Source organism: Dermacentor silvarum, chromosome 10 (assembly GCF_013339745.2).
Source record: "Dermacentor silvarum isolate Dsil-2018 chromosome 10, BIME_Dsil_1.4, whole genome shotgun sequence".
Classification (NCBI taxonomy): domain Eukaryota; kingdom Metazoa; phylum Arthropoda; class Arachnida; order Ixodida; family Ixodidae; genus Dermacentor; species Dermacentor silvarum.
This window is the reverse complement of record NC_051163.1, coordinates 10006548-10131609: the sequence shown is the minus strand read 5'-3', so window position 1 is coordinate 10131609 and position 125062 is coordinate 10006548. Positions and strand designations below refer to the sequence as shown.

The 125062-nt window shown below is 45.0% G+C and overlaps 3 protein-coding genes and 2 long non-coding RNA genes across 8 annotated transcripts; 3 read left to right on the top strand and 2 right to left on the bottom strand.

The window, feature by feature from the left end:
- Window positions 1-6530: 6530 nt before the first annotated feature.
- Window positions 6531-28523, bottom strand: LOC125940991 (uncharacterized). Its single transcript, XR_007464142.1, has 3 exons — window positions 28397-28523; window positions 7521-7650; window positions 6531-6627 (listed from the first exon to the last, which is right to left on the bottom strand). It is a non-coding gene; the product is annotated as an uncharacterized LOC125940991 (long non-coding RNA).
- On the top strand, window positions 9866-39671 carry LOC119431335 (transmembrane protein 209). The gene is made up of 16 exons (XM_037698822.2): window positions 9866-10124; window positions 11294-11352; window positions 11416-11547; window positions 11775-11934; window positions 12880-12958; window positions 14807-14885; window positions 16096-16176; window positions 16798-16952; window positions 19318-19380; window positions 20700-20796; window positions 28422-28547; window positions 32686-32786; window positions 33252-33366; window positions 35767-35861; window positions 36621-36694; window positions 38426-39671. Exons 1-16 carry the CDS (start codon window positions 9958-9960, stop codon window positions 38478-38480), a joined length of 1638 nt encoding a protein of 545 aa, XP_037554750.1. The 5' UTR covers window positions 9866-9957; the 3' UTR covers window positions 38481-39671.
- Window positions 39672-40003: 332 nt separating this feature from the next.
- Window positions 40004-91828, bottom strand: LOC125940990 (uncharacterized). Its single transcript, XR_007464141.1, has 2 exons — window positions 91710-91828; window positions 40004-40303 (listed from the first exon to the last, which is right to left on the bottom strand). It is a non-coding gene; the product is annotated as an uncharacterized LOC125940990 (long non-coding RNA).
- Window positions 43350-71688, top strand: LOC119466541 (digestive cysteine proteinase 2). The gene is made up of 10 exons (XM_037727070.2): window positions 43350-43488; window positions 46099-46245; window positions 50794-50990; window positions 51656-51941; window positions 54099-54291; window positions 62561-62754; window positions 64167-64258; window positions 67411-67569; window positions 70052-70238; window positions 71451-71688. Exons 1-10 carry the CDS (start codon window positions 43449-43451, stop codon window positions 71633-71635), a joined length of 1680 nt encoding a protein of 559 aa, XP_037582998.1. The 5' UTR covers window positions 43350-43448; the 3' UTR covers window positions 71636-71688.
- On the top strand, window positions 73304-122693 carry LOC119466275 (putative Polycomb group protein ASXL2). Of its 4 annotated transcripts, none has more exons than XM_037726751.2 (15): window positions 73304-73531; window positions 74065-74147; window positions 75066-75171; window positions 79113-79221; window positions 80701-80837; window positions 85610-85700; window positions 87782-87885; window positions 88049-88082; window positions 92635-92714; window positions 95869-96152; window positions 99276-99405; window positions 106347-106467; window positions 111784-112013; window positions 119374-119988; window positions 120973-122693. In XM_037726751.2, exons 1-15 carry the CDS (start codon window positions 73457-73459, stop codon window positions 121534-121536), a joined length of 2763 nt encoding a protein of 920 aa, XP_037582679.1. In that variant the 5' UTR covers window positions 73304-73456; the 3' UTR covers window positions 121537-122693. The 4 variants fall into 4 exon arrangements, with proteins under 4 accessions (XP_037582679.1, XP_037582678.1, XP_049513793.1 ...); XM_037726750.2 differs by having other exon boundaries at window positions 73305-73531; window positions 75063-75171; XM_049657836.1 differs by lacking the exon at window positions 73304-73531 and having other exon boundaries at window positions 74124-74147; window positions 79029-79221.
- The last annotated feature ends 2369 nt before the right edge of the window (window positions 122694-125062 follow it).

Below are 125062 nucleotides of genomic sequence, written 5' to 3'. Positions count from 1 at the left end.
TTGAAGTGTCCTTATAATTGCTATCGCAATAAAACTTCTGGAGTGGCAACGCTGCTTTGCAAGTGAAGCCAGGCCGCCGCCATCTTACTCAAGGCAAGAAGAGAGTACATTGCGACATCGCACGCGTAATGCTAAGATGTGGGTTCGTTCCCCATCTGCGGACAGTCGTTTTTATCATTTGTTTAATTCAATTAGTCAGTAAAAGTAATTTCCCCTATGTTGTCCTTCTTGTCCTTTTTTTTTCAAATAAAAAAATCTTTATTTGTCGTAAGAAATATACACGCATTGGGGTTACATTTCATATGATTATTATTTGACATGATATGATCATTAAAAAATCGGGCCCCTCATGTAATATAGAAAACGCCTGCTTTACGTCTCCTTCGTGTATGAGATGGCCAATTTCGCTGTGAATATCCTATTAAATGTACACCTTTGCTTCACAGGTTTTAGGAGGAGCAAAGCTGAATGCCATGGTGCATTTTTTTAGAGTTCTTGATTTCAACACTTAGCCAAATATAAGATTTTAGCCAGAAACAACGACCTTTTATTTTACAATTACCCTAGCGTTTACATTCGCACAACAAACGCACTTAAGATGTACGCGGACTGCAGCTTGCGCGGCACTCTTTCAGAGGTGAAGTCAGGGCAAGCGCTGGCTTCACCCCTGCTGGTAAACATAAGTGGGCGCCGCCGCTCCAGGAGTTTTTTTTTTTTTTTTTTCAACCTCCTTGGAACACCTCATACTTTTCTGTAAAGGGCTTACCCCTACAGTGCAAAACAACGGGGCTGATTTTTTCAAACCATTGGGGTTTAGGGACAGTGGAGGTTATCTGATTGGTGGCTAAAATCAAGGCAGAGGTGAAATTTCACCCACCACAAAGTACAAAATATGCTAATAGTCACGGCTAGGTGGCGGATGCCTCCACCCGATTTAAAGGCTTCAGCCTCATCCATCCAGCGTGGACCAATCGGACCACGAAGAGAATGATTTTTGGCGCCAAAAACGACTGCAACAACCGAAAACGCTTCATGGCAACCATAACATTACATGTGCCAACACGGGACTGCGTACCCATAGAGAAAGGAATTCAACAAGTGCGAACACTCCCACAGAGCCCAGCGGCCGAATTGACTATAGCGCGTCAAGCGGTGGGCATCAATCACTTCCGTGTTCGGTTTTAGGCACGCGCATTTGGAACGCTAGCGAGCACTCCGGCTGCGGTTTTTTTTTTTTTTTTTCGAGAGCGCGCGGTCTTCGTGCGGAATCGGTTTGGTAAAACAGATTGCGAACGATCTTGTCAAGTACCATGAATCTGAGCCACGTGCAATTTCACAAAGTAGGCGCAAGACGCCTTGTGAAGTGAAATATTTATTTTGCTCTATGTAAAAGCTCGTTCCGCGCTTTTTGTGCGTTCATCCAACGTTGTGACCCCAGGTAAGCAGTAGTTCCCGTAATATGCAGCTCCACCGGATGGCATCAGCTGAAAAAAAGTAAATTACAAGTATGTTACATTTACAAGCATATAACAGCATGTTACAAGCATGCGCCATTTTGGTATTTAAACATAGGAATACTGCGTGTAGAGGCGAAACGTGTGAAAGCGGTGAATGGCGGCATTACAAACAAAAGCAATTCCCTTTTACATACATGGCGTAGAAAATACCCGACTCATCCCAAACAATACCATAAAACATGAAAACAACCGATTTCTAAGCATTCCCTCATTTCCGGGCTTTATTTCCTGCACTTTAGCAGCACAAATACACGGGCGACTTCGCGTTTCCAAATCTTGGCCTCGGGGGACGCGACGGTACGCTAAACACACAGAGACGGACGCAACAGAGGCCCCCAGCCGGACCATGCTAGATGTTCGCAGAATGCCTTCTACTCGCACTCAAGACAAATGCGTGGGTGCAAAGCCTGTTTTCAGTTCTTTAGAAGACGGAATTTTCGAATTACAAGTTTGTTATGTTCCTCGGCGTTATCTTTTGCGCGTTCTGCCGGCGCCCGCGAACACTCCCATGTTATCACTCTTGGCAATAGCCCATCGCGCGTTTCGACAGATGTGAGTACGGAAAGAAGGTCGTTGTTGCGGGTCCCAAAAATCGTCACAAACTTGTCCCTCTAAGATTCATTACACGCCAAACTAACTTTTCTCATCACTCTTGGCAATCGCCCATCGTCTTTTTCGACAGGCGTGAGTACCGAAAGAAGGTACATGTTGTTGCGGGGCCACAAAAAAACGTCACAAACTTGTTCCTCTAAGATTCATTACACGCCAAACTGTCACCACGGCCGAGCTGCTTGTCACACAGCACGCTGCGCGGCAAGCGTGCCTCAAAAGTACCCAAAAAGTAACGAAATTACTTTTCGGTAATGTCTGGCATCAGAGAAAGCGGCACAAACTTCTCCTAGCAAGATGCACTAGACTATATACGTGCCACGGCCGAGTTGATTCTCGCTAACTGCGTCAAAGCGCCCTGTGCGGCCAATGTACCTCAACAGAACCGAAATAAAAAGTTACATAATCCCCTAGGAAGCGTCGGAAACATGTCCCAGCACGATTCATTAACTCAAATTAACTGCGCCAGGACGGCCGAGCTGTTTTTCGCTAACTGCGTCTTAAGTCTCGGTCCCGTGCCGTAAGCCTAATTGTATCGTATACTGTGAAACAAAATTTTTCACCTTGCCGTAGTCAAATAGTGCAGTGGTGTCTTGTCCCAGTGCAGAAGGAACGCAAAAATACGCCGGGAGCCCAAGAAACCAGGCTACATTAAAAAAAAAAAAAAAAATGAGACAGAGGGGTCGCCGCGGGCGAGCGCTCAAACGCGCAGCCGTCCTCGCTCGCTTCGGTGGAGTGTCTGGCGGATGACGCCTTCACCTGGTGCGTCATTGGCCTGCCGCTAGGCAAAGCAAGAAAAATAAGTTGCAATGTTTAGGTTCATTTATACCCAAAACGTTTTAGTTTTAGCGGCAAAGAATTAAAAAAATAAAACATTGTCTGCTGACGTAATTTCACTTTCTTTTTTTTTTCCATGCTCGCGGCAGGTAACGTTCGGCAATACTATAGCGTGACGTGTTTGTTGTTGTCACTTTTTGCCTAGTGTCCCCTCTTGTTGAATTTCTTTCTCTATGGCGTACCAGGGAGAGTAGAACGTGTGTGACGTCATACAGTTCACACTGGAACTACAAGTATTCTAGTACAGTGTACGGGAACGGCCCTCTTGCACTGAGATGATGATGATTGATGATGATTTATTGCATCCCCTTTGAAACGGGGCGGCGACAAATAGTCACCTAGCCTGCTTGATTTAATCATGTATACTATACATGTTCTTTATCTAGCATTTTTGTATACCTCTCATTATTTTTCTTTTTCAAAAATTTACCTTGCACCGCTGCCTATGATTTTTTGTCTTTGCCTATGATTTTTGCCTATGCGTTTGAGGTATAGTAGCGGCGCCTGGTGGCGGCAAGAAAAGTTATCTGGGTAGTACCAGCTTGGGTTGTATTGAGCCCTAGCTGTGGCGAAGCACGTTTTTAGCCCGAGTTTTGGGTTGATTCGCACTTTTTTTTCTGCCCTGTTGCGAGTGCGAAAAGGCTCGTCACTTCTCACAGACCACGCCGCGAGCTGGCCGCAGCCTAGTTTTACGAAAACGGACTCCCCGTGTGCCGTGGGACGTAATGCTTGAAGCAGAAGGAATCGGCGACGCCGATCCGGAGAGACCTAGCTCAGCCTCGAAAAAGCGTCTCCGTCGTTACTTCTGCGTCGTGGGCTGCCATGAACAAGAAGGCCTGAATCCCAACATCTGATTCTACCGTTTTCCTTCAAGGCCTCACAGCGGAGCGTCAGGCGCGCAGTGTCAGCAGCACAGGTTCGAGAGTTAAATGTGCTCATCCTTGACCTCAAGTCAATACGTTAACGCAGCGCCAGCAAGGCAGTATTCGCACGTACGTTACTGCGAGCTCATATGCCATTGCATCAGTTATTTATCAATTGCTAAAGGGACAGATGACCGCTACTACAGCGCAGGCATAACTACTTGTCTAGCGGCATGCAGTCAACAAAGATTGCAGGAGGCCCACCGTTTCGCGGCATGCTGAAAGACCGCTGCCGCCGCGGCGCGTGCCGTCGTGCGCTCGAGCAATTCCGTACACATGATGTTTGCTTATCACTGCTCTGAATTCATTTAGAGCAAACATTTCCTCGTGTTTGTGCGCCTGAATATAGCAGCGTGCAAACCTTACCTGAAGTTCAACTTCGTACGACTCGCTTCACTTGCTAATGACACCGCGCTAAAACTTCGCCGCTTATTTCTTGAACCGCGTACACGTATTAGGCGTTGCATATATAATTTCTTGCCTTTACACAGCGTGCTACCCCTGAAAAAAGATTCGGCGCCCGATATTTGCTGCAGGCCGTGTTACAACACAACCGAATGTGGCGGGTCCATATTGCAAAGAACCAACTTGTAAACGTACTTTGCGACGCAGACGACCGAGCTTGGTACTACTCAGTTCAGGACAGAGGGCGCCCTCTAGCACCATCGTCGCAGCGCCCCCTGGGCAAAGCAGGAGCCCCATGGCGCAAGAACGGCGTGAAGCGAGTTTATAGTAGTACTACAGTGCCTAGAATATAGTAAGTATATTCATAGCCTCCTGTATATTGTATAGGAGGCTATGGTATATTCTAGACACTGTAGGCAGTGTCGCTAGTTTCAGTACTAGATAGTACTGAAACTGGCGACACCGCTTCGCCTATGAGAAAGCACGCAAGTGTGCGGTAGAAATTATCAAAGAACGTCAGCTGGTCATTATGGTGAATTATGATAGAATAATATGCGATAACATTTGTTTTGTTCTGTTATTTTTGTTTGCCATCAGTGCAGCAGGAAACTACAGGTCTTTCCCGCAGTTTTTTCTTTATTATTACGTCAAAAACGTCAATTATTCGTTTCCTGCACCGAGCTACTTTTTTGGCTACCAATTAAAGCTTTTGCTACAGTACTTTTGCTGCAGTTGGCGACTTTTTTTGGGTACTTTTGGGATTTTTTTAGCCATTTTTGCTACACATAGCCACACATACTACTACGTCCCGTGATAGCGGCCCCTTTTCACTTTTGGTGTGCTTCACTGCTATTATTTTTGTGTAAGCTTCACCGCGTAACACAAGTCTACTGCGGCGAAGCTGACTTTAGGAAGCTGATTCATTCAACGCATTTTACGAGGCAGGTCCGTTTATCACGCTGGGCAACATTTGAACACCACACTTACTGCATTCATTTCTTTTGTTATTCTTAATTGTATTGTCATAGTGATCCTGAATCCCGCAGTAGCAGGCTGATATTGCGTCATAATCGTTTTAACTGCATCAGGACAGCGTATAGCTGGTAAGCGTGCATGCAACAGGCACGGTGGCACTGGCTGTTCTTGGGAAACTTCAAGACGCTCTTTCGCGCAATAATGCCATTTGTCTTATTAAAAAAATGCAGGTGGTGTATAAATGAAATGCAGTAGCAAAGCTGTTCGACCATCTCGCGCAAAAACGCGATTTAACACGATCTGGCGGAACAGCTCACCATGCCAGGCTTTTCTTACGTCCTCGTTTTTTAACGCCTCATTCACTAAACCAGACTACTGGATGGTTCTGTACACGTACTAATTCACGGGGATGCCACGACCCATTCCACGGGCCGGCTACAATTTGACGCGGCCACGAGGCAAAATATGCGCGCAAGATAACTAACGGCAGCACATCAAGCAGCTGATCAGTCCCAACCTTTTATTACATGCATATAGAGTGGAAAAATGGATTAGTTACGCTGTAAGAAGGCACGGAATACGGACCGCTTCCCAACGCGACCGGCCCCGAAATACAGCCGCCATGAAAATAAACGGCTGTGACATCATTGGTTATAGCGAACGTGACGTCATGGGTGAACGCTGACGTTTTGGGCACCTTTTGTGCGGCCAACATGAGCGGACACTCCCATAGAGCCCGGCGGTACCCGCCGGGGTGGCTCAGTCAGCTAAGGCGTTGCGCTACTGAGCACGAGGTCGCGGGATCGAATCCCGGCCCCGGCGGCCGCATTTCGATGGAGGCGAACTGCAAAAACGCCCGTGTGCTTGCGTTGTAGTGCACGTTAAAGAACCCCAGGTGGTCAAAATTAATCCGGAGCCCTCCACTACGGCGTGCCTCATAATCAGAACTGGTTTTGGCACGTAAAACCCCAGAAAAGAAGAAAGAAGAAGAAGAGCCCGGCGGCCGAATTGACCGCAGCGCGCCAAGCGGTTGGCATCAAGCTTTGCCGTTTTCGGTTATGGGCGCGCACATATTGAATTGAACGCTAGCTACCACGCCGACTGCGCTCAACCGCGCACGGTCTTCGTGCAGAATCGGTTTATTATTTGGGAGAAATGATTGCGAACGATCTTGTCAAGTCCCATCGAATCTGTGCCACGTGCAATTTCACAAAGTAAACGCAAGACCCCTTGTGAATTGAGTAAATTTTTATTTTGCTCTGTATAAAAGCTCGATCGTTCCTCGCTTTTTGTGCGTTCATCCAACGTTGTGACCCCAGGTAAGCAGTAATTCCGTATGAAGCGCCATCGAACGGCATCAGCTGAAAAAAAGTAAATTACAAACATGTAACAGCCTGTTACAAGCATGTGTCATTTTGGTATTTAGACATAGGAATACTGCGTGTAGAGGCAAAAAGTGCGAAAGCGGTGAATGGGCGGCATTACAAACAAAAACAATTCGCTTTTACATACATGGCGTAGAAAATACCCGACTCATCTCAAACGATACCATAAAATATGAAAACATCTGATTTCCAAGCATTGCCCCATTTCCGGGCATTATTTCCTGTACTTTAGCAGCACAAATACACGGGCGACAGTCGACTTAGCGTTTCCAAAACTTGGTATCGGGCGACGCGACGGTACGCTACATACACAGAGACGGACGCAACAGAGGTTCCCAGCCTTCTTCTCGCACGTCAAGACAGATGCGTGAGTGCAAAGCCTGTTTTCAGTCCTTCGGAAGACGGAATTTTCGAATTACAAGTTTCTGATATGTTCCTCGGCGTTATCTTTTGCGCGTTCTGCCGGCGCCAGCAACACACTTTCCATGTTATCACTCTTGCCCATCGCGTTTTCGACAGGCGTGAGTACAGAAAGAAGGTATATGTTGTTGCGGGGCCACAAAAAAAAAAAAAAAAAAAAAAAAAAAACCGTCACAAACTTATCCCTCTAAGGGATTCATTACACGCCAAACTACTTTGTCACCACGGCCGAGCTGCTTAGCGCTACTGCGTCACGGCGTGGTGTGCGGCCAGTGTGCCTCAACAGAACCGAAATAAGTTACAAGAATCCTCTAGGGAGCCTCGGAAGCATGTCCCAGCACGATTCAAACTGCGCCAGGACGGCCGAGCTGTTTTTCGCTAACTGCGAAAACTGCGGTCCCGTGCCGTAAGCCTAATTGCGTCGTAGACTGTGAAACAAAATTTCTCACCTTGCCATGCTCCATTAGTGCAGCGTTGTCTTGTCCCAGTCATAGAATAAAGAACGTCCCAGTGCAGAAGGAACGCAAGGGGGAGTGTCTGGCGGACGACGCATGCATCTGGCGCGTCATTGGCCTGTCGCTAGAGAAAGAGGTAATCTAGTAACGTTGCTAGGTAAGGCAAGAAAAATAAGTCGCAAAGTTTAAGTTCATTTGTACGCAAAACGTTTTAGTTTTTGTGGCAAATAATTTTAAAAATAAATTAATGTATGCTAACCTAATTTTACTTTCTTTTTTTTCGATGCTCGCGGCCATAGAGTTTCACTAGAGTGTACTAGAATCTAGTACACTCTAGTTTCACGCTATAATAGTGATATAGTGCCTAGAGTAAGTATATTCTAGGCACTGTAATAGTGAGAAACTCTATGCTCGCGGCTAAAGTCACCATATAAGAAAAGTACCGCCATCCTTTGATAAACGCCGCTTCTCTCTCTCCTGTATCTCCGATTGGACGATGATAGCGCGCGCTTTTCACTTCTTTATATTTTCTTTTTTTCCGCCTCAGAGCCATGTTGAAAGTCCTCTGCGCAGCCGCAGTCGCCGGCGGCGGCGGCGGCGAGCGCCCGGCCTGAAAGCGTCAACGTAGACTTTCTATGCGCCACCGTCGACTTGGCTTTCGCAAGCAAAAAGTAAAGAAAAAAAAAAAAAACCGCATATCCACGGGGTGAATGATGATGAGTGGGCGAAGCTCCGGAGGGAATCATCGGTAAACCGTGAATCTTCCGTGTAATTCGCCCAGTCTCGCCGCACTAAATCGAACGATTGACTTCCACCAATGACACGCGCCATATGTGACGTCATTCCTATTTTATAACAGCGCCCTTCATTATAATTGCACCATCTCCCGCTTAAGGGGACGCTAGCACAAACGCGTTAGAAACGTGCAGTACTCTAAGGGGAAGATGCCACAGCGTCTTACGCAGCCGTTTACACATGCCGGAACGTGCACCGCGTTTGCCGACGCCATCAGCGTTTATGAATACGGGGGTAAGGCGGAGAGGCCACAGCGTCTTACACCAGCTTCTTGCACGGGCCGTAACGCGCTAGCACAAACGCGTTAGAAACGCGCAGTCTTTCGTTAATGTTGGGTATTTATTGCCATCGTGGTGCGTCTGTCCATGTGCGCTTCGTGGCCTTGAGACAATAAAGAAAAAAAAAGAAAGAAAGCTTCGTGGCGTAGTGGTTAGCGCCACGCGTTCAGAAGCGAGGGGTCCCTGGTTCGATTCCGCTACGGCCACAACTCTCGGAATTTTTTTTCTCATAATAAAGTAGACGTGGCTACCTACTACGACGACTACTACTACTACAGAGGAGGGACAGACCCACACCCTAAGGAGCTTCGCCCCTAAAAGCAAGCGCTTTAGGAGAGGAGGTGGCGGAGGAAAGAGTAGATGGCGGTACTTTTCTTATATAGGGATTTTTACTCGCGGCAGCTAACACTTGCACTGCTGGTACAATTTTATTGCGATAGCAATTATATGGATACTCAAAAGCAGATTTCTGCCGTCGGCGTCGCCGTCGCCGTGAGGTTCCGTATGACGTCAATGGAGATGAAATCGTCGCCGCGCGCCGCCGAACGCTGTATGTGCGAGTGAAAGAGCGCTAGGGACGCGCGCTTTCACGGGGAGTGAACGCACGGCGGAGAAGAAACGCGCGTTCTGCGCTGTGCTCCCTTAAGGGCTGCAGAAGTAGGCGTCTCTTTCCTCCTCTACAATCACCATATATGTAGAGTAAACGTACCTTCTTCCGACGCGCGAAAGCGTGTGGGGGAGGGGGGGGAGGGGCAGGGAAGGGAGGCGACGTTTAGCTGCGGCACCAAGTGCCTATTTATATCAGAGGCTCCGGCAACAGTCACCAACGCCGCACGCATTTTGAGCGAACGCGGGCAAAACGCCGGCGGCGTCGACAACAGTTCTGCGTGTTGCCGGTGCTGCTGCATGTCCAAGTTTATACAGCTGATAAAGCTGCTATCATTACTCCGTATAGATCTCTTCAAATTTGCTATCGCAATTGATGCTTCACCTTTCAGGTGAAACTGCGACAACTTTTTTTTTTTAAATCTATTGTCTACTACTGGCTTTATTATTATGTTTATATTGCCTTAATTTCTGAGAGAGGGAAAATTTGAGGCTCAGTGCCTTGTGGTTACGCTGAAATAACGTCCCTAGATGAAAAGTGATCTGAGCCAACGCGTTGTCTGAGCCATACTATAGCCTCTGAGCACATTGTTTAGAGCGTAGCGCGGGCAACGCCATCGCAGTAAGCATCACTATAAACAGTATAAATTTGGCGGCGTACCAAGTTGGTGAGCGTGGTGAGCGTGTCTGCATGCAACTCATTTCGAGAAGCTCCCAACTTCAAGTAGAAAGTGTTGTAAATAGCTGTAAACATGAGTAACAATCAGGGGAGTGTGACCAGTCGGCATTCTACGATCAATGGCCGAAAGCCGACGGTCGACGACATTTTTGCTAGAAAAGCTACAATGGAAAGAGTGAAGCCGGCCCTGAAAAGAGCGTGTGTCAACTTTTTTTTAGCTTTGGTCGTGCTCATGGATATGTGAGTCCACTTTTTTTTTACGTGGTTGCCCTATAACTGTCGACTTTGACACTTGTCATGCTGCTTTTATTGACTGCTCTTTGCGTGTTTTGCACGAGGATTCAGTCGGCTGTGTGAGCAACGCCCACGATTCGGTTTTCTGTTTGAACTCTTAGAAATCTAGCGTGTTGATGTAAATGATTAACATCACATCTTACCAGTGAATTACGCTAAGATTTCTGCTACATTTAAAGGCGCAATGCTTAACGCGTAACTTCGCATCCGTGTATAACTGGCAAGTTTTTGACTGGTGTTGCAGAAGTCTCGGGCACGGTAGTGCTCAACTTAGCATCGCAAGTTGGTGGTTGGGCGTGGTTGTGTTTATTTTTTACTAGTTGTAACAACGTGTCATTATTTTGTATTATTAGCGGCGCCTCCAGGACACCAAAGCTAGAACCCGCACTGGTCGATGGGTTGGTGCTCGCCGAGGCCTGCGAGTGCTGGGGTGTATAAGAGCGGCTGTTCGCTGTAGCGGGCAGTCAATATAGTATGCGAACACCCTCTGGCACGCTCTGGCATCGGCAACCCGAAGACACGGACCGCCCTGCTTCCCGCTTTGATCTTACCACAGTCCCTTGGTTGCCATTGAGACCGTGCGCCACCTGCTTTATAATTTCAGGCGCTATCCTGAGGCCTCTGTTCGCTGGTTACATGTGCCCTCCTGCAGCAGTACTTGTGAAAAATACAATCATGGCGAAAAAAAAGAACCCCACAACAAAAAACAAAGCGCCTTGCCACTTCTGCAACACCAGTCGGAACCTTAACAAGATGCGTACCTTACATTGGCCATTCCCTTTTATAAATATAGGTGCTAAATTCTCGCGGTGCCAACGAACTAAATAAAAGGGCGATTGTAAAAGCGTTCATGCTGCTGACATCCTGTTGACGAAAGTAAAAATCGTCCTCGTGCCCATTTACATAGACTCTAGATGTCTGTGTTGTTCAAAGAAGGATGGATAATAATGAAAATGAAAGCCCGTCAGCGTGTTCTGAGGCGAGAGATTGACTCAGACTTGGAAATAACCTGTGGAATTGCTGCTACGTTGATACGCTGACATACTAGCTGTGATGGGTTGTGGAATCGCTTTACAAACCTAATTCATGTGCCTTTACTGTTCTGTCTGCACCAGGCGCCAAGGATCGGTGATGAGGCTTTTTGAAGAAGAGTGGTTAGTGCTTTGGTACACTGGTAAGTTGACCACTCTTGAAATATTTCAGCCCTAACCATTCCTACTTTCTTTCCTTCATGCAGAGTGTGCCTTGGGCATACTCCTATGCTGCAACTCCCTCGTGTACATTGCCTCGTACACCTGGGCTCACTTTTGGGAGCAGCCAGTGCCGGTTACTCCTAAGCAGATGAAGTTACTCCGCATTTCTGAAACGGGTAAGCTTAGTGTATTATGATAAACGAGATAGTGGTAACAATTAGGTTCCAACCTAGTAGATCAGTACTGGCAGAGTGCAGTGGTTGTATCTTTCACATTTGTTACTGTTACATTGAACTGGTGTTGCTGTTCATCATTACAGCCATTGAAGAGGGTCAGTGCCTGCATCCCATTATCTTAGAATTGTTGCAGCACTTCAGACTCTAAAAATTTTCGTGGGTTGCAGACGCTGGTTTCCATCTAAAGAGTCCACCTCAACCAAGCCTACCAGAGACAAGGTGGCGTGGCTCTGATTTTGTCCTCCCTTCGGCAACCTCTTCCCCGCTTTCAAGATCAATGGCCATGACGCCACACGACATGTCTGCTGCGAGCTGGGGTTCTGCTGGGTATGCTTGCTCCATTGATTTAGTTGTTTCTTTGTTAATTGTGTGTTGTCACCAAAATTGGTAGCAAAAGAAGGTACCAAATGCTCTTGCATTTTGTCCCCTCTGAAATATTATTCGTCGATGTGGCCGCATGAGTGAAAGACAAAGGAGTGTCAGCGGAGAAGACGAGACAAAGAATGTTTTCGCCCGTCTGAGGCTTGCCCTGAAGCCTTTTCAATAAACCCCGTTTTTTCTCGCGTTGGTGGTTCTGCAGTAGAATACTTGCCTGCCATGCGGGTGGCCCGGGTTCGATTCTGGCAGACGCACCAGAACACTGCCTGCACTTGTCCGTCACCTTGCAGATCTTGTTGCCCCAGTAACCCCGGTGCACTGGGATGACGGACACAATCGGGATGTCGCCTATTCTCAGGCGATCTAGTCTGGCTATGGTGTCTGGTACGCAAACGTACCGAACAGACTGATTGGACCGAGGCTACTAATGTGTGTAAATTTTGGCGTGCTATAAAGGAATGCTAAAGGTGAATTGACAGTCTTTCTAGAGTCATAGACTACAGTCCTAATAACCTTTGTTCTGTACCAAAAGATTAGTTGCTGAAGGCGGCACAGGAATTCATTTAGACAAGAGGTGTTTTTTAGTTGTCATAAAATAAATGGTTGGAGTGGTTCGATGGAAAATTTTAACTTCATACGTCTTTGAATGCTTTTAATTTGAGTTAGCTAGTCATTCAGTGTGTCTTCCTGCAAGCACAGGCAAAGCCACCTTTCCTGTTGCCTGCAGTAATCAAACTATTTTTGCTGGTTCTCGAAGTCCAAAACGCAGATTTCGAAAAGTAGAGAACAGCTTTTCATGGCTGCTTGTACACTTCAGGAGAAAAAAAACTATGCTTCTGATGTCTTGCTCACTTTCTGAACACATTGAAACTCCTGGCATGCTCACTGTTTCAGTTCGAGCTTTGGAGGCAATACTAGTCTTCCATCCAATTCTTGGTTGTTCTACGGAGGACCAAATGCTTCCCTCGACAAGGTAGGTACACTTCCTTATTCATGAGACGTAACGCGGAATGAGCGGAGTGACATGTTCCTGTGACCAGCAACCATAGTATACCGCTTGTACTAGCAACCCAAACATTGTGTGTCGCATACTGGAAGGACAAAGGTGCACAGATAATACTTTGACATAACCTTACACCCACAAGTTACAGCTGTAATATACAGTATAACTACGTTCAGATCTTTTGGAAGTAAACATAAAAAAAAACTTGCTAACCAGGCAAACGTACGATTCGAAGTCGCTAAAAAATTTGCGACTCAACTGTAGTGGACATCTTTGTTATACGAAGCATAGTGCGTATCCTTGTGGCACGAGATGCCCATGTACGCTGAACTGTTGGGGTTAGAATGGCCCAAGATGTGCATTGACTTTTTTGCAACTTTGGCAAGCTTATGTATGCACTCTTCGAAACCAGCCAGGGTTAGCAGCTTCCTCAGACAGGGCATTTTGGCAGGAAGTCTTGACATCCCCACTTGGCAAAAATCATTGTGGCACGAGACGCTGACATGCGCTGAGCTGGTGAGGCTCAAGCGGCCCCTGATGTGCTTTGCAGTTCTAATAATGCGTAGTGGTTTAAGGCAGCAATGGGGAAACTGAAACAAAATCAAGCTGGTAGGTGACGCCAGAATACGGATGCTGCCAGAGCAAAACATGACGCTCACGTCAAGTCACCTGCAGCAGGGAATGGCAGCGTGTTTGAGTTATTGCTTACTGATGGCATGCAGTGCTTCCATTGGTAGTGCGCCAAACGTGCTGTGAAACAGATAGGTGAAGATGCTTATCAAGGTAGAGTTGGTGGCGATAGCTGTGAATGCGACATGTGACAACCCGCGAGGATATTTGCTGGTACCAGAAATGGAAACTGCGTGCATGTTGGCATTTGCACATGACATGGGCGAGCGAGCACTGTGGCAAAGCTGCTGTGGTGGACGCCTACTTCTCTTAATCGCTTTTGCCTCGCGCTGTTTCCTCTTCGCATCGGATCTAGCGGTCGGAAAACGTATCGTATCATCGCAGTTTGGCGATGTACTGAAAGTTGCTGCCGAGACATTTGAGTTTTCCGGGAACGTATTAACTGGTCAAAAAGCAGCGTAACTGTACTGGGTAATTTTTTTTGCATTTTCAATCGCAAGTTTAGGCGCTGGGAAATCGTACGCAACGGAATTGTATCAACGAGCTATTACTGTATATGAGGTAATCATTCTGTAGAAAACATGGTAGTTAAAAAGCAACTGCACTGTAAAGCACTTTGGAGTAAAGACTTCTATGACTGCATTACTTGAGTAACATTGCAGCGTTGCCTGCTAAGTATAAAACAGAGTATAAACTGTGTTAATGTTGCTTTTCATACCTTTTAAGGTTGACGGAGATAAATATCAATGTAGAGAACTGGGCAAGTTGGCACTACATTATCACTAAATAAAAACCCTCCACAAGGGCGTGAATTTCGTGGGACAGCTACGATCGTCTCATCTCTGCAGTTTATCTTTACTGTTGGCATCACCATTGAACATTGCTATGCTTGAAATAACCGAAATCTTCCAAGGTAGTTGTTTTACGAGTACAAACAGTCTTTATGCTAGTAATTTTAAGCAACTGCAATGCATATCTAATAGTGTGCTAGGCTTCCTGACCAGCCCCAATGAACACCGAAATAAGGATGTGACAGAAGGTGGCAGTGAGGTATCACTTGCACCTTTCTTAGGTTTATGGCTTGCTTTTCATTTTTATGTTCATTGAAGTTTGTTCTTTGCAACTTTATTGCCGTTGACACATTGCTAAAACAGATTTTTTTGCTCGTCTCTCCTTTTCTTGGCATAGACTGGCTTGTCGGATACGTCTTCAGACTCGGCACTTACAGGAGCCTCCAGGGGCCTGCGCTGGCGGGGTTCACCTCAAGGTTCGGCTGCTGCCCTGACAATTTTTTTTTTCCAGTTCAGCGCAGTTTTTACTTGAATTTAGCTAAAAGCGAGTGAGGAAAGGAATGTAATTGAAAGGCCGGGAGGTTAACTAGAGCTAGTTCTTGTTTGCTAGCCTGTACGGGCAGAAGGGGTAAGAAAGTGCAGAGAAGCACAAAGTAAAACTGCATACACAATCCAGCGCTAGTGGGCAGTGTTCTCGAGGTTGCGTCATTTAGGTTTGGAGACTTTAGGAACTTGAGCAGCGCAGATATAGCATTGTGGAGATATAGCCTTCTTTGTGGAGTTAGGGAGCTCTGGCCTAGAGCATTTTGTTTGACAGTGGATAACTGTCCTGTCTCTCGAGCATTGCTTTTGTCACTTGTCTCACGGCACTGCAGGGCGTACGGACATAAGGAAGTTGTGTGAACGTCTCGTTACGGCTGATTGTGCCGCTAATAGAAAGGTGGGGTACTCGGTAGTTTATAATTTGAAACGGGCGATATGCGTGCTCCTAAAAGTTATACCAGAAGAGAAATGAGACAAGGTACTGTGAAAAGTGAAGACAGTTCCTGGTGCTTACTTAAGCAGCATATAGTATGAAGTTAACATTCTACTTGCATAAACAGAGAATTGATGCTGAGCGTAAGGTCACTGATTTGATTCGGTGTCATATAGCAATACTGCAACTGAAACTAGAAGGAAGCCTGATCATGCAACATTGTCTATCATCATTAAAACCACTGCCCAGTTTTTGTGCATAAAGTGTTTTGCACAAGTGGTAACAATATGCGTTTAGCATGTGTTCGGCATTTTCTCAGACGAACTTCTTCAGCACGGCATCATTTCTTGGAACTGTAGCATGTTTTGCTTCTGCCCTTTGAGGGCAGGGATAGGAGAGTCGGGCTTCATTTAAGTTCACGAAGCCCTGTGTGACACAAGGGCTGAGATCACCACATGAAAAAATAAAGTTCAAAATTGAGCACAAAAGTTTAAAATGTTGTGCCATATTAGACACATGCTTCTGAATGTAATCGGGATGCATTCTTGAACTGGATATTAAAACATATATATATATATATATATATATATATATATATATATATACAGAAATTATATGCATGTATGGTGTTTTCCTCACTGAGTAAATTGTGAAGCTTTTTCTTGCAGTGTGAATTCTATTTGATAGACTCCTTTCTTTCATTCATGCAGTAGGATGGCACATAAATGACGAACGCAGCTTGGACGACTACCTGGCTGCCCATGAAGAATCCGATCGCAGCCTCTCTTTCGGTATGTAATGAAAGTATGATACATCTGTGGCTTTGTATCCAGTTGATCATTTCCAAGGATATCAATTTTGCCGTCTTCCAGTTGGCCTAAATTTGTTAAAACACCTAACTGCGCAACTTGTTTCACCGAAACATATGAAAGTTTTAATTTCAGTACGTTTTGATATTTGTGAAACTAACCAGGTAGGGTAAACAGTATGTTCCCTTTATTGGCAAACGGGGGGGGGGGGGGGGAATGCCACATGCATTTGCTGAAGTCGGCTTTAGTTTGATGGGGTGGGCAATTCTCAATGTACTTTGTGAAATTGATACTTTGCATGAAAAGAGCCAGTAGTCATTTTTCCATATGCAGAATCTCTGGGTGCCGCAGTTGTACAAAAGCTGTTGTCTTTAATTGGACATAAATCGGCGTGCAACTGTGGCTTGTAATAGTAGGATTTTTTTTTTTTTTTGGTGCACATGTAGAAATGCTAACACCATAACAATGGCAAATGAACAATCCAAATGGGGCAGTGTAAAGGAATACTAAAGGCTGTTGTCTGCAAAATTTTACGAAACCTGTTGACAGAGTGCGAGCACACCTTTGGTGTATTGAAAAATGTTTACCTGCTTCCTAATACAGACGTACCAGCGAGCAGCGGCGTGTCCAACTCTTCACTGCGGCTGGATGCCGACTCTGTGATCTCTCACCTCAGCCACTACCAGAAGGCGACAAGGTCTCCGCAGACGATGCATGGTGACGACCTCGACTCGGCGGCCACCTTCAGTGGAGACAGTGTCAGTGGTGCTCTGCTCTTTCTCAAGGAATTATGCTGAGTAGCAAACAAGGAAGTTTAGATTGAAATACCAATTTGCACGAATATAATCCCAGGGAAGACTTCTGACAGCCAATAAAATAAATACTGTAACTATAATGCGAAGCCGTAGCGGTAGGTTTAAAATAGACTGCTTTAGAGTAGCAGCATGTGTGGTTGCACAGAATGATCCATGCTTGTCCTTCGTATTTGTAAATGCAATCACTAACTGACGTGGGTGCATGAGGCAGGAAAAGCCACTTGATGTTTCAGTAGAAGTTTCTGCATCTGGTGACCAGAGTAATCCACTGTCAAAGCAGCTTTTATTACTGCAATAAGAAGCTTACGTTGATCAACAGATCTGGTGCACCTGCCAGAACCTCTTGGTGACACGTCAGTAGCGGTAGGTGACGGTAGGTGATTACCTCTGTAATGTTGTAGAGTGGATGACTGTGCTGATGCGTTCCAGCTGGACCATAATGCACTGTCCCAAAGAGCCAGATGAGCATGCCAACTACAGTGAAACCTCATTGATGCAATCTTTATGGGAACCGGAACATAAAGCGTATCATCCAACGTATTATCCAACCAAATCGTATTTTCGGGAAAAGAAAAAAAATTTACCATCCCCAAAAACGTATTAAGCAGAATCGTATCAACGTGGTTCTACTGCACTTCTTGATTTGCGCATCGGAAGCTGTACCCATCTGCATCGCAGTATACAGTTAAACTTCAATACAGCAGTCGGTAAAATTGGCAGTTTGCTTCGTTATATAGAGATTTCGTTATATTAAACTTCAATCTTTTATGGAAGTAAATGCAGTTGTGGATGGATTTTTTGTACCTGGAAGGGACCGCGAAACTTTCCGTAGTATCGGGCAATCGGAAAAAGCAAACTTGAATGAGATAAAATGTCATTTTGTTCAATGCGAGAGTCGGCCACGATAGATACGGTTTCATACTGTGTCGATATCTTCATATAGGCGGTACGAAGCGAAGCTAGCCATGCTTTCGCGTCCACTTCGATGCGGCGGATAATAGCGTCGCCCGCAGTGGGACGACGCTATTATGAAAAGCGTCCGCAGCGGGGAGGGAATGCTTTGTCTGCCGCTCGCTTCAACGTGTCTCCGAAACTCAACATCTCGCAAGCTCTAGCATTAAACTCGTGGGATGACAGCCCACGATGCCATGCCATCTCGGCTTACCCAGTCTTTGCACAGGTGGCTGATATCCTCTAAAACGGAGCACGATGACTGCTTATGTGCCACGCTGACAGCCATGCATGGCTGAGGCCACGCTAGAAAAGGAGACATGCACCAGCCTGGCCCCATCTCCCTCCCCGCCCTTGCATGCACTTCATCGTATTACTGAAAGCTCGCTCCTCTCTCCCCCTTTCCCTTAGCTTCGCTTGGGAAGATGGCGCTTGTCATGCCACCATCCTTCTCGGCTCACCCTCGCACACTTTCACTCGCACCTAAGGTGTACAGCGCGATGGGACATTATCGCACTTGGACTTTATATGGAACATGATGCTGCTCTGCTTCAGCAGTCACTCTCGATAACACGGCATGCAATTTGCGTGGTGTATTTGCAGGAAGTGGCTGAGGCAGAGCGAATGTTCAATAATGCCGAATTGTTGATTCAGCGGGGCATGCAGCAGAAAACTTCAGGCAATGAGTGACCAGACAATACTTGCTCAAACAAGACAAAAAAAATGAGAGTACTTCTTACTTGGATACTGCAGATAAAGGGAAGAAATTGTAGTGATGTTTCATGCAACTGACATTCATGTTGTGTTTTTGTTCTCATCATGATTCATACTTTGGTGCTCCTTTGATAGAAGCTTGCAGTAATTACGCTGTCAGTGAACTATTGCTCGCACTGTATTTAGCACTTCATTTTAGCAATACTAAGGCTAGTCATTTCTTAAAGGGCATGTATGATACATTTATTAGGCAACCACATAATAACGGCAAGAAATACTGCTTTTGTACCATTTTCCTTCTTTTTTTTTTTTACGACCTGCTACAAAACTGAGGGCAGCTGCTACAAATTGTCATTTTTCCTGCTACTAAACCTGCTTCAGAACACTTTTGGCCATTCCCATCACTGAAAACCCAAACAGGACAGTTAGAAAATGAGTGCAAAAATTGCAAAAAGTTGTTCAATGTATTTTTTTTTTTTTTGTTCTGATAACGGTGCAGTTTTTTTTTCTACGAAGAATGGTGTATTTATTGTGCCCCTAGGTTCCAGTGAAACACTCTGTAATGCTTCCCACCAATAATCTAATTTGTTACGACTTGAATTCTTCTATTGCACATTTCATCATGATCTCATCGCAATTGCAGGTTTGGAAGAAGTGGTCTATTGCTAAAGACAAGCTTGACATTTGGGTCGAGAACCTTCGCAAGGTTTGTCAATGTTTTTAATGCCCACTTATTTCCTCACTGTAAAGCAAATGATGGCTATTGGACGATTGTACAGCCAAGTGTGACTAGGGTATTCTGAAATAAGTACACAGTCAACTTCCGTTAATTTGACCCTGATGGGACCAACAAAACTGATCGAATTATGTGGCAGGTTGAATTGAACGATGCAGAAAAAATCGCCAAAAACACTGCTGATTCATTTGGCAATATTTGCCCTATTCTAACGCCCCCGAATCAAACGTGCGCTCACTTTGTGTCCAAAGTAGAAGGGCGAATGTAGGAATGACATTAAAGCTCCTAAATGAAGTAGAAATCTAGCACGCACCTGATTTTTTACCAAGAAAAATGGGCAAGGGTCCAGTGGTGGCCGGTTTCCTAAAGTCAACTTCGTCGCACTACTTCTTTAATGTCGGCTCTGCCGCACTACATTCGTGTTGTGCGGAAAAGCATATAACTGTTGCGAAGGTGATTTTGGTTTCGTGACCAACTGCACCACACAGGCAATTTTCTTTGAAAAAAGAAGGGTGCTCATTAAAATAAGGTAAATACTACTATCAGAGATTGTGAGCTATGGCTATCACTTAAAAATCTTCCTAGAGTAGGTTGGAAATAGGTGTTTTCGATAGGAGATGGCGTGTGTTCAATGCATGCCCTGTCCCCTAAGCTCTGCCGAGACAGACGCTGCCACTAAAGGGGTCGCTATTGGGGTCACCATAGGGGTCAGGTGCATGCGTGCTGACTGGTCAAGTTCGAATTATTTGGTGAAGGCGAATTTCGGGATCGAAATATTGAAAGTTTGGGCCCATAGAAATGCATGGGTACCGACCGGACCCTTTGGTCAGGATTGAACAAACTGAAAAATCGAATTAACAGGAGTCAAATTAACAAAAGTCTACTTTACTGGCTTTACATAAATTAACCAGTCGGAAAGCCTCTCAAGAAGCAGCTTGTGGTAAGGATAGCTGGTGTCCTTTTTGAGTGATTGTGGTTCGTCGTGTATTTCCATCCTAAGTGTTGCTGACTACTAATATAGCCTGGTGCCTGTGGTTAGGTGCATTGTTTCTGTTTCTTCTTTATTTGCAAAACTTGTTAGGAGCATTTCATAGGCAACACGAGGAATCCCAAGTAGAGAACATACCAATAATAAATACAAGTGTGGTAGCATGGAGGTTTAGACAACGGTGTTAATACTGGCTCACTTGCAGTGTACTTGGTAACTTTGTTGAAAAACTGGTCATATGGTTATAAAGCAATAGTTTCAACATGTATAGACTAGCAACAATGTTTTGTTCATATCGTAGTGGATCAGCCAGACCATTGTGAAACGAGTGGACTCCGAGATCGACTCCATCAACACCACGCTCCAGAGGCTGGGATCTTCAGATTTACGTATTGGTGGCAAGTGCAGCATTCACATTTACTCTTTTGTTTTTAGCTGGACTATCATTAATAAGTCTTGTTGTCATTGATGGTATTGGTGTTGCAGCAGCCATAAGCAGCATTCTGTTCTTTTTTTTTTCTTTTTAATTTTAGATGCACTAGCATTCATAAGACCTGCTGTGATTTGCATTGTTGGCATGTGTTGGATCTAGATGCCATGTTTAGCTCTTTATTATTATTTTAACCCATTGGCTACCAAATATTATGTGTGCTGCATGGCTCTCTGCTCAGATTATTTTTGCCCCATACGTGCACCACACAAAATTTCGTTGTCACCATCATTATAGAACTTGCTGTACCATAATAAATGCTAAAAAATGCCAACAATTAAGTTTTATTTACAATGTGAAGCAGTGCTTTTCATTTCAAAACCGTAACTGCCAGCTGCACACTTGCTTTCTGTGGGAAAGCTTGAAACACTCTGGCGTGTGGAGGCAGCGTTGCACTTTTGACCCTCTCATGAGCTGTCGCTTTCTTCGTTTTTGCTGTGCACATTTTGCACATGATGCGACTTAACTTTGCAACATGACGTCAGATATGTGTCTGAATATCCGTAAAAATCCTACAAATATCAACTAAAAAAAAAAAAAACCAAACCACCCCTGAAGATGGCACATAGTTCCATCTCGTGAAATTTCTAAACGGCACATACTGGCTGCTGCAGCAGATATTAATAACTTTTAAATGCGAAGCATTTCCTGGCGAACATTTGCCACTTTAACAGTATCTATCTATCTATCCATCTGGCCGCCTACGACTTTGTGCTCTCATGGTTGTTTCGTTAATTTGATATGTACCAAAATTAGCATAGTGTGACAAGAGTGCATGACGAACATAAATGATAGGTCATAACATGAATGTCGTGACATGCGTGTCATGTGGGTCATGAAACAGCCGCCTACGTGTTGGTGCTCTCATGGTCGTTTCGTTAACTTCGTAGGCTCCTGGCATACTGCTTCGCATAATATCGATTCTCACAGGGCGTGGGATCTGCCGGCTTTTTTTTTAGATCAACAGTGCCTCCAAGCTGGCGAATTGCCGGCTTTGGCAATATGGCCCCTATGCTTACACCTGGCGGTTCACTGGCTCTGGCAGCTGATGGGTTTAGATGCATTGGCATTCTGAAAGCCTGCTCTGACTTATTCTTCATGAAGCATCAGTTTGGAGGATTGTGCTGAGGCCATGTCAAGGTCACAGGGAGGCCTGTTTAATGCACTGCTGACTTAGATTTTCATCATTTTGTTGGACAGTAAGCTGACACATCCAGACTGTGCAGTCTTCAAAGAAACTCGTCCTGTCCTTCATGTCTGTTTAATTTCTGTCATGTCATTCTTAAGTTTAAACTACGTACCAACTATCCCAGCAGAAAGTTTTCAACACTTTGTTGTGTTGGCCAGTACACTGACATAGTATAAAGAACTTTAATAACCTGTCATGGGTCGAATTTTTTGTCTACATATCACCCTTCCCATCGTAGGGCAATTTTTATTGTTTGATTTGGAATGTGTGTAACAGCTCGTTTCATCAAAACATTTTTTAAAATTACGATAGATGGTATTTGTACCCCAGAAATAACCTTTGTGAGATGTTGCACCTTTGACGAGTACTGCTTCAGAGGTGTTTATTAACAGTTCCCTTATTATTACTATTATTGTTAACAGTTAAGGAGAGTTTGTCTGATAACAAGCACTTGTGCAGAGATTTCAATCCTTTTCTACTCATTTCCTAGCCCGATTTGTTAGGACCATCAGTAGAGTTTTGACCACCTGGGAAATATTGCCAGCTGCACAATGGGCTACAAGGAACACTCTCATACCTTTTGCAGCTTTTCAATGTGAAGCCCCGTCGGTCATCGTTCCCCGTAAAACTGACGCGTACAACTTAAAGGGCTCCTGAACCACCCCTTGGGCTTGGTGAAAGAACGAGTCCGCCGATTGCATACGCTGCTGGGGACACCTTAGCCAAATTTTGCAGTCCTGGGCGGTGCGTGGTGCTTGCAAGTGGAGTGTGAAGTCGCTTTTTTTTTTCTTCATTTTTTTTTTTTACGGAAGCCTTCTCCTCACTCTTTTTGGGCTGCCATATTTCGTCATGCAGCAGATTCCCATATGACGACTGCTACAGTAGAACCCCGCTGATACCTTTTCCAAGGGACCATAAAAGAAAGGATAAGAGCCAGGAAGCACAAGAGCCGAGAAACAGGAAAAATTGAGATATGAGAGTAGTGAACTGCACACAATTTTATTTTAATTCTGACGTTTGAAAAAAAAAAAAGCCAGTTTTGCCCGAAAGCCGAAGCATCGGTTGCGATCAAATTAGTAGACAGCTTTAGGATTGCAGTTTTATTGTTCATATAAACTTGTAAACATTCGCTTATTAACTTTATTAACGAGCATGGTTTCAGCGCGCACAGGCAAACATGAACACATCACACTCGATGAACGCGGACACTCGCTGTCAAAACGCTGGTGTGAGGAAGCGCGGCAGCAGCAGCGAGCGATGCGACTTTCGTGCTGTCTATCGTTTCAACGCAAACTGAGCGCCGAGAACTCACAGCACTGCACAAAGCTACGAGCAGCCAACGCACCTACACTGCCTAGCCTCTGTCCCCAATGCAGATCGCTTTCAAGATAAGGCCTGCGCAGTATGCAGTTGATACCAGAGTACAACGCCGCCCCCTATTCCTCCCTCTCTCCACCTCCCCTTCCCCTGATGCCTCAAGCGCGACGGAAGAAGGCTTACTTCCTTCCTGCTTTTCTTTCTTGCACGTATGAGATTTAGCTGAGGTCGTAGGCTCCCCTCGCGCGCTTTCACTCGCACATACAGCATAAGGCGCGCGGCGACGACGTTATCCCCCATGGACTTTATATGGAACGCTTATGCGCCACAACCAATTTTAGGGCCCCAGCGTGTCGTCCACCATCTTTAGATAGCAAATACAGATCTAAAGGCCATGCTTTTGCTGGCGGAAACCGAAAATACGTTGCAGGTGTTGCTCCCGAAACTTTGGGCGGCCATTCCCATTGTCAAGGCCACCAAGCCAAGCGACATGAAAAGTCAACATGGCCGCTTGGATTGGCGGAGGGTGGCAATCCACAACATGTGATGCAGGAACAGTTCCATAGTTGCGACACAGCAGTGGGATTACCAATGCATTGGGTCCTATGGTAGCTATGCTGGGACCAGCTGAAAACAACGTAACAGCCAGGAAAACGCATCACCCGGGGACGCAACAGCGGGGTTCTACCGTATGTATTGGCTGATAGCTGGCACCAGTCATGAAAGGTGTTTATATCTGTGCACTACTTCCTACTGTTACTGGTGTACATTTATTGATGCGGTTTAATAAATAGGGCGAAGAAAGCGAAAATCTGTTTCGAATTTCGATGGGACTTCCATACTTCCAGAAGTACGACTGTCGTACTATATAGCTGACTATCATCTGCTTACGCTTGGCCACGTCTGCACGCGTAGAAATGAAACCTTAGCCACACGTCTTCAGTCACGTCTCAGGCTATCATGCAAGCACTTATAATTTTCAGTCGTGGAGGTTTTCCTGACGCAGTAGTGTCCGACAATGGACCACTGTTCGTTTCCACTCAGTTCGAAAAATTTCTAAAGGAGAGAGGCATTAAGCATTTCCTGTCTTCTCTTTACTACCCTCAGGCAAATGGCCAGGTAGAGAGATTCAACCGCATCCTCAAAGAGTTCATTCAGGTTGTGTTATTGGAACGCTGTGAACTTATGTTTGCAGTCTTGGAATACTTGGCAATTTGCAGGTTTACGCCACACATCACTACAGGTGTCTCTCCGGCTATGCTGCTCCTTAGTCGTCCACCGAGGACTCGACTAGATGTCGCTAACATGCCTCCTATTCATCCAGAATTTGCTTCTCCAATGTTTATGCCAGGAAGTTCAAAAACGTGTGCTATAAAATCGGGGGGAAAATGGGAGAACGTACGTAAACCGTCGTCGTGGAACAAGAATCCCCAAGTTTCAACCAGGAGATCTTGTACGAGTACGAAACTCGCGCAAGTCTGGTCCTAAATATCCACGTCCTTTCAAGATGCATAGCAAAGTAGGTCGATACACATTCCAGCTTGAGAATGGCAAGCGTTGGAATGCTTCCAGACTGGTGAAATATCATGCTCATCCACGTTCTTTTGAGAACATAAGTAAAGGGAGTAGTTCGAGTGATTATTCATCTCTTGATGATGGTTTCCCGCCTTCTCTTATAATTCCTGCTGGTACAGGTTTTCCTCCCATCTCGCAACTGCGACCTGCATGTCCCACGGAAACATCTATCAAACTTCGGACTCAGCCTGACACTTGTGAAGATTCTGGGAACAAGAGTGCAAAAACTCCCATCTCGGCTCCTTCTAAACCTGAGTTCGTGCTCCGGAGGTCCGCGCGAATTAGACGACCTCCGGCATGGCTCAAAGACTACGTAACCAAGTAGTACTGCTGAACATGTTTCTTAGGGGTGGGCAGCGCTGACTGACAGCTGATTTTTTTCGAACAAGTGACTATATATACAGGGTGTCCCAGCTATCGTGCCGCACTATTTAAAAAAAGAGGAACGGCGTTACGCGGAGCAAACCTTGTGGGTATTGTTTCCAGTACAGTGGAGTAGCCGCCAGTAATTTTTTCGTTACTGATATTTAATTAGCTTATTGTAATTATATCAAGAAGTACTGTCCTAATTGTCAGTGTCATTGAGAAAATTGTAGAGCAATATGAAAACCCCCCGATACAGCTTTCCGTTGCTCAGTACGTGCTACATAAATGTGTTTTTCCGAGTGCGAAAGGGGCCCGCGAATACACGCAGAATTGCAGCGCAACTTGTCCCTCGAGGCACTTTGCGTGTATTCGCGGGCTTCTTTTACGCTCGAAAAAACTTTTATGCAGTACGTACTGAGCAACAGAAAGCTGTATCGGGAGTTTTTTATGTTGCTCTACAATTTTCTCAATGACACTTTGACAATTAGGACAGTACTTCTTGAGTTGGATAATTAATTACAATTAGCTAATTAAATCACAGTAACGAAAACATTACTGGCGGCTACTACACTGCGCCGAAAACAATACGCACTAGGTTTGCTTTGTGTAATGCCGTTCCTCTTTTTTTAAATAGTGCTGCACGATAGCTGGGACACCCTGTATATATATTCACTTGTGCGAAAAAATTTTGGTTTCTTTATCATGCAAAGAGATAGAGGTCTGGCTGACACATGCGCCTGAGTTAACATGCATGTAGTAGGCTTCTACAATCTCGTGATTGATTTCAATTCTATTTTTATACAGTATTTTAGCTTTTTTAAACAGGGGTTTGCATGGGCAAATTCTACAGTGCGCGGCCAGAGTTGAACTGGTTGAATTTCTGATAGCGGCTTGGTGCTCCCTGAGGCGAATGTTGATGCAGCGCCCTGTCTGCCAATAACATTTTTTGCCACATGAAAGTGGAACGAGTGAAGAAGTGAACTTTTGTGCGGCAAAAAATATTATGGGCAGCTGCATCAACATTCGCCTCGGGGAGCACCAAGCCGCTATCAGAAATTCAACCAGTTCAAATCTGGCCGCATGGAGGCGAAATGCGAAAACACTTAGATTTGGGTGCACGTTAAAGAACCCCAGGTGGTCCAAATTTCCGGAGTCCCCCACTACGGCGCGCCTCATATTTGGAACTGGTTTTGTCACGTAAAACCCCATAATTTAATTTTTTTATCAATCGGTTGTAAGTCAGCGCTCGTATCGCCTCTTCCTTCGTCCGAATAGTGCTGCCCACCCCTAGGAAACATGTTCAGTTACCAACTCACCCAGCTTGCTGTGTTAATTTAGTACTACTGCCTTAAAAAAAAAAAAAAAAAAAAAAAAATGTCTGGTACTTTTTATGTTAGGGTAGGTACTTTACCTACCTTCAAGTAAGGGTTTTACAGAGACTCGCATAGTCGCGATTCCGTTACGTCCGCTTAACCGTGTGCTAAGCACAATTTCAAGTCAAGACGGTCTTGCAGCCATGTACTCCGATTCAGGCTCGGAGCGAGTGAGCCACACATTTGTCTCCAAGCAGGTCACACGAATGTTCACGTTTCTTCATTCATGCAACCTCGTTATACAATGTTACCCAAGAACGGGTATGTCGGATATTTTTGTCAGTGTATAGATTTTGCAGTGTCACATTTTTTCAGTGTTTTCATGTACAGTTGTGCATTTCTGTGCTAGTTACTTGTGTCATGTTCTTTTAAAAAAAGGGGGGGGGGGAACCAAAAATTTGTTACGGCATCATAAACGTGTCTTAAGAATAAGGTACCTACAGTTAGGATGACATTGTCTACTAATATTTCAAAGAAGCCACTTATGCTTCTTTGGCGACGGAAGATACCCACAGTTTTTTTTTAAAAGGGAGAAGTGATGTTGTATTCTGCTTGTTTTAGCTTTGATTTGATCCTCGCCACTGGCGCCCTGCCATGCCTAACGTTGTTACCGGCGTGTACGCTGATCCCTTCCCCTCTACGAATACAGATTATTCGACGTTTGGTCCCCAACAGAAGGAGTCGTCTCGTGTTATCTGCGTCGCTTAGTGCCTCGGCTGTTTAGGCCTCACCGCGTAGGTCATGCATGTCCGGTCGCCTCACCGTACAAGGCCCCGACACCACATCATGGAAACTCGATACCACACTTATCAGTGTTGTAGCCGTAGGGTCTCACTAATTTTGATTAGTTTTGAGCACTCGACTAACCTGAAATCGCAGAAAATTTAGTTAAACCAGATGTATGGTTATCCGATGTGTGCGCTGCCGATGTACTAAAACGAGCAAACATGAAGGTGAAATTTGTTCAACCCTCAGATATTGTGTGATTGTCATAGAGATAAGTGCAAAAGGAAATGTGCTACTCATTGCACTCGGTGCAAGAATAGCTGCGCATAGCTATCTAGTACACTGTAGCACAGCAAAGGGATGAGACACCGTGAACTCAACCGTAAGCTGAGGGATAGCCTCTAAGGTCGGCGCTTCACAGGCATCAAAATCCGAAGTACGTAGTGGCGTCTGTGAACATCCATAATCTAATTCGAACTGCGCTCCAGGTTGACGTTCATAAAGCGGAGTGTTGTGGGCACTACCCCGCTCCACCATAGCCTTCACAGTGCAAGGCATTGTAGGAGCAGGAACATCACAGAGGGGATCGCAGGTGATCTTTGATTGCCAATAACTCAGTTTTTCTGATTGCATTGAAGTCTTTTTTGCTGCAAAGTATTTCTGAAATAGTCTGTTTCAACGTCAAATGTATTTCTTGACTTCAATAAAAAGTTGTTCAGGAACCCTTTAAACAGAAGTCGCATAGTACAATTCCATATGTGATTGGACATGTGACCTCTTGAATTAACTGCATTCACCAGGTTTCCATCTGGTTCCATTTGCAACATTTGTCGCAGTCATCATTCAGACACTGCATCATAACATTTGTTTGCTGCTTTACGGGACCAATTTGTTGTGGAGAGTTCAAGTAGGAAATGATGTGGAGAGTAGTTAACCACTGTTCGCATTATTTTGGTTCTTACCTGCAAATTGTGTTTTCTGTGGCAGAGGCCAACCCGTCAACGTTGCAACAGGTAGCTCTCAGCAAAGGGCAGCATGTGCCTACACTGGCTTCTCTGCTCCCATATTTGGACCTGAACAGCAACCATGAATACCTAGTCCTGCGAATCAAAGGTGGGTGGGTCTTCACTTTCCAGTTGTATGCCAGTCCCGAAAATGCCATAGTCTATCCTGAATATACCAAACCTGAACATATTGAACTTATTGCCTATATTGAACAGTCGTAAATCCCATGCTTTTTTAAAAGGTTTAGCATTGTCCTACGTGTGTATCGAACTCCTGTTCAATGTTGCATTCAACAAACTCTAAACTCCTGTTAAGACGAACTAGGTTAGGCTGAATTCTCGGATATACTGAACAACATGGGAACGTTTCGTTGCTTTTCCATAGACTCGCTGTAAAGATTCTTTTAATAAGAACCGCTTCGCATATACTCTTTGGTTAAGAGGAACTTTCACAGTGACGAACAACAATGGCGATTCCACACAGCGGGGATTGCCGTTCTGACGGGCCATCCTTAGGACACGAAATGAAAAGCCACGCAATAGGGGGGGGGATAAACAATCCCGCTTCCTGGCACAGTGGCGCAAAGGGAGGGAGCAAGCGAAGTGAGAAAGATGACTGAAAAATAAAATATATCTCGTGCATCGCAATGAGTCTCTATGCCGAGCAGAAATGGCGATATTTTGGTTTTTATACGTCGCCGGCGTGGTCGTTGGCCATGTTATTGGCGCCTCTCTGAAACCGAAACAAGTGAGACCTAGTTGATCTAGTAGTACTCACCGGCCATGCCCACATCGCAAGAAAGGCCAAGCCATTAAGTTGCAGAGGTTGCATTTGTGATTTGCGCTATTTGTTGTGAGAGTTCCATTCGCTCTTTTTTACCCTTCATGGCCGGTTGTTCCCGTTGATAACGCGGGCTCAGATCTGAGACCGCAGTGTACCTCACAGGCGTCGAGTTGCTTGTTGGGCGTTTTTATTCAGGATAAGGTAGAAATTAATGCAGCGCGGTTACAATCAAGCCTGTATGATTAGGCACCTTGCCACTGTCAGCGCACTTGTACTGTGAATTGTGTGCGACTTGCCTAGCCGTATCTGTTACAATACGCTGCCTAAAGGCCGATCTGACTGATGGTCGTGCAACAGCAACTATTCAACCAGGCATTTTGTGACTGGTTTCAGTTTCTAAACCGGCTTCCTTTGGATCTAGTTGACCTTGCTTCTTGTGAGATCCACACTCGACCCTGATAATGAACGGCCGCCGTTTGCACAAGCCAGCCATGTGTGCATAAAGCAAAACTGAGACATGCACTCCTGCTCATTTTCTCTTCACGGAATGTACTGCCCGTCAGAGTCGTCGGCATTAGACATTTGCAATGGCGCAAAAAGTGATCGCGTTCTTGTAAGAAGTGCACTTCGAAGGGTGCAGTGCAGCGCGGTGCAGCGTTCAATGTATTGAACATGGCAGGGAACAGGGACAATTTTCGAGGGTTTTAAGTTACGTGGTCGACATAGACAACTTGATATACCTGGGTTTGATATGTGGATTTGACTTTAAAAATTGGCTGTTAAATGGCATATGCAGTAAATACATAGAGGACGTTCACGCACAATTTGCAGTAGAGGTGCTTTTATGGTAGCATCAAGCATGTCCATTCAGGCTCGTTTGCTTCTGTGTGTGGGGATTGCCTTTTGTGGCCTGAGCGTGCCCGCAGCGGTATGCTAGAGTATGAGAGGCAATGGCTAACGCGGCCCTGTGGCTCGCTTTGCTTGAACCCGCGGTGTTCGGTACTCCTGTGAGATACCAGACCTCCACACGCGTGGTGTCCATTTCTACCTCAGGTGGAATAAGAATGCACGAACAAGCACTTTGCCATGTGCATCGCACACAGCAGTCCAGGTGATGGGGGGGGGCTTTTAGGGTTGACAGTGCAATCACGGGTGCTTTTTTTAAGTGACCACTTTCGGTGCTATAATCACTTCTGCATTCTCCTGTGTACCAGATGTTGTTTTTACAGCGCAGCTGTTAAGGGCTCAGTCCCTGAGGATCGTGTCCGTGTGTAGAAAAAAAACTATCAGCATTGGCTCGAGTGTCGTCTTTTTGAGCGCACAGCCCCTCCTCCCTCCCGACCGGCTGAGCCCCCGCTATCTCTCTTCTCTTGCGCCAGTCAACCTTCTCTTATGCCGCGTTACCCCCTCCCCCCCCCACCCCTCCCCTAGTAGAGTCGGGCCCTGCTGCGAGGCTAGCGCGGCAAGCCTGCTGGAAGCTGTGCCTGACTACAGTTGAGCCCTGCTGGGAGGCTAGGCAGGCGGTGCGCCTCGGCTGCAGACGCGCGCTCTTTCCCTTGCCCCTTCGGCTGCTCCGCATGAATCCATTGACAGGGCCGCTGATAAATGGAAGGAAGGAGAGGAGGGTGCGACGTGCCGGCCCGGTGGTCGGGGAGAGATAGGCTGCTGCCACTCATGACTGTGCGTGTGTGTGCCCGCTCTCCCACTGCGGCGCATGCGCGCAGCCCTGCCAGCCTCTGCCGCCTGTGCCGTGGACTCTCTCCGGGCTCTCGCCCGCCTCTCCCCTAACCGTGTAGAAACGGCGTTTAGCTGTTCCATGATGTGGACATCGCGCTAGCGCTCTTACCAGTTGCCCTTACGACTCGCGATGGCCCGGCCGCATGCCGTTCATTCGGAGGAACAACGCAACGCGTGACTGCATGCCCAGAAGCGCGAATGGGCGCTCAAACTCCGCGGAAGAGTGTACGCAGCAGGACGTAGTACGTCCAGTGGTTCAGAAGCCCTAGTCGAACAAGAGGTAGTTGGCCAAATACGTCACGAACAACAGCAGAGCTGGCAATGTGATGGGTTACGTTCGACGACGAAGCATCTGTCGTAATGACGGGTGACTTCAACGTTGACATGGCATGCCCAGATAGAAAGTGGTTCACTTCGTTTACGCTCGAGTGCTTCGGGTTGACGTGTGTGAACGAACCGCTACAACACACCGGACGTGTATAGACGTCGTATTTATGAAGAACGCGCCTACTGTTGCCGTACACCCTATGGCTGTGTACCATAGCAACCATAAGGCCATGGTCTCTGTGGTGACTAAATAAATTAAAACCACCGGATTATATATATTTCTCATTCTCTATTAGTTCAAACAACTAATTACACCATCACACCTTAATAGTCATAATTGAAAATGCAGTCGAATCTCGATAATTCGAATTCGAAGGGGCCCGAAAATTTGTTCGAATTAAAGGAAGGACGTATTTTTGAAGTCTTCAAGCACCATAGCACAATGCACGAACGGTGCGAGTTGCGAAATATTGCGGCGCGGAAGCATATCGGGAGCGGACGGTGCCAGCATGGCGACGGGCGGGTGCACATGGAGACCATCGGAGGTGAGTGAGGAGGGCGGCAGGGAGGTGGATTAGGCCTCGGCAACTCCGCCGCTTCAGTGGCAGTGGCTTCGGTGGCTCCCCTCACTCTCAACTCCCTCGCAGCTCCCTCACCTTCGACTGTTTCCATGAGCACCCGCCGCCGGTACAGCCGGCTCGGCGCAGGTTAGCCTGCTCCCTGAAGTTACGTTTTCTGCCGTTATCGGGAAGCGAGCGTTTGCCGGCGTGGGCAGTTTCGTTGGCCGGACTGGGCCTCCGCCGCTGCATTAAGGGGTCTCTCCTATGCTTTTGCTCTATGGCGGTGTCGGAGCAATGCCGGTCGGAGGCGCCTGCCGCGTTATTTGGCGCACTGCTGAGAGCATTGTCGGTCCGCGGTATGTTCGAATTAACCGTAGCAAATGCTTTCGCGTTCGAATTACCGAGCGTTTTCGCCCATTCAAATACACATAACTTTGACTGGACCACAGCGTCAGTTCGAATAAACGGGCAGTTTGAATTAAGGAGATCTGACTGTTCATAATTCCCACCATAGCTGGTCTCCCTTCTCCACCCCAGTGGAAGGGCTGACACTTTTTCTGCTAGGCTTAGTCGTATGGCAGCCGAGCTTGCTGCGTGTGGAAGCACAAAATTAGGATGGAGGTAGAAATCCTGTATTGTATTCGGAGTACGATTCTGAATGTAATGCGACATGCTTTATCAGGCTGTCAATATTGAAAAAATACTTTGCCTTATTCTGCACATAAGGTATTCTCCCAAATTTTCTTGTGTAAAATATTGTCAGTGGCTGTGGTGTCTGTTTCTGGTGTGCTGTTTGCTTAGATGACTTCCTTTGTGGCTGGTGCAATATTTTCATCCAGAGCTGGCTCGAGGTGGCTGCATGAGTGACTTCCGGTGGAACAGTGGCAGCCAGAATTACCGGGGCAAGCCGTGGAGTGACTCACTTCCTACCGACTCAGCTGTAAGTAGCCTGAAGAGTGCTCATTTAATTCCCTCAAGCCTTAGCACAAACCCTGAGGAAAGTGCCATAAGTTCACTAGTTATGATTGCATATGCAAAGTCAACAGCCTTAAGTTTATAAATGGGGTGGTCATGCAAGCTCCGCACTTTTTTTTTGCACTTTTTATTGCGATAACTGTTATTGATTTTTCCAGTCTGAAATTATGTACGTAGTAGCATTAGTAATATTGAGAAATCGCATTGGAATATCTTTCTTGCCAAATTTGTAAAAGAAACAAAAAAAATCGGAGGCACAAATGAAATATTTTCTCCCAACGGTTGGTAGATTTTAGCTTCACTTTCAAATGCTGCAAATCTCATAAAAATTGGTTCAGCGGATGTCAAGTTAAATGATTTCTTCATTGTCATATATTGACATTTGTTGAAGCTTCCTCTGAATGGCTCTTTCTTTGTGTTGGGCTGACAGATAGTTCTGCATCTCCTGTGCACATACCTGAACTCGAGGCTACCTCCTGATCCACGCTTCCCAGATGGGAAAACTTTCACCTCGCAGTTCTTCCACAAGGCACCAAACAAGCCTCGTGAGTGTTACATCATTCTTTGCATTATGTGCTTGGGTGATGAAAGAATCAGCACTGCAGCACAGGACATACACCAGACGACACACTAGTGCTGGCTAATGTTTATGTTTATTAGCATATGTTTCGCAACATGTCTTGTTCTAAATTGCTGTTTCTTTCATCACCCAACTATGCACTAACCAGCCCTGATTATCATTCTGATGGATATTATGTGTTCATATTCAGCTACTATTACATGTGCACCGGATACTAGCTCACTTGCATGATTTTGTATGTGTGTGTGTTGTAATGTATCTCACTTAAGAAGCCTTTTGAGGGCTCGTCTATGTCTGCATGGGTTGACTTCTAAACAGCTCCCAAATTTTTGCTCCAAACTACAACCCTGAGTAGAGAAAGAAATCCAGACATATAATATGCAAGAATAACTGCAAATTCCAATGTTGAAATCTTTGCAAGGGCTACCATGTACAATTGTTTGAACAAAGCAATGCCTCATGAACAGCCTTTTTTTGTGTGTTCACTCATCTCTGCTTTTACTGCTGTCATGTCTTGAAGCATGGCATTGCTTCACGGCAGTATGGACTTCACTTATATGCAAATTTTGCATTCTGTCATGGCTTAAAGCAACATGAATTTTGTGATGGCAGAATTGGAAGTTCGAATTAGCTGAAGTTGTCTGAAATTATAAATTGACTGACATACGCATCCAGTTTAAACAGACCTGAAACAAGAACAGGTTTAATATACAGGGTGTTCATTTTTAAGTTTTACGGAATTTTTAGAAATTGCCTGTGGCAGGTAGCATAATTCTTATAATTGAGCTGGGTTATTCGATGAGGCGTACATTAGTAGCACGAGAAATCGAAACACATATTCAACTAATTAACTTCTTAGTTAATTAATTTACAACACATATTGCAATTTACGAATTGTAGCTGGTGAGTTTGTCAGGCGTATCCACTTGGAATGAATTTCCAGAATGTCACCAGTTTATATGTACCATTAAACTCGCCATAAAAATGTGCTGTTGTTCCACTTACTTTTTTTACCAAAATGCTGTTTTATACATTGAAGCACAAAAGTAACTGGAACACCGAAGTATTTAATATCTCAAAACTGGTGTCATCCTGGAAATTCATTTTAAGTGGATGTGTCTTGCAAACTCACCGGCTACTATTCGTTAATTCAATATGTGTCGTAAAGTAATTACCTAAGATCATTAGTCAATTTTTGTTCATTAGTTAGGCAGCACGCGAAAGGAGCCAAGCGGCAAGGCAGCACGCGAAAGGAGCCAAGCGGCAAGGCAGCACGCGAAGGGAGGGAGGGCGGCTTCTACTCTGCCAACAAATGCGTTCGCGCCTGTGCTGGCTGTCGGTGTTGTCGCACGCACCGTACCTTGAAAGCGATCTCCACATGGCTCTGACCTTTGTATGCGCTGTGCTTACGCCCCTCGGTTTCCGTTGAAGCGATAGACCGCACGAACCTTCGCTTGCTGCGGCGGCCGCATTTCCCCACGCCTGCATTTTGACAGTGGTTGTCTGCAGTCATCGAGTCTATTCATGTTTGCTTGTGCGCGTTGACACCACACTTGTTAATTCAATTAGTAAGTGAATGTGTCAAGTTTATGCAGCCGATAAAACTACTATCCCTACTCCTTATAGCTCTTTACTAATTTGCTATCGCAATTGATGCTTCGCCTTTCGGGTGAAACTGAGACATTTAAAAAAAATATATTACTTTGTCTGCTTCATGCAAAGATCGTGGGTACTTGGACATTAACCTTTTAACGTTCATAAATTTAAGCGGATGCAAAACTCCCAGTCGCACGCTTCGATTCTCGGATACGCGCGGCTGCTTGGTCTACATGTTTTGCATACTTGCAGGGCTTGTAAATCGTTGTTTTGGTTATAGTGTGGAACCGCTTATAGTGCAGATATTCACGACTCTGGCGACTTACATTATAAGCGGTCTACACTGTAATTGGTGGTGTGGTGTTTCTTAGTAAGGCCAATCAATGTTATCGATGCTCTGACATCGAACAGGGGGGACATGTTGACTGTCCATGCAGTATGACTGTTCTTCATTCAGCCATTTTGGGCCACAATCCTGTGATACTGAGCCAAAAAATTTGAACTACCTGAAATCCAATTGAATTGTTCAAATTGCATGGCTTTGTAATGCATTGAAAAGGCAGCAGGCCAGTTGAAGTTTTGAGTTTGTATGAAGTAATCGCAATCGTGAATCATCAGTTTGATTTATTGAGTCTACACTGTACAGTCTAAGAGGCATCCTTTCTGTTGTGTCTAATATGACTGGAGGTGTTGGTGCCACAACATATCTTCTCATCATCCGTCCCTTGTGTGTGATGTTGTCCCTTGTATGTGTGTGGTTGTGATGCAGCTGCAGACAAGGACGCCCTGTGTATTTATCAGACCAGTGTGCTACCACCACACTACCGTGTCATCGTAGGTGAGGACACCTGGGACCTGCCGAAGGTATGTTCTGTAAAGGCCAGTTTCCTTTCATTCAGCCTATATGGTTTCCCTGTTTATTTGCAGAATTAAGTTGAATAATCAGTTAAACATTTGCTTGTACCAATAAAATATACGAACAAGCAAACAACGATGGGACCACAGAAACGACTAGAATGTAGGGGGGGGGGGTGTATCCATGAAGAAACCATGTATGCTGTAGGAAAAACAGAATAAAACAGATCACATAAGATAGAAAAAGCGCATCATCGTCAAGGTAACATACATAAAACATATTACGCACAAAATCGCAGAGCACAGACGTAGAGCATCTCGATTTTTATCCTAGTACAGCTGAACCTTGTTATAATGAAATAAATTTAACACTTTTCTCACTGATATCAGCGTCTAATGAATGTAGGACGTAACGAAGGCATTTTTGTGTCAAATGCGACTTCATTATGAAGTTTGACTGTACCTCAAAAGCATGGTTGCTGCAAACCGTTCTTGAATTTATGCAGCGTTTAGCAGTCTATGTTGTGAGCCATGTCGTTTAAGAGTTGTATTGCAGTGTCTGAATATGAAAACACTCTTCTTTACAATCTTTGGGACAACTAGTCATGGTGATGCAATGGACAGCACAGGAAAGGTTTGGCATGACAGGCTCTAGTTTGCACTACAACTTTCTTGGGTTCAATTTTCCTCGTTTCTGTTAACTCAGTTCTCAGGTAAATTAACTGAGAACATTAACAGGCTGTTGTAACTGTGCCTTATTTACCGCAGGGCCGAAACAATCTCTTCTATGCCATCCTCCTGTTCCTGCACTGTATCAAGACTAAACATGGTGGCATGCTTGGGTAAGAGAATGAGAAGCTCGTTTTTAAAGCCAAACTGTAATCAAGCTTCACTTTGGCTAACTTGATTATGAATTAGTAGTAGTAATCTACTATGAAAGCAATCTTGGCAAAGCTGCAGGGCTGGTAATTGTCTAACAACCCGATTAAGTCTTTAAATAGCTCTTAGGATGACAAAACCAGGGTGCGTACAGGTCCTTGAAGACCCTTGAAATTGAAAAGTGCGTTTTCGAGGCCCTTGAAAGTCCTGGAATTTTCTTTCCTTCCTTGAAAATCCTTGAATTTCGTGAGCAATGCACTCTGATATCGATATTGCGACCTCCTTTCTGTGGTAGATCGGTGTCGATCTGACAAATTCCCCATTTCATAAAGAATACGCCGGCGGGAGCACACATGGTTCCGTTTTGCAGAACTGCGCGGAAAAAAATGAAAGGCTTCACCGCGTCAAACTGCGAACGGAGCGAGAGACCCGTGCCGCGCTTCGGTGCTGGCTCGGCTGGCTGTGTTTACGCCGCTTTCCACACCCTATCGTTCGCTTCACTCCTCGCCCGTTGGTCTGCCTTGTCCCACTTTCCCTCTTGCCTGCGAGGTGAAGCTAGTGAAGCTAAAGAGAGCTATAGTTGAGCAACTTTACCACTGATGCTCAGTGCCTTTGTGCCTTTGGGTGGAGGTTTGTTATAATATTATTTATAATATAGTATAAGTGCAATAACATTATGCTGAATGTTTTGGAAATGTTTTATGAACCAACCCAGTTAATACTGCAGAAGCCTGAGCAGCTGTTGTGAGTGTTCGTTGTGCTAACTTTTAATATTGCGGACTTGAGAAATGATCAAGACATGTTTTACAAAACTGCAATGTACATATATTTGTTAAAATACAGTAGAACCCCGCTGATACGTTTTGAACTTGCAAAGTGATCAAGGCTAGACATTATTAACATCATTCTAATATACAGTTATTTCTTCTTATTTTGGTGCAATATCCCTATGCTGCATGTTTTAAATATTTTTGGTGCACTTTACCCAGCCAGTACTGGAGAAATCTCAGCCGCTGTTCTATGTGTTCATGTTGTGTTGCGATTTTGAGAAGTTATCAAGGCTAAACATGTTAATTATAATTGTGATATACATTTTTTTATTGTAAGTGCAATAAAACTAGTCATTTTTGGAATTGTTAGAGTAAAGAAATCCTACTTTGGATGCCGCTTTGAGTCCTTGAAAAACCCGTGACAGGTCCTGGAAAGTCCTGGAATATCCTTCAATTTTTGCCTTGGAAACCTGTACGAACCCTGCAAAACATGCACCTGGTAGTCTGCAGATGTTACACAAATTCCAGACCGCGACCTCTGAGATTTCCAGTGTGCCGCAAGTGCTGCCTCATCTCGAAGGTCATGCCAAGGAGCTGTGCTGGTTCTTAGTGTTCTGGGTTGTGTGTCATTTCCAGCTAGCAGTAATGGCGGTGTTTTCTCTCTATATTATTTTTAGTTTCTTTATTTCAAACATTTCAGGAGGGAACAGTGCTAAGGAAAAGATGGAGTGAAGGCACATAAAAATGTGACTTGCTGCGCTGTACTGAAGAAAGACAAATTTATGTCATCACTTCGTCCTTGTCCTTATTGCTGTTCCCGCATAAAAGTGAATAATGAATTAGCCGATGCTTTCACACAAATGGGAACAAGATATTTGTGCACATTAACAGTGAGAACTTTATGAACTGTTACCAACTGTGCAGGAGGATCAACCTTGGCCTGTCGGGAGTGAACGTCCTCTGCGTCTTGGATGGATAGCATTGCTCACCTTGACGTATAGCAGTTGCTTCAAGTCGGGTTGCCTTCACCTGGAGGAAATAGTTCGGCGGGACATTGCCATGTGTTGCCATCTAGAGTTGCTTATGGACACAAGTAACCTGTGCAGTGTAGAACAGTCCTCATGCAACTGACTGTACCATTTTCTGTGCAAATATGTGGACTATGCATTTCAACAGTGCTTTAGGTTTCTTCATTCATTACTGTTTATCCCATGATCTTACTGCATCATACTCATATTGCATCAGCATTTAAGACCAACTTCCCTTCACAATAGACCTCTCCTGGGGTACATCACATCGCACCGGCGACGTGACTGCGTGGTGCAGTTGCGCTTTAGTTGGTGTAGGTAGGGCGCCATGTGGACGCGTGTTTTTAATTTCTTTTATTTATTTTTAACTTTTACATCATCATCATCATCATCAGACTATATTTATGTTCACTGCAGGACGAAGGCCTCTTCCTGCGATCTCCAATTACCCCTGTCTTGCGCTAGCTGATTCCAACTTGCGCCTAACTTCGTCACTCCACCTAGTTTTCTGCCGTCCTCGACTGTGCTTCCCTTCTCTTGGTATCCATTCTGTAACCCTAATGGTCCACCGGATATCCATCCTACGCATACATGGCCTGCCCAGCTCTACTTTTTCCACTTAATGTCAACTAGAATATCGGCTATCCCCATTTGTTCTTCGATCCATACCGCTCTCTTCCTGTCTCTTAACGTTAGGCCTAACATTTTTTGTTCCATCGCTCTTTGTGCTGTCCTTAACTTGTTCTTGAGCTTCTTTGTTAACCTCCAAGTTTCTGCCCCATATGTGAGCACCAGTAGAATGCAATGATTGTACACTTTTCTTTTCAACGACAGATTAGCAGTAATGTTAGTCGGAGAACATCGGCATGTGGTAAACTGTGTGATAAAAATGTGGCGACGCTGTGCCTTTTTTACTTGCGAACGTGAACCACGTGTAGGTGGTCTGTGATGGATTGTGCAATGAAGAATATCGGCTTTTCCATGGATGTGTGCCACATTTGTTGTGGTAAAGTGTGCGGCGAGAACAGCGACGATATCGGCTTACCTTTGCGTAGGGAAATGGACCGCATTTTGTGTGTGTGTGGATCTGTGTGTGGATCTGTGTGTGGATGTGTGTGTGGATCTGTGTGACTGTGGGTGACTGTGGGTGCGTGTAATAAAACCAGCCGTAGTGTTTAGGCTCCGCTAGAACTTTAGGACCCGTAATTATTGAACAGGTGATAATGCCTGAGACGCGGTGATGACTGAGCGCATGTATTTGAGGGCCATCTGCGCTGTGTGCAGGAAAAAAAAAACCCCTTCGTTTGAGCATAATTTATCGACTGAGAGGTATGGCTACAAATGAACTCCTACGATGTGTTGACTGCTGCCAAAGCTGCGGGTATACATTTAACCACAGGGAATGCCCAAAAGGCAAATCACTGAAATTATATGGATTTAACCCAGATCTCGCAGGTCTTAAGTAAAATTGAACTTTATTCTTTTTTTTTTTTTTTGTTATTGGTGTATTCAGCTTCATGGTACGGACTTTATGCCGTGATGATGCACATAAACATGCAAAAGTTGTGTCTTGTAATTTTGAGAGCAGCAATGGAGGCAGCAGACACAGCGAAGTTAGCCCGCAACGGATTATGTACTTATGCAAGATTTTGGTTTGTACATTCACATGACCGAGACTAATAATTAAAATAAATTATGGTGCTTAACATTCCTGAGCTGCACAGCGGCTTATGGGGGACAGTGTAACGAAAGGCTCTGGATTAATTTTGTCCACCTAGGGTATCTTACTATGCTCCTAAAGCAGGGTAATAAGTTTCTCTGCATTTCTTCCTCATCCTATTTTAGGTGCCGCTATTTGGTATGGATCCACTCAGCCGCCCTGTAGTTGTAGACGAAGTTCATCTTGTATATCGTTTAAAGCTACAGTGTAAATGGGGCGTAAATCAGTGCATTCACAACAATTCAATACAAATTTGTCTTTGAAGACCAGTCATTTAGCGAAGTATCACTTTGCCACTGCGAAAATGTGCATCATCTGTGATAAAATGTTCGTTTTTGAGGAGTGATACATTTTGTGGATGCTTGATCTACAGATGAGGCGCACTTTTACGAAATCGCCACACGCCGACTTATGAGAATCATGCACTCGGCAACAACGCTACGTTGTTGTACTGGTGAAACGGAGGCAATTATACTTCCTAAGCACAGTTCGTAAATGCTCTCGCTTCAAAAAATCGCAATATGCCGGACTTACGATCGCTGCAGTTGATATACAAGCAGCGCTCTTATGCAGAAAGAACAGGTCGCACGAACGTTTTTTGCCAATCAGCACCCGTTTCGGAGACGTGGCAGAGGAGAGCCCCCCCCCCCCCAGTGACGTCGCGCTGTATTCAAACAGGGAGAGGTCTATTGTTTTGTGGTGGCTTAAATTATGACTGCCTGCTGCATCTTGAGCATGTGCTATCGAGATTGTCGAGTCACTGTGTCATAAATAAACATTATTGTGCTATTTGTTGCCTTTTTTTTTTTTTTTTTTGCTTCTAAGCATTAAAAGGGCATCGATGGGAAAGAAATTAGGAGTTAATGCAAAAGCGTTACGCATAACTTGCACGCATCACTCAAGAACTTTGCTGAAACACTCTGGTCAGCTTCATAATTAGCCACTCTAGTCTTTTGCAGTAAGACAATGTGGCTTGTATGCACACTTCATGCATTGGCAGTTATTTAAACTCCTGTTTCAAACAAAAGTTCTTTCAAGACTTCAAAAGCTTTCAAACAAGTCTCGGCCATAGGATGTTCACCATGAACAAAATGAGACTGCCATTGGCTTAGCAACACAGTTCCTCTTTTTAGAGGTGCGACTTCTGAATGGGAAGGGCCTATTTTAAAGGTGCGAAGCTCTACGATACTTTTCTGCCTCATTCTGAATGGGAGGTGTGGAGGAAATGTAACTGAGGCATTAATGTTCACATTTAATGCCCAGAAAAAAAAATGTTCAGGAAAGGCAGATAAAAATTGCACAACTGAGCTGCGCAACAGTGACTGCTGCATTCCTACGTTTTTCTTTTTCTATATGCAGTCTGGGCTTCAAGTTGAAGTGCGATTTGTACGTAAGAGTATTTTTAATGGAAATTTTCAGGTCCGCTGAACTGCAGAATTTCGTAGGGTATCAATATCAAATACAGTCGACCGATTTTACGGACGCCCAATTTTTCGGACATGCCTGATAATTCGAACGCTGTTGCAGCACCACCACATACTTCAGAGAGTCAATGTATAAAAACGTCTGGAAGTTTGGATGCAAAAAACCTTTCCTGCATGATTTTCCGGACTCTTTGCCATGACTGCAAGGCCAAAACGGCATTAATTGAAGCCACCATCACCGCCATTTTGATCATCTCACCTCCTCGAACTGGTGCTCTTGCTTGGAGATCCGCTGGCAGCCGTTGCCGCCACCGTAACAATGCTACTTCGACGTTTGCTACCAAGCTTTCTGTTCAATGCCGTGATTTCCATAGAAACAATTCACCACTGTTAGCAGTGGTGTCGACTCCGCCTTTGTAATCCTCGATAATGTCTTGGAAAGTTGGAAAGCACGGCGCGTTGCATAATGCCGGTTCCCAAGAGTCAGCTTCGCCTCAATACAGCAGTGTTACGCAGTGAAGCATAGGCGAAATATCTGGGTGGAGCATATCAAGAGTGGGAAGATGCAATTGTCACGGGACACGGTATCTATTTCTTAATTATACACGTGCCCACTCGCCGCCTCCTAGCACAGTACAAGCTACGGTACGCCTAATAAGTCTACTGGCAGGCCTTCATAGTTATTTCGCACGTGCCTGTGGCAATTTGAGCCCTTGGGGGCAGTAAAAGGCATGCATTCATTTATTCGGACTGCCCGATTTTTCGCACGTTTTCGCGCCCCTAGGGAATCCGAAAAATCAGATGTTGACTGTACAGTGTCCATTGGTTGACAGGTCTGGCGTAGCACTATAGCTCTACTTTTACTGTTACTGTTCTGCCCACCTGTCAACTTTGCAAGTGCTGGTTAATCTGCCATGTACATGCCAGCACACATAATATCGTGTGACCAGGGCATTGGGGGTAATGATAGGGTGCTGTGCTAAACACACTTTACAATTAGCATTATGATGAAAGAGATATACCATAAAGCTAGGTGATAGCCCCGTTTTTTGTGCACCATAGGTTATTTTCAGTCTGCTAGAATTGAGTGGAGCCCTCTTATGTTATGGCCTGGTATAATTGTAGCTGCACTTCTTGTCACTTATGCTGACTGGATGATATAAATATTTTTCACCAAGTGAAATGAATGAATGAATGACCGCTTTATTGAAAAGGTTGGTGGTTTGGCCTATATTGAGAGGCAAAGAGAATTCAGGTATGGGAAAGGTGAAAATGACGGGGTAAATCTGATGGTTAGTCAGCACTCGACTCTCCTTAGCCCACTAAAAGAAGAAAAAAAAAAAAAAAAAGCATGCATATCAGTACGTATTTCCTTTCCCCCTTCCAACTTTTGTAATTATAAAAAGGGTTGCCTCAGTTGATTCATCTGTACCCAAAATTGTATTCTAGACCACACAGAAAAAAAAAAAAAAGTAGAAAGAAGGTGTTTGTGTGAAATTTCAAGTTTAATTTCTCCCACTTTGATTATAGAAAAAACACCTAATCACGCTTTCTGTGGTTGCAAATGTTATCTGTGTAACTGGAAACCACTTGTGCAGCTGTCTAGTTTTGACAGTCACCACATCCATCTGCGACTGCTTCTATCTCGTTTGTCCAAGTGTCAGGCGTGAAAGCAGATAACTCCACAGGGTTATCTCTCGAGAGCTTCAATAACTGGGAACACCCCGGTGCCAAGTGCAGAGGTGGTAAGGACCGTCTTTGGAAACGGCTGTGAAATGATGCGGCACGTGTGTATTGTGCTGCTGTTGAGCATCGGTAAGTTACATTTCTGCACACTTTTGATTGAGCTTCTTTAATATGCCACACTTGTGGGTTTTCTTTTGTTTGTAGTAATTGCTATAGAAGTAGCGACCGGCTTTAATAAAGGCAGTAGGTAGCTATTGTTCGCTGTAAGAACAGTAACTGAACATCTAACTGAAATTTTTCAGCCTTCTAGTCGTCCACAATTATGTAGAAAAATATTGAGTCTATAGGAAAGCCCCTGAAATAAATTTTTCACTGCACTACAATAGTAGAATGTAGTACTTGCGAGAAAAATGCATTATGCTAATAGGCTGAACATTCTGTCAATGTCACTAGGGCCTGGCATCAGCTTTGTTGCAGTTGCAAAAATGTATTAGGGGGAAAAAGCAAGGTGCTACAGTGTTGTGTTCACTTTACTAGTTACTACGCAGTGCTGCATTTTCTTGATCAAACATTTTTTTATGGGTTTACCAGATCGTTGCATGAAATGCAATGGGATCTTTTTGCCTCGTGGTGTTTTAACTGTGAACCATAAACAATTGTAACTAAATCGTGCATCAAATGTAATTAAGGGGATGCTATAAATGAACAGTTACAGAAATTCTCGGCAGTTTTCTTGGAAATTGCAAGCTATCTATCAATAGCACTATGTGCAACTTTTTGGGCAATTTCACATGTGTGAGGATGCCTGAAATACGGGCAGTTCTAATTGGCTAGAGTGACACTCAATAGCTTTGTATTTTGACAGCTTCAAAGTTCAGCAGTTTTAAAATTAGCCAAGTCATGCCGTTCATCGTAAAAAATGGACAGATTAGTCCATATTTAGTTATAAATATCAACACAATGATCAGGACACAAAGAAATGATCATTGGGCTCGCTCATAACCAAGTTTATGCAAAAGTCTGCAGCTCGTTACATCACTGTGCAGGTGGATGTCTAGGCTAAGATGTCAATATGGCATGGAATGACTAAATGCAAAAGAGAATAAGAAAAGAACAACACTAAAAAGCTGGAATATTGAATGAATGCTGTTGTCAGATTCTTTTAAGAATGCACATTCTTTATTTGACAAGTTTAATGAATGCTGGTTGATGCCGTTTCCAACTATTTTTGCTGAATGTATAATTACTTCATTACTGGACGGCTTTAACTTTGCAATTGGGACACATGCTCTAAATTATTGATTACAAAGTTGGCAAAATCTTGTTTGCCCTTTAACCCCAAATTTAATTCCAGAAACACATACTAAATTTCCAAAATTTTTTATGTAGTCGTAATATTTTCTATGCCATTTTGATTCTGAAAATATATTACTTCCTTGGTTCCTGGTTAGAAATTAAAAAAAAAAATAAAGAAAACTGTTCTTGAAGGCAGCTTTCCATCAATGCCAACCATAACTTGTCTTTGACGGTGGGAGCAGCTCATTGGCCTAAACGAGTGCGACTCTTCATTGGCGATATTGGTACAACCTCCCATGAGGAGTACAACTTGGGATTGGTGGTTAAAGGGTTAATTAGCTAACATCACTGTGCAATTTGTCCTTCAAATATTGTCCCCTTCTTCGAGTAATCCACCTGATGTAACAAAACTGCGATATCTACCAATGAATAAGTCTATTTCCATTAATATAGATAACCCAGTATACAGTTGAACCTTGATATAACGAACATGGTTGCAAATTATCCACTGTAACGAAGGTAACATAAAATTTGGTTGACCATGTTTTGTTTCATTGGGTATTCTACTGCTATAATGAAACTGAAAATTCAAGATTTGAGCTAGTATCAGTTGCAATAAAACAAATATTTGTTTGGAGCTGTGAGCAGTGTCTAATACTCAGCAGGAGCACCTTAACGTGGCAAATTCTGGTCAGTGTCTTAGCTTGGTGAACTGCGAGATAGCTCCACTGGACTCGCGTGTCCCCACTGATGTTCTGCATGTGTCCAGGCTGAAATGTCACTTTGCCGCGAGTTCACCTTCCTTATAGTAGTTGGCGCCGAGACGGCACCTTTGCAGGCAGGGGTTATGTTGCGGTGCAACCAAGAGTAGCGCCAGTCCGAAGAAGACAATTTGACGTGCGGAGGTCAAATCGGTCTCGCCAGCCATCTTATTTATGTATTGTTGCCGCTCTTGTATATAGTATTGTAAATACACCTGTATATGTGACTTCCGCAACGTAACAATATTATGGTGCCAAGCATAGGTAGATAAGTTAGCATTGTTCACATGCAATGTATAGGTGCTTTAAGCTGCTGATAGGCCACCAAAATTGTCAGGAGGCCATTTACTGGCTTGCCGGTTACATCACGCTTGCATTTGTTTTACATGCACCCGATGGTAAATTATTTCTCGATATCAATGTGTAGGCTTATAATGAATATTGATTGATATTGATAATGATATTGATTGATAATGAATATTGTGCCAGATTCAATTTTGTTATTAGGAGGTCTGATTGTAGTACAGTGGAGTTACAGCTTGCTTCTCGGCCCTCCATGTCAATGCCATAGGAGCCCGCCTTTTCTCTAGTTTGTCAGTGTCGCGGCTCACTCTTGTTTTGCTACTTGTACGGTGCAAATGCTATGGGTGCTTTGTCTAGATTTGCTTTCATACTCTTGCAGCAGGATGCCTGGCTCAAGATTTGCCTGACTGGGGCAATTTCTACAAAGTGAACGGTGTCTTGTATTTGCCGTATGCTGAAATTCGTGAGCCATTCACAGGATACTACGATGCTACGCAAAACACCAGCCGCATTGACTACTACAAAGGTATGCATTTTCTTTCTTAAGCATTTGAGAAAAAGTAGCTTGGAGCCAGTCTTGCTTTTAAATTGAAGTTAGAATTTATATAACATAATTAAATGCGTACAGATACAAAGAAAGCGCTTCTGGAACTCAAAAAAGTAAATTGTCCCTACTTCCTCTTGTTTTATGAATATATATTTGTGACAGAAAGAATAGGCTAGACCATGTTAATGTAAAACTGCCATAAAATAACCTAGGACATGTAGAATAGCAGTCACAATAATGCACACAGATAAAAAAAAAATTTGAAAAAGTCTAACCATTTTTTGTTTATGACAGGGACACTATTGTCAAGAAAAGCACAACTTAGTGCACATATGTATGTCAGTTATTACACATTCAATAAGTGTTAGTAAGCCTTCACCAGAGATGGGTCAGTTTAGCCTATGTGAATCTTGACACAAAACTGATGCAGTACTTATTAATACTATATGCTTAGCCTGATTAATAGGAAGCACATCAAACTTTGTGCATCACTCGAGTTAGTGTTTTGGGCAATATTTCTGTACCAAGTAAAGTAGAGAAATGAGACTTTTTCATTTAGGTGTGATCCTTATTCTGGGTAAATAACTTCACATTAAATAATATCCCATATATAACATCTTGCTGTGGCTGTTGCATCGTTGATAGCCAAACCATCTTGCTCTTTGCTCTTAAAGCGTGGCTGTGATAGATTTGCAACCTTGATTGTCCCTCATATAGGGTTATTCAAAGCTCCCATCATTCCTTTTTATAACTCGTACATGTTAGCATTCTCATTTCAGCTGCTTTAAATGGAACCTTGCTCTAGACTTAGGCATTGCTACATAGACACTGTGACCAAAGTGCGCCTCAATTGACATTACCTGTGCCTAATGGAAAATACAAGTGATTTGACTTTTATTCAGTGCTTTCAGTTCTCGAGTATGTAAATACTTTAAATACCTAAGATGCATGGTCACTGGTAGTATACATAGCTGTAAGTAATTTTAGGGTTGCTGAGTGATGCCGTATTTTCCTCACTGCATCTTAAATTCAGAAGTAACTAGGCACAAAGTATGGCAGTCATTTTCTAAACTGCTGTTTTCATCCATTCTTCTTTTTTGGTTGTCTGCACAACTCTGTGTGCAACAAGCTTGCGCTATCTGGGTGCTGTCGTGGCTGCTTACCTTACTTCAGCCACCTCCCGTGACTTGCTATCTCAAGATATCAACTCAAGCCACTTAGGGGAGTATGTTCAGATAACGATTTCCCCATAGCACGGGATATTGCTTCACCATTTCATGTGCCACTCCTCTCAGAGTGACTCTGAAACGAACCCCATCCAGATCATGCGATATTCTGTCCAACATCTAATATCTTTCAAAAAGCTAAGAGGAAAGCTTTGCTGCGTGAGAATATCATAGTCTCCTACCTGTAGGCGGCAAGCCCATACAGGTCATTTGCTCCACGATGGAGAGTGTTCCAAGTGGTACTGTCGGGTCCTATCTTTCATGGCTCAAACATCTGCAGTGCTGGTGGCAACTGATATAACCCTTTTGTTTCACGTATGTCCTTGTCGACTGGGCTTTACTTATCACCACTTCTCAATTGTGAAGACTGTCCAGACTAGACAGCCTTGTGACCCTTGCAACGTGACAGCAGCTTTAGGTGGTGCCACTTTCGACTTGTCTGTATTGTCCATTTTCACTTTATCCTATACAAGTGCTGTATCTCTTTTGTCTCGTGAACTGTCTGGCGCAAGTATTCTTATCTCATTGCTCCCTCAGTGTTTTCAGAAGTTATAACGAACAGAAGGAAAGTGAAACAGGGTGTTTCTTTAAAGGAACAATTAATAGAAAAATAATTTCAGGTGTATTAACCCTTTGAGGGTCGAATCTTTTTTGCAAATACAGTGCCGCTGTGGTCATTTTATTTCATTGCAGTTTCCAATAGTAGGAAAAGATTGAAAACTCATGAATACAGCAAAAATTAATGGCAAGCAATAGTTTGTCTCAAAAACGCTTTACTCGCACTAGCAGTATACACAAAATACGCACAGTAAATCGAGACAAATGTCTAGCAAAATTTAAGGCCATCAATTTGTTGTCCCAAAAACATGTTTCATTAGGAGAAGAAATGCGTCAGAAATGACTTGGAAGAAGAAATGCTAGAGCAGTCACTGTGAGAAGAGGCACTGTATGCGGCCATACCAAAATCACAATTGCGTTCACCCTAGTGTACGAGAATACCCGAACCGCAATCGAAGGCAGAGAAAAAGAAAACTGATTAGTAGCTCTGCACTTTGGTTGCGCCAGGCAATGCGAAAGCTGCGGCTGTAAAAAAACTACAGCATGTCCCCCACACATGCCTTAGAGGTAGCAGATGACATGCGGGCAACCTTGTGATCAAGCGCTTAGCGCTTAGAAACAAGTCAAGTTGTGTACTCCGGTGAGTGGAAACAGAATTTCAAATCACTTTGGGTGACTCTGTTGAGATGGCAGCACCTTTCAACAACCAGCGGGGTCAAACATGCGCGGAATATCAAACATTAGATTGGTGCCACACATGTACGACAAAAACCTTCAAGGGATTAATAAATAAAGCTTCTACAATAATAAAAACAGCCACTCGTACCATCCGAGTACTAAGCTCAGTAAACCAGAAAAGACGTAAAGAATGAAAGATGAGTGATGACGCTGCTTTCATGTTCCTGCACCAGCTCGGCATGGCGTCATGGATTTCGTGGATTTTATTGGTGTCTGCTTGGGCCTAGTTTGATCTTTATCAGTAAATATGGAGTATATTGTATAAACTTAACAAGTTCGGAGAACTTTTATTGTGCCACAACAGCCCAAATACAAGTAGGTACTTTTGAAATCTGTGACATCAACCTAACATAGCTGCTCTGCGGTTTCAGCATTAGTTTGGCAAATAGTTTTCAAAATGGACTTCGTCAGTCTAAACTGATTTAGTGTTTCTTCTAAGTGTCCCTGTGAGTCCCGAAGGGCAAAGTGTCTTTCTGTTCAGACTAATTTTTACTCCCTTTATAGTCACTGAATGGATCTTGATGTATCTAATTGCACCTGCTTTTATTTTGTTCTCTTTCCTCTCTCTCTAAATTTCTTTGGTGAAACATTCTGTAACGCAAGAATTGTGATCGTATGATTTTTAGAAGAACACATGTTAATTTAGAAGTATATATCTAGGTAAAAAAAAGCATCAAAAGTGTTAAAACGTCAGAGGGTAATGTGGCTGCTGCTTGTATGTTGGTGGCAATCACACATCTGCACACTTCAGCATACCATGGCTCCATCTATGAATATTAATAATGGAATCAACTATATGCGTTGTTGCTATTCTTGTATCTAAGTCACTGGAATTTTTATTGTGCCTGACTACTTATTTAGAACAAGTTACTGCAGTAAACTCGTCTCAAATAAATCTTCTGTAGCTCATTAGTGTTGTTTGAAATACCAAAAGTGAGCATTAACGAAAAATACCCTTCCGAATAGAATTATGACTGCTCACATGAACAGGCATGCGGAAGGTCTGGTGATGTTTGAACTGATGTACTGTACAAGAAAACCAGCTACGTGAACAGGTATGCCAGGTCACCACAAGCACAAGCCTGAAACATGCACAGCAGCCTGTATATCAACATGAACACATTTTGACCATTCATGCATTATTAACATTCTACAAGCAGCATGTGTTTGCCTACACTCTTTGGCTCTGCACTCAGTAGCAGGCTAAAGGAACCAACCCCAGGCAAACCTCTCTGTCACCTCACGGATAAATTTTTCTTTCTCTTCTGCTATAGAAAGCCGAAAAGATTGTATCAGCCAAAATCTGTGATCGATATTAAAAAAACAAAACAAAATTGTTATAAGTGTTATAAGTGTTAGTGTTATAAGTGACTGAAAACATAATGTAGCAGGTGAACTGTAATCTTGATGCTTGTTTGAATTAACCTGAAAGTTTATTAATCGCAAACTTGCAGTATCTACTTCGAAATTAATCGTTGACCTGATTGTCGGTTAGACAGCTGTTGAAGACATTCAGAAAGGCTGAAATGAATTGTTTCTGACTATCACACTATTGCACTAGTAATTGTTATTTTACACTAGGAAAGTAGACCATTAAGATATAAAACAATAAATACACTTAGCATCGTGACTACAGTATCCTCCCCTAAACTGTACAATGAATCGTCCTTAGTTGAAATAACCTGCATAAAGTTGTCATTATGTAAACTTTTGACCTACACTTTTTTCTCTTGCATGGAAAAGAAAAAAAATCTTCTGCTGCAACTTAGTGTGATGTCCAACCATGAATGCTATCGATCATAATTAGTACAGATGACAAGGAATTGCAAAATTGCAGTTTTAAAACACGAACATTTTTTTATTCTGCAGAAACATCAATAATGTGTCATGGGGATATATAGTCAGGTAAAAGCATGATAAGTAAGAGAATATGAAGACATGAATTTTATATTTGTCCTGTATTATAAACAAAAAGTGATGCTTTTTCATTTTATTTTCATCATAGGCCTAGTGCAAACGGTGCAGCTCTCACCGAGTGCAGAATCGGAGGGAGAGGGGTACCCTTATGGCGTCAACTACAAGATTGCATACATGCCGGACCCCAAGACATGGGAGTCAGTTCGCACCTGCTTCCAAGTTAATGGAACCGAGAACGCTTCTGTTCCCCTGCAGGATGTGCTGCCAAATGTTGCAGGCTTCACGGTGAGTCCAAGGTTTGCCATTGAAGTCATCCGGGTAAACTGTTAAATAAGTGGTTAGGCCATACGTACTGAGGTTTAAAGCTTGATTGGCCCATAAATAGTTCACATAATAAGAAACCTTCACAAGGGTGAAGGCCGCATTTGTACCAATAAATGTGACCAATCGCCAAGCTAGAAAATTTACTTCAGCATATCGTGTCTTCTGAGTAAACGACAGTAACAAATTCCCCATTCTGGCTTTGCTTACACTGCTCAAAACGGCATTGTATAACGCGTACTTCAAAGCTAGAGCAGAGACAGCGATACTATCAAACACGCTGCTCATCTACACAGCGCAGCCGACGTTGCGCGCAGCTCAGCCGTTATACTGTCCGCAGCGCCACTTTTGCGTCATGATGCGGAGAAGTGGGGAACTACGCTCGGTCGGCACACCTACCCATCTAGCCACCGTACCATTGGTGGCGGTTGTGGAAGTTTGGCTTAAGTGTAGGGGTGGCTAATGTTAATGGTAAATCAACCAAACACTTGCAGAGGGTGTGGCACATTTCAATATTCAGCTTAGGCTGTTTCATCTAATAATTTGACTTGGTATTTTTCTTTAGTGGCCCTTTAAAAAGCCAGCAACACTCTGTTTTCACAACATGTCCCACCCTGCCATTTTTGCAGTTTGTGCGCAAGGAGTCGTGCTGGTTTGGCAACGACGAGCTGCTCGCCCATCAAGGCAAGAGGCAGTGTGAACGGTTCCAGTTGACTGTGCCCACCCAGGACCGCGTGAGCAAGTACACGCTCTGGGTGTCGCGTGACTCTGAGGGTCGTGCCGTGCCGCGGCGCTACCTGATGCGTGGCTACAACACCTTGCTTGGCTCCCACTATGACAAGTACGAGGTTCTCTACTACGGGTACTCCCGGGACCCCGTTCCACCCAGTGTCTTCGACATCGCTACCCTTTTCAGTGAGTATATAGCAGCTCTGAGTGTGCAGATTGAAATTCAATGCAAATACAACGTTGTGGTTAAGTCGTACTTTACCATTTTTCTGATGGATTTCACTGTAAAAAATTCAATTTTCGTTCACTAACACCTTGCACCACGCGGAATGCCTGCGCGGTCGGGGTGGTTCGGGATGATTTTCTCCTGCACTAACACCTTGCGCCAGGCGGAGGGCCTGCGCAGTTGGGGTGGTTGGGGATGATTTTCTCTGCCACACACGCCGACATCCACATCGACGCCAACGCCGGATTTTCTGCGACATGTGGGGCCCTTAACGCTGTCGCGTTAAAACAAGCCGTTTATGGTGTCCACTCCTTTCGTTTCTAAATTGCGCCCGCTGTGTTCTGTCTATTTACATTGGTAAACTTGTGGCCAACTAATACAACTTTAATTAATTGATTAATTATGAAGTTTTACGTGCCAAAACCACGATCTGATTATGAGGCACGCCGTAGTGGGGGACTCTGGAAATTTGGACCACCTGGGGTTCTTTAACGTGCACCTAAATCTAAGTACACGGGTGTTTTCGCATTTCGCCCCCATCGAAATGTTGCCGCCTTGGCCAGGATTCGATCCCGCGACCTCGTGCTCAGCAGCCCAACACCATAACCACTCAGCAACCACGGCGGGTAATACAATTTTCAGCATTAGATACAATATCCTTGTACTATGTGAAGGATCAAGCAGAACTTGTACACTGCTCCTGTAATTTTAAATTTAATGCTCTGCCAAGTCTGCTTTGAGTCGCAGGGCAGTACAGGTGAGGTATCGTACTATTGCAGCAAGTACAAACAGAGCATTGTTAAAAGCTATCCTGTTCTGTAGGAAAACTAAACAAGCTTGACCAAATGTACTTTCCTTCACATTTAAATGCAGCATAACTAGCTTCTTTCTGTTGTTGACTGCTGTTTATTACTCATAAGGAGGGTATTATACATCATCAGAAGTTGGTACCATAACTTCGATCACAGTGACAATACCAGACCTGTCTTATGCTTACATATTTTCCTCGCTTTTGAAAGCTCCATAATCTTTCAAGACGGCACTTCGAACAGCTTGAACGGTATACCAAGATATTCACCAAACCAGAATCCACAAGGAACGTTTACTTTCCAGACACTCTGGTAATTTATGAGTTAAAGCAGTGATAGGCAGAGTGCTATGTCATGTAGGGTCTCACACGCGCTCTTGGGACAAAGGAACGATGACACAGTAGTGCAAACAACCAAAAGGGCATTTATTGCACCTTTGATACACTAATGCATGCTAGCCGAATTACTACCCATAGAACATTCACATGGGCGCGCGACAAATCAAGGAAGTCCGACTCACCGCGACCGGATAGCGAGCGAATATGTTCGTCCGATGCTATGACACCATCGCCTAGTCGTTCACATGTATGGTCACATGAATGGTGGCGAGTTCAAACGATCCGTGGTCGTCCATACCGGTGTCCTGCTCGTAGCCTCACGTGACGGTCTCGTGAAGTGAGCCGGCACATGCGCGAAGCGTCCGTACGTGCTCCTTGCCAACCCCAACGCCAAAGAGGAAGTGGCTTCTCCCTTTTGCGCCCAAATATCTCCGCCGTTAGGTGGCGTTAGCGGCGCAACACTAGCGCCATCTCCCGCCATGCGCCGCAACCATACTGACTGTAAAGTCACGTGGCGAAGCCGGATTACAGGAAACGGGAGCCATGCAGGGAAAACAACATCAGGGAATGTGTGAGAGTCGCGCATCCCTACAATCATCATACAGTAACAGACAAGTAGTAGCTCACACAAGCTAGTCGACTATTTGTTACCACCCCGATTCAAAAGGGATGCAATGGGAAATGTCATCGTTAGCACTAATCTGCCACTTTCATGTGCCTTTACAGTCAAACGCCTCCGCTATGCAATGACCTGTATAATGAAGGAATAATTCTGTCCTGGTTCTATTGTGAGTGGTGCGATGCATGACCTTTACAATGAAGTGACCTGTATAATGATGACTTATGAGGCCCCAAGCACTTCGTTATAAAGGCACTCGACTGTTTTGTCTCTGTAAACGGTCTCGCTCAAAATGCGCCCCCAAGTACATAAAGTTTGTCAAAGACTAGGCATCTGTTTCTGTCTCTGCAGATGGCACGTGCCGCAGTTTTCCGGGCCCAGGTGCTGAGCGACTGGCTTTGCACAACCCAATGGCCGAGTTCCTTGGGAACCATGATGGTCACACGAAGCACTCGTTCGAAGACTTCAAGGAGACGCACAAACGCACTTACGAGCATGACATGGAGCATGACAGACGTCTTGACATCTTCCGCCAAAACCTCAGGTTTGTCTTTGGTGTCTTTCCATTTAGACTTGGCACCATTGGGACATGTTCTGCTGTGATAGCTGTTAACTCTGACTCAAAAAAATGCCATAGTGTGCGGGGTGTCTCAACGTGCTCTTGGGACAAAGGAACAACAACACAGTAGTGTAAACAATCAAAAGGGCATTTATTGCACCTTTCATACACTAATACACGCTAGCCGAATTACTATGCATAGAACATTCACCTGGGCATGCGACAAATCAAGGAAGTCCGACTCACCGCGACTGGATAGCGAGCGAATATGTTCGCCCCATGACATGACACCATCGTCTAGTCGTTCACGTGTACGGTCACGGGAACGGTGGCGCGTTTGAACGATCCGTGTTCATTCAAACCGGTGCCCTGCTCCTAGCCACGCGAGACGGTCTCGCAAAGCATGCATCGGCACACGCGTGGGACGTCCGCATCACTCATCGATCGCAACCCGAAGAGGAACAGCCTTCTCCTTTTTGCGCCCTCGTAACCACCCCGCCGTCAAGTGGTGTTAGCAGCGCAACACTAGCGCCATCTCTCTTAGTACGCTGCAACTGCGCCGCCGTAAAGCTACGCGGCAAAGCCGCATTACAGGAGACGGGAGCCATGCGGGAAAAACATCGGGGGACGCGTGAGAGTCGCGCATCCCCACATGTGCTAGAACAATATGATTGTAATTGAGGTGCAGGCTTATGTCGCTGATATTTTCTTCCTCTTGGTCACTGCCTTTAGTGCTGCAAGAAACTAAAAAAATATGGATGTGTGGATGTATGTTGGATGGATATTACGAGCGTTCCCTTTCAAACAGGGTGATGGCGCATGCCACCAAGCGCGCCCCTTTTACCTTACTGATACTCTGTTGCCGACACTATGTGTTTTCCTTGGTGTGCCAAATGTGAAACCCATATAAACTTGGAAAATGAACATGTCAGCTCACTTCCCTTGCTTCTTGTGTGAAGTGTTGCTTGTGTACTGAAGAAGAACGAGCAGTATGCACTGCTTCGAGAACGACGACAACGACGAGTTGGTCGAAGCCTTGTGCCTGTGTTGCCTGAGCTGTGTAACCTCTCGCTGCGGTGCTCTTCTCTCTAATTAATTAAACCAGAGAGCCTCTCTACACTTGCACTAACACTATCGACAACTGCCTTTGACTAGCCATCTACCCTTGAATCACCTTGACCAGCCATGTCTGTCACCTCCCTATGGCCAACCTGTCCATGTATAGAAGTCAACTAAGTGGAGTTAAATCAAATTGAAATGACGGAAGCTCAAGCCTTTGGGCTGCAGTTATTGTTGTGAAGGTACTGCAGATAGTAGTGCAGTATTGTTGAATGTTTTGCAGTCAACGTTAAGAAATTTTCTTGTTTTTTATTTTTTGTTGAAACAAACATTTCAGTAGAAGATTGTAATTAAGATTCAGTACACTGTGCAAGTCAGAGCTGTGAGAAGCAAAAAAGGACCACATTTTTTTCAGCACATGTTATTTTGCATTGTCCTTAATGGCAGAAATTTCATGTAAATGTTAACTGGTTCATTGCTTTTCAACTTAATGGGCTGCTTGAACTAGCATCAAAATTGCACTATTAGTGTGAAATGCCACAGTTGTTGCTTCTGTAGTGAAGAGGAATGCCCGGCACTGCAGCCACATCGCCAGTCATCTGGAAAGCGCGAGCTCGAGATTGCCTGAGCTGTTCTGGTTGAGACGCGCTGCGAATGCTGCCTGCTGCTCTCTTGTCCTGTGTTCGCATTAGATTCTGGTGGAGGTGTTACGGTTTCCCCCAACCTGGAATTACGCACCCGAACTCTGCCGTCCGTCATGTCTGACGACCCCAGCCCGACATCCCCACCGGTTACTCCAGCCATTGTATGTGCCGGTGCCCAGCGTCAACGGGATCCTGACATCTTCAGTGGCACCGATGAGAAAGACATTGAAGATTGGCTGGAATCGTACGAACGCGCCAGCAACACTAACAAATGGGACGACACCCTCAAGCTCAACAACGCGATGTTTTATCTCTCGGGTGTCGCCAAGCTGTTGTTTAGAAACCATGAAGCCGATCTCCGCACGTGGGCTCGCTTCAAAACCAGCATCGCAGACGTTTTCGGCCGCCCTGGCGTGTGCAAACTTCGCGCTGAACAACGTCTACGAAGCCGATCCCAGCAAACTGGTGAAATGTTCACCAGTTACATTGAGGACATCGTCGACCTCTGCCGGCGTGTCAACCCGACGATGGCGGAGGCGGACAAGGTACGTCACATCATGAAGGGCATTTCCGACGATGCCTTTCATATGCTGCTGTCCAAGAACCCAGGCACTGTTTCTCAGGTCATTGAGCTTTGCCAGAGTTTCGACGAGGTCTGCAGACGTCTTCTCACACGGCGCCCACCTGTGTCCGAAGAAAGCCTCGCGAGCGTGGCCGCGGCTCCTTACACAGACTCCCTGCTTTGCCATGTAAAAGAGCTCGTCCATGCTGAGGTTGCTCGTCAGCTTTCGCTGCTGTCTTCAGCCACGTCACCACCCTCGCCTTTACCGGCCAACCTTCGCCAGGTCATCCAAGAGCAAGTTTGCACAGCTCTCCCTTCTGCCCGCGAGACTCCGTCGTTGCCGACTCCCGTTGTTTTTCCTGAGGTGACTGCACCTCTCAGCTATGCCGAGGCTCTCGCACGGCCGCCACCTCCGACCTTTGCGCCATTCCCATCAGCCGTGCCACTGCGTCCAGCTCCTCACTTCGATCAGCCGCGGTACCCACAAAGCAGTGGACAATGGTGCACTCCTGACAACCGCCCAATATGTTTTGCGTGTGGTCTACCTGGCCACATTGCACAATTTTGCCGTCGCCGCCCAACATCCTACCGCCGTATCTTCGACACAGAACCATACGTTTCACCATACCCGTCGTCCTCCGCGCCTCAGAACCCTGGCCAGATGTCTTCTTACGCGGACCACCACCCTCTTGTTGACCGCCATTCGCCATCGCCCCGACGTCGCTCGCTTTCGCCGATGCGTCGTCGTCCTTCTACGCTGGACCGGGAAAACTAATCGCCTGCAGTTCCAGAGGCGAGAACTACGTCACCCACGAACAGACCAAGGCCTCTCCCTTCTCCGACTAATGTTATTGTGTATATGTGGATGGCGTCGCTGCACTCGCCCTCGTTGACACTGGTGCCGCAGTTTCAGTTATTAGTGCCACACTTTGCCGTTTGCTCAGGAAAGTTACGACGCCACTGTCAAACATATCCCTGCGTACTGCCAGCGCAGACCGCATCATGCCTGCAGCTGCGTGTACTGCTCATGTTGTGATCAACGGCCTCCTGTACATCGTCGAATTTTTGGTGCTGTGTTTGGACGATCTTATTTTGCGCTGGGACTTCCTTTCCACTAATAAGGCCGTCATCGACTGTTCTCGTGCTGAAGTAGAATTTTGAACGCTGTGCGACGCCCCGCTCCTTGACGCTCGGGAACCTTTTTGTTGCCGAAGACATTACAATTCCACCGCATTCTTTTGCCCTTGCTACAGTGTCATGCAACATTGTTGCTGATGCCAGCACACTTTTTGCGCCATCCGCCATTTTCGCTCGTTGCAAATGTTCCCTGCTGCCTTTTGCTGTTTTGGATGTTCATGCCGGCGTCAGCAGACTGCTAGTCTCCAACCGATTGCCCTGTCCTCTCACTTTGCTTCGTGGGGAGTGCGTTGGCCGCGTCCAATGTGTTGACCCTGCTGCCATCATTGACATGCCAACTGGTTCCGTCGCCACTTATGAGGTCGCCGGAGTGATCTGTAACCCTGCGCAGGAGCCGACTTCGCCCGATGTTCTACATAGTTCCATCGCCGACACGTTGACTATTTCCCAATGCGCCCAGCTTCTACGCCTTCTCGACAAGTTTCGTTCGTCTTTCAACTGCCAGCATGTTCCCTTGGGCTGCACATCAACTGTTTGTCATCGCATCGACACGGGTACCAGTGCGCCACTGCGACAAAGACCATATCGTGTATCCGCGACAGAGCGCCGTGTTATCGATGACCAAGTAGCTGACATGCTGAAGCGCGGTGTCATTAAGCCGTCGGATAGCCCCTGGGCATCTCCCATTGTTCTTGTTAAGAAGAAGGACAGATCGATTCGATTCTGTGTCGATTACCATCGTCTTAACAAAATAATGCGTAAAGATGTTTACCCTCTTCCGAGAATTGACGACGCCCTTGACTGTCTCCAAGGCGCAGAGTTCTTCTCTTCTATCGACTTATGTAGCGGCTATTGGCAAGTCCCCATGGCACCCGAAGACCAACCTAAAACGGCCTTTGTAACACCAGATTGCCTATATGAATTTCGTGTCATGCCTTTCGTGCTTTGCAATGCCCCAGCAACATTTGAGCGTATGATGGACAACCTTTTGCGTGGTCTCAAGTGGAAAATGTGTCTGCGCTACTTAGATGATGTGGTTATTTTTTCGCCTGATTTTCCCACCCTGTAGGCTGGAGGAAGTGTTACAGTGCCTAACTGCCGCCGGTCTTCAGCTCAACCTGAAGAAATGCCACTTTGGCACGAGTCAGCTCACCATACTTGGCCATGTCGTATCTAAACACGGCATTCTTCCTGACGCCGCCAAGCTCCGTGCAGTTCCTGATTTTCGCAAACCTTCCTCCGTAAGAGAACTTTGCAGCTTCCTTGGCCTTTGTTCTTACTTTCGCCGCTTCATTCGGAATTTTGCGTCCATTACCGCTCCCTTGAATCAGCTTCTACGGAGCGACTTGAACAATTACACCTGGTCCCCTGCTTGTGACGATGCCTTCCGAGAGTTGCGTCGTCTATTAACATCGTCGCCTATACTGCGCCACTTCGACCCGACTGCTCCGACCGAAGTACACACCGACACCAGCGGTGTTGGGCTCGGCGCTGTGCTCGCGCAGCGTAAATCTGGATTCGACGAGTACGTCGTTGCATACGCAAGCGGCACCCTCATCAAAGCAGAGACGAATTATTCCGTTACGGAGAAGGAATGTTTGGCCATAATCTGGGCACTTGGTAAATTTCGACCCTACCTCTATGGCCGCCCCTTTGATGTAATTACAGACCACCATGCACTTTGTTTGCTGTCCACGTTGAAGGACCCCTCAGGTCGATTAGCTCGCTGGGCTTTGCGGTTGCAAGATTTCGACAAGCGTGTTGTCTGCAGGTCTGGCCGCCGCCACACCGACGGCGACGAGCTTTCCCGTCGCCCGTGTCAACCGAAAGCGATGCCTGCCTCTCTGCCGTTGACCAAGTACTTTCGTTCCCAGCAGGCTGCGACATGGCTTCGGAGCAACAGAAGGATGCTTGGATTAGTGCTCTTATCCGCTTCCTTTCAAACCCGTCGACTGTTCCTCCACCTTCTCGAGCTTTGCGCCGTCAAGCTTCTCACTTCGAAATGCGGGATGGACTTCTCTATCGCCGGAATTACGTCTCTGACGTCCGCATGAGGTTGCTCGTCATACCTCGACGTCTTTGTGGTGAAATATGTTCTGCCTTCCACACTGACCCGCAGTGTGCACATGCGGGTGTCTTCAAGACATACACCCGGCTTCGCTCCAGGTTTTATTGGCATGGCATGTACACCTTTGTGTGCAAGTACATTCGGTCGTGCCCTCAGTGCCAACGCCGCAAGGTTCCTTCTCAGCATGTCTCTGGTCCACTACAGCCAATCCCGTGTCCTGCCATGCCCTTCGATCGCATTGGGACTGACCTGTATGGACCCCTTCCGAGCACGGCTTACGGAAACCGCTGGATAGTCGTCGCCATCGACCACTTGACCCGATATGCAGAAACAGCCACTCTGCCTGCGGCCACTGCCCGTGATATAGCATCCTTCCTACTGAAAAACTTTATTTTTCGTCACGGTGCACCTCGCGAACTTTTGAACGATAGAGGACATGTGGTAAACGCGCTAGAGAAGTGGTAAACGCGCTCCTTGCTGAATGTCGCATCGTTCGTCGCACCACCACCGCCTACCGTCCTCAAACTAATGGTCTGATGGAAAGATTTAACTGCACCCTTGGTGACATGTTCTCCAAGTACGTCGTCTCTGATCACACTGATTGGGACCTGATTCTGCCATTCATCACGTTCGCCTACAACACTGCACCACAGGGGACCACAAACTTCTCCCCATTCTTCCTCTTGTATGGCCGTGAACTTTCGACCACCCTTGACACCATTCTTCCGTACAGACCCGACTCATCCGAATGTACGCCCATCTCTGAAGCTGCCCGCCGCGTAGAGGAATGCCGTCAGCTCGCCCGTTCCTTTACAGCCGTCGACCAATGGCAACAAAAATCTCGACGTGATGATGATCACCCGCATTGTCACTTCCTTCTGGACTCCCTTGTGTGGCTTTGGGTTTCTGCCGTTCCTGCTGGCCTCTCATCCAAGCTTGTATCCAAATATCAAGGACTCTACCGTGTTGTAGCACAGACATCGCCTGTGAACTATATTGTTTAAAGCCCCTATATTTATAAAAGTAGCGCCATTCTTAGATCTTGCCGCCACCGCGCTCACCCCGGCGCTTCCTCCTCGCCCTCTCTTAGCCACCTCCTGTCGCCCCAGCCTCCTCCGCTCCCCCATTGGCCAATCCGTGTCACGTGGTAGTTCGCGTCGCGCTTTTCTATATTTTTTTCTTTCCAGCGCGCTCCGACTGCCATTCTCGGGCCTGTGCGACGAAAGTGCTGTACGCACAAACGGACCAAACGTGTTAGGGACAAGAACTTCGTTGTGATGGCATGCTGCTGCGCCTTAATTTGCCGCAACCGACAAGGCGAGGGCAAAAGGCTTTTTTTGTTTACCATCCGGCGTGCGCAAACGCTTGCTGCACACTTGATATTTGCGCCGTCTCGCATCGTCGCGTTGCTACTTCCAAAACGGCATTATTAAGACCAGTTACTGACTGACGAAGCAAAATCGCGCCTCAAAAACGTCTCCGCAGGGCGCGATCGAAGTTTTCCTCGGATTTCCTCTGGTAGCGCCTTAGCTGTCGTCTGCCACGGCAGGCCCGACGCAGGCGGCGCCACTGTCGATATCGCGCCTCGATCGCGCTGGTCGCGCCGAGTGCGATAGTGGAACGGAGGAGGAGGGAAGTGGATGGCGCTACTTTTATAAATATAGGGGCTTTAATATTGTTGAGCCTGTCACGCCACCTATGGACCAATGCTGTCGTGGTCGTGAAACCGTCCACGTACAACGCCTGAAGCCGTATTATGACCCAATGATTCTATGTTCCCCATGAGTCGCCAGGATGGCTCCTTTTCCGGTGGGCGGCGATTGTAGTGAAGAGGAATGCCCGGCGCTGCAGCCACATCGCCAGTCATCTGGAAAGCGCGAGCTTGAGATTGTCTGATCTGTTCTGGTTGAGACGTGCTGCGAACGCTGCTCTCTTGTCCTGTGTTCACATTAGACTTCATATTTGGCAGAATTCAGCTGCTCAGTATTACTGGCTGTTCTCAAACTTGTCAGCGTTTATTAGTTTTTAATTTGCGGTCTTCTCCTCTAATACCATGGCTGTTGCAGTCAAAACTGAAAGCATATGCAAGTCTGCCTTTGTTAATGCCTCTATGTATTGAGGACATATTTGCAAAGGAATGTTAAATATGTGTATTTAACTTTCACAAGAGCTTTTTTTAAAAATATAGCAAAATGCAGTATAAGCTACTCTTATTGCAAAAATGGATTCTTGTAAGTTGTAACAATGGCTTTATTTTGACATATTCTTACTTGCGAAGGTATGCACTGAATGCAATGATGATCTTTATGCTCTCACATGCATTGTGCAGTTGAATGAAAAATTTCCTGAAGAATCTTTAATGCTTATTCTGTTCATTATGCAAAGACATCTCAGTATGCATGCTTCAAATTTTAGAAAATTAGGCAATGAGATTCATAGTTAGGCAACATAGGCAGAAAATTCAGAGCATTTTTCTACTTTAAAGAAAATTCTGAACTTAATATTGAGTTGCCTTCCAGCTGCACTGCTCTTTTGGCTGCATTATTGTACTGACTTACAAAATATTTCCTAGCAGCCAGGACTCTTGCTCAAAATTCTTGCTTTATTTTAGTACTGTCATATGTCTCCCTGATGAATACCAAGTTACATGCCAATTAGCCAGGTTGTCCAGACGTAACTTTTACATTCGGGACAACCTGTAAACTGTTTTCAGTTATGAAGTTGTGACATAGGTCTCCAGCAATGCCTTCATGCTGTATAATGGTATGTCGTCCCCCTTCACAGGTTCATTGACTCAAAGAACCGTGCCAACCTGGGCTATAGCCTTGCCGTAAACCACCTGGCCGATCGTACGCCACAGGAGATCAGTGTGCTTCGTGGACGCCTTCAGTCCAAAGACGGCTCTTCCAAGGCTGAGCCATTCCCCAGACACAGGTTCACTGTCAAGTTGCCTGATCAAGTAGACTGGAGGCTTTACGGTTAGTAGGCAAAAAATAGAAGCAACAAAGACACGGGAACAGCACTTTTTGTCATCTCTGTCTTCGTAAGTTTGTGTAGTAGCTACTGTTTCTCTACTGTGAGAAAGCATGTCAACCGGAATCTGTCCCTTTACTCGTTTTTCTTTGTACAGTGTGCAAATGGGTGAAAGGTGCAGAAATCCACACCACTTGCCCATTCTACACACACATCTAGAAAGAAAAGTGCTACTCACAGAATGTATGCTTTTCCTGTGTATGCCGCTTGCAGTTCTTATTCCGAATTCAGTGTCTAATGTGTACCCTTTCGTGTTAGTCTGTACTGTTTCGTTGTTTTTTTTTTTTTGATTTTTCGGATCATTTTTTTCTCTTTTGATGTATTGTTACTAATCTGTACTTTTTGTTATTTTTGTTCCCACTGCTTTAAGAGCTTGTCAAGGCTTGCAGTAACAATAAAAATATATAAAAAGAACACAGCACGCACCCTCCTCAGTAGCCCAGGGGTAGGCTATGCTGTTGTGCTGCTGAGCACGAGGTGACGGGTTCGACTTCCTGGCTGCAGTGGCCACATTTCAATAAGCGTGAAATGCAAAGATGTTTATTGATTCTTTTAAGTGCACATTAAAGAGCCTCAGGTGGTCAAAATTAATCCAGGACCCCCCCGCTGTGGTGTCTCTCATAACCCACTGTGCACTTTTGGAATGCAAAACCCCACAATTAACTTAATGCGAATGCATGGACACACATCACTGGTGACGCCCCCATGATAATGTTACAAAAGCGGTCTGTGCTCCACACCTGGCAGGGGATTCTTTGTTGACAGAGCACACAACTGTGGTCGAACCAAATTAAAGCTTGTTCTTGTTTAGGAGCTAGGCTAACCCGCTATGAAGGGAACATCCAATTGCTGTTCAAGCAAAGATTACTGCAGAGTTGATTTTTCACTAAAGGTATGTCCCAGTTTGCTTGCTAATGAGGTTCAGGTTTGATTTTGTCCTACTAAGTCACAGTCGCAGACTCTGCCCCTTTTGTACTTTCTTGATGTAATGATTCCATGGTCCTCACCTTGTTTCCTTCATCTGTCGTTTACTCATGACAAACCTACTGGGCTGGCTCAGTGGCTGTAGTGTTTTGCTGTGGAGCACAAGGTTGCAGGTATGATTCTTGACCGTGTTGACCACATTCCGATGGAGGCGGATTGTAAGCACACTCTTGTACCCTACTTTGTGTGCATGTTAAAGAACCCCACAATCATTAAATTTATCTGGAGCCCTTATCAATTATGAGCTGATCGCAGCCCAAACCTGACTATTCTTAAACATGATGGTAACCTTGATAGAGCTGAAGATCTGTAAACAAGGCAATCATTAAACATGTGGCTGATTTGCGATTCATCTGTTGTGGTGCACTTGCAGGAGCCGTGACACCGGTGAAGGACCAGGCTGTATGTGGGTCCTGCTGGAGCTTTGGAACAGTAGGTGAACTGGAAGGTGCATACTTCAGAAAGGTGAGCCCCTGCCACAGATATTCTTTCTAAGCATTCTGTGCTTGTTCAAAAGCACTGCTCCAAAATTTGCTGCCTGTGGCAAACTCATTTCAGTGCTTCCTATTTCTGTATGTCGAAGATGATTGTGGTAGGTGTAGCTCGCGACACAGGTAGCATGAAGCTTAGTCCTGAAATAAGTGCTACTTTTCTAGTTGGATGTGTAGTGCGTGACTCTGTAATGCGATCTTTTTGTCTCTTAAAATTTGCTTACCATGTTCGTTTCGGTTGCGTCCTGGGTCATACTCTATGCTTGAAGTAAACACTGCTCTGAGTAGATTCAGGGAGAGGACCATGTGGTAGATTATGGAAAGCAGGCAAGGTTTGATAGTGTTCCGATAAGTGTGTCAATGTGCCTTATATTTGTGTAACTAAATGAGAGCGATAACTGGTTTTGCATTTCATACCTTACAGGCCACGAGTTATCATGGAAAGGGAGAGTATGTATCATGGATAGTTGGCTCAGTTATTGCTTACTTGTCACTGATGTAAATATATTCTCAATGTGCAAAATGCACAGTGAACCATGAGTGTGTCAGTACAAATAGTTGTTAGCGCCAGTGTTGCATCTATATACTTGCAGTCATTCACACCTGTTTTGGTACGCTGTGGTAACAAGAACAAAATAGGTACAAGAGGGGGGGGGGGGGCAACACTACCGTACAGGACAAAGTAACAAGCTGCACAGCATGCTGTTTCTCACATGTAATCATGAAAGAAGTAGCCAGTAAGTAGGCACGTGTGACTATCCAAAAATTTTGAACACCATCAAATATTATATCTTCAATGTTCATATTCAATTCAAAAACTAGGTATTAAAACATTTTCGAATATTCGGTTAGATACGGATGCAGTTGAACCTCAATTTAATGAAGTCACCGGGGCCCATGAATTTGTCATTCGTTAAATTGGGAACTTCGTAAAATCGAGAGAACGACAAATTTCGTTCGAGAGAACAACAAATTTATAGCCTAGTGAAAGAGCTGGTGATTTTTGCCTGTGCGCACTTCGTGAGCAGCGGGGACATACAATATTTTTAGCTGGCCAGTGAAATCAAGTGTCCTCGGCACCCTCGTGTGCCCCAGCAAATCATTTCAGAAGGTCGACGGCGTCCATCACCTGGCTTGGTGTGGGCACGGGAGCTTCGACAGTATCTGGATCATTCGCATCTTCAAGACTCCTCTTGTGCGACGGAAACAAGCTGCACTATCTCCTCGTCGTCGAGAACTTCTGTTGTGTCAGTGAGCAGCGTGTCAGCGTTGTGTCAGTGAACGCCGTCTGCGTTGGCGTTCAGGAAGTCGTCGAAGTTCTGATCTGCGGCCACCTCGTCACGCCGACGAAGCTCTTCCCAACAACTGGGTGATGCCTCTTCCTGCTCGTGTTGCGGGCTTGTGGAGCCCGACGCAGCCTCGGAAGTAGAAGTGTGGAAACCAGCATGCCAGCAAGCCGCTGGCAGCACACTGCCAGACATTCTAGATGCCATAAATTTGGAAAAACCTCTTTTTCTATGCTTCTTTTTTCCCAGAATGCTTTGTTAAATCGGGTTTAGCGGCGAAGTTTGTTTTGTTATTTCGAGTTTGTAAAAGCATTAAGCCTATGGGCAACTGCAGGGGGGAATCCAAATTTGTTCTTTAAATGGGGAAATTCGTAAAATCGGGTTTCGTAAAATCGAGTTTCAACTGTATTCCAAACAAATAGAATATATTGCTGGCCATGTGTGAGTAAACACGGTTTTTAGCTTTTGTTTGTATCTAATCTAAGAATATTGATTTTTGGGCTGAATTTTGTGATGATTTCGTGCTGCTGGCAAAATTTTGCCTGTAAAGCATGCTCAGCCACTGGACATCAAAGCTTTGCAGGAAGGTCAGCCTCTCAGCAAGGAACACGAGCTGCGTGGAGCAAGGGTGCACTTAGAACGCAATGAAAGAGGATGGGGTCGACTGTTTAAAATAATCCAACTGTAGTAAGAATGCTCTTACCAGGAGTATAGGTTCAGTGGGTCGATCCTCAGCAGCGTTGCCTGTCCATGCGTCCCCACTATGCGAATGATCCAACTCTCTGCCGCTTGCCCACGTCGTGCCTCCATGCAGCATATCGCATGCCTGTTACAACATTTCAGGATAAAGCGATGACCGATCCGTTACCACAATACGCGCCCGAGCGAGACCCGGAACTTGTATAGATCTCGCAGGTGATGGGAGTTCCGCGGTGGGAATTATCATGATGCCTGCTTGAAGGCGCTATTCTAAACGAGCACGGATGCATTACACAGGTTTAGTTGGAGCTATAATCAAAACATTTTTTTTTCATGCAGTCGGTCAGATATCTCATACTTCAGGAAAACAACAGAAGGGGCTTGCTGCACAAGCTGTGCTGCTGAAGTCCTGCTTGCATGTGGTACACAACATAGGAAAAATAAAAGACAATGTTCTTGCAGTTCTTTTCTAAGCAATGATCATAGCAAACAGTACAGTACCACTTTGTTTTAGTTGGGTGTGAATGCAGCTTTTGCCTTTCTTATTTCTTATTTCATGCCAATCCTGAGCTTATTGCTTGAGAGCAAATGCCATGATTGACGACTGGCACAGAGTCAAATGCCTCTGAGTTTATGGGCGTTTGATGTGGTATAATAAGGCACATGTTGGTGAGAACAGACAGCTAGTGGGAATAACTGAATGGTCCAAGTTAACTTGAGTTAAATACACATTCTTTTCATGTTAATGACTGCTTCATAACCTATTTTCTTACCATTGACAATGTAACTGCAATGTTCCAACATGTTAAATTAACTCAACTTGGTAATAAATGCATGTATTCTATATTCAATTCGATATTCAAAGCTAAGTATTCCTATTCGATTCAAATTCGAAAACTTTCATATTCGCACACCCTTACCAGTAAGTCAATCCTTCCTAAAAATAGGTACAATCACGATGGGCAAAGTCCATTTCTAAATTACACCTGAAACATATACCATGTGTTTGGTGGTTCGGCATTTAGGCTGCCTATACACCTGTTCTCCACAATTTGGTCATCTTTGCTGCAGAGCAGTTTCTCCCATATGTGGCTTAAATAAGAAACATCTTCTCAGCAGTGTATTTTTCATTTCTTCGCAGACCGGTAAGCTTGTTCGCCTGTCCGAGCAGCAGCTGGTCGACTGCAGCTGGAACAGTGGTAACAATGGCTGCGATGGAGGCGAGGACTTCCGTGCCTACGAGTACATACGCAATCATGGATTAGCCTCAGATGAGGACTACGGAGCATACCTTGGACAGGTAATGGTGGATTGCATGTTCGTTTATGTAACTTATTTTATGACTGCCTGAATGGGATGTGTTTACTTTGGTGTGTTTGTTGTGTCAATCTTTGCTTTTTCCTTTCTCTTCTCTGAACTCATTTCATTCTTTCCCTCCATTGAGCAAGCAGGTGTTAGGGCTTTTTCATAGATACCATCAGCCTGTTTCTTTCCACATGTCTGTCCTTGTGGTTTTGTCTTGATGCATAACAACAATTTATAATAGGTTACATTCATATTTTTACTGTGATGATAAAAAATGTGGAATGCCTTTTATGGGACTTGTAGTCCATAGTAATTCTCTTTTTCTATTTTTTTGTCCTAGTTTTGTTATTGGCTCACATGATGCTGTGCTTTCATTATTGTCGGGATTAAGAAGAAGGAATGGAGATGGGCATTCATGTAATGCATAGAAGTGGTGCATCTGTGGTATACTATATCAGGTTAGGTACAAACAGATAGGGCAACAGAGAATTAGTGGACGGAGAAGATTACAAAATGATGCAGACATGAGTGTGTCTGGTTTGTGTGGGACAAGCGTAATAATGAATTCCTGGGGAGGCCGTTATTTTACAGTGGACTTACCATGTTTACCCGAATCTCACGCCCCCCCCCCCCCCTCCTTTTTTTTCCCAGAAAATATTGGTCCGAAAGTCGCCTGTGTGTTAATATCAGATATGAAACAGAAACTGGTTTTACAGTGTTGGCAACAGCCTACTGTCATCGGGTGGTGACAGAGTACGTTTTTGTGGGCGGTTGCTGTGGGCTCATTTTGTGCTCGACTACACTCTGGAGCGATATCTTCGGTCAAGTCACTTTCAGAGATACTATCACTTTTGCAAGATTTCGCATGACTCGTCACCGGATGTGTTGGGATATACTCTGCCAGTGTTTCTGGCACAGCGCCAAGCTCGTTATTTGTTTACAGTGGCAGGAACATTGTCAGCTGCATACTTGAACAAGTTCGATGCAGAGTCACATAAAATCTCTTGAGAGTGATGTTAACATCTCTAAATGTGATACATCGGGTATACTTCCCCTGTGTGCCTGGTGTTTGTGGTCATTGAAGCACAAATGGCGACAACAACGCACTGCTTTCATTGTGAAAGCTCATTCTTAAAAGAACAAGTTTTTTCTGTGAAGGTAAATTCTGCACGTCTCATTTTTTCTGATCACAAACATGGGAGCCATGCTATAATTAAAAAAATAAATCGGGGGCATATTATATCCTGAACTTTTATTTTCTTACTTTAAACCTGTGAAAATTAGGTGCGCGTTAGATTCGAGCGGTAGAATTGGGTAAGTACGGTAATTAGACTGATGATGGTGAAGAATGCTTTGTAGCACCTGTAGGAATGAGACACGACTTGTAAAAACGGATGAATGTCACCTTGTGGTTGTAAAGCATGCCCTTTAAGTGAGGTTTGTGGAAGTTACCGTGTGTTGGAGCCTCCTGTCATGCGTTTCTTATTTTTGTAACAAAATCATAGACTCACTCTGCTGTTCAACATCTTTGGGAAATATTTGATCAGTCCGCACGCACGTGCCTGACGCATATGGTGACACCAATAACGACCCCATTAGTGACGGCGTCTGTCTCGGTGGAGTTTAGGGGACATTGAATGCGTCAAACATACATCATCTCCCATCAGAAACGCCTATTTTTGGGCCTCCCTAGCAAAATTTTCAAGCAATAACCGTAGCTCACAATCTCTGATTACGGTATTTACCTCATTCTAATGCGGTTATTTTTTTTTTCAATGAAATTGAGCTGAAAATTGCTTGCGCGGTGCAGTCGGATACGAAACCAAAAGTGCCTTCGGGCGTTCGTACGCTTTACCGCATAACATGACAGTAGTGCGGCGAAGATGACTTCATAACTGAGCGGCGAAGCTGTCTTGAAGAAACTGGCTGCCATTGTAAAAAACTGGGTGCGCGTTAGATTTCTACTATGATTGGAAGCTGTAAATAATTTCCACGTTAGCTTTCTACTTCGAACTTATAGAAAGTTGGCGCGCATTTTTTTTTTTTTTGGAGGCGTGTTAAACTCGAGCACATGCTGCCAAATGAATCAGTGGTGTGTTTGGGCATTTTTTCTGCATCTTTTTTAATTCAACCCACCAGATAATTCGATCAATTTTGTCTGTTCTGTGCGGGTCGAATTACCGTAAGTCACCTGTAATATCATAAAATATCACATGAACATCTTTAACCAGTCAGGGGGGGCTCCGAGTTTAACAAGCAAGTCATGAACCTAGTGCTGGACATTTACCATAATTAGTGACTTCAATTTAGTTCATAAATGTTGACACCAATTATGCTTTTAATGCCATAATTATATTTGTAAACTTGTATTTGATAAATCAGATGCATTACAATTTGCATTCCCAGGTTTTATTGCTGTGATTCGAGCATTGCGTGATGATTGTCCTGATGCTGATAAAAATTTCTCAATTCTGCAGGACGGCGTCTGTCATGACACTAAGGTGAATGCAACTATTGCCTCAATCAAGAGCTATGTCAACATAACCAACAGTGATGACCTACTCACAGCGCTGGCCAATGTGGGGCCAGTGTCTGTTAGCATCGACGCAGCACTTCGCTCCTTCTCCTTCTACTCCAATGGTGTCTTCTATGATCCCAACTGTCGTAAGTCTTTGCTCATGTATCTTTGCTACTGCTGAACGTTGTTTTGGTTACTGTTTTGCTGAAGACACTGACATGGTTTTTTTTCATTGGTTGTATAATATAACATAAGTGCATTGTATGTTCCAAAGTCCTGATATCATTGTTGCAGCAGTTGCTTGTAATTTTTTGTGACTCGGGAAATGAGGAAAGAAGTGAGTAGACTAGGTTTTAGTGAAATGACAATAATTATTTTTTGGAACGTACAAGTTGCCAATTGTTTCGTGTGCTTTTGATGAGTGTGGAGCATAACCTGTCAGTTGATTTGGAATCACAGCACACTGCAATTCAAAGTACTAAACTGGCAAAACAAGCCCCAGAAGTGCTTTCAGAAAAATTATCTGCCATGTGAGCATTAGTAGAGGGATACAAAAGATTGCTTTAAATTTGGATTGAAGGCAATTTTTTTTTGCTGACTCAGCCGTGGGAGAAAAATTGTTTCAGGGCGGTGACCTCTGCTGGGTTCACTAAAGCTATGTTTTGCTGAAGGGACACTGAAACACCTTTTCTTGAAACTGAGCAACATGCAGGAATGAGTGTGATGCCTTTCAAAAAATATATTCCTGAAAATCTTTTGAGAAAAGTAAAAAAACCTAATATTAATGGAGGTACAATGAGGGCAACGTTTACCTTCCGTGTCATTCCTCCTCAACTCATATTGGTTCCTCTTAGCCAGAGCAGCACTGGCAACAATACTTTGCCTATCTTTCTCTTTTTCACAATATGCTTGTGGTAATATTTCAAGGCTGGTGTCTGACAAAGGTGCCTGAGAATGACAAATGAACAGTGACTGAATGGGTGGGGTGCGTTTGCTACCGCCTATTTTCCTATTTCCTAGAAAACCTGGAAGGATGTGCATGCATGTGCCAACATGGCTGTCCATGGGCCGTCGCACTTTATGCACTGTCGTTGCCCAAAACAGAAAAAAAGTTGGGATTTGCAAAACTTCGGAAGAGAGCAAACAGTCTGTTGTACAAGATTGTGAGCTCTCCGCTGCATGCAGTGGAATAATATTTGCCCTGCGTAAACAAGGCAGCATTGTCTACAGATTGGAAACATTCTCTTAATTACCATGTTCAAAAAGGAATTCAGTGCCCCTTAAAGACGTTCGTAGGAATTCTTGTATTATGCTCTGCTTCATCATGATGTCTTATTTTTGGTTTTCTTAATGCACAGGCAATGACACAGACAGCCTCGACCATGCTGTTTTGGCAGTCGGCTACGGAACTCTGCAAGGGGAGCCCTATTGGCTGATTAAGAACTCCTGGTCTACATACTGGGGAAATGATGGCTACGTCCTTATCAGTCAAAAGGACAACAACTGTGGCGTGGCTACACAGGGAACCTACGTGGAACTTTGACGGCGGCCGACAAAAACAATCCTCTGCTTTTTTCAATAAACAGTAATGAAAAATGCTGTCTCATGTATCGCATGCAACTATTAATTTTCACAGTGGCTAACCTGTGTCTGTGAAAATGTTCAGTTTAGAATTGAGAGGTGGATTAGCATTCCGCTGCAATCTTTTTTTTATGCCTTTTTCTTTTTTAGTATATGACAGTTAGACCTGGGAAAAAGTAAAAGGCAGACGTAAGCAACACTGGGGCATATGTATGTTGTCTGACTGCAGAAAAACTTGTATCGCTTATTGAAAATGCAATTGAGAGTGGCTATTCTACTTGTGCACTTTCGTCTAGTAGGACCTGCAGCAAAATTTCTTAAATGTTGATTTTGAAATGTTGAACAAGAAAGAGAAGCTGCAGGCACAGTAACAAAGTCGGGGTCAGAAAGTAATACGCATATATCCCAACTTCGTACAGTTGTGCGACTTCTCTCTTTCCTTGCTGACTGGACAGGGAGCTTAGATGTCGACAGCATTATTTTACTGATTCCCTTCATGTGACAACTGCCATCTATAGTGCATGCATTAAATTTTCTTGACAGACTACAATGTTGTTTTGTTTGTTTGATTGGAATGATATGTCCGTTGCACTACAAAGTTTCGTATTTGTCTTGAGATTATGTTATTTCAAAGGCAGCATATATAATGACACTTATATTGAGCACTACATACACATAGGAAATTTGTGTTTCGACAAGTGCTTTGAAATGATATATTCTATAGTGAAGTTAATTTGTTATGAATGAACACATTAGCATGATATTATGTTGTGCTGCTTTTAGCTTTTGTCACCATCGTGAGTTAGGTCAAGTATTCAAATTATCCGCCTCTCCATGGCAGTCTCGCTATGGGGTGGCATTTTGTAAACGTGTTGCGCCATGGCCTTTGAGATTGCCGGCGTGAGCTGACCAAGGAGGTCTATTTCTTCTTTTTTTTTTCTTACTTTTTTTTTAACCTCTTTGGATTTGACCGTCGTTGTTTCCTATCAAGTGCGTACGTGGCTCCTACCCACTAAGGGATATTATATAGTCACTACACATAGCCAAGAAATGGGCGGATTGTTAAATTTATAATGAAGAATAAATTTCCGAATATATATGGATATTTCCGAATATGGAGCGCCGTAGAACGCCAAATTATCTGTCAAAATAAAATCAGTAAAGTCAGATCGAATGACCGTCTCCGGGGCCATTATTTATGAGAGGCGTCTTCTTCGATCACTTCACAGTCGGAGCTCAAAACATTCAGTTAACTATTCGCTAATAGCGATACATCTGCTTCTAGTTGTGTGTTCTCATGTAACCATAGAGTTTAAGAAACTCAATGCATGCAACACCTCGCCGACATTTTAGACTGAAAGGCGATGGGCGTGGCTTAACTCAATGGTTTCGCTTTCGTGTACTATCGGTGGCCCCAGGTTCCTCGTCACACGCCATTTTTCGCGAAATTTATGGTCCATAAGTAGACAGATGCGCAGAGAAGTTTGCTGCACATTTTTTAACTGAAAGGATGACGTAGTGATATGCGTGAGCGCAACAATTGTTTGATTGCAGCGCTCGAGCCGCGCGCGGCTTTGACGCGCAACTCCCGCTCCATTTCAGCCGCTCCAGCCTCACACAGCCGGCCCATGCCCTTTGGATGGAAGGGGGCCTCCGCAAAGCGGATGTCACGTGACTTTGTTGTCCACCTCTGAACATGGCGATGTTTACGTTATCGCACTGATCAAGCTGTGCGGAAGGAGTAGTGTCCAATTCTCGCGTGTGGCCGTAGTGCTGGAGAGCTATGCAGCAAGAGCCCGCGAGAGACAGACCAGTCAAGAAGAAAAAAATCCGGGCATGGACCGAAGCGGCACGAATTGTGAGTGATTTCCCGTTAGGCCTAGGCGGCTGCTCGAGTTGTCAGGGCTCGTTTCAACCGCTCTCGCGAGCCGAATCACGTCATCCGTTCTGGAAGCGCTCCCGCATCCCGATTTTCTCGCTTTCCAAAGTTCCCAAAAGTCTGCCAAAAGAGCTACCGTGCCAGCGTGATCAATGCCACGGTGCGGATCGGTCGAGCATGTTCGAACGACTACTGGGGCTGATAACCTTATAAAGCCAGTTCGGGGCTTCCGCAAAATTTTGCGACAGCTGAGATCTGTTCCGGGGGCATCGGCAGTGCATTTTCGCTGTCACTTTTAAACGTGTTTCACCGGTGATTCGTGCAATCTGTCATAACAGGACAACTCGGTCCTCCGGGATGCCAGGAAGCTAAAATGTGACACGCATAGAACTCCACTGAATAGTTCAAATCGGACGCTAGATCCATTGACATGCCGCTTAAAGGACAACTGCAATGACATTTTGCTTCCACATGCTGTTACAAGGGGGCAACCTGGGGTTGCATTTACGTAGGTATTGGAGCTACACCCCCAAACTCCGATGTCTCACAAGGAGATCTTCTCTGAAGTCTGCACCCGAGGGCTAAAGGATGCGAGGTGAGAGTGCTGTTCATATCACCGAGGAATTGTGCGTGATCTTAAAATATCGTCGGGTTCGTCGGCTGAAGACAGCTATTAAACGACGCCTATCAATAAAAATATTAAAGCACATAAGAAACAGGACTCGGGTGACTCTGGTATTCAGTGTTGTCATTTGCGCACGTGTTGAAATTGACTTGGTCCACACTGAATTCCTAAGCATTAACGATCCTCGATTACGGGCTAAATATCCCATAGCACCAACGAGGAGGGCTGTGCACTTGGTTTACAAAACTTGCTTCCCACGCTTTATCCCCGTTCTCTTTTTAAGTTCTTGTTGAGTGACGTGTGGTAATGCAAAGGCCCAATGTGTCGATCTATTAAAACAGCAAGAAATAATAAAAACAAACCATAGCGAAATAATTGTTTTAGATTGTGTAAACAAGAAACTAAAAAAAAAATACTGACATCATTAAAAAACAAAAATTGTGTTCCCATCACGACAATATGCGCCAAGTGTGTAAGTCGAGAGAGTTACGAGATAGATGTTCGTGTGTTTGCTACGATGTTATTGTGTTATGGTAGCAGGTTCTTGTTTTGGATAGTAGTCATTTGTACTATGCAGATTTCTAAAGTGGCTTGCTGTTGTTTAAGCACAATTCATGTGAAATAGCTGATATTACTTCTGCACATCAAGCATCTTTTGAAAGTTCAGGCATCTTTGAGAGTCCATATTTGTGTATGCAACAAAAGCTGCATGAAAATTCGGGAGTCTAAATCTTATGCTGCTGCATGTTTTTAATGATGCTGAAGGTGCAGTGAATGTGTTAAAACTATGTTTTCGACAGACACAATTAATTGACGTTTGAAGGTGGTAAGTGCAGGAGGCCATGGTCACAGGTAACAGTGTTTGTGTGTGCTTTGCATGTTCAGCAGCCCAGCCGCCTTGGCCTGCCTGAATGCAATGCTGCATGCTCACTCAAGGGGCCCGGAGGCGATCTTTTACCGTGTGTTTGGAGCTGCAAGTGTGTTTGGTCTCAAGGTTGGTGCATCCCTGTCCTTGCATGTTGTGAGGTGCGACCTCTTCCACTGCTGTGCACACAGAATCTGATCGTGCGCTACCATGACTATCGCCAATATGCTATGGACCAATGTTGTACCAGTGGAAACAGAATTAATTAAGGTCAGGCATTAAGAAACGAATGTGTGATGCAATAATTCCTTTATGTTACCACGAAAAGGGAGCTTTGAGGCTTGCATCAACATTCTTAATTTTTTAATATCTGTAAATCTAAATGCGTCTGGTAGCACTTGAACATGGCTGTATGTATGTCATACATGTGCCATGAATGATAAGGATTTGTCGTGCTAATGTGTAAGGAATAAGAGTTGGTTTTGTGAAGAATAAATGAATCACTGATGTCTACTGTTCTGTGCTGGTCATGTAGCTTAGTTTCCTTAACATGCTTGCAAACTTTTGGGTAGAGTGGTTGAAGCTGTTTAGGGCTGTGGCTCACTGGTAATATTAAACAAGCTTGACTACTGCAGAAGCATGCTGAAGTTGGCCAGTTGGTTACACTACTGAAAATTGAAAGAAAAATAGTGCAAGAGATTTGAGAGTGGACAAATATGGCACTTTAAAGCCCTCATTGAAGGAGCACTGAAGATGATGGTACCAGTCGTTTTCACTGTTTTTATCACATCCTTCCCTGTTTTTATCACCATCCTCTGCTCTCCATTTTTCCACTTGAATGTGGACTTGTCAGTGCTAACAGCGCTGATTGCTCCAAGATGCCATCCACATTGCTCTCTCACATGGGTCAGAACTGGTCAAAAATTAAGAAGTTTGAAAAAGGCTATCTTTTTCTCTTGTGTATGCCAGAATAGGAAGCCCATTGTAGGCTACAAATTTATGACATGTATCAAACTGGAAAAAGACGAGTTAACCTCTCTGCCTTTCCTTCGTCCATTCTCTCTCTCCCTCTATGATATGTATTAGCAAAATTGTTCTCTGCTCAAATAGAGCCTTTCTTTGTGACCTCTTTCTCTCTCTCTGCACAAATATAATAATAAAAAAGAATCGTATTGCCGTTAGTGCCGTGGTACTGTGCATAAAGAAAGCATCACTTTCGGTGCTCTCCCATAAAGAGTGAACAGTGGAAATTGGGTACAAAGACACGAGGTGACGATAAATGCTCACGAGGTGAAGATCTTGCTAAATGCTTTTCTTCTAGTGGCACTAGAATAAATCGCCCAGTTTGTTTGTTAAAACAGACAAGCGCACACCATTAATGGCATTGAATTAAAAATTATCAGTGGCATGCAGTGAAAAGCTAGGCTTATCCATGGATGATTTCCAAAAAATTTTCTGAATTAGTGAAGCCTACCCTTGGTCACTTAAAGGGACACTAAAGAGAAGAAGGTAAGTTACATTGTATAGGTAAATTATCATTCTGCAATACCAGAAAAGCCACTTTTAACGTTAGAGGAGGGTTGTTAAGGGCACAGGGTAGGCCCTATACCTCCCATGTATATTGAGCCTTATTTGAGGCCCATTTTCTCAGCAACTACTGCGTGTAGCGCATTCGGGTTTGTTTCATTTGATTCGCGATCATGTCGTCTTGCAGTGGAACTAGAACTAAGATTATTTGTCAACGATCAACAGTTTCGCAATTTTTTTACTAACACAGCCAGTTTTTGTTGTTTTTTCTAAAGAAAACAATTCAGAGAAAATTAACTGTTGAGTGCATGTGTACCATTCTAGTTCAGTAGCTGTGCATAGGTGTCTATTTACGCTGGCTAAAAATCAACGTGCTGTCATTTGAAGTTTTTATAAAAATGGGGCAAATGTAAAAAAAAAAAAAAATTATTTCGAGATATTGAGGGTCAGAGACAAAAAACATGTTCACTTCATTTTCTTTCAAAAACAAGATGCACTGAACCATTTGCCTAATAGCCACCAGCCACATAGTCATTGCCAGAGACAGCGTTTTGCTTCTCTGCTTGTTTTGTCATGTGTTCGGCCTCTCTCTTGGCAAAATACAGTCGACAACGGTCCACTTCACCCAACCACATCACAGTGTTACGCACTGGTGATATGCCAAATGCCTTCAGGACGTTAACTCTTGCCATCCAATCTTCATTGAACATGAGCACAGCATCAAAGGTGGCAGTTTTGAGCATCTCCATTCCGAGGAACACATTTTCGGTGCGCGCTCCCACACGACATGGTTAAATGACTCATTAGCAATTTGTGTCTTGCCGTGTAAGCATTTTTTCAGCAGGTCTGGGTAGAACTGTTGGAATATTGGCTTAATGGCATGAAGGACTGGTGCAGGCAAGTATTCTTTGTGCACAAAAGGCTCCTGTGTCAATTGAGCCTTGTTGTATGCACACCAAGTGCCGGCATCTTTTGGGCAGACCCCGTGACTTGGGTCGATATCCGTAGCCAACATGTGAAAATATGTTGCCCAAACAGCTTTCCGCATGCTTTCCAAGTCTCCAGTGTTTCTTCTTGTGGCTAAGCCATAATAGGTTTGTCTTTTGTCAATGCAAGTGTCAGTCAACCGCCCCCGTCTTGACAGACCTTTGCCATCAGATAGCTTTGTGCCCTTGCTTTCTTCAACTTTCTTAGCCTGGCACCCACTCTCTTTTGTACCTGCCCAATGCACTCTTCTTTCGTGATTTCCACAAAATTTACGTTTCGAAGAAGCATGAGCGATTGCTAGGTTTTGCTAGGTGAAAATAGGGGGCGTGGCCGCTCGCCACTTGGTTTCGAAAACCGGGTCTTTTTGGCTCAATCAAAACGCGGAAAAACATGTGGGGTACTGGATATTGTTGAGGAAGGCCTGAGCATTCCAAATAAGTGAAAAACCAAAAATCGAATTTTTTTAAAATTTTGCCCTACCCTGTGTCCTTAAGTCAGAACAAATGAAGAAATGAAAAACAGGCTGCCCCTTGCAATTTCTGCTCCAGCATGCCGGGATGTCGTAATTTTTTACAATTTCTGATTGGGCCTAGTTAACTTTTTATCAGTAAAGGTTGATCTACATTGTATTCTAAAGGAGCCTCCAAACTTGTCAAGTTTCAAGCAATTGCACTTACTCAATCCTTTGCTTTTCTTGAAGTTCACCATATGGCACTATTTTAGTTTAAACTTTCTGTGTTGCTTCTCAAAATATTACATAAAAATTTATTCAATGATACTAGGATTCCCGTAAATTGCCTGTAATGCCTTTCAGACTATCTTTCTTGAGAAGTCTTTGGTACTCTTAGCTGTAATTTGCAAGTGTGGCACTTCCGAAACATTGCAGTTACTGTATTCCTGCAGTGGTGCCCAATGCATGCTTGATGACCAACCGGAGGTTTTAGGTTCTTCCATGTGAGAAATGTACAAATGTGCAGACACTTTCATTTCGGAGCTTGCTTGTTTGAAAATGCAGTAGATTCTGTCACGTGGCTAGCAACATATAAATGTACCCATGCATTCATTTTCAAGCATTGGTGTTGGTAAATACAATGGGCTGTACAGTATCATTAGCAACATATAAATCTGCAAATGCTTTCATTCTTAATCTATGTTTATTGCAAAAGGAGTAGACATTGTTGTACCATTAGTAACATATGCCCATAGAGATGCATTTTCGAGCTGAGTTATAGGGAACTGCTGTGAACTGTGCCATGTCAGCATTTCACAGATGTGGGAGCATTTTTAAGCCCAATTGTTGGTAAACAGAAGTTGCCCTGCTGTGTTTTTAGCAACATATAAATGTGCAGACACATTCGTTTTTTAAATTTTAATCCTCGCTGTAGGGTAAAGCGGCTGTGCAGCAGTGCCAGTGGCCGTCCTCTGTGCCGTTAGTTACTCACTCCCCTTTTGTTTCAAATCTTTGCACGCAGGTGATGAGCTTTGACCACTGTGCGGTGCCCTTGCTTCTTTCTTTTCGTTGTTGCACACCCTCTATGTTGTGGCTGTGCTGACAGAGTGACATTCCGGGAAGCGCGGTCAGCTTGGAGGTGGACGAGGATTCTGGACCGGAGACGGAAGACGCCGGTGTAGTCAACTTCGTGCGCGACCGCAAGAAAGCCAAAGGTACGCCATCTCGCTGATCTAGCTTATGCTGGCAGAAAGAGTTTTGTTCACCTAGTACAGATGTGTTAGTGTTGTAGAGTAATGCTGGCATGGTGCTGCAAACAGTGGCACTAATGGCAATATATTATGTCATTGGGTTCAGTCCGACTGAGAAGTTTTCTCAACGTTCTTTGGTCATGTGCTGTTTACCTGAAAAGACTTTGTCATGATGTAGATTTCCTAAAGGCCAACTGCAACATAATTTTGCTCCGCATAAAGAGGCTAGATTCAGTAGTGTAGATAAAGAGCGGCCCTCCCTGTAAAATTTTGTGTTAAATGTAGATTGATGATTCGCAAAAAAAAAAAAAAAAAAAAAACTTGCAAGAATGACATTTCTCATACCGAAAAAAAGAAAAAAGACACCATATTGCTTGCCAGGAATGACTTAAACCTTGGAACTTTGAGCGCCAGTGGGGCACCTGGGCATGACCTCTGAGATTTGGCACTGCCCACGGTGTGCTGGACATCTCTCAGGCCTTGTTCTGGAATCTGCATCATGTCTGCTACCCACCAGGTGCCCATGACGTTGTCTTAGGTGCTATTTGAAGGCTGTTAATGAGAACATAGGACACATATCATCCCAACACCTTTGCCAGAATACTTGAGTAGTCTATACTGCACACTATAACCAATTTAGCCAAAGGAACATTTTGTTTTGGTTGGTCAATAATGCTACTATGCTTTTCGGCACCAAGAAGCATCACACAGCAGAATTTTTCAACACATTCTAGTTTAGGCTTGTGCAGATATTTAGTACTATATTCAAGCATTCAATTGAATGTTATGCTATTTGGAATATTCTTCGGTTGAAATTTCAGTATTCCTGATTTTCATTGAAATGCATGAATACGAATTTAAAAATATGTACAATTGAGTTTTGGTAACCAAGTTGCATTGCCATAGACACAGCTCATAGCCAAATCAAGCTAAACATGAATTCGTTTACTATCGTTGCAAGCAAATGACCTTCTTTATATTTGTTGACTTCTGGCTGTTGTGTTAAAGTTCGATGTGACTCCTAGAACTATTCAAACTGCTTGCTTTGAATTTATTCTTCGCTGCAGTCAATGTCCGATTTTTCAGACTCCCTAAGGGCCCCAACACGTCCGGAAAATCAAACAGTCTGAAAAAATGAATGCCTGCCTTTTACTGCCCTCAAGGGCTCAAATTGCTTCAGGCAAGTTCGAAATAGCTCTGAAGGCCTGCCAGTACACTTATTCAGGGCCTGCACTTGATTATTCTATTAGAGCGGAGTAATGCTGCAGCTAATGTGTGAAAAAACAAAAATGTGCAAGTTTAGACACAGTATTGCTTAGACAGAATCCAGGAGGGTTACCTCGCTCTTGTTAGCAAGTGCTGGATTGAGGATTGTCTCAGCAGTTACCAGAGCAAAGAACATGCAAAGTATTAAGCTTGGTGTGAATTTATTTGTCCTTGCAGTTTTGTATGTGAAGCTGCCTGCGGGCTTCCGTACGGCCAAGGGTCCGAGCATGGACATCATGGCCAACGGTGAGAGCCTGCCCAGCCAGCAGCCCATTCCAAATGGCATCTGCTCCTCTGTCCCGCTGGACCGAGAGGTTAGGACTTGGCTCTGGCAGCGCCGAGCTTGATTGTTTCAAATACGGTTGAACCTTATTATAACAAAGTTGCACTTGATATGAGAATACCTTTGTTATATCCAATATTTGTTATAAGAAATGTTTTCGAATTACTTTGTTATATTCAATAATTTGTTGTAGCTGCGTTCGTTATGTCGAGGTTTGACTGCAATTTTGTTCTAATTCTTTCCATGCAGTAGTGGACTATTGTGTAATGTTATTCTCAATCTATGTTCCAAGCACTGAGGAGTCATCATGCCCACTGAAACTTGATAAATTTGAAACCAAGCTTATACTTATGTTTTTCTGTGATGATGAGGATGCAGGGAATGTGCTAAAAATACATTTCTGACCCATAGCTACTATTGACATTTAAAGAAAACTGATAAGTTTTATGCACACAACTTTAATTACCGCGCTTTCTGGCCAAGTCACACATTTATTGTGATAGCAATTGTATAGACACTTGAGGCGCATTCCTGCCATCGCCGTCACCGTGAGGTTCCGTATAAAGTCGAAGGGCGATAAAACCGTCGCCGCTCCGTATGCTGTATGTGCGAGTGAAAGCGTGTGAGGGTGAGCCGGCGATCGCGGCTCAATCTCGCACATGCAAGGGAGGGAAGCGGGAAGGAAGCGCACCGTTTTGTGGCACGCAACGTACTGGGTGAAGGGTATGGGGGGCGCATTCTACTCGGAGCGGCTGTGCGCACCTGCCTGGGCTACTGTATCTTGAAAGCCATCTGCGTCGGGGACACAGTCCACTGTGCTCTGTCTTGTCGCGACTGTAAGTGGCTGGAGTCGCCAATATCCGCACTATAAGCTAAACAATGATTTTCAAGGCCTGCACACATGCAAAACGCGTAGACCAAGCAGTCGTGCATATCTGAAGATTGAAGCATGCGACCGGGAGTTCTGCATCCACTTAAATTTACAAACGTAGAAAGGTTAATGTCCAGTTACCCGCAGTCTTCGCATAAAGCAGACAAAGTAATAATAATTAAAAAAAAATGATGGCAACCGAAATTTCAGGCGCAATACATTGTCTCATCCGATTTCTTGGACTGATCGGTGTATGCATAGTGTCGAAAACATGGTGACCGCAGACCAAGTTGCCGCCATTCGAATGTTGCCTGTGTCCTCACTTTCGTTATCAAGGTGGTTTCTTCGCTTTCCATGTGCCGTACAGCCATTGCAATGTGTTTCGTTGACTCAGCACCAAACCACAACTTTGTTCGCTGACGAGGCGCACTAGTTAGGCCTAGCCAACGGCGGTTGCTACGAGATGGCGCCAGAGTACCGCGCGTTGTCTGTTACTTTCTTCGGTTACTGTGTTTCATCGGCTAACAAATGACCGCGCATTGTCTGTTACTTTCTTCGGTTACTATGTTTCATCGGCTAACAAATGTTAAAGGTTATCCCTCGACGGTGACGTGCCTGCATGTATCCGAAGTTTCTTGAATGTTCTAGTCATTGGCTGTTGTCATGAAAGCTTTTTGTAATTGATTCTATGTGCGACGCGAATAATGTAGTTCTTTCTGGGAGCCATGCGGGCGCCAGAGATTACTCTGGAACCTTCAACGAGTTATCTATAAAAGCCGACGCACTTTACCCTCAAATCAAATTTTCAACGATTGCCGTCTCTGCTCACCACTATCGTTGTGCTTGAGTGTTACTTGTTCTGCAACGCTTCGCTCCGTCTTCAACGTGCCGTACGTGACAGATTGTCCGCGCCAGCCAATAAATCGCAAAATGAAAACATGTATAGTGGTGCGCTCAAATTTCGCATTAGGGAGTATCGTAATCGTCGGTGATCTTTCTCTTCCTTTGTTCGATCCGTGTCTCATGCTCCTCCTCCGCATCACCCTTGTTGCTCTCCTCTCCCATCGGCAGGTGCACCTCGTTGAGAAGTGTGCTTGCTATTGCTCTTGTCGGTGGGATTTTCCCGCGGAAGCTGCATTATAATTGGTATTTCGTCTCACGCAGCTGCACTGTAGCAAAGCTTGTGCTTTCTCCCATTGCATCCGCTGTGGGAACTGAGCTGCAGCACTTCTACAAAAATATTCGGGATTCTGCTGCCAATGCCTTCACTGGCTTCGACTAAAGGACGGTCTTTCTCCTGCACTCGTGTGCAGTCCTTCTTCTTTTTTTCTGGATTGAATTGGCATTATGTAAACATTTTAATTCAAGTTTTGGCCTGCCCATATAGAAAGGGCCTTAGGGTACTGTGATGTGCACAGATCTTCTTGCAAATGGATCTATCATGCATCAGGACTGCACATTGTTGTAGCAGATCACGCATTTGCTGTGCTAAGAGACTGTTGTATAATGGTATTTTATTTAGCAATAGGAACATGAACACCATAGTCTTGTTTCATAGGGGTGACTGGGTAAAAAAGTAACATCTTGCACGTGGATGTAACTTGCCAACCTTTTATGCAAACTCCTGCTTGAGGTTCTGCAATGTTATAAAAAGGTGTGACTTGTACACTGGTAAATATGGTAGTTTTTCTTGTTTGCTTTGTGTACTGCTGTGCTCTCTTTTGGATGTTTAGGCACGTAGCTAGCATGTGTGCTACAGGTTTGCCCCAACTCTTACTTTCCCAAGGGTGAGTTAAAGAATTTGAAGTACAGGTGACTTCTGTTAATTTGGACCCTGACGGGATCGATGGAAGGGATTCGAATTAAACAAGATGCAAACAAAACTCTAACACGCACCGATGATTCATTTGACAATATTTTCCTGGTGCTATCACGTCCATGAATCAAATGCGCACCCACTTTCTGTATCCGAAGTAGGAAGCTAACACAGAAATGAGATTAAAGTCCTAAAGACACTAGAAATTTAGCGCGCATCCGACTTTTTTAGCAAGAAAAATGGGCAAGGGTGCAATATACATTGCTCAGTGGCAGCCATTTTCCTAAAGTCAGCTTTGCTGCAATTCACTGGTATTATGCGGTAAGGCGTACAAACACTGCGAAGGCAGTTTTGTTTCGTGCACAGGCAATTTTCAGCCCAGCTTTCTTGGAAAAAAAGAAAAAATAACAAGGCATGCATTAGAATCGGGTAAATACCATAATCGGACATTGTGAGCTACAGTTATTGCTTGCAAATCTTCCTCGTCAGGTCGACAATAGGCACTTTCAACTGGAGTTTTTTTTATGTATGTTCAACGCATTAACTGTCCCCTAAGCTCCAGCGAGATGGATGCCGCCACTAAAGGGGTCGCTATTAAGGTCACCATAGGGGTCAGGCGTGTGCGTGCTGAATGGTCAAGTTCGAATTAGTCTGTGAAGGCCGATTTAGGATTGAAAGAACAAAAGGTTAGGCCCATGGAGATAAATGGGTGCAGTTGCGATGACAAGATAACTCGCCATTGCAACGACCATCGTTTGGTGCCGATGACGAGTCAACTCATTGTGAATTCTTGGCAATGTTTGCGCATGTGTATGTATTCAGGATTTTTGTAATTTTGACAAGAAAATAATACACCAAGACTTTTGCCAATTTTTTTGCACTTCTAAAATTGTTTTTCTGAATTTGTCACGGAGGTTAACCGGAGTTGAATTAACGGAAGTCTGCTTTGTATACTATTTATTGAGCTCCAGTGCAAGACCGAGTAAAGAGTGCGTCATCAAATTTCTAGCTACTGGAACTGCATAACTTAAATTTGTTGTTTTTATGTACTCAGTTTCTTTCATGCTTTGTCGTCTCTTGTGAGTCTGTGGAATTGGTCTGTGACTGTACAGCTTTATTTTGCCCAGTGAGTCTAGATGTATGTCTGCGTGCTGTTTATTGCTGAATTATAAACAGTATGGTCTGCTTTGCAACAAAAGGATGTTTTTAAGAGCTCTTTGATTGTGTGTTCACCTAAGTGGGTGTCAGTTGGATGGTAGTTTTTTCGGAGTGCTGCTCTTATGCGCTCGTTCCTACGGCGAGCATCGGTATCGTCCATCGTAACCAAGCGAATGAGCACAGCGAACGATGAAAGCGAACACAGAGCGCAGTGGGAGTTAAAGACATGGCAATAGCGAAGAGAGCGCGAGGAGGAAAGCGGAGGAGGGGAGGGTATGGCAAACCCGTGTGAAGAAAAGCGTAGTGCCGCGCAAGACGTGCTTTGTGGCGACGATGGCTATGAGATGGTGCCAGAGCAGCGCGTGTCGTCTGTATGGAAACAAAACGCTGCATGAGTGGAGGTCTGTCTGTGGCGGCTGCTGTGAATCGCACCCACTTGCACCCACACGCTACCTCTCACGATCTCCCGATTAGTGAAGCAGTCTAGCCACACTTCACTCCGTTTGCAATGTGCCGCACTAGACAGATTGTCCACGCCAGCCATTATATCAAAAATGAAATCGCGGATAGAGCTGCGGTCAAATTTCAGATTAGGGAGTATCATAATCATCCGTGAATTTTTTTGTTCTTTGAATGAAACATGCTCTCTTAGTTATGAATTGTTGCCTCTGTCAGAACTTCGCGTTAATGCAACTTTTTGAATCGAGCAGCTTGATCTTTTGCTGTCTTTGCTCACTGACTTAATTCCACATGGTTGAGCTTGAAGTCTGCGAAGCCCACAAAGCTGCTCTAGAATTCTTTTCAGCTATGGTAAAAGGAGTCTATAATATAGTAATAATAATAATAATAATAAATATTGTTATGTCACTTTTTTAACTGCAGTAGAGCATTCCATTCAACATCTTTGCCCCTGTGACACGAAATGCCAACAGGTATGCTACTTTTTAATGTATTGCAGCCGCTTCGTCACTCTGTCCGGCAGCAGAGGCGTCCAGTCTGCTACAGGGATGACTCGATTGAGCGTCGCACATTGTCGCCTGCTGTGCAAGGTGAGCTTCACTATTTTCCTGTCAGCCAAGAGACCTAAGAGTTTAACTTGTACTGCTTACGCTGACAAGGATGGCTGTATCGGTAGTCCTAATGAACTGAATGGAATAAAGGATAGCAGTATGACCGCTTGAGCATTTACATTTTGAAGATTTTTTTGCTTCGCCAAACTGACATTGCTTATGGTAAATGTGCAAGTTTGTGCATAATGAAGGCTGAGGAGAAGATAAGATTGTACAGTCAGAGTAGAATACAGTAGAACCCCGCTGTTACGTTCCCGGGTGCTGCGTTTTCACTGGCTGTTACGTCGTTTTCGGCTGGTCCCGGCACAGCTCCCATAGAACCCAATGCATTGGTAACCTCGCTGTTACGTCGCAACTTTGGGACCGTTCCCGCACCACACGTCGCGAACTGCCACACCGCGCCGGCCCAAGCGGCCATTTTGACTTTTCATGTCGCTTGGCTTGGTTGCTTGACGATGGCATTGGCAGCCCAAAGTGCCGGGGGCCACACTTTTTACGTATTTTCGGTTTCCGCCAGCAAAAGTATGGCCCTTGAGATCCGCATTTGCTATCTAAAGATGGTGTCTATGACGCGTTACGGCCCTATAAAATTGGTTTTGGTTCATAGATGTTCCGTATAAAGTCCAAGGGCGATAACATCGTTGCCGTGTGCCGTATGCTGTATGTGCGAGCGAAAGCGTGCGAGGCAAGCCTACGACCGCGTCTCGCGCGCGAGAGAAAGAAAAGCAGGGAGGAAGTGCGCCTTCTTCCGTTGCGCTCGAGGCACCGGCGAGAGAGCGAGGGGGGAGGGATAGTGGGCAGCGTTGTGCTCTGGTAGTACGCGGTGGCGCACGGTCGTGCGGGCCGTATCTTGAAAACAATCTGCGTTGGGGGCAGAGTCTACGCAGTGTAGGTGCGTCGGCGGATCGTAGCTTTGTGCGTGCTGTGTGTTCTCGGCGCTCAGTTTGCGTTGAAGCGATAGACACCAACAGTGCGAAGGTCACTTCGCTCGCTTCTGCAGCGGCGCTTAAATTCCTCAGGCCAGCGTTTGACAGCGCGTGTCTGCGCTCATCGAGTGTGATGTGTTCATGTTTGCCTGTGGGTGCTCACACCATGCTTGTTAATTAGTTAATAAGTGAATGTTTACAAGTTTATACGAATGATAAAACTACTATTCTTACTTTGTATAGCTTATCGCAATCGATACTTCGACTGTCGGGTGAAACTACTTTTTTCACACGTAAGAATTAAAGAATATTGTGTGCAGTTCAACACTACTCCCATTTTTCAATTTTTCCTGTTTCTCGGCTCTTGCGTTTCCCGGCTCTTACGTTTTTTTTTACGGTCCCGTGAAAAACGTAACAGCGGGGTTCTACTGTATTGGAGACTGCGTTGCATTTGTTGACAACTGGAGTGAGCTTGTAATTTATTCGATTGTGCACTTTACAGTGTGTTGTGTTGTGGCAGCTTCATTCACTTGAAAAAAAAAAAAAAGCACTTCGGAGGCTATATGTTGCAATGATTGTCTTGATTTTTTATTCTTCTTGCCCATCATCATTGGTGCAGATGGTTCTTTGCTGGCGTTATTGCAGGGTTAGTTACTTGGCTCGACAGATGATAAACGAATAATGGAAAATGAAATGTGTTATCACAAGATATGGTCCCAGAAGCATTACAGGGTGACTGTGCCAAACTACACCTATCTGCACTTTATCTGCTGTCAGTGTAATAAGGCTGATGCCAGTATGTTCTTCAATTTCGCCTTGAGCTTATAAAAGCACAGTAGAAAAGTTGCCAAGGGTACAGGCATCTTGGCAGATCTAGAATGTTGGCATGTGCTCTTTAAATGTTGGGAGCCTTTTTAAAAATTGAAAGTTTCAGAAAGCAATAATTGTGTGACATTTGTACCTTTGTACTACATATTGAAAAACATTACTTTCAATGTGACCTCACAGTGCCAAAAGAGGGAACTAACTTAACATTTTGTTGAAGTATTCCTTACTTCTCAAGGGGATGCTAAAAAAAGAAAAAAAAAAGCATGCTCCTTTCCTTCTTTTTTTTTTTCATCCTTGGCTTTGCAGCGTCTCGAAGCTCGGCACGTGTTGCTGCAAAGTGCAATGCGCAGGCGGCCAACGACCGGCCCCAGACGACACGAGAAATTCTTGCCTCCCTACCTGGTGTCAAGGTAGGCACCACACCCTTTCTTACCTGTCCACGTTCTACTTGTCAGTGAATTTAAGTGGCTATTGTGTGCTGTGAATATGCTCTGCCACGCCTTTGTTGTCTAGTCTACTACCACTTAGTAGCTGCATCTTTGTGAAATGTGCCTTCTATTTTGTTCTGCACAGCCTCACAAGCGTTCATCACGGAAGCTGAGCATGAGTGAGTATGGCTTGATCGGTTCTCGTTGACTTACTGTTCACCAGCCTTTATTAAGTTTTTTGGCACAGTTACAGTGTTGTGGGTCACTTATTGGACACACGTATTCTTGCTGTAATTTTTCCTGTATTATTAACCTCTGGTGCTGAAACTTGCAGAGCAGCCAGTAACCGTTGGAACCCCGAAGCAGCTGTAGGACCAGGACATTAGTGAGAACGTGCAGCTGTATGCCAGCAAGAGTGATACACTATCACCACATTGCAACTGTGCGCTTTCGTATTGGGACGAAAGTGCCCAATTCGAAAGCGCGTCTTGGGACGAGCTCAAATGTGCTAGTACAAGAACGGCTGGTAACACAAATATACAAGAAGGAGATGTGCTTCTGCTTGGAGAAGCACATAAAAGAACGCAGTGAAAACTCTGCAAGGTCAAAAAGATTTTCCTAGGCAAGGATGGCCTAGTAAGGGCATGCTTTCTTCATTCACCTGAAGGAAAACTGGTCAAGAGACCAATTCAGCTGTTACATTTGCTCGAAGGATGCTTCGGTGGAATCTGGCCAGCAGGAAGATGTAGAAAACAGATTGGACAAAGAGCTGGGAGGTAACAAAAGAAGAGGTTGCCTGGCACATGCTCAAATTTTTTATTCTTGTTGTTGTTCAAAATAAACCGAACACATATCTAATCTGTCGTCTCTGGTCCTTCTGAAATAAGAGCAGCCAGTAATGCAGTTTGTATCACAGCCCCGGAGTGTTCCTATGTCCATGGAATACTCAGTGGGATGCTTGTGTCGGTAGACTCTACGCTTTGGGGTCTCACACATGCTCTTGGGACAAAGGAGCGAGAACACAGTTGTGCAAACAATCAGAAGGGCATTTATTGCACCTTTCATGCACTAATGCATGCTAGCCGAATTACTATGCATAGAACATCCACATAACAAATCGAGGAAGTCCGACTCACCGCGACCGGATAGCGGGTGAATATGTTTGCCCCATGCTGTGGCACATTGGCCTAGTCGTTCACGTGAACGGTCATGCGAACGGTGGCGCGCTCGAACGATCCGTGTTCGTCCATACCGGTGCCCTGATCCGAGCCACGCGAGACGGTCTCGCGAAGTGTGGGTCGGCGCATGCGCGGGACTGTCCGCATCGCTCACCGATCCCAACCCGAAGAGCAAGCGCCTTCGACCTTTTTCTCCCAAGTCACCCCGCCGTTCGGTGGCGTTAGCATCGCGACACGTCGCGCCATCTCTCGCAATGCGCTGCAACCACTACGACCGCCACCGCCACTTAGCCACGAGGAGAAGCCGGATTACAGGAGACGCGCGAGAGTCGCGCATCCCCACATCCCTCCAACCTTAAATCACTACACGTACTCTGGCGAAACATGTTACACAGTCTATCAACACGCGTGTCACGAACAAAAGTTAGTACATGCGACAGTGGCCGCGCCGAGGAAATGTCCACATGTTATCCACAACATGCGAGCCGACATTGTCCCTGGGGTTCACCGCTGGCGTCCGTTGGTCACAGCACCACATCTGCAGATTCTATGGCACAACTCCAGCCCAGGACTCCGGAAACGGCGACGCAGAAGTCGGCACGAGCGACGTGCCCTGCCAGCGAGAGCCACTGTAGCCGTTGGTGACTGCCGGCTCTTTTCCCAGCCGCCGAGGGTTGCTAGCCAGACACAGGTGGCCGCCGAAATCGCTGCGCCGAACTGGCCACAGGCATCTGCATCGCCTGGGGTAGCTCGATTGTAGTCTGGGGCAGCAGCGCTGATGATGTGCAGGTGACAGCAAACCAGGGGTGACTTCGCTCACGCTGCGTACACTTAACGCACTCGACAAACACTAAAGTAGTGCAAGGGAGAGGAATTCGGCATACGCATCGCCCACGTGGTACGATGTTCAATTCGGCTAAAAAAATTTCGGGCGGCATTTCAGATGCTAAGTTCACGTGAACACAGCTTACTTTCTTGAGTCGAACGAGTAATTTCAATTCGTGCGAGGCGAACTAATTAGGGAAGCAATGTGCGACACCTCAACACCACGGTCCATCAGGTTGTGTCCCTCAATGTGCGACAGGAGGCTTTGTAAAGCCTTAGGCCTAATGCGTCACCGGCATTGAAAAAAAAAAAAAAAAAACATCATCCAAAATGGGCACAACAGGCAGCCGCGAGGAGACGTTAGCTCTGTGAGGTGGTCCTACCCCGCTCGGTGCACAGAGCATCCGAGTTAACGGCGCCCACCGTTTCAGACGGTGTCGGAGCGCCCGGTGCCAGGCTGCAATACCAGTCAGCCCTTGGCGGCACCCGTGGCCCACGGCCACCCGGCTCCCTGAGCCTAGACTTCCGAAGTCAAAGATATAGAAGAAGCTATTTAAATAAGAAATTCGGACCGCCAACGAGGCTTCCATACTCACTTGCTTCAGGCTTGCCAATGCTCTGCGGGCGCTAGGCCTCGCTCTCCCAGGATGCAGACCACGTGGCTCTCGTACCGACGAGTGTACTTCAACAAAACGCCCGCGAAAAGGCTTAGCATGTTGAAACCCTGGTTGGCAAAAAACAGCCGCCGCTGGATTTCTGTGTGGTGCAGTCGCGCATTAGTTGGTGTAGGTAGGCGCCACGTGTACGTGTTTTTATTTGTTTATTTTTTATTGTTATGTGAACCTCCACAATTTTCTTGCCAGCCAGATTAGAAGTAATGTGTGTCAGAGAACATCGGCGTGTGGTAAGCTGCATGATGAAAATGTGTCGACGCTGGCCTTTTTTACTTGCGAACATGAACCACGTGGTGGTGGTCTGTGATGAATTGTGCAATGAAGAATATCGGCTTTTCCATGGTAGTGTGCCACATTTGTTGTGGTAAAGTGTGCGACGAGAGCAGCGACGATATCGGCTTATCTTTGCGTAGGGAAACGGACGACATTGTGTGTGCGCTCACGCGGTGTACTACGCGATTAGCAATACATCTCGCTTCCGAGACTGTGGACGTGTGTTGCTTGTAATAAGACCAGTCGTAGTGATCAGGCGCTGATAGAACTTCAGGACCCCTAATTATTGAACAGGTGAGAATGAATGAGACGCGATGATTAGTGAGTGCATGTATTTCAGGGCCACCCATGCTGTGTGCAGAAAAAAATAATAAAAATAAACCTTCGTTTGATCATAATTTATCGACTGAGAGGTATGACTACAAATGAGCTCCTACGATGTTTTGACCACTGCCGAAGCTGTGTGTATACATGTAACCACAGGGAATGCCCAAAAGGCAAACCACTGAAATTATCGCGATTTAACGCAGATCTCACGGGTCTTCAGTAAAACTGAACATTCTTTCTTTTTTTTTTTCGTTATTGGCTATTCACATTTATAGCACTGGACTTTATGCTGTGGTGATGCACATAGACATGCGAAAGTTCGGTCTTGTAAAGTTGAGAGCTGCAAGAGCAGGCAGCATACAGCGAAGTTACCGCGCAACGGATTATGTACTTATGTTAGGTCTTGCTTTGTACATTAACATGACCGAGGCTAATAATTGAAATTCAATTATGATGTTTAACATCCCTAAGCTGCTTAGCGGCTTATGGGGGACAGTGTAGCGAAAGGCTCCGGATTAGTTTTGTTCACATAGGGTATCTTACCATGCTCCTAAAGCAGGGTAATAAGTTTTTCTGCATTTCTCCCTCATCCTATTTTAGGTGCCGCTGCTTGGTACGGATCCACTCAGCCGCCCTGTAGTTGTAGACGAAGTTCATCTTATATATTTAAATCTACATTGTAAATGGGGCGCAAATCAGTGCATTCACGACAATGCAGTACAAAATTGTGTTCGACAACCAGTCATTTAGCGAAGTATCACTTTGTCATTGCAAAAATGTGCATCATCTATTATAGAAGGTTCGTTTTCGAGGAGTAATACATTTTTGTGGATTTTTGTTCTAGGGAAAAGGCGCAGTTTTACGAAATCACCACACGCTGACTTACGGGAACCATGCACTCGGCAACAACGCTACGTTGTTGTACCGCTAAAATGGGAACGATTATACTTCCTAAGCACAATTCGTAACTGCGATCACTTCAAAAAATAGCAATATGCTGGGCTTACAATCGCGGCAGGTGATATACAAGCAGCGCTCTTATGCAGAGAGAACAGGTCGCATAAACGTTTTTTGCCAACCAGCGCCCGCTTCGGAGGCTCGGCAGGGGGGAGGGGCCCCCGTAGTAACGTCACGCTGTTTGCAAACAGAGAGAGGTCTATTAACCGAAGTGGCATACTTTTGAGTTCGAACTTAAGGTTTCTTTCCATGCCATTGTGTGGTTTCTCGCCGGGGCTTTCCAGTGTGCTTGGATTAAAAGAAATGTCTAATTAACTGAGGTCAAATTAGCAGTAGTCAACTGTATTGGTTACGTGGATTTGCATACATCTGCGAAGGTCTTTTATTTTTTAAACAGCTTTTCTGATGTATGATTAGAGAATAGTCAAATAATTTGGCTGTGATTTTAGTAAAAGTGTTTGAGCTTGGCCCTCTTATAAGCAGTTCCACTTCTGCAGCTGCCCAAATTGCAGAGACCCGGAGAGGCTTAGTGGACCTAGAAACACCTGATTCCATATTGGTCAACACTAACATTAAGGTGAGTGACTGCTGCTAGTTTGAAAGCTAAGTATGCTGGTTCACCTGTTAATGTGTAGTGTCACACTGGAAAATGTGCATTGTGTTCATGTTTGTATTCACAACTCTTTTAATTTTCATCACCTAATTGCTGTTTGTGTTCAACACACTTTTGCTTTGAAGAGCTTACCATGCCAGATCTCGACAGCTGACTGTGCTCCTTCTTCACAGCAAACAGCAGTTATGAGATTGTTAATATGCCAACTGTACAGTTAACCTTGTTAGAATAAAGTTACATCTGACAGGGAGATACCTTTGCTGTAGGATCGAATTATTCATTAAAAGCATATATTTGTTACACAGTGATATCGGTGAGACAAATTGCAGATTTATTTCATTGTATCCAATAATTTGTCGAACCCACTTATAACAATATTCAAGTGCCAAGAAAATTTCATTGTTATTACCAATAATTGTAATTGGGTTGCACGAAAAAAAACAAAGAAGGGCCAGACATCAAAAAATTTAAACTAGACAGAAGTACAGTTGAGAACCCACTTATAACATTACCGGTTTTAACAATACAGTGAAACCTCGTTAGAAGCCCGTTGATACATTCCTCATTGCTGCATTTTCCTGGCTGTTACGTCACATTATTGCGGCCCCAACCTAAATCCCGTTGACTTCCATCTATTAGGTCCCCTTGATACGTCGCCAGCCTGTAATGTTCCTGCATCTTACATTGCATTTGAACGTGGCAGCCATGTAAATTTAGCGGTGCTGTCAGCTTGGTCATTGCAACAAAGCGACCAGCACATTGCAGATACAGCGTGGACATCATATTTTGAAAGTGATCTGCAACATGCGCAAAGTGCGCACCCGCACGTTCCTCATCTTCAAAACGATCTGCGATGTTGACAGGAGTGCGCCTAGTGCCAGATAGCGTAGTATGCACTGTGCTCTCGACGTTTAGTTCGCCTTGAAGTGAGTGAGAGCACGAAGGTCAGTTCGCTTGCTGCTGCTGACGCGCTTCCTTACTCCAGCGTTTTGACACAGTTTCTGTGGTCATCGAGCGAGATGTGTTCATGTTTACCTGTGTGCACATGACACCGTGCTTGTTAATTTAGTTAGTAAGCGAATGTTTACAAGTTTATACGGCCGATAAAACTGCTAACCTTACTTTGTGCAGCTGTCTACTAATTTGCTATCGCTATCGATGCTTCGCTTTTCGGGCGAAACTGCGATTTGATTTCTTTTTTTTTTTTTCGTGCACCCTTGAAAAACGTATTAATGGGGTTCTACTATCCATGTGCATTCTTGCCCAAATCGTCAATGATCGCCTTCTGGAAGGTGTAGAAGTGCACAGACGTGATCTCACGAATGTTTTCACACTCGGCATGTTGAGTGCAGGGAGTGTTATGGCCACTGGGGCTGCTGCCGCAGTCGTCGTTGCTGCAGCGGTCCTCGTCTTCTTCCTCGCTGGTCAAACTATCAGGCTGTGTTGTGGTCAGGTCCGCTCGACGGGGTGACCAATGAGAGATTGTGCAGCCGCGTGGCGTCGCCGGTTGCTTGGCGACTATGTATTCTGCCCAGATCCCGCTATGCCGGCTTGTCTGTGCCAGTTGCTCCGATGGCTTGGCCGCCGCCGCTGCTCTTGCTCACGCGTTCGTATGATCTGCAGCGGTGCGGCAATGCGTTTGGAATAGCCAATGTATTTCGGCCGGGGAATGTTGTGTATTCGTATCACAGAAATTTGTACCAGCTGTGATATTATCACTATATTATCAATGTGTATGAATAAAGTGTGTAATGTCTAGGGATGGGCGAATATTCAGTATTGTCGAATATTCGATCTAATTATTCTTTATTTGTTATTTGCTTCAAATTGAATTCAGGTATTCAATATTTTCGAATTATTCGACGTTCCCGAATAGGCAGCCAGAAGCCACGAAGGGCCGGTACAAAAATACATCTCGGAGGCTATGCTTTACGTCATGGCTTCCATACATCAACCGTAAATCTTGAAGGCTATACATTTTTGCATTAAATAGCCGGAAATGTGCGATGTAAAAGAGCAGGAACGGCGCTAGTGACCATCCGAAATGAGGCGGCGGAGTCCGCATCGCCATAGTCATCAGCGGAAATCAGGCGTGAATGACGGCAACGAAGGAACGCTTTGTGCATATTTGTGCCTTTATTGCGTTTACCGCTGCGCATAACGACGCGTTGGCCCGGGATTTCATAGTCGCCATCCATTATCGCGTTGATAGCGGCCTGCGGTTTCTTCCGCAGCGGTTGCGCCAAAAAGTAGTTTTGTTTTGGCTCAATATGCACGTCGGCCGCGTGCCTAAAAAGCTGCGTAGTCGCCATTCATGATCACATAGATAGCGACTGCGATTTTGTCTGTCGTTGCTCCAAGCGAACGGTAGTTTCGTTCCTGACACGGTGCATGTGTCGGCCGCGTGCCTTAAGCACCGCAAAGTCTCCGTTCATAATTGCGTCAATAGCAGCCGCGGTTTCCTCAGCAGCTGTTAGGTCAAACAGTTGCTTCGATTTGACTCTGTAAAGCTGTCGAGGACGAAGAGAACTGGCTACATCGCGATGGACATACGATCTGTTGGCGATCAGCTTACTGGCGAAAAAATAATCAGGATGTGCGCGCGGGGTAGTGCAAAGCGTGTCGCAAATGATGACGCATGCCTCGGCCGTGCTGTTAAGGAAGTCACGAGGCCTCGATCGCCACTGCGAGAGCCAATCAGTCATGAAGTGATGAGAATTGCAGCTTTCAGACTGCTTTTGTGCAAAATATCAAAAGGCTTTGCTCATCCATTCCACTGATATTTTCTGGATACCCTGATAATTCGGCCTTCAGTTCATTCAGGCATTTTTTGCCGTCCCTTGAAATTCAAATTAAGCTTTACTGTAATATGTGATAGATACTATTCGAACTATTCGATTCTAAATTATTCGACCAAATTACTATTCGCTTCGAATTCGCTTCGAACCTTAAAATCACTATTCGCCCATCCCTAGACTAACGTCCTTGCATTTTCATCTGCAGTAACCTTGACATCCTTTAATATTCCTTGAATTTTGAGTCGAATGTTTTGTACAAGCTTTGTTTTCCCTCTTACCTCTTTCCTAAAAGACTGAAGTGGCTGCACTCATTTTTGCAGGACCTCCTTACTCGGCACACGATGGCGTCGCTGCCGTGGTCGTACCAGTGCCGCCTGGCCAGCCTGCTGCCAGCAGTGGACTGCTGGCAAGATGCGGGCACTGTACGCCTCAGCAGCAGTGCCCTGAGCAACGAGTTTTTTGCACGTGCCTGTCAGGAATGGCGGGAGCGGCTGGCAGATGGTGAGCTTACCCACGAGAGCCAGGTGCGGCTGCGCGCCGAGCAGGACCGAGCCACCCTTGATCCCTGGAAAGGGCACCACTTTGAGCACGTCTGGGGCCACAGGTCAGTCCTTTGCTGCTGGTACAATTTAGTTCTGGGGCGCATATGTCCGTCAGTAAAGAAAAATTATCGATGATTACCGTAATCCCTAATGCAAAATTTGAGCGCAGCTCTGTACATGTTTTAATTGAGATATATTGGCTGGTGCCGACAATCTGTCTCGTGCGACATGTGGCAAATGGAGTGAAGTGTGGCGTGAGCGTCTCATTGATCAGGACATCGCGAAAAGCTGTGCGAGGTCCCGGGACACGTGGGCGCGATTCACAGCAGCTGTTGCAGACAGACTTTTCATGTAGTGCTTTGTTTCCACACAAACGACGCGCGCTATTTTGGTGCCATCTTGTAGCCATTGTCGCCGCAATGCCTGTTTTGCACGGAACTGTGCTTTTCTTCTCACGCTTTTACCATACCCTCCTCCTCTGCTTTCCGCCTCATGGTTCCGCTGCATCCTTCTCCACTCTTAGAAATCGCCGTCGTTCATCTCCCGCTGCACTTGTTCGCTTGGTTAAGAAAGACAACGCCGACGCTCGCCGCAGGAACGGAGGCCTGAGAGCTGGGCTCTAAAATTGAAAAGTGGCAGATCATTCTTGTGATTACCTTAGATTGATTGATCATGCTCCATGCCTTGAGTTATGGCAATGGGCATGATATCAGAAGCAGCACGTCATCGAGTCTACTCACTGAAATGTGAGACCGCTGTTCCGATATAATGAACTTAAATGAACAATAAAGCTTCGATAACAAAGCGTTGTACCTGTAAGAAACAAAACGATCAGCTCTTCAGCGTACAGGCCCTGGTTTTGCTACGATGCTGATCTGCTAGTGCACCGAGTGGCAGGATTACCGTATTTAGTCGCGTAATGAACGCACTCGCATAATGAAGGTCCCCTTGATACGTTGCCAGTCTGTAATGTTCCTGCATCTTACATTGCATTTGAACTTGGCAGTCACGTAAATTTAGCGGTGCTGTCAGCTTGGTCATTGCAACAAGCGACCAGCACGTAGCAGATACAGCGTGGACATCATATTTTGAAAGTGATCTGCAACATGCGCAAAGTGCGCACCCGCACGGTCCTCATCTTCAAAACGATCTGCGATGTTGACAGAGTGCGCCTAGTGCCAGATAGCTTAGTATGCACTGTGCTCTCGACGTTTAGTTCGCCTTGAAGTGAGTGAGAGCACGAAGGTAAGTTCGCTTGCTGCTGCAGACGCACTTCCTTACTCCAGCGTTTTGACACAGAGTTTCTGTGGTCATCGAGCGAGATGTGTTCATGTTTGCCTGTGGGCGCTAACACCATGCTTGTTAATTAGTTAATAAGCGAATGTTTACAAGTTTATACGGATGATAAAACTACTATTCTTACTTTGTATAGCTGTCTACTAATTTACTATCGCAATCGATACTTCGGCTGTCGGGTGAAACTACGAGTTTTTTTCACACGTGAGAATTAAAATAATATTGTGTGTAGTTCAACACTACTCCCATTTCTCAATTTTTCCTGTTTCCCGGCTGTTACGTTTTTTTTACGGTCCCGTGAAAAACGTATCAGCGGGGTTCTACTGTATGAAAAGTAGCGCCAACCACTTCCCTCCTCCTCTGTTCCACTGTCGCGTTTGCGAAAACCTCGTTCAAGCGGACACAGGATCGTCAAAGCTATAGAAGGGCTTTCTAATTTGACTACTTAGCAGTTCCAATTTCAGTTCAGTCCCAGTTTCATTATCGAAAAGTTTGTTGAAGCGGAAATAACGAATAAAATGCCTTCGTTATGAAGAGACTTTTCTTGTATTACTTTCTATGGGCAGCTGACGGGGAATCGGAAAATCTTCGTTGTCGCGGAAATTTTGTTGTAGCGGCGTTCATTGTAGGGGGATTCGACTGTATGAGGCATGCTGTAGTGTGGTACTCAAGAATAATTTTGACCACCTGCGGTTCTTTAACATGCACCTAAATCTAAGTATACACGAGTGTTTTTGCATTTCACCCCCATCGAAATGAGGCCGCCACTTGTTGGGTTCAAACCCGCGGCCGCAAACAACGCCATAGCCACTAAGCTACCGCGATGGGGACAGAAATGTTGATTTGCGGTGCTTTTTTTTTTTTTGCATAGTCTCATCTTGAAACTGCAGTGCTTTAATGTGGCTTTGCGTCTGCACGCCCTGCTTCAGTTGTCCGCTTGACAAATTTGCTCGGTGTTCATTATTCAGAAATATCAGAAACGTACCATACCAAACTTTGAATTTGAATTTATCCAGTTTGTCCACAACTGTTGCTGTGTCTAGTAGTAGCGTTTCCTTGCCTTCTTAGATCGTATGTTTCCTTTCTGGCACTCTTCCCATGCATGCGAGCTGCCACGGCCAACGAGCATAGAGTGGCAAGGCTGTTATTCACTCGTTTTGTGACTGCTCCGGTTCTACCCATTCTCTGTCACCTTTTCCCACCTCCTCTTTACCATTCTATCTACCTTCCCTCTGGACTGTGCACCTTAGTACAAAGGTAACTGCAGGGCTTTTGCGGGCACCAGAATAGGAAACTGAGTGCGTGCTGGCATTGTGGGCAAGTTGCTGCAGCAGGCTACCGTTCTTGTTCATGCGTGCCTTGCGCGTTTTCTTGTTTACATGGGATCTAGAAGCCGGGAAATGACTCATACAATCGCAGTCTGGCAATGTATTGAAACGTTGATGCCGAAAGATTGTGTTTTCCGGCAATGTTAAATGGGCAAAAAATAAGCGTAACTGTAGTGGGTCATTTTTGGGGTTCTTGATTGTGTATCTTGGCGCCTGGAAATCGTACTTAACAGGATTGTATCAACGAGGTTCTACTGTATATACATGTGCCGATCCACCTCCTGACGTGGTGTGCAAGACAGCAGCAGTAGCAGCAGTGGAAAAGTAAACGGAAGAGGAAAAGAAAGCTTTGCTTGAAGAAAACATTTATTTCCTGTCTGTTGGAATAATGTGAGCTGCAGAAGAAACTCGGTGGGAGAAATTGGCTCATGCATAAGTGGAGATCACTGGCAGCTTGTCGAGAACAACCTCGAGCAGGTGTCACAACTATTGCCTCTTAGAGCACTATGTCCTTGCACTTGGCATGCTTGCTACAAATGAAAACTTTCTTCTTGGGTACAGGTTACCTTCTGAAGAGCGCGTTGCCTCCTTGAACTTGGCCACTGGTATACCCTTGGCTGCACCCCTGGCCAGCCGCAGAACAGGGCGACCTCTACGCAGGCCTCACAGACCCGGAAACAGCACTAGCCCTGTAAGTGAATTTACCTTGGAAAGTTTCAGTGACTGCATAACACGTAAGATATTGCTGTAGTGTTGTGCTTACAGATTTGGTACATTGCACTTGACACATTGTGCAGAAATGAAAACAAAACTCTAGTTGGTTTATGCCTTCTTTTTTCATTGCTCTTGCAAGCCGAAAGATGTGCATTTGCACTTTTGGTCAGTAATAATGTTATTAACATGCTTTGCATCTGTGTGCCAAATATGTTACTGTTACTCTCGAGTTTTCTTTGAGCTTGCCTAAATTTCTCATTTTCAATTCTGTACAGCAGCTTGCAAAGTCTTTTGGAAGGCACAATAAAATACCATATTTATTCGCATAATGAACCCACCATGTTTTCAGAAACGTCAATTTGGGGGGAGGGTTCTTTATGCGGGGAGGAGAAAAAAAAAAAGTTGCGACAGATTTATAAGAATTGAAATTTCATATCGCGATGTATATAGGAAAGTCGCTATTAAAACCTTACCTTTTTAGTAAAAGTGCGTACACAACGTATACGCAACCAATTTTTTTTATTCATGTCGCTAGCCGGCTATATGTTGGTGCTCTTACTCGCAACTACTGTCGTCACTCACCTCACTGACATCGCTAGCTGCTTCGTCGTCGTCTGCCCACAGTGCATCATCTTCTGTGCCGTCCAGGCTGTTTGAAATTCCAGTCTTTTTGAAGCTGTGGATGATCATATCGCCAGGAATTTTACTCCACGCCTCTAGAATCCATCCGCAGAGCATCTCGATCGACGGCCTCCTTATTTTCCCTGTTCGAGTAAGGTCATGGTTTCTGTCAGCCATCCACTCCGTGTACAGCCGCCGTACGTTTTCCTTGAAAGGTTTATTGATAGAAACATCAAGGGGCTGCAGCACAGACGTCAGGCCACTCGGGATCACGGCGGTGTCTGTGTGCATTTCTTCCATTCGGCACTGGACACCCTTCTCCAGATCGCCGCGGAAACTGTCGACAAGCAGCGACAGCAGAAAAAGAGACCACGGACGCCGTCCCCAAACTGTCTTTAACCAGTCCACCATCAGCTCCGTCGACATCCAGCCCTTCTCCTGAGCACGGACATGGATGCCACATGGATGCCAGCGGGAAGAGAGTTCTTGGGAAGCGTCTTCCTCTTGAAAACGATGAACAGCGGCAGCTTCCTGCTATCAGCTGTTATCGCCAACATCACTGTGCATCGTTGTTTCTCGGCGCCTGTCGTCTTCACGAGCACACTTTTCGCACCTTTCAGTGCCACCGTGCTGCTTCGCGGCATGTTGAAGTTGATAGCCATCTTATCAGTGTTCCCAATCTGAGAGCGAAGGAACTCCTTTTCCTGCTGGATCCGAATGACAAACCGATGTAAATCACGTATTTTGATTTCGCAGTCTGCTGGCAGCCGTTTAACGTCGTGCGCATTCTAAGGCACAGCTCATTTCTGCGCATGAATCTTGTTGTCCAACCACTGCTGGCTTTAAAATCGCTAGCAGGAATGCCGTGATTTCTGGCTGTGGCATGCGGGTGGTTCTAAATCAACTCATGGAACACTGCACAGCCTTCACTGCGAAGCTTCTTCACATAGTCCAGAACTTCGTTCTCCATAAGAGGAAACTTGCCTTGTTTTGGCCCTCGAAATACACGGCGATCCTTTTTTGTAGCGCGAAGCTCGACCTCTTGTTTTCGCCAGTAGTGTACACGCGCTGGATCGACACTGAAATGCCGTCCAGCTGCGCGGTTCCCATGCTCCAACGCATGCTTAATGACTTTGAGCTTAAAACCGGCCGTATAGCTAGCGTACCGGCCCATCGTAGCTTAGCAGCAGGTGTCCAAGTTCTCCGCAAAACACAAACCACACACAAACAGAAGCAGCGATGAAATGGTGGCTACTTTACGTTGTTTATTGCTTTGTTTGCATGCCGCTGCGCGTGCATGGCACAATAAGCAAGGAGGTTCCCTTTGCATTCGACAGATAGCGCTCCGCAACAAAAGGTTGTGACCAGCGTCGTTCGCGCTTGCGTCGTGGGCGACTGTTTAGCATGGTTCTTTGACTGCTTTTAGACTTTTTTGCACCGTTGCATGAGATATATAATGGCATGATTTTACGTTACTATTGCGATCGTCTACGGCATGGGCAATCGCACCAAATTAAAGTGAACAGATATTACATGCCAACTTTTTAAGTGGGGTGTTCCCCCCTCCCCACACACACAGACACACACAAATATTTCCTCAAGGACAAAAGTGGGGGGTGGGTTTGTTATGCGAGTGGGTTCATTACACGAGTAAATACGGTAGTCTGTCTGACCTTTAGTGAGCAGCCTGGATGGAAGAGTTGTATTCATGATTGATCGCTTTCAGGGATACTCTTTCTTTTGCACTATGCAAGGACCGGCACAGTACCTAAATTAAATGATGGGTGCCATGCATCCATGCACTCTGTCATGGTGAATTAAGGGGGGACGCGGGGATCAGATCGCGAAAATCACGAGAAAAGTCGGTTTTTGGAAAACCCCCATTTCGGTATCTGCAACGCCTAATCTACGCTGTATCAAAATGGTGTGGCTGAAAACGCGCTAAAAGTGCCCGAAAAAAATTAATTTGTCAGTGCGCAGGGCGAGAAAACAGCTTTAAATCGCGCAAAATCACCGCCGTTCACGGAGCCATATCTTGTATTTCCCGCCACCGAGCGCCGCCATCTTGGTATCGTTCGAAAGCTCAAAGTTTCGCCGTTCCGCTTCTCAATTCGTCAGTCGTCGCCATCTTGTAACAAACGCACAAACACAAAAGAAGCGCGGGTCTGCTGGAGGTAGTCACACGGGCCCTCCGATGAGAGCGGGCCTCCGATTGGCTGCCGTGGTGAAAGGCGTCTTCCCATTGGTTACTGCTGCGGCAGCGAGCAAGATGGCAACCGCAGTTGTCTGCTTCGCAAACCATGCCGGCGTCTTCACTTGACACGCAGAATTCGGATTTCTGAGAGCGCCCAGTTTAGTTATGGATCGTCGCTTGTTGGAGATAAAAGTTTGGACGAAGCACGCCTTCGGAATACGGAAGCGCAAGCCTCCTACGACGAGAAAAATACGACGATTAGCGGGAGAAGCGGAGAAGCGGAGGAGCACCCGACTGAACCGCGCTACCTTGCACCGTGGATTACGTGCCGCGCTGTCTTGCACCGTCTGACTCAAGCAGCGAAACCGACAATTGCCCTGTGCCATCGGTACCGACAACGCAGTCGACGGAAGATGCGCCAACGGAAGCTCCCGCGCCTCGGCGTACGGCCGCGCGAATCAGCTGAGATCGTATCGACGCGGGTCGAAGGTCACCAACGCTGGCAAAGACGGTGTACTTAGTTTGGTGCATCGTGCGACACGGACACGCCGCCTCCGAGCGAGCCCCAACTGTCGACGAGCTACAGTGTGATAACCGAAGATTCACCGGGCAAATAGTCACCCGAACGGCGCACGATTCAGACGCGTTTCATGTCAGCGGTGACGGCAGAATCGCGAGCATGCAGCGTGCGCGACTCCCTTCGCGCGATGTCCACAACTGAACGGAAGTTCAATTTGATGGACTAGCCAGGCTATGAAATTTTCAAAGCCCACCAAACGAAGAGGCAAAGGTGCAAGAATATGCTTGGCAGCACTGATGCCAAAAATTATCGCCCTGATGCGTTCTAATAAACCTGCACTGCTTGCAAAACTTTGCAGATCGTTTTCTCAATAGTGTTTTTTTTGTTGGTCACCTCGCTCGTGGAAAGCATAGCACAACAATGGCTGGACCGATTTTGGTCCAGTTTGTTTTGCTGTGATCCATAAACTGTGCTGCACATCAAGACAGTCTTGAAATGTTCATTTATTTTTCCATTATTTAATTATTTCAGAATAACTACATGGCTCTATGCAGTGAAACACAAGTCACATGCATGTCTTATCGAGTAAAAAATTATGAGGGCACTAAAAAAAAAAATCTAACACTGTCTTGATATAGATTAGACATTTGGGCAAAGATACACAGTATTCCCAGTTCCGTACCATGTTTCGTTACTGTGCCAGGCTTTCCACGAGCAAGTAACTTGTAAACTTTTGTAAATTCTTATAAAACAAAAACTAATGAAGATATCTTAATGAAATTTTAGATTTGCCTCTCTATTGCAATGTACAGCGTGTGTGCCAAATTTCAGCCCTTTCTGTCAAGAAACAAAAAAGTTATTTTTCATCCCCTCCTCCCCCCTTAATGGGAGACTTGCCATTTCTTCTATTGTGTCAGCTTCCACACGTTTAGCCAATCGGTACGCACTAATAGTTATTTCTTTGAGAGCGATTAATCGAGAATAAAGCCACAGAGGGCTCCATTGGGGAATGAAAATATTATTGTGTGTCTGGCATGTTTTGGAGTGCACTGAAATTCTGGCTATCGAATTCCAAAAACCTGATGAGCTTTGCAAGTAGCCGTGTGTTCTTGCATGGCTGTAATGGAAGATTTTGTCACATATTTAAGAACCCTTTCTGTACCTAAGTAAATGACAAAAATTGTACATTTCTCAAAAACTCGCCATGCAGTAGTAGTAGTAGTACAGTAGACTTCCGTTAATATGACTCCGGTTAATTAGACTTTTTGGTTAATTCATTCTTGACCAAAAGTCCCAGCCAGCGCCCATGCATAGGGCTGAACATTTGTTATTTTGATCCCATAATTGGCCTTTACCAGATAATTCGAATGTTACCAGTCAGCATGCACAGGTCTGGCCCCTACAGTGACCCTAGTGGGACCCTTTTACTGGCAGCGTCTGTCTCGGCAGAGCTTATGGGACAGTGAATGCGATCAATGCACATCATTTCTTGACAAAAATGCCTATTTTCGGTCTGCCTTAGGAAGATTTTCAGGCAATTGCGATAGCTCAAAATGTCTGATTAGGGTATTTACTCTATTCTAATGCGCACCTTTTTTTCCCCCCAAGAAAATAAGCCAAAAGAACCGCACTTGTGGCTTCTGTATGCATAACACTGGTGTATTGTGGCAAAGCTGACTTTAAAGCCTGTGCGGCGAAGCTGACCTTAGAAAATAAAAAATTGCCCGCTACTGTGCAACATGTATTAGGCCTGTGCCCACTGTTCTTGCTAAACATTGGGTGCGGGTTAGATTTCTACTTTGCTTAGGAGCTTTAATGATATCTCTACATTGTTTTTCTACTTCGCACGCTTGGAAAGCGGCCACACATTTGATTTTGGGGTGTGTTTGAATCGGGCAAATACTGCCAAATGATGTTTTTTTCTGCTCTTGTTCGACCCACCTAATATAGTTAAACCTGGATAGGAAAAAAAGAGAAAGACTGCAAACAGCGCCTCTGATGATGATGAGTTCTAATGGTATTTACTATCTTGTTAGTGAGAAATATTCACGTAACCTGTGCAAGCTACTTACTACCATATCGTGATCTATCCCCCTGCCTATCTGCCTTCTCATGAAGTTACCTATTCCTAGGACATCTTTCTTTTTCATGCTTTTTTGTTTTTCCTCTGATACTCTAAACTTCTCTTGCTTTTTCAACTGCTGACAGTCCACTGTTAATGTCAAGCACTGTCCTCTAGTGTAAAAAATTGCAGCTAGGAGCAAGCTGATATCGGATATACAGTCGAACCTCAATATATCACAGTTGTACTTGCGGCGAAAAACTTGGTTATATCGCAAATTTCGTTAATTCAAGGTTTCGTTCATTCAATGGGACTAAGATCGGGAAATAAAAATAGTTTGTTACGTTGTGAATTTCGTTTAATTGAAGTTTGTTATATTGAGGTTTGACTGTACTCGTCACCAACTGTATTGGCACAAATTCTTTTGATGTCTATATTAGCCAGCAGTGGAGAAAGGCTTAAAGCGCTGTAGCAAAAGTTAACATGTCATCGGAGAAGCGTAGTCTTGCAAGGATTTTCCTGTAAAGATGGTTCAACTAGGTTTTGTCGAGTTGAAGAGGGCTCAACATCACTTCTATTCGCTGCCACCCTCCTCCTCTCTTCGATGCCTCACTGGGACTGACAGTCGTGGGTACCTCAGGGTGACGCGCTTCCACGTTCGAGCAATCACCCACTGGCAATGCTTCCTCCTCCGGTCAGTCGACATCACCTGGGCAAGCGAAGTCATCGTTATGAGAAGAGGAAATGGGCTCTGGCACAGGGAGGCATGCGCGATCGTTCGTGTCAACGTGTGAGTTTCTCCGTGATGCATAGAGCACTGTGATGTTCGTGCTCGTTGAAATTGCGATCGTTTGTGCTTTCCTTTGCACGTTTTGCTTGCCATGTTTTGAAGCTCGTTTTCGGGGCGTGGCATTCTTAAATTGAGGACTTTTTTGCTTGCTAGGTTGCTGATACCAAACCATGAGTGTGAGGTAATATCCTCTGACCTTGCCCAGGAAGCTTGATATTGTAACATGGTGCAGTCTGATCACAGCAATATTTAGGAACTTGTGATTGGCATTATTGGCTATCGTCAGATCTGGACTGACCATAAAACCTGATGTTCAGATATACCTTTTCACTCATGCAAGGGCAGTGCTTCTTTTCCTCAGTACTATCTTGGTAAGGTTCTGCATCAAAGGAGTGTGTAATGATTGTTTACTCTATTGGAAGATGACCTTTACTTCTCCCACCCCTGTGTTAGGGTCGCACAGTTCCTGACACAGAGGACGGCAGTTGGAGTGTTTGCAATGTATAGGCAATGTTCAGCAGTACAGTTTAGTACAGTTCCGTAGTTTGTATTAGTGCTTCATGCTTGTGCTTGATTGTCACATTTGAATGATAGCTTGTGAGATGCAGTAGGTCAAAATAAGCAATCATGTTCAAATGCATCTAGGACTTGGCTCAAACCGTGAGATTTGGAACTTATTAGGATACCAATGCACTGCGACTACATAAGATATTTTACGCATTGCACCTCAGGTGTCAAGGAACCGATGTGGCCATCCAGTTCGAGGCAGTTCTCTCAAGCGGCCCACGAATACAGCTCGTGTGAAGGACGAGTCCTTGGCTAAGCGATTCAAAGAGGTCACTGCTGACACTGGTAAGGAAGCTCCTTTTAACAGAAATAGCATTCGTGGGCTTTTGACTTGCTTTTAAGTATTATGACATCTATTGTAACATTTTCATTACATATGGGTTCACACTGGTATAGCCATTGGATGATTATTGGGTTTGGGCAGAGAATTGCCAACAAGTATCAATAATGGTAGTCTGAAAATTGGATTCACTAGAAAACAAGTGCTTCGATTTCATGAGTTGCCTGTTAAGGGGTTCTTGTGTGCACCTATACTAGCAACCGACTAGGTCAACCCATATTTAGCCTATGTCAAGGAGAAACTGTTGTCTACACCAAACCTGCATTGGACAACCATAGTTGCAGGTAATATGTAGTCGCCACATGGCTGCATGTGATGCCTCAGTTGAACACTTGGCAAACCATCTCATCCTCACCTGAGCGTCAGAAATAGTCAGAAAAACAGACTATGCACAAAAGTAAGCGATAACATATTGCTTCTTAACACGTTGAGCACCATTCACTGGCTGTACTTGACAGAGTCTGTATAAGTGCGAACAGTTTTGTGCAAATTTACCAGCTTGTTGGCTTCGCTTGGTATAGCTTTTCCCAATGTTTGGTCATGACCGGCAATTAGGGGCTACTGGACTGACTAAACCAAATACAGTCAACGTCCAATTTTTCGGACTCCCTAGGGGTCGCGATAATGTCCGAAAAATGAATGCATGCCTTTTACTGCCCCCAAGGGCTCAAATCGCCACAGGCTCGTTCGAAATACCGTTTTTATCCGGATCTAGGCCGATAGTTTTTTTTTTTTTTTTCAAAATAATCATATACGAACTCTAGGGTCAGCTTAGATTCGAGGATTTTTAAAAAACGTGCCAGTTTTTAACTGAAACTGATAAATATGGTGCATAGTTAGCGCCATCTAGAAAAGTCAGTATTGCAGCCGCTACTAGCCGGGCCAGTAGCCAACTGAAGTACACGAGGGACTTCGCCATTTTGACCTGTGTCGTATCGGTAGTGTCGGTATGGTGCAGCATCGGCGCGCGGCGTGGTGTTATTGTAATGGCACCAAACAGGCGATGCCACTATAGTGCCATTTTATAACAAATATCGTATTTACTCGAATCTAATGCACACTTTTAACATGACCCTAAAGCTGCGTTACCATAATAGCCGTCGGCATTTAAAAATGGCCACCTCGCACGCGCGTCGAGCCTAGCTACTCTCTAGCCTAGCTCCTGTAGCTTCCTCCTAGTGCTGCAGTACACGTGCTTAGGCAATAGTCTACCGTCTGTCTTCACGTTCTCTGCGTCTGCTCTATCAGCATGAAGTACCGAGTTCATCATGATACCGCATTTAAAAGGAAAGTGATCATGTGTGCGAGACAGATGGAAATCGGGCTGCATCCCGGGCGTTCGGAGAATCCGAAACTTGCGTGCGGGACTGGCGCAAACAGAAGGAGAGGATTTTGGCCAGCAAAGCAACGCAGGAGGGTTTCAGTGGACCGAACCAGGACATAATCTGCGACGATCCACTTCAGTGATACGATCGCCTTGGCCCTATCTTGAAAGCAATCTGCGATGGGGAAAGTCCGCCGCGCGCCGTATTTTCGCCGTGTTGAAGCGAGAGGCATGCTAGCACGAACTTCAATCTGCTCTCCGCACTTCGTCACTCCAGCATTTTGACAGTTCGTTTCCGCGGTCATCGAGCGAGATGTGTTCATGTTTCCTTGTGTGCGTGTGACACCGTGCTTCTTAATTTATTTAGTAAGCGAATGCTTGCAAGCTTATACGGCCGATAAAACTGCTATCCTTACTTCTTATTACTACTAATTTGGTATCGCATTCGTTGCTTTGCCTTTCGGGCAAAACTGCGACTTTTTTTATTCATCTCAACTTCAGTGCATCGGGGGGAAATCTGTTTGTCCAAATGACAGGAAGTTGTATTTGGAAGGACCTTTTTTTTTTTTTTTTTGTCACGGAAAACGGATGCGAGTTACAATCGAGGGTGCGTTAGAATCGAGTAAATACGGTAGTTGCGCTAGCCGTAGAGGCACTGTCAAGTGTTCCAAGCCGGGCGGAACGTGCGCCGCAGCGAGAATGACATTTACCCAGGAACATTAATCGTGCGCTCCTTTAAAAAGTGCAGCATCTCTTATGCGCTCGATGATACTGAATATAGTGCACTGTTCGAAGATGTCAGCAATAAGGAAGATTGCGACGAGGCTAGGATGGTGACGTAGAATGAGTTCGGCATGTTCATGTTTAATAAATGCTGTTTCATTTTGCGACTGCTGTCCTCGCTTTTTTGTTTGGCCTACATTCGAGGTTTCTTTTTTTTTTTTTTTCCTGGTTTAGAACTTTTGGGGTGTCGGCTTAGAATCGGAGTCGGCCTAGATTTGAGTAAATACGGCAGCTCTAAAGGCCTGCCAGTACACTTATTAGGAGTATCGGTGCTCATACTGTGGTAGGAGACGGCGGAAACATGGAAAGGAAGCATACTGTGTCCAGTGACATTTGCCCCTTCCCACTCTTAACCCTTTCAGGGTCAATATCGTACATGTACGACCTCCGCGAACACCCTCAAAATGGTCAATGGCGTACATGTACGGTATCGCTTGTACATTTAAAAAGCGCGCCTCTTTCGATCATTTCTTTTGCTTGGCATGTGCTGCCACTCGACGGAAACACGTGGAATTTTTTACTTGCGCCAAGGCCTCTCCGTTTTTTTTTGGTTTTTTTTTTGCAACGGCGCGTCGGCTATCGCTCGCGTATCCGGGCGCACGCGCGCGCGCGCGGCGGCGAAGTGCGCGATTCTTTCAATTATTTCTTGCGCTTGGTATGTGCTGCCACTTGACGGGAACACGTGGAATTTTTACTTGCGCCACTGCCTTTTTTTTTTTTTTTTATGGCAACGGCGCGTCAGCTACCGCTCGCGCATCCCGGCGCGCGCGCGCGGCGGCGGCAAGTGCGCTCTTCCACAGAACACCGCTCTTCTTTCTATCATTTCTTTCGCTTGGTATATGCTGCCACTCGACGGGAAGACGTGGAATTTTTACTTGCGCCAATGGCTCTCCGGTTTTCTTTTTTTTTTTCTTTTTTTTTTTTATGGCAACGGCGCGTCAGCTCTCGAGCTCTCGCTTGCGCATCCGGGCGCGCGCGCGCGCGGCACCGGCGGCAACGGTTTTCTCCTGCGGCGGATCCCGCTTGTTGCACTAAACTGATGGCTATCTGCTTTCAAATCTCTCAAAGGGTGACCGCTTGTTACTCGATCGTTTATCGCCCACCGCGGCGCGATTACACCTGTTCCCAGGCAGCCATTTATACACAAACGATGCTGCCGTTTTTGCGGTTCCTTTTTTGGAGACCACAAAAGCTCTATAGCCCCTTGTTGGCAATAAGACGAAGGCTTCTCACTTGTTTCGGTTTCCGGACGTGCACACAACCATTTTTCAGCGCGCTTATCTTCTTATTCACGAATAGACATTGTGTATTTTAGAACACAAACGATTTTTTCCTCACTTTACTGTCACTTTAAAAAAATTACGACCATATTTTTTCGAAATAGATTCTTTCGAAGAATTTAAATCAGCAATAAAAAAAATCGACCCTGGGGGGTCGCATTTGGCAAAACAATTCGACCCTCAAAGGGTTAATATGCATCACTGCAATACTTTGCGTATACTTCACTGCGTAACACTGCTGTATTGAGGCGGAACTGACTTTTGGGAACCGCATTATGCAACGCATCATGCTTTCCGAGCTTCGAAGCCGTTGGCAAGGATTACAAAGGCAGAGTCGGCGCCATTGCTAACAGCGGCAAATTGTTTCAGTGAAAAACACTGCACCAAACAGCAAGACGCATTGTAGCGTTGAAGTAGGTAGGCCTTGCATTGCCACGGGGGTCGCTACGGCTGCCAATGGATCTGCGTGTGAGAGCGCCAGTTCGTAGCGGCGAGATAATGAAAATGGCGGCGGTGGTGGCTTTGATTAATGCTGTTTCGGACCTGCAGTCATAGCAGAAAGTCCAGAAAGTTAGATGGCGAAGGCTTTTTGCGTCCGAAATTTCAGACATTCTTATACATTGACTCTATGGGATACATGGCTGTGCCGCGAAGGCGTCCAAATTATTGGGCATGTCCGAACAATCGGGAGCCTGGAAAATCAGTCGTTGACTGTAACGTAATCTAGCTGTAACAAGCGCATCCTTCTACTACTTTTGTTGTTGAAAAGACACTGTCAACATTTAAAATAAACATGCACTTCTTCATTGGTGGATGACCTCGTCGTACAGCTAAAGTCTGAAAAATCTAACAGTACGCTCCCTGTAAAGCTTTCGAAATATTCGTGATCCTTATACTTTACATTTGCAGTCCGAGTGGCAGGCAGTGCCGTTCAGCTTTCTCAATACAGTTGACTTCCATTCATTCGACCCTGATGGGACCAACGAAATCAATTGAATTATCCGGCTGGTTGTTTAAACAAGATGCAGATAAAGCGCCAGAATACACCGCTGAATAATTTGGCAGTATTTGCCCAATTATAACATGCCCTGAAATCAAACAAGCGTCTATTTCTGGATGTTCGAAGTAGAAAACTAACAAAGAGAGAACATTAAAGCTCCTAAACAAAGTGGAAATCTTATGTGCACCCAATTTTTTGCAAGGAAAATGGGCAAGGGTCTAATATGTCTTGCACAGTGGCGGCCGGTTTCGTAAAGTCAGCTTCGCCTCAATACAGCCATGCTATGCGGCAAAGCATACAAATGCTGCAAATGTGATTTTTGGCTCAACTTTCATGAAAATGAAATGACATAAATGAATAAATAAATAGGGCTTGCATTAGAATTGGGTATATACCGTAACATTATGAGCGATTGTTATTGCTTTAAAAGTTTCCTAGGGTAGGCCGAAAATGGGTGTTTTCGATGGGAGATTTTTTTGTGTGTGTTCAACGCTTTCACTGTCCACTAAGCTTTGTCGAGACAGATGCTACCATTAAAGAGGTCGCTATTGGGGCCAGCATAGGGGTCAGAAGTGTGCATCCTGACTAGTCAAGTTTGAAATATCCGGCGAAGGTCAATTTTTGGATCCAAATTATGAACATTTGGGCCCATTGAAATGCACGGGCACTGGCCAGCACTTTTGGTCTGAATTGAATTAACTGAAAAATCAAATTAACTGGAGTCAATTTAATGAAAACTTGCTGTACTCAAGTATCTAAATCTTGCTTGAACAAGACTAAACGTCAGCAGATGCAGTTTGTATTGCTGTGCCGTGCCTTGTGAAGGCACCTAATGGGATAACAATCTTGCCCTCTCTCGCTACTTTGTGAACAGCTCTCAGCCCAGTGCCGCAGGAGAGGTTAGAGGTCGAGCCTGCTGATGCTACCCAGCTGACATTAGACCAGATCACACAAGACGAAGCTGAGAGGGGCGGCCAAGAAGCAGAGTTGGCTGTTGATGTGGTTGAAGATTCTTGCCGTCTCAGCTTGCCAACACTGGAAGAAGTGGTGCAGCAGGAAGACACTCCCTCACCGTGTCTCGAATCTGAGGAACCGTCACTTCAGGTAACCCCGTTTCCCCTCACTACTTCCTGCCCTTTAACCCTTTAGTATAGAGAGGACGGCATTTTGGCTGGCGTAGCGCAAACGGCATAGCACGAATGGCCACGCAAGTGACGCTCGCCCGCGTGCCGAGAACATCGGACTATAAACGCACCTTAAAGCAAGCGATGCTCCTTAAGCAAACGCGCCTTAACCCTTTAAGGAGGCCCTGAACCACCCCTTGGGCTTGGTGAAATAACATAGTCTGCGGGTAGCATACACTGCTGCGAACACCTCAGCCAAGTTTTGCTGTCGTACGCGATGTGTGGAGCTCGCAAGTGGAGCGCAAAGTCACCTTTCTCTCAAATGCTCTCGTTTCAACAGAAGCCATGATCCTCACTCTCTTCTGTGTGCTTTATTACGTAATAAAGCACATTCCAATACGCTGCTGCTATTGGCTGCCGCGGTCTGTTACACCACGGCTGCCGCGGGGTGCCGCCACGAGTCCACTGGCTAAGTGGCCTGCGCCTCGCTGAGGACAACCGCGTTTGGCTTACGTTTAGCGCATCGTAGGCACCAAAATCGGAAGTTGTGGCATCTACGTTCACATCTAAAATGAAATTTGAACTGTGCACCATGGTGACGTTTCGAAGGCTGTGGCCCCGCCCCACTCTGCCGTAGCTTTCGCCGTGCAAGGCATTGAAGAAGGAATGGGGAGCACAGCGGAGGCCGTGTTTTATTGCCAATAACTCCGCTTCTGCTGAACGCATTGAAGTACTTTTTGCGGCAAAGTATTTCTGAAGTAACCTTTTTTCACCTCAAATGACTTTCTCCACTTCAATAAAAAGTGGTTCAGGGCCCCTTTAAGGACAAAACGTATGAATACCCAGAAAAAATGTTTATTTTTATCTAAATGGGCAGAACACATCAAGAATAAGCATAATCAACAAAGAGAGAAAAAATATTTTGCGGAAATTTGTTCAGTAATAAGAGGAAAACCCCAGGCAGGAAACTGGAAGTGGGCTTCACCCCAAGCCACCTAGGGCTTCGTTTTCAATTTGTAAGGACAGTTCTCAGCAAATGTGAACCATAGGCGTACATTTGCTTTGCATCTTTTGACACCACTGCTGCTGGATATCTTGCATCGGCCTGTCTCCACTGACCTTGCTTTCAAAATACAACGAGTCGCGTGCCAAACTTCTTCCTCGTCCAGTGTTTCTGCTCTAGACCAACCAATGAAGCTTGCTGCCTGTCATTCATGTTGGCCGAAGACATTTAGCCAGAAACTTTGTACTCAGTACTGAAACTCGGCAAGAAAAAAGTTTCTTCGGTATGTTGCTTGTAGGCAACACTCTTCAATAAAGGTTTAAGGGCGGCCGGTGGGCGTCCATGGCGTCCGGTGCAGGCATTTTTGTTATTTTCTCTAGACATGTGAAACTTTCAGGAAATATGCAATCTTGTGTGCTCATTACAGGTGTGCAATTTTTTTTTTTTTTCTGGGGATGGGCGAATATTCGATATTGGCGAATATTCAATCAAATAATTCTATATTCGTTATTTGCTTCTTTTCGAATTCAGGTATTCGATATTTTCGAATTATTCGGCGCTCCCGAATAGGCCGCCAAAAGCCACGGACAGCCGGTACACATCTCGGAGGCTATGCTTGACGTCATGGCTGCCATACATCAACCGTAAATCTCGAAGGCTATACGTTTTTGCATTAAAGAGCCGGAAATCTGCGACGCAAAAGAGCAGAAACGGCGCTAGCGTACAATCGAAACGAAGCGGCGGAGTCTGCATCGCCATAATCATCAGCGGAAATCATACGTGACTGACAGCAACGACGAAACGCTTCGTGCCTATTTGTGCCTTTATTGCGTTTACCGCCACGCATAACGCGTTGGCCGCGGGATTTAATAGTCGCCATCCATGATCGCCATCCTAAAAAGCTGCATAGTGGCCATCCATAATAGCATAGATATCGACCGCGATTTCGTCTGCAGTTGTTGCAGCGAACGGTAGTTTGACTCTGTGCGTGCGTCGGCTGCGTGCCTTAGGGTACGGCCACGCTAGCGGCAAAAACGCGCGCGTCATGCCGCGAGCGGCAAGTTGCCGTGAAGTCCACCGTGGCAATCGCAGCGCGGCAGCGCGATATGATCTCGCACCCTCTTGGAAGACAAAATCACCATGAGCGAAAAGGGTGCGATTGGACAGCGTCCAGAAATCCCTCCATAGAAGCGAGAGACGACGATCGTCGATTGATAACCCGGCGCGGAGCGGCGGAGGTCCGGTTGCCATGGCTCCGTGACGTCACCCTCGTCGCTCTTGATTGGTTCTTCATCTCGCGGCACGTGGAACAAACAGTTGTTCCGGTTTGACTCGGAGCAAAGCTTCGAAGATGAAGAGCACCGGCTACATTGCGATGGACGTGCGATCTGTTGGCGGTCAGCTTACTGGCGAAAAAATAATCGGGATGTGCGCGTGGTAGTGCAAAGCGCGTCGCAAATGATGGCATGGCCGCAGCCGTGCAGCGAAGGAAGTCGCGAGGCCTCGATCGCCGCTGCCAGAGCCAATCACTCACGACATGACGAGAATTGCAGCTTCCGCACTGCTTTTGTGCAAAATAGCAATAGGATTTGCTCATCCATTACACTAATGAAATCGTGCTGACATAGTAAGCATTTGCTTATTATTTTCTGGATACCCTGATAATTCGGCATTCGCTTAATTCGGACATTTTTTTTTCGGTCCCGTGAAATTCGAACTAGGTTTTACTGTAATATGTGATATATACTATTTGAACTATTCGAATCGAAATTATTCGACCAAATCACTATTCGCTTCGAATTCGCTTCGAACCTCAAATTCATTATTCGCCCATCCCTATTTTTTTCTAAGTATAAAAAAAAGTTACAATAATTAATTATTTTGTTAAAATTTTTGGCATGTGACCTGCATAAAATGTAATGCCGCAAGAGAGTTCAATTAAGCAGGTATGTTCCTGAATGTTCAAAGAATGCAAGTTGACAGTTTAATGTTTGTATCTGTATATTAGCTGAACTTCTGAAATTTGAAAGTTGCAACTTTACAAATGTGAATGCTTGTTGATGGTTTCTACAAGATCTTAAAATATTGCAGTGCTTTAAAATACTATATCATAGTTTTTGTGTCTTATTTGATTCATTAGCATTTAGGTAAAAAAAGAAATCAAGAGGATTGAATGAGTAACAGTGACGCAGTGCTGCTCCCAAAATGTTATTGGAAAAATCATTTCTTGAGAGAAGTGCAAAAAATTACAGAGTGTAAAAATGGCATTTCATGCTACAAAACCAGGTAGTTTGTAGGAAATGAAAAGGAAATGAATATTGAATGAGTTGCAGGGGCACAGTGCCGCTCCCCAAATTTAAGACCTGAAAAAAAAAAAAAAAACTGCATTTGAGAAAAATGCAAAAAACCAGAAACACTGGAAAAATTAATTTCAAGCATCAAAACCAGAAAATAATAATTACAACAGCCCCTGGCGAGTAATATAAAGCAGGCTTTTGTCTGTGCTTCTGTGCGGCTGCCTGGAATGCTGCTGAGCACAAAGGCTTTTTGTCCAAGTCGACTGCTCTCTGGCTGCCTTTACACATTTGCTGTAGCTGCAACTCATGTAGTATGAGTGAACTGGACTCATGGTTTTCGAGGTTGAAACACATAACAGCCTCTGCTGCAGCTGTCGGAACAGCACACAATAATGCTTTCTTGTACTTTTGTGCCAGGCTCCAGATGACTGAATGCAGTGCCTCATTGGCATTTTGAGTCTTAATTCTGTGGCATCTCTATAGAAGCTTTTTGTCCGACAGATGTTTATAAACTGGATCATCATGTAGCGCATCGCTTACAGCCTCAGCAAGTTGCACTTGCTCTTTGGTGGGGGCTCATTCCTTGCAATGGCTGCATTGTGGCCACAGGGACAAAAACTGTGTTTGGGTTTCTCGTCAGTAGACGTCATGTGATGGTATGTTGCCCATACTGCGGTGTGCATGTGGTCCACATTTGCGGAATTGGATTTGAGAGTCCAACCATAGTAGCTTGTCAGCTTGGTTGCCAGTCAGAAGATGGCCTTTACTACTTATAGTGCCATCCACTCTCCCCTTTGTGCTTTTGCACAGCGTTCCAGAGTGCAGTCCCCATGCATTTCTGTACATGCTTTGAACGGTCTTTATTTGCACGTGTATGAAGCCATGCATTTTTTGATCATTGATGGCATTGTACGTACAGACTGGCTGTCACCACCACAAAACATGGCGGTGTATCTGCGACATGAACTGAACGGGAGCACTGAAATAAAATCATTGCTGCCTCTACTTCCACCTGGCCAGCCTTGCACGAGGTGTTCTTTTGGCAGGAATGCCGCGATTTCCAATCAGCATATTAGGGCTGTCTGGTTTCGTGCCACATTCACAGCCAAGGCAGAAATTTGACAGTACGACATAATCTAGCACATACCCAGAGAAAACTATGGGGGCACCTAAGCAATTCTTACGATGTGTGAATGTGAAAGCTTTACTTGATTCTCAGTGTGTCGCTGTGTTTAGTGTTGCTGCGTTATGTTTCCGAGTGTAATGTTGCTTATGAGGTCGCAACAACGCAAGACGACAAACCAGCCATATTACACTCTCTCAGCTGAGTTTTATTTGTGGAGTTCTTATTAAAGTAGTGTTTCACGCACATTGCGTTGAGTGCTCTTTTTCAATGACACCACTTTTCAGCACGATGACACCACATTGCCGAGCGATGACAGTACTTTTCCGAGCGGCACCATGGTATTGACACTACATTTCTTCATCGGGTTCGTAGGCGAACTCTACCTCATTCTCTGGGGGATGTCGTAGTCATCGTCCGACGGGTACCTGAAGCGCGTTGCATCTTATTTGTCCTCCATCGGCTCCGGCTCTGGCATCTGTGGGCCCCCGCAATGCAAATGGCAGACTGAGTGGCTGCAGCTCGCCATGCTTGCTCCGCAGCCACTCGCGCTGCCATCTAGCGAATCACCTGCCAGGCAGAGTCCAACCACGTGCACAGGCCCAAAGATATTCATCACTCTCACCTGTTACAATGGTGGGCGCGATGTAACAGTGGCGCAGTGGTTAGTGCGCTTGGCTACTTAGTGGTAGCAGTGGCGGTAGGGCAGAAAATCAAATCCTAACCATGGCCACTTTTCTTTTTAGTTAGATAAAGATGACGTAATTTGTATGCCGTTTTTCTGCCACGACTTTCTGATGACGGCGGGGTTGCACAGTGAGCCAAGTAGTACTCTCGCATTAAGATGTGTCCGCTGTTCCACTGTGGTAGACCGATGTCGCCGTTGATAATTGCAATCTCTTCACGCTGTGTGGCATACTTCTTCCACTTCCTGCGAAATTTGTGCAGCTTATTGGAATTTTCGAGCATGGTTTGGCATTGTAATCATGATCGTTGAAAAAAGTCACGGCATAATGACGTCACCAACGTATGTTTTCGCACCGCGCGCGCGTTGCCCTCTGCACCAAACTTTCTCGTGCTCCAATCAGAAGGTGCCCTGCAGTCACTTGCTTGCCAAGGGCCAACAAGATGGCATGATTTGGTCTCGTGCTTTTGCCTGGTAGCTCTCTTCTGAAGTGGCATTAAAGGCTTGTTTTGGCGGGAAATTAAGCCGGAAAGATACCCTTTCAAATGAGACTAGAGGGCCAGAATCTGGGAAGCAGTTCCGAAATGGCGAATGGTGAAAACTGCATAACTTTTGGTGCTTTCGTAGGCAAAGCTGAGCGTTTCGATGGGTAAATATGGTGTTTTTTTTGCTCAATGACGTGTCATTTGAGCTAAGTTTTGCCTGGTAGGTATGCCATGAAATGCAGATTATGAAAATAACAGTATGTAAAAATTGATTTTTTTCGTCTCCAAGACTCGTGTACTCCTTTAAGGGATCCTAAACAGAATGTAAACCAGCTTAGGCAGTCAAGGCAAGCTCCCAAAATACTGTTCACGTTAATTTGCTGAAGAAAGCTTTGCATCGCATGCGTCTATCCTTACTGCCCAGAAGTGTGTGGCTCGGGTTGATCCTATGAGCATTTTCAAAGATTGTCGACCTCCATCTTACAGCAGGCTCTAATCTAAACTTTTGTTGTGTCCTCGTGGTGTTGTGCAGAGGCAAAGCAAACTGAAGTAGGCTCAAATTGCAGCGTTGTATAGCAAATAATATGCTTATGCGATCCAGTGAACCAACGCATATGCAAGCAAGCATTCGCCAGTCAGTGCTGTGCCCTGAACCTGTACAAAATATTTTACCTTCCATGGTATTGTCCTGGCATTGTCTCGTGACGAGTGCATTGTCGTTCCTTGTGGCCCCTGCCTTTCAGCTACTGTATTTGTAGACTGCAAAGTGCCGATATCTATCCAAACAGCATGTAAGATTAGCGGAATTATGCAAAAAAAAAAAAAAGAAAGCAAAAAAGAGTGCATTTCAACTTTTTACACAATCCCATGAGTGTATAATTATAAGTGTACCTTGTACACTTATAATTGTCCTATATTAACGAAATTTGGCATACATACTCTTGAAGATATGTAGAATGCTGATATCTACTTGAGATTGCAATATCTCTCAGCAGCAGTTGCGAAAGTACAAGGTTACACTTCATGGAATTGTGAGAAAAAAAATTGTTAATGTGTCCTAATTGCATGGTTCCAGTAATTGTACATGCTGTTTGGATAGATATTGGCACTTTGCGGCCTACAACGAGCTAAATAAACTAAACAATGATTTTTGTGAAAACTTTGTACACAGGAAAGTGCCCACAAAGATCACTGTATATTTTGCCATTGTGAAGGACAAAAAAAAAAATATATATATATATAGAAGCTACAGAAAAAGTAATGACATATTTGAAATCTGCATAGCAAACGCTAATAATTGCAATATTTTTATACCTGTAGTACAAATAATAATTTAAAAAAATTTTTTGAGGAGAATTTCCCATACGCCAAAATTTAAAGAATGAAGCGACCCATGTGCCTGCATTAGTGTAGCTCTTCAGCTGTCTGCCAAAGTAGCTGCTGGAACTACCATGATCCAGTTCCCAACCACAAGAAATTTAGTGCGGGGTGGAAAAATGACAGGTAAAGCAAGCGAATCACGAGTTCCCACCTCTTTTATTTCTCTGGCCTTGTCTTTGGTGATTCACAGTTTGCAATATAACAATTTATGATCACCAAGTTAGATGAGCAAACATTGCATAGTGCATATTTTCTTTATGCATCATGAATGCACCCTTCCTTAAAGCTCATTGCTGTATTTACCATTTACAAACCTGTCAGCAGTCTGCAGGGCCAGTTTCAAATGTAGTCCTTGTCTAAATTGCAGCCATGCCAGGAGCAGCCACTTGCAGTCTCAGAAACTGTCTCGAGCACAATGGTGCAGCCACTGGAGGCGCCGGAGTGCATTATTCCGGAGGCTGACGAGTCTACTGTACCTTGCGAGGATGAAGGCAGCGAACCACTGTCAGCAGAGCAGCTACTGCTTAGGGTGTACGATGACAAGTCTGAGGAGGCATCTCCAGCTCCGGCATCGGAGGGTTATGCCACTCTTGCTGAAGAAGCTGAGGAAGCAGCTGTAGAAGAGGACACCATGGTTGAAACTGAGGTGGAAGTTGAAGCCGCTCTGCACGAGGAGGTTGTGTCTGAGCCGATAGGTCCGATCACACTGGCGCCGGAGGTGGCGACCGAGATCATTCTGACGACTGACATTCCGCCTGCGGTGGGTGCTGAGGAGGAAGTGGTCTACCTGTCCTCACCGGTGGATCACAGTACTGTAGTTGTGACCACTGAAGAGGAGGAACCAATGGACAGGGACCTCATGGCAGCCAACAACATGCTGCTGTTGCAGGAGGAAAGGCGAGATGACCATGCTGTCCTGGCCAACATGGTTGGGCACGACAGTGTTCCCGATCAGGTGGCTCTGGAGGTTGTGGCGCAAGAGGTAAGGATCTGTTTCACTTCCCCTGTGCACTGATGCGTTTCGTGCGTGAAGAGCGGTTTTATGCTACAAGCATACACTGAAATCGGAAGAAAAGCATATTTTGTGTTCTGTTTTAAGTTTGTTTCTTTCACGCAGCACTTACCAAATTTGTAGTTCATAAATACCCAAGTGTTACAGTACAATTTTGTGCATTTTACTGGCCACATCACATTTTTCCCGTGGTCATGCTTAAAGTGTAGTAGATGAGTTCTGCTTTGATAAGTTCATGTCTCTTGTGATCAATTGCTGGCTGGTACTATAGGTTGCCTAGGGCGGGCCTTGTCTTGCACTGTTGAAGGCACCAACTTGGTCCACCAATGACAATGACTGGAAACCTTTTTTCAGTAAAACTAAAAATGCAGCACCAATGACCACCAATGTGGTCATTGGTGTTGCATTTCCAGTTTTACTGAAAAAAGGTTCCGAGTCATTGTTGCTATAAAATGTAGGCCTCAATACTTGCTATAATGAGCAGTGAACATTTTAGTGTGTAATAAGCCTTGTGGTGATCATATAATAATCTAGTTCAGATTAAGATGGAGATGTAGAGCTTCAGTAGGTAATGTAATGCATTGAACAGGTAAACAGTAGACTGTTGACTACCAAAGTAGATTCCAAAGGAAGGGAAAAGGGGGCCAGTGGAGAATTGGACGCTGGGATGGAGGATATAAGATCATTCACTCATTAATTTCATATGGTAGTTGAAGGTCCTTGAGGCCTTTGTCCTGGAGTGAAATTGACCATGGTGATGACAAGATCTTAAGGTACAGTTCAATGGACAGAGTGTATTTGTTCAGAAACTGAATCTGAAGTCCTTGTTGTGTGTACATCTGGGGGAAGAAAAGCAGGACTTTTCATTGCCCAGCTTCCTGAAAGGCTTGTTACAAGTACAAAAGGTTTTTGTAGTCTCCCACACAGTAAGATAATAATTACTGTCTTCCGCAGGAGCCTGCCCTAGAAGCTGTGGCTGAAGTTGTCGAAGTTGAGGAAGTCCCACTCGAGGTGGACATGGTAGGACCTTCACCGCCCCTAGTGTTCCAGGCTCTGGTCAGGCCGAGTTCTCGGAGTGCCACACCTGACCCAGCAATGCTCATCCACAGCACACAACCACTCGTCGTCGTCACGCGCCCTTCCAGCGCTCCTGTGACCCTGCCCGAGACTGCTCTCCTGAAAACTGCAGCGCGCAAGTCGCTTAGCTGCAGAGACCTGTTGGCCCTTCAGGAGCAGGTGTCGTCGTCAGCAACTTCTCAAGCAGCCGTGGCATCACAAGTGTGCGTGTCGATTGAACAGTCAGGTGGTGGCGTCGCACTTGTGCCGATCATGGTGTCTGGAAACGGTCGTCGACGAGGTGGCCACGGTGAGGACGGTACTGGATGTGGTGGCAGTGGTGAAGCCAGCGCGTGCGCGTGCAGTCTGAGGCCCATGGCAGTGTGTCGCAAGTGTGGTGCATTTTGTCACGACGGATGCATAGGCCCTTCCCACCTGTGCGTCACCTGCCTCATACGGTGACAGAATGCACCGTGCGCTGTTTTGTCAAGGAGAGACTGTGGTAAATAGCGCCCAAAAGGTTTAAGCACTCGTGTCTGCCACTGCCCAAAGGATAAATTGAACAGCAGGGCTGGCTCTTAGTGGCAGTGCATGCACTGATCGTGAATGAAGGCATGATGCAGCGCAAGTGATTATGTCCCACCGCAGGTCTCCTAACCCTGCCTGTGAATAACAGTTAGGACGTCCTTTGTACTTGACTCAGCATGGTTTGCATTGTTTTACCAGTGTAACTTGCTGCGTTGACCTTACTTTTGTGATTTTTTTTTTCTGGTGCAGGATGGCTGACGTGTAATATTTATTCATGCCGAGTTTTGTTTGCACTGTCCAAGCGTAACAAATGATGATACTTGCAGCTTCCAGAAACAGCATAGTTGCTGCTGCTATGAAGCTGGTAACGGATGCAAAGAAATGCAAATTGTGTTGGGTGAAGCATTAGTAGCTTCCCTATTATTTCTGTGTAAGGTGGTCGATAAGAGTGCCAGGTTCCTCTCCAGGGAAGTGCGGGCAGCTCCGTTTTTAATGACCCCTGTGGTTGCCAAAGTCTTAATGTTGTTTTCCAGCTTTTCTGTCATCGTGCTGGTGTGGTTTCAGAAAAACGCGAGCTTGTAAGAGTGGTTCACGAGATCATGCACCTAGTAGTTTGGGATTGTCTACATTTTGTGCGTAGCTTTCCCTCAAACCATTGCTGATGTGTTTGGAAGGGAGAAATGACGTGATGGGGGGGGGGGGGGGGGTGGATGGACCACGTTTCCTTTTCTTTTGAACCGAGGGTGGCTCATTTGTACATGTTCGAAAGTAGCTGGGATGGATGTTGTGCGAGAGAATATTTATTTGTCTGGATTCCTGAAGTGTAAATTGGGCTTAAGGTGTTCAGGGATGAAACTGACTCAAGTGTATGGCATTTGCTTGAGGAAAGTTCTCATGTGCGCGTGTTCAAGACTCATTCAAGTGAAATGTTGCATGAAACGCTTGTTGCATAAAGTTACCTCTAGTATATAAATATATATATATATACATATATATATTATACATAGTCCAGCTACGCTGGGTCTTCAGTTTGGCTACTTCTGATATACAGGTCTTTTTTCTCATTGTAAATAAATATTTCCGGTTCGCTATAGCAGCCTCTCTCTTTATTCTGCACTCTTGTGGTTTGTAATGCTCGACTGAATGCCCAGCAGGTTTATGCTATTGAGCAAAGGCAAGTATTAGCAATTGAAATGGAATTTATAAGTTAGTGTTCTAATAGTATAGGAAATGTGCCACTTTTGCCGAGAATTAATCTTCTGTGAGTGGGAAAACAATGTACCGAATGGAATACAGTGGCAGTGGCTGTCGAGTTTCCTACTAAAATTGCTAAAGGGAACTCTGGTACTAGTGTCTATGGGAGCTGCGGGTGACTGTCTAACCAGTATCGAAATGGGTACGTAGGGTATACATGGATTTGCCTAAACTTTGTCCTTGGGGTTTCAAATGGCATTGGAACTTGGCCAATCGATAATTTTCAACAAAACATTGCATTATCAATGCCATAATTGTGAATGATTATGCGTGTGCACAGAAATTTATTAGCATCATCCGCTCAGAAAGAAAGGAATGCGTCTGAAGCTACAAGCATGAAGGTTGAACAAATCCATGTACTTATTAGCCCCTTTTTCCATGGTAGCTGAACAATCGCAGTGCCAGAGAAATGTGCCTCTAGTAATTTTGGGTATGAAAAGCTGGTCGTGTTGGCCACAAGACTTGTCTGATTTGTCAACGGCAGCTGAGTCCTCATAAAAAAAAAGCAGCCTGCATCTGAAACTGACAGAAAATTAAGGTCAAACACTCTCATTAAGACTTCCTATTTTATATTCAGAGGAACTCTTGGATGCTGCTTAGCTTCTATTAAAACAGTGAAAATTGACACGGAGGCCAGATCGACACAGAGGATCTTTGCGCCGGTCATCACTGTCTTGCATGCGTAATCATGCCTCGAACTTTTCAATACAAACGTGCCTGCTTACTGCAGGCACGTACTGCAGGCCTTAAGTTTAGCACAGAATAATCGGGAATTATGAACTTTAATGAAGGAGATGAGTAATTACGTGGTGTCAATTCAACAAATCATACCCATAGTTAAGCAATATAAGTACCTCGACGTATACATAAACGAAGGAAAGACTTACTCAAGCACCCACCAAGATATCTGAAAATAAACGGGAAGCGGAATGCAGCAATAACGAAACGGAGCACTGTGCGGCCACAATAAGTGGCCGCACAGTGCGTGGAATCTGGAAAAGAGTACTAATGGTGCCAGCGCGAACGTTCACCAATGCCATTTTATGCTTAAAATCGGATATCTTGTCGGGGTTGCAAGTTAACCAAAGATCAGTAGGCCGGTTGGCTTTGGGAGCCCACGGTAAAACCACAAATGAGGTAGTGTGAGGTGGCATGCGTTGGGCCTCTTTTGAAGTCAGTGAAGCACAGAGCAAAATTACTTTTGAAGAAAGACTCGGGAACATAGATGAAAATAAATGGGCGGCTAAAGTGCACAAGTATGTGTATCTGAAAAGTTTGTACACAGAATAGAGGAGAGGTCAAGAAAGTTGGCAACCAAGTACAGGGTAATTCAAACTGTAAATAGAATACCAGGAGTCATCAGAAAGAAAGTAAGAGAAATAGAGACAGTGAATTGGATGCAAAGAATGGAAACCAAAAGGACAGTGGATACTTAGAAGAATGAAAAGAAAGAAATTAGAAGGGAAAATCTGTATGATAACACAAAGGGCACAGTGCCTTGCTGTTTGAGGCTCGAGCCAGTTTCCGAAGGACCAAAACATACCGGAGAAAATATTTGGAACTGTATAGATGAGGCATATGGTATGCTGCAGCAAAGATTTGGAGACCACTCAACACATCGTAACGGAATGTGAAGGGATTCACCCAGTGAGAACAGTAGGTAACATACACCTTCCAGAAGCACTTAGGTTTTAAGTGGACAGAAGCATGAACTGGTCAGCAGTCGAGATAAGCAAGAGACGTTTAAAGTATTGGTGGAAAAAAAGCAGGGAAGAGATTGACACGACCTGATTTTATCTCTTAATTATAGGTAGAGGTATAAGGTAGATATTGAGGGGGGTAAAAAAGATTAATGAAATTATGCAAAAATGCTAGATCAAAAACGTGTAGCATACCTGATTAAATCATGCAGGCTAGGTGACTATTTGTCACCGCCCCGTTTCAAAGGGGAGTACAATAAATTATCACCATCATTACGCGCGGGTACAGCGCAGGGATTGCCGGAGCAAGGTTCGTAGCAGAGCGTGTTTTCCTCGTGCTTTATGAATTCGCCACGTGCTTTTTTGAGTGTGTGTGTGTGAACAAGTTTCCCTCGTGTTTCCCGTGATTGGCTAGGGCTCTTAAGCGTGTGCGTGTGTGTGGCAGCCAGCCTCTTTCATGCGGCGCAATGCTGCGAAGCTTAAGTGTGCCGCTCTGCGACACAAAT

Excerpts from the sequence above, each read along its gene's own strand:
- LOC119431335 (XM_037698822.2), top strand. The coding sequence starts at position 9,958 with ATGAGTAACAATCAGGGGAGTGTGACCAGTCGGCATTCTACGATCAAT. Across the intron at positions 11,353-11,415 it reads GTTAGTGCTTTGGTACACTG|AGTGTGCCTTGGGCATACTC; the intron begins GTAAGTTGACCA and ends TCCTTCATGCAG. Across the intron at positions 12,959-14,806 it reads CAAATGCTTCCCTCGACAAG|ACTGGCTTGTCGGATACGTC; the intron begins GTAGGTACACTT and ends TTCTTGGCATAG.
- LOC119466541 (XM_037727070.2), top strand. The coding sequence starts at position 43,449 with ATGATGCGGCACGTGTGTATTGTGCTGCTGTTGAGCATCG. Across the intron at positions 50,991-51,655 it reads CAAATGTTGCAGGCTTCACG|TTTGTGCGCAAGGAGTCGTG; the intron begins GTGAGTCCAAGG and ends CCATTTTTGCAG. Across the intron at positions 51,942-54,098 it reads CGACATCGCTACCCTTTTCA|ATGGCACGTGCCGCAGTTTT; the intron begins GTGAGTATATAG and ends CTGTCTCTGCAG.
- LOC119466275 (XM_037726750.2), top strand. The coding sequence starts at position 73,457 with ATGCAGCAAGAGCCCGCGAGAGACAGACCAGTCAAGAAGAAAAAAATC. Across the intron at positions 80,838-85,609 it reads CTGTCCCGCTGGACCGAGAG|CCGCTTCGTCACTCTGTCCG; the intron begins GTTAGGACTTGG and ends AATGTATTGCAG. Across the intron at positions 87,886-88,048 it reads CCTCCCTACCTGGTGTCAAG|CCTCACAAGCGTTCATCACG; the intron begins GTAGGCACCACA and ends TGTTCTGCACAG.